This window comes from Rhipicephalus microplus, unplaced genomic scaffold (assembly GCF_043290135.1).
Source record: "Rhipicephalus microplus isolate Deutch F79 unplaced genomic scaffold, USDA_Rmic scaffold_19, whole genome shotgun sequence".
Classification (NCBI taxonomy): domain Eukaryota; kingdom Metazoa; phylum Arthropoda; class Arachnida; order Ixodida; family Ixodidae; genus Rhipicephalus; species Rhipicephalus microplus.
This window is the reverse complement of record NW_027464592.1, coordinates 4,533,486-4,677,664: the sequence shown is the minus strand read 5'-3', so window position 1 is coordinate 4,677,664 and position 144,179 is coordinate 4,533,486. Positions and strand designations below refer to the sequence as shown.

The following is a 144,179-nucleotide window of genomic DNA, read 5'->3' as shown; positions in this document are numbered from 1 at the left end:
GGGCACTGCCGCCGAGGTCGCCATGTTCTTCATTGAGAACATCGTCCTCCGCCACGGAGCCCCCGAGGTCCTCATCACCGACAGAGGTACGGCCTTTACGGCTGACCTAACGCAAGCGATCTTGAGGTACAGTCAGACAAGCCACCGCCGAACCACCGCGTACCACCCACAGACGAATGGCCTCACCGAGCGTCTAAATAAGACCATCGCCGACATGCTGGCCATGTACGTGGACGTCGAGCACAAGACGTGGAACGCCATACTCCCGTATGTAACCTTCGCGTACAACACGGCCGTGCAGGAAACGACGCAGTTTGCTCCATACAAGCTCGTCTACGGGCGGAGCCCAACAACGACGCTTGACGCCATGCTACCGGTCGGCACCGACGAAGAAGACCTCGACGTCGCCAGCTACCTGGATCACGCTGAAGAAGCTGGACAGCTAGCCCGCCTGCGTATCAAGAGCCAACAGACGGTCGACAGGCGCCACTACAACCTTCGACGACACCACACCGAATACCAACCAGGTGACCTTGTCTGGGTCTGGACGCCGATACGACGACGGGGATTGTCTGAGAAGCTCCTGCGACGCTACTTTGGACCCTACAAGGTAGTCCGACGTCGTGGTGAACTGGACTATGAGGTCGTGCCCGATGGCTTAACGTCATCCCAACGACGCCGTGCGCGACCCGAAGTCGTACACGTGGTGCGACTTAAACCTTATTACGCGCGCTGATTAGCTGTGACGCATTGTTAATGTAATTTATTGCATGTACTCTCTCTTATGTTCTGTCTTTAGCATCGGGACGATGCTTTTTCAGAGGGGGGTAGTGACACGTGCGGTTCTTTTGGTTTACGAAGGAAGACGCTATCACTTTCTGTTAAGCGCAACGCAGGCCGCGTTTATCTTGTATGCCACTCTGGAACGCGTTACGACGCGTGTATAAAAAACTGACCCGTGCGGTTCTTTTCGTTTGCGAAGGAAGACGCTATCTCTTTCTGTTAAGCGCAACGCAGGCCGCGTTTGTCTTGTGTGCCACTTTGGAACGCGTTACGACGCGTGTATAAAAAGCCGGCGCAGTGCGCCACTGGGGGTCTTTTTTTTTTCCGTCGGCCGACGACTGATCACGCCGCTGTTGCTGTGAGTTGTGTTTGGCCCTGTTTTGCTGGGCACAAGTTCGCCCAATAAACAGTTCGCCTGACACCGCCCTGACTCCTGCGTGCTTCCTCTCAAGTACTGCGTGTATCACAACCTCGTGACAATATTATAACCTTGCAAACAATACTTACTCCTCCATAGACCTCAGTATCGCATCTCCTTCACTTGTACCATTACTTCAGTGGAAAGTCATAAATAACCCATACGGAAGTGACCATTTTCCTTTGGTTTTGAGTACACCAATAATACATGAATGTCCTCCACATGTTCCCAAATGGCTGATAAACAAAGCTGACTGGGAACAATTTCAAAAAATTACTCACTTAAGTTGGACCGAAATATGCGGATTAGGCATAAATGAAGCTGTGAAGTACTTCACAGCTTTTCTAACTGACGCAGCAGCCAGCTGCATACCGCAAACATCTGGAATGCCCGGCAAACGACACGTCCCATGGTGGAACACGGAGTGTCGTAATGCGCGAAAGGAACAGAACAGGGCATGGAGATTGCTGCGCAACTCGCCAACAGCGGAAAATCTTGACACGTTCAAGAAAATAAAGTCTCAAGGAAGGAGAACACGTCGGCAGGCCAGAAGAGAAAGCTGGCAGAAGTTTTTGTCAGGGATCAATTCATACACACAGGAGGCAAAAGTCTGGAACATGGTCGGTAGGATAGCAGGGAAACAAGTACACACACTTCCACTCGTAAACACTCAAGGTGATACCTTGGAAGATCAGGCAAACTTCCTCGGGGCACACTTTGAACGGGTATCCAGCTCGTCCCACTATACTGACACTTTCCAAAAATACAGAACAAGAATAGAAAAGCAGAAACTCGAACACAAATCCACTAGATACGAGGCATATAATCAAGCTTTCAGTCTAGCAGAGCTCCAAACATCTCTAAACTCCTGCAGCACTTCTGCCCCAGGTTCTGACCGTGTGGTGTATGAAATGCTAAAAAACCTACCAGCTGAAACACGAAAAACCCTACTTTGTTTGTACAATACTATCTGGTTTTCTGCACTATCCCTACCTCCTGGAAAGAGGCTATTATTATTCCCATTTTGAAAGTGGGCAAGGACCCTTCTTTAGCTTCAAGTTATAGGCCTATTGCACTTACAAGCTGCTTGTGCAAAGTATTCGAAAAAATGATCAACTGCCGACTTGTACATATCCTTGAAACAAACAATTTGCTCGGCCCATTTCAGTGCGGGTTTCGAGAAAGTAGATCCACCACAGACCACCTTGTTCGTATCGAGGCACAGATCAGAGCCGCCTTCGTCCATAAACAATATTTTCTCTCTGTGTTCCTCGATATCGAAAAGGCCTATGATACAACATGGCGTTTCGGAATTCTAAGAGACCTGTCCCACCTTGGTGTGCGCGGAAGAATGTTTCATATAATCGAAAGTTACCTGTCAAACCGGACATTCCGTGTCCGTCTGGGCAGTGTGCTCTCTCAAACATTTTTCCAGGAAACAGGCGTGCCACAAGGTGGCGTGTTTAGTTGCACACTTTTTATTATCAAAATGAATTCTTTGCACTTGTCCATTCCCCGCAATATGTTCTATTGTACATATGTCGACGACGTTCAGCTTGGTTTCAAGTCATGCAACTTCGCCATGTGTGAGCGGCAGGTTCAGCTGGGTTTAAATGAGGTCTCCAAATGGGCAGATGAAAACGGATTTCGACTTAACCCACAAAAAAGCACGTGTGTCTTGTTCTCTCGAAAGAGATGCATGCACTTGGAACCTAACATTTGACTGAACGGGCAACGTCTGTCCGTCAAAGCCGAGTATAAATTCTTAGGCTTAATCTTGGACAACAAGTTAACCTTCGTACCGTACATCAAGTATTTAAAAACAAAATGTTTAAAAGCCATGAATGTTATAAAAGTGTTGTCACGTACTACGTGGGGTAGTGATAGGCAATGCCTTATGAACCTCTATAAAAGCCTATTCGCACCCGCTTAGATTATGGGGCCGTTGTCTATCAGTCTGCTACTCAAAGTGCCTTGAAGATGCTGGACCCCATGCACCATTTGGGCATCCGCCTTTCTACGGGTGCTTTTCGCACCAGCCCCAAAGAAAGCCTTTATGTGTAGTCAAATGAGTGGTCACTTCATCTGCAAAGAACCTACATGTCCTTTGTATACTTCCTTAAGGTGAAAGCAGACAAGAGGCACCCCTCATACTCTACTATTAATGACTTGTCGAGCTTCATTCTTTTTCAAAACAGGCCTTCAATGAAGCAGCCCTTCTCAGTTCGCCTGAAGGGTCTAGCTGAGGACACTGGAGTGTCACTCGAACACAGTTTAATGGCTCCTGTAGCATACCCGCCACCGTGGCAGTGGCAGACTATAGACTGCGATGTGTCTTTTCTAGAGGTTACAAAACATGCGCCCATTGCCCATATCCGAACATATTTCCTGGAACTTCAACACAAATACACACGTCCTGAGTTTTTTACAGATGCCTCTAAGTCTAACTCCTCTGTGTCCTACGCTGCTGTTGGCCCTTCCTTTTCGGATGCCGGCCCTCTACATCCAGGCACAAGTATCTTCACAGCGGAAGCTTACGCGATACTTGTGGCAGCTAAACACATTAAACAATTACAAATACAAAAAGCAGTAATTTATACAGACACCCTCAGTGTGGTAACGGCTCTGCACAGTCTTAAAAAACAAAAAAACCCTGTCCTTGTCTCACTTTACTCCATATTTTGCACACTCTACACACTCAACGAAAATGTTGTGGTGTGCTGGGTGCCAGGGCACCGTGAGATCCAAGGCAACGTGAGGGCGAATCAGCTCGCTGCATCCGTCCACAAAAACACTGCCCCTACACCCATATCAATCCCGGTCCTTGATCTGAAGCCGTCTCTCAAACGAAACCTCAGGGACTACTGGCAGAGCAAGTGGGGTATACACACGCAAAACAAACTACACGTTATCAAGCCACACCTTGGCAATTGGCCACCAGTATCAAAATCGCGTCTAACAGAGGTAACACTAACAAGACTCAGGATAGGACACATATACACGACACACACACACATCTTTTGTCCGGTGGTGATCCACCATTGTGTGATAAATGTGGTGAGGCATTAACAGTTCTTCACGTTTTAATTCAATGTAAACATTTAGACACTCTAAGAAGACAACACTTCCCACTATCCTACCGACAACATATACCTTTACACCCTGCAATGTTCGTCGGTAGGGAACCACTTTTTAGTCACAAATCATTATTAGCGTTTTTAAAGGAAATCCATAATTTTCATATCATATACCCGGGCATACCGTAGCACAACCTCTCTAGAGAGGTTTTTGCTGCGGTGGCTACACAGGAAAGCACTTGCCTCACGGCCCTTGCACGCAAGGGTACTAACGTGTGAGGTACTTGTGCTAATGCCATACATGTCCACCATCGTTTTTCATTATCACCAACTTTTGTCACCTATTCACACCATGCACACCTTTCACGGCATAGTCATGATTTTATTACTTGTATGTTTTTACCCGCTTTACTGCGAGGAATTTTATGGCCCTTATACAGCCGCTAATCACAACCATTGTCCACATTCCTGCCTCATGAACTGGCGCTCTTTGGCCATCATATGGCCCTTGTGCCAAAAAACACCATATATCATCATAGGTTGTATAAGAGGGACAATTAATCAGCTGCCCGCTCATAATAAGTTCACGTGCTACGTGACACCAAACATGCGCATAAGAGTGTTTTCACACTCGTTGTTTCGCTTATAGATGGCGCTGACTGTCGCTCCTACTTCTTAATTCACAGATAAACCCAAAAAAGAGGATGGAGGGAGGGCCGGTTTGATAGCTCAGTGGTTAGAGCATCGAACGCGTAATTAGAAGGTCGTAGGTTCGATTCCTGCTCACAGTTGGTAGTTTTTTCATCCACTTTTCTTTCTTCTTATTTACATTCCATTGATTTTAATAACTTTCCCTGTACATTCCTTGGCACTACTGTCTGTTATATCTCTATAATATTATGTTAAAACACGGAAAAACGAGCCCTTAGGTATACACTTCTTTCCCTTATTTCATTGAACGAGGGTCTCGTACTGGCCGACTTGGTGTGTTTAGGTTGTATAAGAGGGACAATTAATCAGCTGCCCGCTCATAATAAGTTCACGTGCTACGTGACGCCAAACATGCGCATAAGAGTGTTTTCACACTCGTTGTTTGGCTTATAGATGGCGCTGACTGTCACTCCTACTTCTAAACTCACAGATAAACCCAAAAAAGTGGATGGAGGGAGGGCCGCTGTGATAGCTCAGTGGTTAGAGCATCGAACGCGTAATTCGGAGGTCGTAGGTTCGATTCCTGCTCACAGTTGGTAATTTTTTCATCCACTTTTCTATCTTCTTATTTACATTCCATTGATTTTAATAACTTCCCCTGTACATTCCTTGGCATTACTGTCTGTTATATCTCATTAATATTGTGTTAAAACACGGAAAAACGAGCCCTTAGGTATACACTTCTTTCCCTTATTTCATTGAACGAGGGTCTCGTACTGGCAGACTTGGTGTGTTTAGGTTGTATAAGAGGGACAATTAATCAGCTGCCCGCTCATAACAGGTTCACGTGCTACGTGACGCCAAACATGCGCATAAGAGTGTTTTCACACTCGTTGTTTGGCTTATAGATGGCGCTGACTGTCGCTCCTACTTCTAAACTCACAGATAAACCCAAAAAAGTGGATGGAGGGAGGGCCACTGTGATAGCTCAGTGGTTAGAGCATCGAACGCGTAATTCGGAGGTCGTAGGTTCGATTCCTGCTCACAGTTGGTAATTTTTTCATTCACTTTTCTTTCTTCTTATTTACATTCCATTGATTTTAATAACTTCCCCTGTACATTCCTTGGCATTACTGTCTGTTATATCTCATTAAGATTGTGTTAAAACACGGAAAAACGAGCCCTTAGGTATACACTTCTTTCCCTTATTTCATTGAACGAGGGTCTCGTACTGGCAGACTTGGTGTGTTTAGGTTGTATAAGAGGGACAATTAATCAGCTGCCCGCTTATAATAAGTTCACGTGCTACGTGATGCCAAACATGCGCATAAGAGTGTTTTCACACTCGTTGTTTGGCTTATAGATGGCGCTGACTGTCGCTCCTACTTCTAAATTCACAGATAAACCTAAAAAAGTGGATGGAGGGAGGGCCGCTGTGATAGCTCAGTGGTTAGAGCATCGAGCGCGTAATTCGAAGGTCGTAGGTTCGATTCCTGCTCACAGTTGGTAATTTTTTCATTCACTTTTCTTTCTTCTTATTTACATTCCATTGATTTTAATAACTTCCCCTGTACATTCCTTGGCATTACTGTCTGTTATATCTCATTAAGATTGTGTTAAAACACGGAAAAACGAGCCCTTAGGTATACACTTCTTTCCCTTATTTCATTGAACGAGGGTCTCGTACTGGCAGACTTGGTGTGTTTAGGTTGTATAAGAGGGACAATTAATCAGCTGCCCGCTCATGATAAGTTCACGTGCTACGTGACGTCAAACATGCGCATAAGAGTGTTTTCACACTCGTTGTTTGGCTTATAGATGGCGCTGACTGTCGCTCCTACTTCTAAATTCACAGATAAACCCAAAAAAGAGGATGGAGGGAGGGCCGCTGTGATAGCTCAGTGGTTAGAGCATCGAACGCGTAATTCGAAGGTCGTAGGTTCGATTCCTGCTCACAGTTGGTAATTTTTTCATCCACTATTCTTTCTTCTTATTTACATTCCATTGATTTTAATCACTTTCCCTGTACATTCCTTGGCATTACTGTCTGTTATATCTCATTAATATTATGTTAAAACACGGAAAAACGAGCCCTTAGGTATACACTTCTTTCCCTTATTTCATTGAACGAGGGTCTCGTACTGGCAGACTTGGTGTGTTTAGGTTGTATAAGAGGGACAATTAATCAGCTGCACGCTCATAATAAGTTCACGTGCTACGTGACGCCAAACATGCGCATAAGAGTGTTTTCAAACTCCTTGTTTGGCTTATAGATGGCGCTGACTGTCGCTCCTACTTCTAAATTCACAGATAAACCCAAAAAAGTTGATGGAGGGAGGGCCGCTGTGATAGCTCAGTGGTTAGAGCATCGAACGCGTAATTCGAAGGTCTTGGTTCGATTCCTGCTCACAGTTGGTAATTTTTTCATCCACCTTTCTTTCTTCTTATTTACATTCCATTGATTTTAATAACTTCCCCTGTACATTCCTTGGCATTACTGTCTGTTATATCTCATTAATATTGTGTTAAAACACGGAAAAACGAGCCCTTAGGTATACACTTCTTTCCCTTATATATATATATATATATAGTCAAGACGTTTATTGGTGGACACTCGTTGATGATCCAAGACAGTGGCAGTCAATGCGGGGACCGACTCTCGGCACGAGCTGCTCTTCTTCTTATGAAAAGGGCGACCCACAAGAAGGCACTGCAGAGGTCGACCCACTGTTCGAAGGCTTTGCTTTGCTTCCTGGTCAATGCGCGTAGTGTACTTTGTGTGTTTTGCATTAGACTAGCATTGCCGGTTTTATTGTATATTCATGTAGCTATTTGTAACGAGAATTACTGCTGCTTTTGAATCCTGGGCCGTATTACTGATTGCGTGCGCTTGTATGTCGTGACAATCTGTAGGCTTACTGCATTATTGCTTCCCTGTGTACCGCGGACCGTGTTACTGGTCGCGTGTAATCTTTGTGTTCAAACTCTGCACTGTACCACTCCTGCCCTGGCTGTCAAAGGGTGGCTGGCAGTATTGAATAAATAAATAAATAAATAAATAAATAAATAAATAAATAAACTACCCTGGGTACGAAAAGGGAGCCGCCTGGTGATCTAACAGGTGGTTACAATGAGCGGGTCATGGTAGGCGCTCCACGTTAACAATGTCACGTCCTCGACGGCGCATACCCGAAGATGGTTCGATTGGTTCAATCAAGTAGTTGACAGGGGAAGTGCATTGGACGACACGGTAGGGGCCTTCGTATTTGGGCAATAGTTTTGAAGATAGGCCAGTTGCAGTGGTAGGAATCGAGAGCCAGACGAGCGCTCCATGGAGGAACTTGGGCGCAGTAGTGCTGGCGTCCGCGCGAATGCTTTTTCGCCGCTCTTGATCGTGCGCAGTAAAGGTCTTTGCAAGCTCTCGACACTCTTCAGCAAGCTTGGCTGTAGCAGAAATAGGCGCCCACTCAGGCGGATCTGGCCTGTACGGAAGTATCATGTCGATGGTGTGCGACGGGTGCCTTCCATATAATAAAAAGAAAGGTGAAAAGCCAGTAGTGCTCTGAGGAACGGTATTATATGCGTAGGTGACGAAGGGTAGAATGGAATCCCAATTTGTGTGATCGGCGGCGACGTACTTGGAGAGCATATCGCTGAGCGTACGGTTGAAGCGTTCGGTTAGGCAATTCGTCTGCGGGTGGTAAGCAGCAGTTTTGCGGTGAACAACGTTGCACTCTTTAGGAATGGCTTCAACAACTTCAGACAGGAAGATGCGGCCTCGGTCACTGAGCAATTCCTGGGGTGGACTGTGTCGCAAAATGAATCGTTAAAGCAGAAAGGAGGCCACATCGCTCGCTGTGGCCGCGGGGAGAGGGGGCGTTTCGGCGTATCGCGTGAGGTGGTCTACAGCGACAATGGCCCAGCTGTTACCAGCCGACGTCAGTTGAAGTGGTCCGTACAAATCAATGCCAACGCGCCCAAAAGGTCTGGTAGGGCAAGTTAGAGGTTGCAAACCTACCGGTGACAGGTGCGTTGAAGCTTTTCGGCGCTGACAATCTATGCAGGAGCGCACAAATTTCTGCACGTAGCGGTACATGCCGCACCAAAATTACCGTTGGCGAATGCGGTGGTAAGTCTTCGATACCCCGGAGTGCGCACATTGCGGATCGGAATGAAAGAACTCGCATATGTCAGAGCGCATACTGCGAGGTATGACTAGTAGCCACTGGCGGCCGTCACCGTTGTAATTGTGCCTGTGAAGGAGGTCGTCGTGAACGGCGAAATGGTGGGCTTGACGACGCAACGCGCGAGTGGATGGAGTGGATGGATCAGCCAGCAAGTCGATCAGTGAGGCGATCCATTGATCCTTGCGCTGTTCAGTAGCAATGGTATGAATGCTAATGGAAGAAATGGCAAGGTGAGACGCGGAGTTGTGGGCATTGTCTCCAGGCAAGGGAGAGCGTGACAGGGCGTCAGCGTCAGCATGTTGCCTTCCATTGCGGTACTGCACGCGGATGTCATAGTCTTGCAGGCGAAGTGCCCACCGGGCGAGACGGCCTGAGGGATCTTTCAATGACGACAACCAGCATAGTGCGTGATGGTCGGTGACGACATCAAATGGGCGACCATACCAATAAGATCGAAACTTCGTAAGGGCCCAGACGATTGCCAAACTTTCCTTCTCGGTGACGGTGCAATTAATCTCGGCCTTAGTATGCGTACGGCTTGCATACGCCACGACATATTCCGGGAACCCTGGTTTGCGCTGCGCAAGGACAGCGCCAAGGCCGACACCTCTGGCATCCGTGGGTAACTCTGTAGGGGCCGTAGGGTCGTAGTGGTGGATTATGGGAGGCGACGTCAATAAACGACGGAGCGTTGTGAAAGCGTCGTCGCACTGTGATGACCACAAATGGAGAGGCCCATTACTTCCAAAGAGCTTCGTCAGCGCCGATATGATGGTCGCGAAGTTTCCGATGAAGCGCCGGAAGTAGGAACACAGCCCTACGAAACTGCGCAGTTTCTTCACGGATGTCAGCTTGGGAAACTCGGCCACGGCCCGAAGCTTAGCTGGATCAGGGAGTCTTCCGTCCTTGGACACGACGTAGCCGAGCATTGTCAGCTGCCGAGCTGCAAATTGGCACTTCTTTAGGTTCAGTTGCAGACTGGCGCCACTCAGACGCGTTAAAACATGCCGTAGGCGTTGAAGATGCGTCGAGAAGTCCGGAGCGAAAACGACGACGTCATCGAGGTAGCACAGGCACGCGTACCATTTTGGGTCACGCAGAACAGTATCCATCATGCGCGCAAAGGTGGCGGGCGCATTGCACAGCCCCAACGGCATAACGTTGAATTCGTACAAGCCATCGGGCGGGACAAAAGCGGTCTTCGGTCGAGTGTCCTCAGCCATATGTACTTGCCAGTACCCTGAGCACAAATCAAGGGATGAAGAGAATTCAGCTCCTTGCAGGCTGTCAATAGCGTCATCTACCCGCAGTAGTGGGTACACGTCCTTACGAGTGATCTTGTTGAGGCGTCGGTAGTCCACACACAACCGCACAGAACCATACTTCTTCGGGACGAGAACGACAGGAGACGCCCAGGGGCTGCTAGAGGGTCGAATAACATCACGGCGAAGCATGTCGTCAACAGGCTCGTTGATTACATGGCGTTCTGTGGGAGATACGCGATATGGACGCTGTCTCAGTGGTGGCTTTTCCTGTGTCGATGTGATGCGTAATGGTGGATGTGCGGCCGAGAGAAGGTTGGGTGACATCAAAAGAAGGCCGGAATTCTTCCAACACGCCCAGAAGCTGGGAACGGTGGCCTGGCGTAAGGTTGTCGGGAATGGAGGGACCGAATACATCATCGGATGATGAAGCAGATGTCGAAACAGCGCTAAGCGTACTGGAACTTGAGCAGTGCATGTCATCGGGTTGATCCATAACTTGTTCCATAACTTGTTCGTCTTCGATGGGTTCCACGCTGTCGAGACATTCCCCTCGCACCAACGTAACGCTGTACGCGGATGAGTTCAGTACAAAAATAGTGGTGCTGCCGTGAGTGAGTTGCACGGTCGCGAAAGGAACCAGAAGTCTTTTCTAATGAAAACACGATGAGATGGCGAGAGGAGTGTAGCGGTGTCAGAAAGGCTTGCGCAGTAGACCGACACCGTCGCGGACGAGTTTGCAGGCACTTGGGTGTCATCTCTGACGAGTAACTTGCTTGCAGCAGATGGACTGTCAGCCGGCGTCAAAGAAGAGAATTGTGTGAGTTCTATTTATGCTGGTGCGCAATGAATGACGGCGTCATGGCGGGAGAGAAAATCCCGTCGTAGGATGACGTCGTGAAAGCATGAAGGAATTATGATGAATTCTATCGCATACATCACGTCCTGAATCATAAGGTGGGCTGTGCACATCGCCGTAGGGTGAATGCTTTGGGCGCTGGCAGTACGGAGGGAGAGCCCGGAGAGTGGTGGGGTCACTTTGCGCAGTAATTGGCTAAGTTTTGCGTCCATGAAGGATACGGCGGCTCCAGTATCTACAAGGGCAGATGCACGAACGCCATCCACAAGTACGTCTGTCACGTTCGATGGGCTTTCCTGAGGGCTTCCGCAGTTCGACAGTGTCGCAGCCCTTGCCTCGTAGACTGCGACGACTAGTTTTCCTGGTCACCCTCTAGTGCATGTGGCCGCATCCGCGACAGTGAGCGACGTCGCGGAGGTGGTGAACGGCGGGTAGACGGAGCGGGACGGGACGACGGTGACATAGGCGGCCGTTGGTCATAAGAGCGGCTTGATTGGCTGGAAAAGTTCGAGGCGACCTGCGGTTGCTGCACACGATTGCAATAGCGTGCTACATGACCGACGTGACCGCAAGCAAAGGAGATTGGGCGATTGTCAGCAGTGCGCCATCTGTTCGCGGGTCCCATCGATGTCGCAGAACGCGATGCGCGAGCCGGCTGCTGATATGAGTGCATGGTGGGCGGCCCTCGGGCCACGTGGGTGACGTCGGCGTATGTAGGCGACACAGTTTCTCCGAAGGCCTGGGGCATCGCGGTGGTTTCGGTGTAACTTAGAGGGCCATCCACAGAAATCGGTGGGGGCGGCCTGGCTACAACTTGGGCGTAGCTGAGTGGCGCAGATACAGGAGGCGGCTGGTGGTATTCTGGGACAACCTGCGCGATTTCCTGCTGAATGGCTCGGCAGAGCAGAGGTAGAAGTGTACTTGATGGCTGCTGAGCATGTAGCGGCGGAGCAAAAGCCAGTAAAGAGACCTGGCGGGCAACTTCCTCACGCACGAATGACTTGATTTTGGCGAGCAAGGTTGTGTGGTCAGGAACCGCTGACAAAGCCGAGAGACCAGCATCACGTGGTGGTGGTCGACGGGTCGTCTAGCGCTGCCACCGCAGCTCGTCGTAACTTTGGCATAATGTAATGACTTATGCCACAGTATGAGGGTTCTTGGCCAGGAGCATGGTGAAGGCATCGTTGGTGATGCCTTTTAGAACATGCGTGATTTTGTCAGCCTCTGACATGTTCAGGTCGACTTTCTTGAACAAGTCAAGGATGTCCTCCATGTAACTTGTGATGGACTCGCCGGTCTGCTGTGCTCGTTCACGTAAACGCTGTTTGGCTTGCAGTTTACGAACGGCAGGACGGCCGAACACGTCAACAACAGCGGTCTTAAAAGCGGACCAAGTCGGGAAATCAGATGCGTGGTTGTTGTACCACATTCCGGCCACTCCCGCGAGGTATAAAAACAGGTTACCGAGTTTAGCTGCCTCATCCTAATGATTGGGGAGGCTCACGCGTTCGTACATGGCGAGCCAGTCCTCGACGTCGGTGCTATCCGCGCCGGTGAAGACCGGAGGGTCGCGGATGCGGGGGACACCGGGACATGGCGTCGGCGTAGGAGGAAGCGTTTGCTGAGCGGCGTCCTGGTGCATGGTAGAAGGCACGGTACGGGATCGAAGCTACAAGGGCATCGAATGCGAACCAAAGATGTTTGAAGGGGACAGCACTCTCAGCACTCTTCACCGAATTGTTAAGACGTTTATTGGTGGACACTCGTTGATGATCCACGACAGCGACAGTCGATGCGGGGACCGACTTTCTGCACGAGCTGCTCTTCTTCTTATGAAAAGGGCGACCCACTAGAAGGCTTTTTCATAATATATATATATATATATATATATATATATATATATATATATATATATATTCGTGTATGAGAGAAGACGCACCTACAAAGTTATTTTATTGACGTTTCGGCCGTGGGTCCGGCCTTCATCAGATTCTGATGAAGGCCGGACCCACGGCCGAAACGTCAATAAAATAACTTCGTACGTGCGTCTTCTCTCCTATACGAATAATCTTTCCCGGACCCAGCATCACTTTTGTTTTTGGTATATATATATAAATATAAATATATATATATATATATATATATATATATATATATATATATATATATATATATATATATAGTGAAGGTATGGGATATGGCACAACAGGAGCGTTGTCAACAAGGATAAATATATTTATTTCCCAACAGTTTCGGGAGGGGTCCTCCCTTCATCAGGGGATGAGTCATACTGACATGAATTTCCAAACTTCGTTGCTGCCGCGTCCCTCTCGCCTTGAAAGATGTTTGCGAGAGTGAGAGGGAACTAAAAAAGGAAAAAAAAACAAAAAAGGGGGAGAAAAAAGACGAAAAAGAAGAAGAAAGAAAAGAAAGTAAAAACGAGAAAGAACCACTGTCAACACTGAGAACAAAACCAACTGTCCGTGTACGTCCACATACGGTTCATATCACGTGCTGTTCAGTTCTCGACGTGTGTCGGGTCACCCAAGATTGTTGCCGCGGTGCCGGGAGAGTCCGTGACGGCGTGCGTAAAGAAAGGGTTTCCCCGTAATGGGTCGGTCGGCGTGCGGCGTGCGTAAAGGAAAGGTTTCCCGTTAATGGGTCGGTCGGCTATTTACCTTTAATCTTCGTCCGTTTCCCTTCAATGGTTATCAAGTGGTAGGCGAACGTAAACACTTTGTATGTGCATGTGGAAAAAAAGGAAGAAAAAAAGGAAAAAAAACAAGAAAGGACAGAAGGACAGTGTACACGCACGAGTCAGTCAGAAAAAAGCACGGTCTCCAGCTATCAACCTTTGTCACCAATTTCCTCCTGGCTTACTTCTCGGAGGCAGAGCAGTTTTCCGGGGTCCTCGTTGATGCCGGCTACTAATGTTCGAAATTTGAAAATCAAATATGCCTCACGCTGTTCGCGCTCGCGTCTGTTTGCGAAACCGGACTGCAAAAAAGTTACGCTGATATTTTCAAAACTGTGGTTTGGCAGGCGCAGATAAAGGTAGCTTCGGCAGTGAAGTGGCGTGGTACCGGTGATTATTGAACCGCAGCCGAAATGGCGTGTCTGTTTGTTCGATATATTCTTGTCCGCAGATGTTGCAAAGTAGCATGTATATTACGTTACTGGAATCACAATTAAGGCTTTCAGTTATGCAAAATTTGAAATCCGAGAAGTTCGCTTTGGATTGACGTGTTGTGACCATCTGTGGGCATACCTTGCATCGAGCTTTTCCGCAGGGATGGCACCCTGATTGAAATTTGGGGGTATTTGTTTTTGCTCTGACAAGAATGTCCTTCAGATTTTTATCCCGGCGGTACACCACGTGAGGTGGCTTCGCGAAAATAGAAGTTAGTCGTTTGCTTTGCCTGATTATGTTGAAATGGCGGGAAAGTATGTTGTTGATTCGTGGCGCTGATGAGGAGTAAGTTAGTACAAGGTTCGTTTGGGAAGTCGTTTTAGATACTCTGTTTGGTCCCTTAATTATATCATTCCTGTTCACGTTGCGAGCACGTAGTATGGCATCGTCAATAATGTCTTCCGGATAATTTTGTTTCAATAAGGAATGCTTTAGGTGTTCCGCGTGTCTGTCAAATTCCCGCATATCGGTGCATATTCTCCGGTACCGGTAGGCCTGAGAATATAGAATACCCGTTTTGCAATGCTTTGGGTGGCTGCTGTTGAAATGTAGGTACATTTGACGGTCTGTAGGCTTTTTGTATAGGTTTGTTGACAAGCGGTCATTTTCGACCGTGACAGTGACGTCCGAAAAGTTAATGCTAGTTTTGGAAATTTTGTGCGTGAATTTGATTGACGGGTGGCACTTGTTAAAATCCTCTATGAAGCGGAAAAGACTTCCCTCATCATGGTTCCATATCATAAAAAGATCGTCTAAGTATCTTCTGTAGTAGAAAGGTTTCAAGGTGCATCCCTCAATGAATGGGATTTCAAGTGAAGCCATAAAGGTGCTCGCGAAGTTTGGGGCCATTTTCGTGCCCATTGCAGTGCCACTGACCTGAAGGAAATGCTTGCCATAGAACTCAAAATGGTTATGATTTAGTACAAGTTCAAGAAGTGTAAACAGTTCCTTGCCACTTACACTAGTTGATGAGTCAGATTTTACATATTCAGAAACCATAGCCGCTATTCCGTCATGGTGGGGTATGTTGGTGTACAGTGAGCAGACGTCCATGGTCACCAGAAAACTGCCGCCTGGGATGTCGAGACTTGAAGTTTCGCATATAGATATACAATAACTTACGACCACGAAACATCATAATTCATCAAGTGTACCTGAAGAACAAACATTATTTATGAAGTGCTCAAAAATTTTTTCTGAACCAACAGCGTTGGGCGTGTTTTAGAACTACTTTCTTATTATTACTTTGCATCTTTGTTATTTCGGCAAGCGTCGCTGTATAAGCGCTCTAGCAACTGCGAAAAATTACCATCGGCTCTATCTCTTAGTCACTATTTGGGCCATTTCAAATTTTAATTCACATGGTAAAAGAAGCAATGCGTTCTGTTCAGTGGCTTTTAGGAAGGTTAAAACCACTTTTCACCCACTTCTGCAGTGTTGGACTCAAGCAAGGGACCTAACACAGCCGCATCAGATAATACCTTGTTAAGGATTTGTTCAATATAAAAAATATCTAATGTTTTCACGCATTCTCAAAGCAGGTATAAAATATGTGTGATATTGTTTTTGGCACTTGGCAGTGAAAACATTAGCAACCAGCATTGCTGGAGCAGTAGCAGCTAAAATATAAAAAATGTATTGAGACGAGAAAGTCTCATAATAAAGCAATACGCAAGCATTACTTTTCGAAGCTTATGACCACCCTTCTTTATAAACATGTATACTGACAACAGAAGGTAACATGGTGAGCTGTCGAATTCTTTGCGAGACTTCAGCGTAACTAAAAAAAAACAGGGACTAACTGATCTTCTCATACTAAAGCGTTAACTAAGAAGAGATGTTACGTTTATGATAATATTTGCTGACCTTTAACGTTCCAAAAGGGCCATATGATGATAGGAGACGCTGTATTTCAGAACTCCCGAAAAATTGTCCTCCTGGGGCTATAGTTAACGTGCAGGTAAATCTAAGCACACGGGCATCAGGCACTTTTGCCTCCATTAAAAATGCGGGCACCCCAGTCGGGATTTTATACTGCAACTTGCGGTTCAACAGCCAAGTGCCTTACTAGACTACCGTGGTGGGTCGGCATGTTACTGTTAGTGCTCTCCTACTGAGTATGCAACCTTTAAGAGCAATTATACTAAAAGGTTCATGCGAAACCAGTTCATAACTGGCTTTTTTTGTTTTATTGGAGCTGCTGAAGATGCGTTCAATAAATAAGGAGGGGGAAGGAAGCAGCAAAAGGGAGAAGGCAGGGAGGTTAACCAGAGAGACATCCGGTTGGCCACCCTACACTAGGGAATTAGGGAAGGGGACTAGAAATAACGCTGCTTTAAAGATCTGTAAAATATGAATGCCAGTTAGTGCATAACAAAGTAAAATATAATGTGAACAAAACCGTGAAATAGAGTGTCGAGGAAAAAAGGCACCAGCTGAGTGTTCTCAAAACAATAACATTCGTGACACGCAGCAAGGCTCATCGTCTTTTGACTTGAGGGACACTTTTTCTGCCTGGCTGCTTCTGCTGTTGTACGCTGCCATGGTCACTTGGCGTAACGCAGGCAAAACCACATGCACCATAGTTGCTAAAGCAGATTCAGCGAGCGCTCGCGCCAAAAAGAAGTTTTCTTCGTCTTGTTTTTTGAGCGCCTCGATAAGTACGTTAGGTGCGGACAATAATATCATGGGTAGGGACAACACAAGCCAAAATAAAAACTAGATGAAGCAAGCGACAAAAGAGAGAAAAAAGACAACTAGAAATAAATAACGGCAGCGCAACGCAAAAAAGTGGAAAAAGACAACTAGAAAGAGAGGAGGAAAGAAAGAGAAAACCAAATAGGCATAAAAAAGTCTTCCCAGCTGCACACTTTCTTCAAGGTTGGCAACACTATGAATATGCTGTCTTATTTTCTTGTCTCTCCTGTTTTGGTTTGGCGATATGTTTCTTTTTAAGGGCATCATCACTGCATTACATGAATACTTGAACGTTGTTGAGTTTTCGCATGAAATTCATGCAGAAGTGATTGTTTTAACAAGCGTGGCAACGAGAAAATAGTACTGTGTCCTCGTTTGTTGGGTGTTGTGACACATTCACTAGTATGCATTAGCAATCCTCAGAAAATGTCAGCAGTAGACATCACGAGAGGCTGCTTGCGTGGCAAGCCAAGTGGATACTTAGGGAACGCGCGGGCCGAGCGGTCACGTGGTGGTCGTATAAAAAGATTAAAAATTAGTTCTGTATATGCAAGTTGAAATGCACGTCAAGTTTTGGGATAGCGATAAGGTGTTCCTGGGCAGTTGAATGAGATCAGAAAATCTGCTCGCAGTAAATTGATACCACCAAAACAATAAATAAAACCATTGTGCATCCGAAAAACGCAATGCGGAAAAATAAAACGGACGATCTCCTTTTAAGTAAAGCATCATGCGAAAAAAAATGCGAAGCTGTAAACAAAACTTCAGAAAAACAGACACGCAGTGACAATGCTTTGTTCTTAAGGAGTACTTGATGAAACCGTGGCCAGAGAAAGTGAATTGGGCTGGTGCATGGGTTGTGGGTGTCAGTTGCATTTGTGACGCATCGTCTGGCAAATATACCGCGTTTTTTTTTCTTGATGAAAGCGCATGTTATTGCAATACCAAACATAAACCTTAAAAACAGGAGTAGGCACTGTGGGTGACACAAAGCAAAGTATGGTGTTAATATAGGGGTTCTTTTTTATATATTAGACACAACTATAATGAGAACTAACATACAATATAACCAGGGAAAGTATAGCGGGTGCTGTTAGAGGCGATTTTAATGTAAATGTGGAGAAATAAAACTGGACGACAAGATAACTTTCCACGGGCAGGATCTGTATTTGCGTCATTCGAATAACGCGTCCGATGCTCAGCCACTGAGCTGCAGTGGCGGTCATCCCTCCCGTTCAATTTATACAACATATATGTGCATATAAACGTGGAAGCGTGAGTCAGTGTCATCTGTTGCCGCTATGGCGGGTGTGGAACACTCTTTGTTGCCAGTTTGGCGTAAGATAGTACGTGATGCTTTTTAAATACAGATAAATAACATATAAAATGGACGAGGGGTTGACCACCACCGTAGCTGGGTAGTAAAGCATTCGACGCGCTATTCGAAGGTGGCAGCTTCAGATCCTGCTGGTGGGAAGTAATCTTTTCGTCCACTTTTCTATCTGGATGTTCACAATACAAATACCTGTAATACCAACCCCTATACTTTCTATGGTATTATTGTAAGTTAGTTCTCATTAAGGAAGATTAGTGTATTATTATTAAATACGAAAGTGGAACAGAGGGATTTCGAATATACCCGTGTAAAAAGTTGAATTTCACTATTAGCATTCATCTGTTTTTCTTTTTTTGTTCTTTAAAAGAGAAGGGAGTTGGGAGATAAGTGGATGGGGCCGGGAGTAGGACTTCAAATCTCTTGTCTGAAAAACCCTAGCCTAAACTTAGGAGCTTATTCCTAATATTGCTTTATAACCTTCAAATATACAAGGTAAAAATATTTTCTGGTTTGTCTGAGTAAAACCTGCCATGATAGTACATGCCAGCAAAAACATTTATTTCAGCATTGTTCCTAGAATAGCGTACAGTTTTGTTGTAAAGCTTCTGATCATGCATCAGCCAGGCAAAATTGAAGCGACATGAGAAACGTTCTTTGATGAAGAAAAATACACCGAACATTTTGGTTGAAAGTTTCACTGGGGTGTTCTGTTTGTTTCTCTCCTTTTCATTTCAGCTGTTTTCTTTACAATACTATGTCGCTTCGCACTTCACCTTACATTTTCCTTGCCGAAAAGTGAAGACAACAATATGCGCAACGAAGGAGAATGATGACTCTCCACTTTCCCAGCTTACTTCCGCTTTTTTGACGGAGCTCGTTTATCATTTCGCAGACGTGGATGAAGCCACTCATGTTTTCACGTGCAAAGGCAACAGCCAGCATGGTTTTCTTCATTCAAAAAGATTTACTGGATCGCCAAGTCACGAGATGTTCTCCATGAACATTTCTTACTGTATTTTTTCCTATTTTTCGACTAGCCTGTGTCTTGTTTTTTTTTTTGCCATGAGACGTTTATTTAAAGTGCCAGGGAAGAGGAAAACACGTCACGGACCAGAAAGCCCCTCTGGGTTGAGATATGTTTCTCCTTTCTTCAAACTTCAGCGAACACACTTTGTGCTTTGCATATGACTCTTTCTGACTGCACCCACCCTTTTTATTTTTCCCTCTCTTCCTTCTTTCTCATATTTCTTGTCCCCTTCCCTAATCCCCTAGTGTAGCGTAGCCAACCGAGTGTCTTTCTGGTTAACCTCTCTGCCTTCTCCCTTTTGTTGCTTCCTCCTCCTCCTCCTCCGATTTTGAATCATGGTAAGGATCCGTCGTCTGCATTAAACTACAGGCCTATAGCATGAACCTGTTGTATCTGTAAAGTTTTCAAAAATATGATTAATTGCCGCCTACTCCATTTCATAGAATCAAACAAAGTGCTAGACCCATACCAGTGCGGGTTCAGACCAGGCCGAACCACCACCGATCATCTCGTATGGATTGAGACGCGCATACGTGAAGCCTTTGTCCATAACCAGTTTTTTATCTGTATTCCTCGACATGGAAAAGGCCTATGATACATCGCGGAGGTTTGGAATATTGAGCGACCTCTCGCATATGGGTATACGTGGTAATATGTTAATATCATCGAAAGTTACCTGTCTGATCACATATTCCAAGTTCAAGTGAGCAATGTGTTATCCCGAACATTTGTTGAAGAAACCGGAGTACCACCGGGTGGGGTACTGAGGTGCACGCTCTTTATTAGAAAAATGAACTCTCTCCGTCAGTACATCCCACATAGCATATTTTACTCCACATATGTTGATGACATCCATATAGCTTTTCAATCGTGTTCGCTTAACATCTGTGAGCGACAGGTCCAGCTTGCTATAAACAAAGTGTCCAAATGGGCTGATGAAAATGGGTTCCAAGTCAACCAATAAAAAAGCACATGTCTCCTATTCACACGGAAAAGAGGCTTGCACCCTGATGCTCAGATTGTCATGAAAGGCGAACGTCTGCCCGTAAGCACAGAACTTAAGTTTCTAGGTATAATCTTGGATGCAAAACTAACATTCCTAACAAGCATCAAACACCTTAAAAATAAATGCATGAAAACAATGAATATCCTGAAGTTACTTTCGCACAAATATCCTGGGGCAGCGACATAAATTGCCTAATGAATCTGTACAAAAGCTTGGTACGTTCACGTCTTGATTATGGGGCATAAGTATATCATTCAGCCTCGCCAAGCACATTGAAGATTCTGGATCCTGTACATCATCTGGGCATCCGCCTCTCTACAGGTGCCTATCGAACGAGCCCGGTAGAGAGCCTTTACGCTGCGTCGAATGAGTTGTCACTCTCCTTGCAGAGGTCCTACTTGTATTTTATCTGTTATCTGAAAGTGAACGTTGATAAGAAACGCCCTACGCATTCCATAATTAAAGGTCTGTCTAGTTCTGCACTTTTTGGAAACCGCCCGTCGATGAGGCACCCTTACTCACGTCGCGTGAGGGGCCTAGCTGAGATAACAGCTGTGCCGCTTTTTGAACAGTGTCTCATGGCTCCTGCTGCACCCCTACCACCGTGGCAGTGGCAGGTGATAGAGTGTGATGTATCCTTCGCGGAAGTGACGACGTACACATATTGCACACACAATATGTGTGTGCAATACACACATATTGTGTGTGCCGACGTACGACGTTCACCTATTGTACACATAAACACATACTTCATGGAACCTAAACAAAAATACGCTTGTCGTGAATTTTTGACAGATGCCTCCAAGTCTCTCACTTCTGTATCCCATGCAGCTCTAGGGCCACCCTTTTGCAGCTTCCGGTATTCTGCAGCCACAAACAAGCATTTTCACCGCAGAAGCTTATGCGCTATCTGTGGCTGCCAAACATATTAAGGAATCGAAACTAGAACGCGCGTTTATATACAAGGACTCTTTGAGTGTTGTAACATCTTTGAAAGCAGTAAAAAACATAAAACTCCTGTGCTTGTATCACTTTACTCACTTTTTTGTATGATTTACGCACTCAAACGGCATGTTGTGGTGTGCTAGGTGTCAGGGCACCACGAGATTGTTGGAAGCGCGGCCGTGGACCAGCTAGCTGTATCCGCGTACGATAACGCTGCCACCAATACATATTTGACTGTCCTTGCACTTGACATGAAGCACTTTCTAAAACGAATTCTCAGAGCATATTGGAAGCGCCTATGGGATAAGCGTACTGAAAATAAACTATATATTATCAAACCCAAACTTGAAAGTTGGCCACCGGTACCTAAATCACGCTACGGACAAGTAACACTTACCAGGCTGCAAATAGGACACACACACAGCACACATTCATATCTTCTGTCTGGCGGGGAACAACCTAGCTGTGACAAATGTCGTGAACCTCTTACAGTTCTCCACATCCTTGTCCAGTGCAGCGAGTTGGATGGTATCAGAAAAAAACATGTTTTACTGCCCTATCGCCAGCAGCTTCCACTGCACCCTTCTATGTTTATTGGTAGGGATTCCCTGTTTGAACAAAAATCATTGCTGACATTTTTAAAAGAATTACATAATTTTAGTACTATATTTTGAGGTGACCCGTAGCACGGCCTTCATCCGAAGGTTGCTGTTGCAGTGGCCGCATAGACAACACCCTGCCTCGTGGCTCTTGTGTTCAAGGGCACTGATTAGGCAAATGTGCTAAATAACATTTCAGCCCCAAAGTTTTCCTTATTCTTTTACTCTGAGTGTTACCATTAGTCTCCAGTTAATTATTTCACCTCACTCACAATATTTTAATATATTATGTTTTATCCGCCTTAAGGCGAACAATTTTAGGCCCTTATACAGCCCTGTAGCATCATCTTTGTTGATATACTTTACATGTCATTGTTACATTGCGAATCATTGCCACTCTTCTATTTTTTCCATGACGCTCTTTGGCCAAGCCATGCCTTTGCGCCTTTCAAATCTACGTATCATCTTCTTCAACTCGCCAGCTTCCCCATTTTATGTGGCGGTGCCTCCACTTGCGCGTTTTGATCAGGAAACATCACGCTGACGAGGCAAACCAATTAGAATAAATCATAAGTTCACACCTTGAGTAACAACTTTGGGTGGCACAGGGAGCCTGTGAAGCGTCGAGAACCTTCGATACCCGACTCCATCACGAGTACTGCCCTCAGTTGGCCCTTAGGAACCTTCTTTGTAGAACTCAAATAAAGTTTATCTTTTAGTTTGTCTGTGTCACTGCCTTGAAAATGAAGGGGTATAGAGTTTATGACGAGCATGACGTAGCTTCTGATGGAATTAAAAGGGGGTATTGGCTTAGAGAGAGATGCAAGGGGCATAAAAAAGAGAACAACGAAGTTATGATACGGGACCATCCCCCATGGAGTAAAGGCTGGCTCCGGATTTATTACCATGGCTCCTCATGTTTTTAACATTTGGAGCTGTGAAACCTGGTATGGGTTCATCCTAAAGTGCTATCACTGGTCGAGCGCCTGGGTAAGGTGCACGGGACAGTCTAAGCCAGCGTGAACGGCAAAGTGCACCACCAACAGGAGTACTGCACGCCCACGGCAGCAAGACGAATGATGTAAAGAGGCAAATCACCATTCAATTACCAAGGAAGCTGAGCCCTGAGAGTTGGACAAGATCTTTGCCGTAACTTAAAATAGTGAAGTTGACCAGAAGCTCGAAGATGCTGCAGTCTATCGTGAAAATGTTTTTTATGCAATCGCTACTAGGCAGCATTCATTATGCCTGATCTTTTGCACATCCTCACCTAATTGAAGTCCTCTCTGAACCATTTCATCGCGTGGAACTTGATCTTCTGAGCATTTTCCCGATGACGAAACTAGGAAATAAATGAATCACTGTCGCCACAGATTGTGCGACCCGTTACGTGATAACAAAGGCCATGCCAACCAGTTGCGCCACTGACGTAGGATATACTCTTCATCATGACGCCATCTTACACCATGGTGCACCCTGACAGCTGCTTGCAAACCGCAGCCGCTCTTTCTTGTACAGAGCTGTTGACGACATCCTTCCATCGTGTGCCACAGCTCACAAGCTGTCTACCGCCTACCACCCACAAACTAATGACCTAATGGAACATCTCAACCACACGCTCACAGAGATGCTTTCGATGTACATCTCCCAAGATAATCGAAACTAGGACACTACGTGGGCCTATGTGACTTTCGCATAGAATTCCTCTCGATATGACACGGGAGTTTTACCTTGTTATTTCTTGTATGATCACGACCCCATATTGCCATTTGAAAACCTCTTACCTCTCGTCTCATATGCTTCCGTGCACGCTCACGATGCGGGCTCACATGGCTCGTCAAGTTGCCCGTCTCGTCTCGCCAGGTCACAGGGTATGCTAAAAGCCCGCTACGATTACCTGCATCGTAACATACCATTCGCCCCAGTGAGCGCGTGCTCTTCTGGTCACCGTGTCACCGGGTAGGTCTCTCCGAAAAACTCTTGTTCCGTTACGCAGGACCCTACCTAGTCTTAGGTCACGTTAGCGACGTGAACTACGAGATATCGCCATTGTACTCCAATACGTCACCAAGTTTGTCACTTGTTGACATTGTCGATGTTTCGCGCATGAAACCCCACTTCTCTCACACTTTTCCGTACTCGTGCCCAGACAGTGCTCCAACGCCTGGGGGTCGTGTTATGGAGATGACATAAAGGAAGACGCAGGGCAGAAGCAGCTGACTAGCGCTCGAGTGTGCCAATCAGCCATTGTGACCGCTGCCTGTGGGTTTCCTCTGTAAATGCATTTTGTACAGTAGTCACAAACCCCATAACAATATTTTCGCTTATGTCATGTCTTTCAGAGAAATCTCCTTACAGGATTTCAGCCACCAACAACTCGCATTTGTAGGTACCAACGCAAAAGGCGCTGTGAAGGACAGCGTTTATGTGGGATATTATTGACTGCAAAGAGCATTGACAAATTTGTTAAAAAGCTACTTTCTCGCTATTGCATTCCTGAGTCAAATAGCCCAGGTTCATCTAGACTATAATTAGGTTCTGTGTTTCTAGCTGACTGAATCCCAGTAAAAACTACCTAGAGGTGTTTGAGTCCGAGTAAGTCTGACTGAGATCAAAATTTAGTTGGTCTGAGTGTGAATGAGTCCTATTGATACAAATTTTGGTCACCTTAGTTCGAGGTCAGCGATGGAAATATACTGCTTGAGTGAGTCTCAGAATGATTTTTTATTTTTTGCCGACCTATCGTGCAAAGTTAAATTTGTGGCCCAACCTGGCACGTTTTACTTTATAAGAAGACATGTGGTTTTAGTTATGGAGTAGGGTTGGGCGGTAATAAGGTTATCAAGTATTTTAATACATTCCCGATCGCATATATAGTGCGGAGTCTGAATGCTTAGTGCAGAGTCTGAATGCTTAGTGCAGCAACATGAAATGAAGACAGAAGTTTTACTTATCACGGCTGTATAAGAAAATGATTTGTGTCGAATTGATTTAGTGTGTTGATGTCATTACTTTAATACTGAAATAATGCTATAGCGTAGCTAATAATTATGGTACCAAATGTTTCTCTGAACTAGCCACGCATCGTGTTGCTCCTGAACTCAGTTTTCTGACTTCCCATATGTTCGCTTAAGAACTAACTCTCAGGGAAACAAAAGTCCCATGCCAGGACAGGGCGATGGCGGCGAGTATGACGTGAGCACAGACAGGCTAAGCCCTTCAGGCTTACTTGAAGTTTGGGTATTACTGACGCACAGTCTCTTCTCCTTTCTCTTCAATTAACGCTTTGTGCAGCTTCATCAAGGGTCTGACCGAGCGGGCGACGTCTTCACCGCGCCAGCGAGCACGCCTGTCTCCTCATTTCTCGCGGTGCGCTAAAGTACATAGCGGCTTAGTATTACAAGGCAAGAAGGGGTGTCACTTCCGACTGCGAAAACAAATTGCGTAAGAACGTTTTTAAGCAGCAAAAGGTGTAACTGGCAACCTTCCTGGCATTTCTTCTTTGCAGGGACGAGGAACTTCGGCGTCAAGCTTTTGAGGACGTATCGCCGGCGCACAAGCCACATTAAGATCACGAGGGTGAGTCGCAGCGGATTTCTTTCTATCTCCTTCTATAATCCAAGCATGATAAATATTTTAAGTTCAATTTTCTTTCACTGTAGTTTCAATATGTATTATTATATGCCACTAGTACAGTATTGAGCCGCCCAGGAGAAGCTATTTTGTAGGCCAAGCGCCTTTTAGGCGACGCCTATATGGGTTACACACTTGAAACGAATGGGTGGTCTCGTACACGAAAAACGTGGCCCTATCGAACTGTCAGAGAAGCGGCCCCCCAATGGCGTCTGCAATATGCGCATCTGCGTGCACCGCTAAAAAAATAACGTGTGTTCTCTAGATCTCCTGCCTTTGTGGCATGGGCTGTTTATGACGCGGTAATCTTATCTACAATTCAACTCACTTGTAATTTCATGTTGTTTCGCTTCATTGTTGCCTTTCTTTTGTAGCCTTTTATTACGCATCGCATGCAGTGATGGCGTAGTTGTTGGATTATCAACTTCGCGTGCCAGAGGCCTGTGGTTTTATTCAGGTGCCCCACGATTCCCCACTGGATTTTTTAAAATTATCCGCGTGATGATGAAATTGCGTTAAGAGGCCTTGCGTGTGGCCTCACCGGTGACCACCACCGCTAACATACTCCCCCACGACAGATGGATTGGCCACCCTTGTGCAGTATCTGGCCACTACTTCACACATGGATATATACGTCAATTAACCCTCGGCTCTCAGTCTCCAGCGGCTGCGAAACAACTGACGTTGGCGGCGGTGAGATCTGCGACGCAGCAGAGAGCGCTGCGTTTAGGTTCCAATGGCGGCCGGAGAGGCATTAAACGTTGCTAAGGTTGGGTAGCTGTGGTGGCCTGTCCAGCCGCCATTGAAACCCTAACTTGACACGTTTCCCGCTACAATATTTTTAGTGAGACACGTCTAGCTGTGCTATTCGAGGAACTAGGGGTGCTAAATTGAATGTAATAAAGGTGAGTGAGGTTAGGAGGACAGATGTGAGCTAAACAGTGGTACAGAATGGGCACGTCTTTTGCTATAGTGGTTTTGCTGGCACAAGAGAACGGGGAGTGCGGTTCCTTATCCACAGAAACACAGCTGGTAACATGGAGGACTACTACAGGATCATCGAAATGGTGGTACGTATCGTAAATTAATTCAATAAAAGAAACAAATCGAGGTGGTACAAGCCTACACGCTTATATCCAGCTTTGATGACGTATAAGTTAAAGCTTCCATGAAAACTAAAAAAACTTCCACCCGAATTTTTCCTTGAGGGAACTTGAGTAAATGCGTCGCAGAGTAGGGGGGAGGGGTATTGCATGAATGTTGCATAATTTGGTATGGTTTGGGAATGCCTAATTGCTAATTCATCTTTGCTATTCTGATTTATTGAATTAAGCGTCTTTACTTGGCGTCTTACTTGCCCCCTGGCACCAAGAAAAGACGCCCTTGTCTGAACTCCTAGTGCACGATCCAGTGCCAATATATACGGTGGGGCCCATAGATTTTCAAACAATAATAGCTAGGAGAAATCTGGCGTGACGATCATGCACCTCTATGGGAATTATGAGAAGTACAGGCTTCGAATTGAATAGGGTTAGCGAGCGAACTGTCCCCAGACATTTTTCTACAGTTTGAGTTTTGTTTTTTGCGTAGTGTGGTTGGTGGGGTGTGTTGAAAAGCACTGAAGCGATTCTTTGTTGTTCAAACAGGCTGAATACCACTCGTTCCGAGGTTTTCTGCGACGTTGGAGCTTTGCGTGTCGTATTTTATAGTCTAAACGAAGCTTTCCAAAGATGTAGCGTCTTATGCAAGTGCAGGATATTGCATCAAGTATATGTTTTTTTCTTTTCACGAGCACGTCTTCCCCAACCTCGTTTTAAATCGACTGCAGAACGATGACAAAGCTAAGTAGACCTACCATCAAGCTCCGTTGACTCTACTTCTTAACAAAGCAGAGGTGCGTTGGGGGCAGACCACTTGGACGGACGCACCCAGCATAGCAGAAGACGAAATGTTAAAAGTTTCTCACCTAGTACTTTACTGTTATATCCATAAATATATAAGGCGCACTGTCGAGAGAAAGAGAAGCATGTTTGTTTTCAACTATTGTAAAACATATTAACTAAATCTTGATGCCCGATCTGGAACATAATAGCAGAGTAATGCTTACCCTGCTGGTTACTGTTGCCCACGTTTCACTTTTGCCGCCTTCTCACAAAAACTTTTTGCAATAAAGTTTGCGATAACATTACATTGCTGAGTAACTCTGGGGACGAATCGCGATTCATGACTGCTGAATTAGACAAGGAGAGCAAAAAGGTGTAATGATTTCTGTGGTTTAATGTCCCGAAACCATCATATGATTACGAGAGACGCCGTAGTGGAGGGCTCCAGGAATTTTGACCACCGAAGTTCTCTAAGTTGCACCCAAATCTGAGTACACGGGCCTACAACATTTTCGCCATCAGGAATGCAGTCACCAAAGCCGAGATTTGATACCACGACTTGCGGGTTAGCAGCCGAATACCTTAGCCACTATACCACCATGGCGAGGTGAACAGAAAGGTAGGTCTTGAAATTAATCTGCACAAAACGAAAGTAACGTACAACAACCTCGGCAGAGATTGATTGATATGTAGGATTTAATGTCCCAAAAGCACCATATGATTACATGAGAGACGCTGTAGTGGAGGGCTCCAGAAATTTCAACACCTGTGGTTCTTTACTGTGCACCCAAATCTTACACAACCTCGGAAAAGAGCAGCGCTTTGAGATAGGTAGCAGTGCCCTGAAGTTGTAAATCTACTTAGGACATGTAGTAACCGAAGAGCCAAACCACAACTAAAAGATTCAGAATGGGTTAGAGCACATTCGGCAAGCATTCTCAAATCATGACTGGCAGATTTTCACTATCCCTTAATAGGAAGGTATATAACATCTGCATCGTGCTGGTATTTATTTACCCAAGGAGCAAAAATCTGGAGGTTTATAAAGAGGGTTCAGAATGAATTGAAACCGACACAGCGAGCGATGAAAGTAAAATGAGAATGGTAACTTTGAGAGGGCAGAGTGGGTCATGAAACAAACAGGTGTTAGAGATATCATAATTGAAATCAAGAAGAAGAAATGCATTTGGGCCGAGTAAGCAGTAGGTAGGCAGGATAACCGCTGGTAATTAAGGGCCACTGACTAGATTCCCACAGAACGCAAGTGGGAGAGGGATGCAAGGAACTTTATTGGGCAGGGGAGGTTTGGAAGATTGCGGGTATAAAGTGGCAGCAGCAAGCCCAGCACCGAGTTGATCGGTAGAACATGGGAGAGGCTGTTATCCTGCAGTGGGCGTAATCGGGCTACTGCTGATAATGATGGTGATTACGCATGACCGTTGTTGTGGCCTGTAGCATTAGAGCGGCCGCTTCGGTCAGGAGGACATATAGCCAAGAAGAGAAAAAAAAAGGACTGTGTGAGCGCATATACTGTCGTCTGACTTTCCCTTCTTGACCGCAGCATCTTCTCTTTACACTTAAACGGAGCTGCGCTAAAGCAATACCATTTTATTATGCACCGACTCACCCAGTCAGCAGTACTTACCGAATATACCCGCTTTCTTTAATGATTTGCTATTTGGTGAGTACTGCTGCAACTGAGCGTTGCTGTAACTATATTTGGAGCCCCGCTCTTCTGATCCCTCCAAGGTACAACCGCCTTGTAGTCGTGTAGACCTCCCGTGAAACTGTTGGGGCCTGAGAGGGAGCAGTGTAAACTTCTGAGAAGGAGCAGTGTAGCGAAGAGAGGTAGGATTGCTGCATTCCATGCCCCGTGTTGCGCGCAACGATGCAGGCGTCCGCTTGCACACTTTTCCGAAAAACCACTTTCAGTTTCGCCTATGCTCTTCGTTCTGCGTGTTCTTCTAACTTTTTCCCGCAATTTCTGAGCGATGAGCGCTCTCTACAGCTCTACCTAATGCCTCACTGAGCCTTAATGGGTTCTCAACGCCTACTATGCGCCGCGCGCTCGAGTGACCATGCATGCGTGACGAAATTGCGCCGAGGCACTATTTCCTGTTTGGCGAGCCTGCCGATTCATTAACGAGGCGGCATTTGGATCATGCACAAGTCTACCTAGATGCTCGCTGAATGCTGTGGTGGCTTGCAAGTAACATTTCAAACCACGCAGTATCGCAGGGGTCTGTGGGGACACTATAAAAAAAGAGGAACAGTATTACACGCGCAAAAAAGACTCCCTCGTGCAACCCAAGAGCGTCCATCTTTATACAAGCTCATATGCATTAGATCATTTCGTGCGCGACCTGAATTCAAAACTTTGTCTCACAAGATTTATATTAGGGCCGACTCGGTGTTACTGCGTCTGTCTTGCACTGTTCATTTATTGCCGAAAGGCTATCTTGTTTCAACAGTTTGCTTCGAATACTGTGCATTGGCCATGTAACTTGCGAGGACATAAAATTTAAGGTGATGCAGCCGAAGGCATGCGTTCACCACCAAAGCATGAACTTTATTCATAAGGGATTATCTCAAGCTTGTTAGGCAGCCCAGATGTTTACATATATCGCTTGTCATTCTGCGTAAATTCGCGTAAACCATTCGTCCTTTATATTGCTAGCTTATACGTCCTGCTGTTTTCCGAGTCTTGCATTTCCGTAATGCCATTGCAAGCAGGCGAACGCAATTCTGAAAATGTCTCAATAAAATGGATTACGTTATCTATCAAGTATTGAAAGTGGAACAACAATGGGCGCTGGTGCTCAAGTTTTGATGTGTTTAATATTTTTTTTTTGATGTCGATATATCTACCCGCACTTATACAGACCGTGAAGGCATACCACCGCACCCAGCCTTTGTACCAATATTCATGCAACACACCTCAGGACGGCTGTTATTTGCACTCGGTGCAGCAATACTGATGCTACAACACGCTTTTAGTATGTTAGGACCACCATAATGCTGAAAAAGTATTATTTCAAGGCGCATTTGCAAAGAGGCACTTAGAGCTTCACCAACGGTGCACGATCAGTGTGCTTTGGACATCGTATTTTTATCACACAGCTTTCGCAGCCCACCTGACTTCTAATAAGGTGCCTCAGTTACTCAGAATTGACAAAACTTCAAGTCAACACCAAAATATAGAATTACACGTTAGAAACAAGAACTAGGAACGACACCCTTTTAGTTACTTCTGTTTCTTTTGCTGGTCTAGCAACGAGTTCCGCCTAATTACCCTGAGATCATGAATCTTCACTGCTGTAATCGACTGCGTTATATTCTCATATTTTTCGTACCTTCCAGCAGTCACTTCGGCTACAAAAGCTAGTTTTACGCATTTGTCAAAGACAGTTGTGAAGCAAGCGTCCAGTAGAAGGTTTGAAGTTTCCTCCATTAAAGCCTACCTAATATTACGTGTATAGACATTGTAACGACAGCCACACTACAAAAACAGCATCAGAATAGAGCCGGGGTGGTAGGGTACTGCCGGACACAGCGAACGGTATTCTCAATACTCGGCGACTACAGCACTGCCGCTGCAGTCGACGCGGAGGGCAACAGGCGACGAGACTTGCTCACACCACTCGATAGTTCTGGCACTCTTTATACACCTTGCTTGAAATTTCCCCTCGTGTAAGCGTGTGATGTTTCGTTGAGGAGTGCAACCTCTACATACACCAACGCTGTTTCTTCGCGGCCATCCACTTCGGGTGCGAGAGCGCCAACTAGTAAAACAGCTGCAATAAGCGCCGCAAAAAAGGCAACATTGTCGACGGTTGGCTCTTGATCGTTGGAGGAGCGAGACAGAGGACAAAAAGACGTGAAAAGTCTTGGCGCGTTCGTGACTGAAGCTACGAACCTCGAACCTCCTGTGTTGATTAAGCGCTTTGTGTAGTGTATGCATGAGCGCAGGCGTCGATTACCCTATTATTCTGGAGCTGACGTTGGGCAGTGTGCTTTCTTAATCGACGATTACTCAAGAGCACACGTATTGTACTCTGTGTTTTTTTAACTAACAATGCTTTTTAGAAGTGCATATTGAGTAACAGACTTAAGTAGGTGCTTGTTGTGACCATCTTAGCCCGGAAATAACAATATGCTGTTTCTACGTATATGTCACCGGCTTCGCTACCTGATCACTTTAATCATTGTTATAGGCGCTAGTTGTCGCAACAAAGATACCCCACCAAGCGTTAACGTGCGTGGATCTACGTCAAATGGGGCTGTATCTTCTAAACACAAATAAACAATATAGAAGCTCTCTCAAATGATTTCACAATACAATTCTACTACTTGAGTGAATACGCGTTTCACTCTCTAACCATGGTTGAAACTCTCAAGTGTGAAAGGCTTAGAGACCGAATTCTTTGTGGCGCCGATGAAACAGAGTGTTCACCGACAATGTCCATAGAGGCCGATGCGTTCGCCTCCCTCTCGGCAACGGAAAAATTCAAAGAACACTCCTGTTACACTATTTATTATATACTATAAACGAAAATAAAATAGATTTTTACCACTTTGAGAATGCTTGCCACGGCGTGGACTGCTACTTCGGCCGGCGCCATTCAAAACGGTTTCGTACACGTTGACTAGCTACTTCTTTGCACGCTTCAGCAGTCTTGTCAAAGACGGAAGTGGGTGTTTCTTCTGCAATCATCGAGAACCGGCAGCGACAAGCTCCAGCAAAGTACGTGCTTCGCAGTTCCGATGAACGGACACTAGATGCTGGTCAGTTGCACTTTTCATTTGCTGGCGCCGGTGGCCAACCCGTTCGTGCGTGAAGAGTTCAGTGAAAAGGGAATCAATGGAAATTTGGTCCAAGAATATGAGAATAAGGGAAACAACAAAATGCAATAAGAGGAATAGTTTCGCTCGAATGTTTTTATGCTTTCTGCATCATTCTGCATCATCAGTTGATTGTTTGTGGCAGAAATTGAAATCAATAATTAACAGCTGTATAGAAAGGTTTGTTCCCATTCGATTGAAAAAAACAAGGAGGACTAACCCCTGCATCACTAGAGATGTTATCCACACTAAACGCAAAATAAAGAGATTACGCAAAAGACAAGGCCACTCTGAGCAGATTTCCCAACTACGAGCAGCGTTGAAAATCCAAATCTCCAAGTCCAAAAAAAAGTTCTTCAATGAAACGCTTTCTGGGTTCTTGCGCACTTCGCCTAGAAAATTTTGGCTATACTTGAGCGATCGCAAAGAAGCGATTGAACATATCGCGGTTGGCTCTGATGTTGTAACCCAGAAACAAGATATAGCTAATGGTTTCAATCGCTTTTTCCAATCTGTATTTACAAAGATGGCATTCACGGATGAAGATAAGGAAACGGCTGATACTTGCACATGCGTCATGGATCCAGCTTCATTTGATCAAGCGGGCGTGTTTCAGCAGCTACTTAATTTGAACGAAAAGAAGCCTAATGGACCGGATGGAATACCAACTGTGTTTTTGAGGCGGTATGCGGAGTGGATGTCGTTTTACTTAGTCATTATCTTCGAAAAATCACTCTTGACACATTCGCTTCCAAAAGACTGGCTGAGCGTCATTGTGAAACCGGTATTTAAAAGTAGCGACAGGATGCTTTTTACCAACTACAGGCCAGTGTCTCTGACGTGTGTTTGCTGTAAGGTTTTTGAACATGTCATTGCCAAACAGATGGCTATTTTCTTGGAGACAAATGGGCTGATATGTAGGCAACAGCACGGGTTTAGGCAAGGGCTTTCCACGTTATCCCAACTGATTGAAACTCTCCACGATTTTGCCGCTGTCGTAGATAACAGAGAACAAGTCGACGTGATATGCATAGACTTTGCAAAAGCCTTCGATAAGGTCTCCCCCCATAAATTGCTCTTCAAGCTCAAATGAACAGGCGTAAACGAAAATATCCTGAAGTGGATTGAGGCATACTTAACGAACCGCAAGCAGTTGGTACGAATTGATGGGTTTGAGTCTGAATCACTTGACGTTTATTCCGGTGTGCCCCAAGGCTCCGTGTTGGGCCCATTGCTGTTTTTGGTGTATATAAATGATGTTGTTGACATTGTTAACCCTCCTGTAAAAATTAAATTGTTTGCTGATGATTGTTTAATCTATGCCCCAGTGACGTGTGTGAATGACCAAATTGTAATTAATGATTGTCTTGATGATTTTGAAACATGGTGCGATAAATGGGAGATGAAAATAAATTATTCTAAGACAACATATACGCATATAACTACCAAGAAACACGTTTTACCATTTACGTACAGCATTGGACCTAATTATTTACCGCAAGTGCGTGCATTTAAATATTTGGGAGTGCATATTACGAATGATTTGAAATGGCGTGCACATGTCGAGAATGTATGCTGTGCCTCTTACAGAAAACTGCGTTTCTTGCGTGCTAAATTACCGAATGCTACGAAAGACGTCAAGCTGCTTGCATAAAAAACATTTGTGCACCCTGTTTTAGAATATGCTTGTGCTGCCTGGAGCCCCCACCAAAAGGATTTAATAGATAAACTGGAACGAATTCAGAGACTTTCCGCGCGATTTATATGTTTGAAGTATAAAAGGACTGATTCGGTTACCGAGATGTTAAAACTAAGTGGTTTGGAATCTCTAGAAATTAGACGACAAAAGCAGCGCCTAAAAGTATTTTTTCAGATATTGCATGGTCAAATAAAAATAGATAGAACAATTTACGTACACCCCCCGCATAAGCTCAGCAGCCGGATCAATCATGACGCGGCAGTTCGCCCCTTCGGTGCTCGCACGGACGTCTTTCGCAAATCTTTTTTCCCTGATGTTATAGAAGCGTGGAACAAATTGCCGCGACATATTGTTGAAAATTCTGACGTTAAAAAATTTGAATGTGCTCTTGATGTTTACTTTGCCGAGCAATGAATATGCTATTGTGTTATTGTTCAAAGTTGCTGAAAATATCAATGTCTGTATTTACTTTCCATATCCTATGCTTCCCTCCCTGTAATGACCCTCAAGTGAGGGTTGACAGTATAAATAAATAAATAAATAAATAAATAAATAAATAAATAAAATAAATTCCCACTCCTCTAGGCATCCACAACGACGAAGAAGCTATGCCACGTTATTGTTATTAATTATTTTTGTTATTTATCATTCAATATCGCTCACATCATCTACCTAATTTAAAAACTGCGAAATTTATGCCGATCCCCGGTGTGGGTGTCTGTCATACTTTCCCAGGCTCTGACAAACAAACCAACTTTTTAAGCTGTGGGTTGTTCAGCCAAGCTGCTTAAAAGCAAAGTAAACTAAGCAACTTGAAATGAGTGACTTGAAATAAACTTGGGCTGTGCGACTTAACTGGTGAATGTATTTTTCTATTTTCACGAAAAATAAATTGAAAGAATAGCGAACTAAAATTGCTTCAGCGGTGATTTTGTTATTAAAGGCTCGACTGTAGACCGATTCTATTGACGAAAGATAAGCCACATTTTCAGCCTATAGGTTATATCAATAATAATATAATAATAGTAATAATAATAATAATAATAATAATAATAATAATAATAATAATAATAATAATAATAATATGTTCGTCACTGGTGCCATACTGTCTAGTTACGCCACTGGTCAGATCTATTCGCTTGCATAAAATGGTACTTGGGTGTATATTTTTTTTAGAGTTCGGCAAGAACTACCCAGTGCAAAAAATGAAGAGAAAAACTGAAGGCGTTAGCAGTATGAAAAAAGCAGAAAGCTCGCAATCCCCCTGATGTTACAGAAAGGACAAATAAAGCCGCGTGTTGTAGGTTCCGGTGATTGAACAAGGTTGCCCCGCCGCGGTGGTCTAGTGGCTAAGGTACTCGGCTGCGGACCCGCAGGTCGCGGGTTCGAATGCCGGCTGCGGCGGCTGCATTTCCGATGGAGGCGGAAATGTTGTAGGCCCGTGTGCTCAGATTTGGGTGCACGTTAAAGAACCCCAGGTGGTCGAAATTTCCGGAGCCCTCCACTACGGCGTCTCTCATAATCATATGGTGGTTTTGGGACGTTAAACCCCACATATCAATCAATCATGATTGAACAAGGTTGGGGAGTGTCACGTTGGTGAAGTGATCGAAGGTAGTCGGCTTCACCCGGATGGCAGGCAGTATGTTTTCATTAGTGCGGTCTGTACAGGCCTGCCCTTCAGTCCAAGAGTTGCTTAGAAGTAGTCAGAGTCAGGTCGACAAACACTGAGTGCTACTAACGTAGTTCTTGCATGACCTCAGTCCGTAGATAGTGAAGAATCATGCGCACCCCTATGTAATCAAACGTCCGCTGAAGAATCAGCTTACTTCTTTTTATTTAGTTTTCTGATGGCGGTGCCAGACAGTTCACAAGACCGCCTAAACACCTTAATGTCTCACACAGGCTGGGTATAATCATGTTGGGTTGATGTTTCCTTAGTCGGTGCGCGTCTCAAGAAATAAACTACAACAAAACAAAAGCAGCCTGCAAATCACATTTCTTTTTTTTCGTCTTTATTCTTTTTTTTTTACCCTGTTGTCTCTCTATGGTTTCTAATTCGCTAACCACTCGCTCTATCTCAGTGCGGTGGCGTGTGGTTGCTGGTGCCTCCCATTTCACTGCTGCTAACGGTTGTTTTCTGAATGTTTGTTCAGGACGTGAAAGGCAGAAAGTGTTACTCTGTGGCAAGAAAAACACCATCAACCTTCTGCACCTGAACACTTGTGGCGGCTCTCTTATTGAAAGGTTTTGCCCCGCGATGGCCGCTTCTACTGCTCTCTAAAGAAGTTTTGACCAAAAACGCCCTGTTTTTGTACGTTTATTATTGTCCTGTAGACCTGATAAGAGGAATAGTCACCAACATCTTGATTTGACTTGTGCAACTACTGAACGTTCTCTTTGCGTCAGCCCTATATGAGAGAGCATAATTAGGGACAGGGCGAAGGTTAGAGCATGCTCATAAAGCGTGCTCAGCTATGTCCATCGTCTGCTAGGCTATTTTTTCTTAAAGACGACATCGTATATTAGCGAACATTTCACCAAAAGTCATTGTAAGCATGTTGAAGGTTTTGGTCTAATTTCGCGTTCCTGCAAACGTCAATTCTGCAGCGAGAAATCAAGGGAAAAACATGAGTGTAGGAGACACACTCTAATTCATGAGATAACCCGAAAATATGGTTCGCCAGAACCTCTTTACTTGTGAGGTCCTTATGTAAGACCTTAATTAAGGTCTTTAGGCGAGCTTTGTGGACATGAGCTAACTTCCTACACCAGTTTGTGGCTTGTCTCGTCATATAGCACTGTCATTCGGTTAAATCAACTCCCGCAAACGTACGCTGAAGATTTGAGCACCTGCGCATTTCCCAATATGTGTCCTCGTCCTTATTCATTCTGAAATTTTATTACACCAATTGAATACCCCCATCAGAGGTTTCTATAGTGACATTATGCTGGCAGCCGTAGAGCAGCTGTGAACCACCATGGTAGTCTAGTGGCAAAGGCACTTGACTGACGCACAGGTCGTGGGATTGAATCCCGGCCGCGGCGGCTGCATTTTCGAGGGGGAGCGCGGATGCCTTCAGCCATTGAGCTTAGGTTTATGTGCTTGTCAAAGAACTCCAGGTGGTCGAAACTTCCGGAGCCGTCTACTACAGCATTCCTCATAATTATATCCTGGTTTTCGGACAATGAAAATTTAAGTATATTATTAGTAAAGCTGATGTGACTGTCCTACTCGTACGCCCTTGCAAACGTTCTAGAGCAGTGAATATGTTTTCGCATATCACTGTGCACTCGCATTGCCTAAGAGCTGCCTCGTTTTCCAGGTCGGGCAATGCCTAATCAAGCCATTTGCCTAAAAATTCATGGCGTTTACCCGGGTACTCTGGTCCGAAAAAAAATGCGCTCACCAAAAAGCCCGGAGCGTCAGTCACAAGTAGTTGTGCATGTCGGAGACGTCTATAATGTGCCTCCACTTTATCCTACGTCCTCTTTCTTCGTAATCCACATCTGACCGTATTTTTGTGTAGTTGCACAGGGGTGCCTGGACTTACGATATCCCTCAATCCATTGTTGGGAGCCATGCGCACCACCACAGTCACTCTTTCTCCGCCTTGTCTATTGAGCAGTATTCGTCTCCATAACGAGCTCAACTTTTCGTGCATGTGGGCTTACGCAAAGCAACCATGGGCGCAGAGAAGGCTTGAAACCAATACATTGAACAGGGCTGGTTTTAGTGACGCACGACAGGAGTTAGGCAATGCGATTGAATGAGTGATTTCTGCTGTGCTTGTGGTTATTTTCTAAACACTCCGACGTTATCACTGTAAATTAATTGAGGCACTTGATCTATATAAAGGTCATGATGAATACGTGCCTCTAATACGGCCCGAGATGCCCTGAAAACTGATGATCAGCTTCGTGACTGCGAGTGCAAGAGCAATAAAGAAACAACGATGAGGGCAGGACGATTTAAACGCCAACTGAAGAAAAAAATCACAGGCATGGCTCATGACAATTAAAATCTAATAATTGCCCACGGATTGGAAATAACTTTAAATCGGAAATGCTAACGTTACCTGTTCCATGGACTGTCCATCATCAAAGACAAGTAGCGAAAAGCAGCTCACAGATTTGCTTACAACTTTCTGGCTCTGCCGCAACGGTTGTTTAACTATTTTGATTAGCCCCATCGACAGTAGACGCTCATCAATCAAATTTTCACGCTACGGGTGCTTTGTGTGGTGATTCTAACTCAACATCATCTCACAGCACCCACGCCTCATGGCATCACCCTGTGCCATATCTGTTCTCGAACGACTGAAGAACTTTTCGTATAATAAAGTTGTTCTCTACTTTCGTCGTACAACCTACTTTGAGTATCAGGAAGGGTGCTGGTGCATTGGAAAGCAAGCAAGACTCTTCAATCATTTAACCAGGCAAGTACCTCCGGGATATACATTACTAAAAACCAGTGGTACCTGCAAGCTCTGTTTAAAGACTCGTAGAACGAATGGCGCTGGGGTGCCAAAAATGGTTTCTGGAGAAGGAAGTGGTATCCTAACTATTGTGCATCTTAACTATTGTGCGCTTTCGTGGGCCACCACCACAAAAGGCAACGCTCATGCACTTCTACAGCTTTAAAAACACGCGCTTCACCAAATAGCAAATGTACCTAATTTTTATTCCACTGCGCCACTTTTTCGAAAACATAAGATATTATGCGCGACAAGTCTCTGCGAAGACCGACTTTTACATTCAATTTGTTTCGGCTCCGACAATATGGTATCCTTCTAAAAGTATAGGTCACGGCTTGAATACAAAAATAGTGACTCACGCACTTGTAGCTTCGACATGTTGTCCGTACCATACAGGTGTACAAATTTCCTTGTGCAATCCCTGAGGCATAGCCTACCTTCGATGCTGAAATAATTGGACAGGGAAGCATCTATTTCTAATATTTTACAGGCAAACAAGTTCGAGAATATTTCTGCAAGTACAAATGAAGTGGTAAAGAACAATTTTTGCACTTTTCTTTTTTTATTTTTTATAACTGCTCCCTCAGTGTTTCGATAACCGTTGTATTATACCATTGTGCCTCAAAGCCACATACTAGTCATTTTTTTACGTCGTAACCACCACTGTTTATGTGTATAGCAATGCATGAATGCGTTTTTCTTTCTAAATGCTTTAAATATGCAATTTTTATAAATAACGTGTTTGTAAGTGCTATTCAAATCATGCTCTTTTGTTCAATTCTGTAAAAAAACGGAATTTTTTTCCCCTGGATATATTCTTTAAACCTGTATATATGCTTGCTTTGATGTTACTGCTGCCATATGATGGCCTTCAGGCACATACAAGCAGTATGGTGCAGCTTTTCGCCTCTCGTACCTTAAAAGTTTTGTTGAAAAAAAAAACCTTTCTTTCTGACACACAGACGCGTTGACTGGGTTCCCCAAAAAATATACACATCGCTTGCACGTGACGTCATCAACGCAGCTTATGAAAAAGACTGTTGGAGGCTTTGTTGAAGAACAATTTGCGTGTGTGTGAAAATTCTACCACAGGGACGTATCTGCACGTGAATAATGAAAAAAACTTGAGTGTCATGATTTGATAACAATAATGTGAAATCGGGAACGTCACGGCTCAATATGCTAGTTCTTCTGCATTGCATTTCCAGAGACGTAACCCTACTGAAACGTTCCGTATGCGAGTCCAATAATTCCATATGTTTCCGTAAAAAATACATATGTTTCCTATATATTTTCCATATATTTACGTAAGATTCTTACGGAAACATACGGAATTATTGGACATCGCATACGGAACGTTTCAGTAGGGAAGTGCAAGCCATCTATTGACAAATTGATTTACTGATTGATTAATCGATTGATATGTGGGGTTCATCGTCCGAAATCCTCCATATGTTTATGAGAGACGCCCTAGTGGAGAGCTCCGAAAATTTCAACCACCTGAGGTTCTTTAATGTGCACCCGAATCTGAGCACACGGGCATACATGAGCACTCTGTCAATAAATTCGCGCCACCGGGCTGGCCTATTGGCTAAGGTACTCGGCTGCTGACCCGCAGGTCACGGGATCGAATCCCGGCTTCGGCGGCTGCACTTTCGCCTCCACCGAAAATGCAGCCGCCGAAGCCGGGATTCGATCCCGTGACCTGCGGGTCAGCAGCCGAGTACCTTAGCCAATAGGCCAGCCCGGTGGCGCGAATTTATTGACAGAGTGCTCACTTTTTAAAGAAAGGCTGAACAGTATAAACAGTGGCACCTATTGACAACTGCAGTATTTTCTGAAGTTGAACATACTCGCGAGTTGTTCTGCATGACACCCTTTTGAACGCTCTTGTAGCGTACGAGAGCCAGCCAAATTTAAGAAAGAATAATCTTCTTTGCAACTGCAGGTGGTGATACAAGCTATCGTACATTCTATCATAACATGTGTCAAGGTGCAGTCCTCCGCCCAACATTGTTTTACAGAGAACTCATTGTCCTCCCTGAAAAGTTAGAAGCCGAAGTCTCGGTGTAGGTGCACGCAGATGACATGTATTTGGATCACAAGCCTAGCGCATCTGCAAGCTCAAATGAAGCTACAATAAATGGTATCGCTAACGCCCACATACATCTATAGTCGTGGACTGCAACTCTAGCCGATTAAAAAGCGTACCCTTGGTATTCACGAGACTGTGCATGGCTTCTCGTACGTAGTGATTGATGCAATGGTCAAACATTAGGAAACTCGTAAGTTCTTAGGACTCGTCTTCTGCCGTGAAATATCTCGCAGAAGCTCGTAACCGCATCAAGAGAGCAACTAGACAGGTTTGTTCCGGTCATTCGCCATGGGTCTCTACTACAGCTTTACCAGGCATTTTCTTTTTGATATCTCCACTACAGCGATCCTGCTCTTTAACTAGTTTCCAAATCTGCTTTCTATACCATTCATTGTGCTCATGCTCCTGCCCTCGAAATTTGTTTAGGAGTAGTTCAACGTACTTCGACGTGGGACACAATCACAGGAGGACATGCTTCTCCAGCTCAGCACGTTCACTTTCAACTCGAGCCACTGCATGCACATCTGAGATTACTGGCTGTAGCCACCGAGATAGTTCACTGAAATGCGTTAAGACATAGTTAGATGCTGTGTACTTGAAAGCTGTCGTGCAGCTGCAAGACATGCTGCTTTCAAGTTATGCGCAACTAGCGTGTTATCTGGAATACTTCTCTGGACAATGCCTAATCTGGTCGTGTGATTTTTGCTATCTGGGATACCCAAGAATCTCGAAAAACCATTCGCTGAACGTAACGATTTCGCTCCATCGCATATTCCCTATTTGTACAGATATATAATGGGTATTTCAGCTGATGGTCTTGTCATGCAGACCTCCTCAGCAACAGCGTTCGCGGTACTTACATGGGCGTAACGAAAGGTTTGAATATAGCACATCCTATATCTTCCACTGCCGCTATGTTGCCCGTTGTGAGACAAGCTGCTTGCTTCAAGGCACAGCATAGTTACGCGAAATTGTTTTACGCCTCGAAAACAGCATTCAAATTATTAGCGAACATATGAAGCACGCAAATACGTATATATCTATGTATATATCTATGGTGCATGGCGTGACACTTACGTAAATTTAGGCATCTTAACTTGCATATATCGCTGAAACGTGATGGGTACACCCAGTCACTTTGGCATATATGGGAACAAACAAGCTGCTGCAGAAACAACAGTGGTTTATGCTAACGGCGAATTCATTTAAATCATATATACCGACGTGACATACACGCCTGGCCGCCCAAGCCTAAAGAACAACTAAAACCCGCTATTGGATGATTCACGTTTCTGCTAAGAACACCTTTACAGACTTGAGTAGACCCTTGTCAGCATTGTCAGTTCTTGAAAACCGTCATGATCTGTTTTGCAGAGCAATTCAGGGAAAGCATTATTGAACTTTTTGCGTGGTAGTGGCCTATTGATAAGGCTACAGCACCCCCACTCTCTTTTTATTCTTCCCGCGTCTATTTCGCTCTCCGCTTTATTTCTCATCTTCCATTTTTATTCCCCTTTCTGTTGTTGCAAGGTACAAAACAGGATGCACCTATTTCCGGTTAACCCCCTTGCGTTTCCCTCATTCCCGGCATTTCCCTCAAACACACAGGCCCACAAAAAAGGAGCCGATTCAGGCCTTCACGACTGCCTACTGGCGCGCGGCGGCTAATTTCTGTGAGTAATGGCCACCAGTTTCCGTTTCGACGAGCTCACCGAAAAAGCTCTGAAAGTAGCTTTCAGAGATGTTGTGTTTGCGAATAGTGTGAATAACTGAATCTCATAATGCGAATGATATCCAACTAAGGAAAAAATTTGTAGACCCATGATATGCGAAGCACAAATGAGGAAGGTAGATATGTCACTTTAAAATGAGCACGGCATTAGAATGCCGACGTAAATTATGCCATACACGACTTCCATATCATCATTATCATGTTAGGACGTGTCATTTACCTTTGTTCTCTATTCGCGTCACGTCATACAAAAATTGGAATATGTGGAGCTAGCGATACGGCCATGAGGACGCTATGAGCGTAGCAAGCAGTCATGTTTTACATAGCACGAATGTCAAGATTATTATGTTTGGACGCGTCATTTACTTTCGTCGTCTATTCTCGTCACGTAATACAAAACTTGGTATATGTGGAGCTAGCGATACGGCCGTGAGCAATTTGTGAGCGTAGCAAGTAGTCATGTTTTCCATGATACTAATCTCATGATTATTATTTTTGGACGGTCATTCACTTTCGTTGTCTGTTCACGTCACGTGATAACTATTTTGGTATATGTGAAGCTAAGGAAACGGTCGTGAGCACGTCACGAGCATAGCATGTAGTCATGTCTCCTACAGGACGCACGTCTCTTTATTATGATGTTTGCACCAGCAACATATATCCGTCATCCATTTGTGTCCCCTAATACGAAGTTTGTAATTTGAAAAGCTAGCCAAACAATCGCGAGCGCACCATGAGCGTGGCGTATAGTGATGACTTACCTGACATGACTGTTATGATTTCCCCGCTCGGCTCAGGAAAGATTGGGATAACGGGTTTAGTAAGTATACCGACGGTTTAGATGGCCACTATATATAACACGTTCGAGCACTGGACAGGCCCAGTTGCTTACTTCATGAAAACTTCCGTTTATTTGCACACTGACGCCTATTTTCAACCAAAAGGTGGGGTGGCCACCAAATCGACCGCAAAGTAAGCACTCGGCTGCATTAACGGCGGCGTTACTTGCCGAGACCTCAGTATACTTCACAATCAACAGAAACTTCTCGATGTAGTGTCAAACCCTGAATGAGATTCGGCACAAAGCACGATCTCTGCTCATGCAGAATAGCAGAGTGTGGGAATGCAGAGCCTCTGCCCCTGCATTCCCACACTCTGCTATCCTCATCCTCTAAGAAATCGACTAAATAAAAACTGTGTAATTTCTTCAACGTGCTGCCTAAAATACTTTTGTGCAACAACAAGCATGGCTAGACCATGGGTCGGCTGTCTAAAGTTAGTAGAGATGATGCTTACGTCTGTCCACACTTGCTAAGAGATCACATCGCCACATTATCCTGTCGGGATTCGTGTCGCGACATGGACCACTTGTTTCTCAGTCTGGCTAATCATGAGAACGCTTCCATCGTGCGGGTGACTCACCAGCACAGGTGCTGTGAACAAAAGCTCATGGGTTTTTACAACAAACGCGCGTGCAAGGGCGGCCGGCTTAGTACTTCCTCTACGCAGCCACTTAATTGCGAAGCATTTCTTAGTGAACTTCAGCGACATTGATCGTATCTATCTATCTATCTATCTATCTATCTATCTATCTATCTATCTATCTATCTATCTATCTATCTATCTATCTATCTATCTATCTATCTGTCTGTCTGTCTGTCTGTCTGTATGTCTGTCTGTCTGTCTGTCTGTCTGTCTGTCTGTCTGTCTGTCTGTCTGTCTGTCTGTCTGTCTGTCTCGCCGCCTACGACTTTTAGCTATCCTGGCCGTTTCTATGATGGTATCAATACCAGACTTAGTAGGGCATAACATGACTGTATGAAGAACATATTTGATTAGACACAACATGGAAATCATGATTTGTATGATAATGACATGTATGTCGTGAATGTCATGATTGACATTTCTTGCTCCTACAGCTTTCGCGGTGGTTGCATTCCCAAGGCATGTTGCAAAACTGGTATTGTATGGCGTGATTGCATGGCGAACACAATCGATAGACGCAAACATGAAAATTATGACATGCGTGCATTGTTACACATGACTACATGACACGCTCATGAAGCACTCGCGGCCGTTTCGCTAGCGTCACATATACCAAGTTTGGTATTAAAATACGTGAACGGACGACGAAGGTATGTCACTGGTGCAAACATTATAAACATCAGATGCGTGCCATGCAACAACATGACTACATTCCATGCTCATGAAGTGCTGGTGGCTGTTTCACTAGCTTCACCTATGGCAAATTTGGCGTTAAGGGATGTGAATGGATGACAAAGGCATGATACTGGTCCAAACGTAATAAACAGGAGATGCGTGTCATGTAAGAACATGACTGCATGCTTCGCACATGATGCGCTCGGGGCCGTTTAGCTAGCTTCACATGTACCAAACTTCGTATTACGTGACGCGAACGGACGACATAGGTAAATGACACATCCAAACATGGTAATAACGACATGCTTGTCATGGAACAACATGACTACATGCCACACAAATGATGCGTTCGCGGCCATTTTGCTACCTTCACTTTTAGTATTACGTGACGCCAAGGCATGACGAAGGTATGTGACTGGTTCAAACACGATAATTATGAGATGCGTGTCATGTGAAAACATGAATACATGCCACTGTCAAGGTGCCAGTACATTTCGACGTGATGCGGTGCGCGTGGTCACCGGCGTTCATTTCGTCTTGTCATGGCGGCGTTGCCACTCCAGGCGTCTGTCCTGCCATACACTCGCAGGCACGCGCCACGCTGCGTTGCTTTGACGCATACGCGTTTTAACGCGTCTGGTGTCCCTCTGTCACGAAAAGAGGGACAGAAGGTGTTGTCTGGGTAACGCATCGGTGCGAGATGCAGCATGTCGCATTTCGCACCGGTTGACGTCAGGCCGCGCCGACGGTCGCGTCTGGCGCTTTGCTAACGTAGCGTCGTTGTGCCCACCGTGCTTGCGCGTCAATGCTACATTAGAGTATATTAAGTCTTTCATGGGGCTCCCGCGACCATTTTGCTAGCTCCACATACACCAAATTGGGTGTTACGTGATGTCAATGGATGACAAAATATATGACGTGTGCAAACGTAATAATGGTGACTCGCGTGTCATGTAAGAACATAACACACCACGATCAAGCATGCTCGCGGTCGTTTCGCTAGCCCGACATACGATATTGGCATCAGGTGACGTAAATAGATAATGAAGGTAATAGACACATCCAGACATGATAGTCATGACACGCAAGTCATGTACGGCATCATTTAGCTTCACCACGTAACGTTGTGCTGATTTTAAGATGACATATTAACATTCCTCATTCGTGTTTCGCTCATCATCGATTCTCACTGTACGTGGGATCTGTCAATTTTTATTATCTTCCCTTTTGGTCAGGTGCAGTCTATCGACTGGCCATCATTCACTTGACCCAGAAATAACTGGTTCTGTCACGTAAGTTCGCCATGCACTCAGGTGTTACCATACTATTTCTCCAATATATTATGTGAACAAAACCACCGCAAAATGATCCATACCGTGAAATGTAAATAATACATTTGGCAGACCCCACGTACAGTGGGAACCGGTGGCATGCGAAGCACGAATAAAGAAAGTTGATACGTCACTTTAAAATCAGTCCAACGTTACTAGGCGGGGGTAAATTATGCCGTACATGACTTCCATGTCATAATTATTATATGACCCTGTCATTCACATTCTTTGTCCATTCAAATCAAGTATTACCAAATTTGGTGTATATGAAGCTAGTGAAGCGGCTGCAAGCATGCTATGAGCGTAGCATGTAGTTTTGCTTTACATGACGCACATATCTTGATTATTATGTTTGGACGTGTCATTTACCTTCGTCGTCTATTCACGTCACGTGATATCAAATTTGGTATATATGAAGTTAGTGAAACGGGCGCCAGCACATCATTAGCGTTTCATGTTGTCATGTTGTTACATGGCCCGCGTGTCAAAATTATCATGTTTGCCCCAGTCATATACCTTTGTCGTTCATTGACGTCACGTACCTCCATATTTCGTATATGTGGAACTACCGAAATGACCAGGAGCGCCTCATGAATGGTCCAATATACTTCGACCTAACGTTGACGAGCGCGCACGTTACGCGAGGAAAACAGACGCCAGGCGCGAGCAGCGGCAACCGGTGCAAAAAAAAATTGCCCGCAGCTTCCCTCGGGGGAACACTGAGGAGGATGCGGACCATATAATTGGTTAACGGGGTGTTAAAGTGCGACTTACTTGGGTCGATGGCTAAATTGGTTAACGTGGTTGTGAAATGGGGTGTTAAATTGCGACTTACTTGGGTCGATGGCTAAATTGGTTAACGTGGTTGTAGGAGGGGGTGTTAAATGAGTGAACACGTACACACGTATGCGAAAGGGCGGCGCTGGTCGAAGGGACGTCGATCATTGTGTTTGTGGATTCGTTGGAATTCATTTCACCGCGACCTTGGACGTCGACGCGCCGTACAAACCAACCGACGAGCGGCAACTGAGCGAGCGAGCGCCGACCTTGAGTATATATACAGCACGACAGCGCATGCACTGTCAGCTGTTGAATGTTCTCGAAGCGCGACGCCACATGCGCGTCCACTGGAGAATCAGGAGAATTGTAGATGTCGAACGCGGTGTGTAGAGGAGGAAGGGTGCACAGATGGTGGAGGAGTGAAGCGCGCGCGGTGTGTAGAGGAGGAAGGGATGCACAGATGGTGGAAGAGTGGGCGACGGCGTGACGGCGCATGCGCGCGCGTCAGCTGTCGAATGTTCGAGAAGCGGTGCGGACGGCGCGGACGGCGTGGACGGCGCACTACAAGGCGCGAGTATAAGATGCTTCCGCATCTAATATGACATGCTGCATTTCACGCCCATGACGTTACCCAGCTCTACCAAGTGAGCACCGTGTCAGCCTCTCTTCGTGATGGAGCGACGCCGGGTGCAATCAAACGCGCGTCGTCAAAGCAACGCAGGCGCAGATGGGCGCCGGGCGCGGCATTGACAGCGTGACGCGACGGAACGAACGCCTGCGCGCACGTGTGCTGGGTCACGTCGAAGTGTATTGGCGCCTTGAGTGTGACATGTAGTCATGTTTAAGGGGCGAAGCTCCTTATGGCGTGGCTTGTGCGTTTCTCGTAGTACGTAACCACGAGTGGCACATACCCGAAATAAGTATAACATTTTACGTCCAAGGTGGTGCCGGTGAGAGATTTCTTCGGTGCGTTGTTTAACAATAAAAATAGTGTTCAATGTACATGCCAATGGCTGCTAATGGGGAATGAGAGACAGGAGCATTCGGCTTTTAGTCAACGCGCACGCTGCGATCCCCATCAGCAGCCATTGGCATGTACATTGAGCACTATCGGACAAGAAAGGGATGCTACATTGTACTTGCTGGGTGTAACCTCCTTTGTTTTAGAAAGGTTTAGCGAGCGTTGAGCCGCAGGGTCATGAATACAATGAACTAGTATATACCATGAATGAATTCGAGGTGGTTAAAGGGGGGAAGCAGATACGAAGCGCAAGCTGTAAGAAATTAAAAGCTGAATCCTCCTGTCTCTCATTTCACATTAGCAGCCACTGGCATGTACATCGAGCACTATCTGACAGGAAAAGGTTGCTACGTTATACTCGCTGGGCGTAACCTCCTTGGTTTTAGAAAGGTTTAACGAGCAATGGGCCGCAGTGCCATGAATACAGTGAACTAGTATATACCATGAACTCAAGGTGGTTGAAGGTGGAAAGTAGACCCGAAGCGCAAGCCGTAAGGAAGTGTGCGTGTGCCACCTCTTGTTTAGTCCTTGGAATGTCCACTGAATGGCGGCGCTTCTATATGGGGAATATATAATAAAGAGATGCGAGATGGTGGGACTTGGAGTGTTGAATAGATGGACGAACGGACACACAGACAGATGCATGGATAGACGCATGAACAGATGCAGGGGCGGATGCATGAACAAACGCAGGGACGCGCGCACGAACAGACGCATGGACGGTCACACAGACGGACGCATAGACGGACGAATGCTTCGACCCACTCTCCATCATTCACTCCGTGGATATGCTGCCATTTTATGACAGAACACGCATCTCATGTTTACCATGTTTGCACCAGTATCATACCTTTGTCATCCATTCACGTCCCGTAATACCAAATATGATATAAGTGAAGCTAGCGAAACGGCCTCCAGTGCATCATGAGCGTGACATGTAGTCATGTTGTTACATGGCACGCATCTCATGGTTATCTTGTTTTCACCAGTGACATACCTTCGTCGTCCATTCACGTATTTTAATACCAAATTTGGTTTATGAGGCGCTATCGAAACGGCTGTGAGCGCATCATGAGCATGGCATGTAGTCATGTTCTTACATGACACGCATCTCATGATTATCATCTTTGCACCAATCACATACACTGGTCTTCCAGTGACGTCCTGTAATACCAAACTTGATTTATGCGACGCTAGCAAAATGGCCGCGAGCACATCGTTTGTGCGGCACGTAGTCATGTTGTTATATGACACGCATGTCATAATTTTCATCTTAGGGTCTGTTGGTTGTGTTCGCCATGCAGTCGTGTCATACCATACCAGCTTTGCAACATATTATTTGAATGAAACCCTGTCAAGAGCTGCAACACCACGAATTGTGAATCACGACATTCATGACATACAAATCACAATTCTCCTGCTATGACTAGTCAAATATGCTCATCATATGGTCATGATATGGCATAGCAATTTTGGTTAAGATACCATTATCCAAACGACCAGGAGAGCTAAAAGTCGTATGCGGCGAGATAGATAGATAGATAGATAGATAGATAGATAGATAGATAGATAGATAGATAGATAGATAGATAGATAGATAGATAGATAGATAGATAGATAGATAGATAGATAGATAGATGAATGGATAGATAGATAGATAGATAGATAGATAGATAGATAGATAGATAGATAGATAGATAGATAGATAGATAGATAGATAGATAGATAGATAGATAGATAGATAGATAGATAGATAGATAGATAGATAGATAGATAGATAGATAGATAGATAGATAGATAGATAGACTAGAAGTCGCCGAAGTTCGCTAAGAAATGCTTCGCGTATAAAGGTTTCTGAAAAACGCAACTATTTTCTCATTCAATCCTTTAAACAAGTGACTGCTATGAAGTAAAAGTGCGTGCAACGTGCCGCATCAGTGTCTCCTTTGAAGTTCGCACAAACAAGGCATAACATAAATTGAAAGAATAAATTATAGTCATAAAGATTATTGACGATATGAATAAATATGTTTACTTCAATGCTTCGTGTGAAATGGGAGCGCCTCAATGCAGATATCTTCACGTCGACATTGAATGGGGCAAATAAGTTCAGAGGCATGCCCGTATGTATCATTCAAGTTCACTCATTAGTGTAAGCTTTAGCATTTACGTTGTGAAGGTGTGTGTAACTAGGCCATCCGTAACTGCTAGCAGAGTGGGTGGCGAATAAAAACTCCTAGTGGAAGTATGTCCCACAAAAATGATGGAACACCACAACTCACCACTTGTCCGCTGACGTGGAGTCTAATTTATCTACATACATGCCGTGTTCCACAGAGTGGCCTGACATCAACAGCAACTACTTTAGCATAGCAGCAATATTTTTCAGCTTTCCTTTAAGAAAGATTGAATTGGCTCCTCTCACTCGCACCGGGATCCAGCGGGCCAGAGCACATCGGGGACAGGAAATGCTCCCTAGCCCCGCAACGTGTATTTTTCGAGGCCGATTTTTCTGCAACACAAGTTGCCCAGATTGACCCGATGTTCACATATTAAACGGCAGCTATGAAAGCCAGAAAAAAAACTAAGTTTAGGTGCGGTAGATGATCATTCTGTGCTCTCGCACAAGTTTTTCATTAGGTAGAGGGTGGACACTGGATTGATTTTGATATACATGGGTCATATCACTTAACAAAGTTATAAGAAGAAACTAGCTCCGTGGAACTAGCTCTGTTTTTACGGGCATTCAAAATCTCTCCCCCACCAGTCACTACACGCACATTGTAACATTGTTCATTTTGTTTGGCCGTGTCAAGGGTCAAACAGAATTGGTTTTTTTGGCACTTTTCATGAGATCCTTTGCTCTGGCTGGTTGCGATCCACCATGTCTGCCCGGTAACATGTTTTGAGAAACGTCTTCGCCGCTAGCTGGTGCCTGGTCACCTCCGGTAGCAAGATCCGCTGGGTGAGCTCATAATACGTTTTTTTTCTAGGCTGCTGCAGACACCTTTAGCTTTCCCGCTACTTGACAGATGTCCTAGCTGCGCATTTTTTCGCTCCTAAATTCAGAGGTTGTGAAATTCAGCATGAGCCTATAAAATTACAGCATATCCACAAAGAGAATGATCATGAGTGGAGCGAAGCTTCGGTGAATTTTAACAGTAAACGTTGCATCCTCCGTCCGTCCATTTATCGCTCTGCCTGTCCATCGGTCCGTCCGTCTGCCTCTTTTTTCATCCGAGGATCTGTCTTTTTGTCTGTCTGGATGTCCGTGTTTATGTCTGTCTGCCCCCCCCCCCCCCCCGTTCACCGTCTGTCTGCCTGTCTCTGCCTGCCTGCCTGCCTGCCTGCCTGCCTGCCTGCCTGCCTGCCTGCCTGCCTGCCTGCTTGCCTGTCTGTCTGTCTGTCTGTCTGTACCTGCTGAGGGAGTCATAAAACTAGGCGGTCACGTATCAGGAGAGACGCACATGTACAGACCTAAGGCTTAAGGAACTTCGCCTCTAAAAGAAGACGCTTGCTGATCAAATGTGTACGTGAATATCGGGCACAAAACGCCATGCGCATGGTGCAAGCCACACAAGACTGTTCATGACGTGACCAAATTACACATAATGCTAAAATGAAGAAATTCAAAAGAGTTGCCCCGCCGCGGTGGTCTAGTGGCTAAGGTACTCGGCTGCTGACCCGCAGGTCGCGGGTTCAAATCCCGGCTGCGGCGGCTGCATTTCCGATGGAGGCGGAAATGTTGTAGGCCCGTGTACTCAGATTTGGGTGCACGTTAAAGAACCCCAGGTGGTCGAAATTTCCGGAGCCCTCCACTACGGCGTCTCTCATAATCATATGGTGGTTTTGGGACGTTAAACCCCACATATCAATCAAAAGAGCCTATGCTAGAATAAAAGGGACGTTAAATACTTGTCGGCATGTTTGATTTTGGCTGTGCGCGTTTCTGAACCTTTCATCAGTATTCAGTTCACTTTCTGCTTCACTTTCTGCTTGACAAACAAGTTGGACGGCACCTTTCAAGCTGTATAATAGAAAGTAATATATATGGTTCAACTGGTTCAAGGGGGAACCTCATTCGAAAAAATCACTCGCGCATCCGCAAAGTCGGAACTCTTCTTTGTCTTTAAAACATGAGAAAAGATGAAAACGAATGGGCATTACCACGCGCCTGCATGCAAACATTATTTTTAGGTTATAGACTGTTTGTCCCGCGAGGCTATGTTGTATAGCAAGCTGACATTTACAGTGGAAGCAATATGCTGTTAAATACGCCATTTGCATACTCGATTAACCATATTACGAACCGCCGATAAGGATTTCTCGAAAATAATGAAATCTGAATTGTAAAAGTTTTAATAATTGTAATATCGGCGTACTAAATTCCTTACCATAGCCTTAACATAAACTAGACAAAGCGAGCACACCCCCTCCGTCACGGACGCCAATTTTTGGCGGCCCCGCGTCACGGCAATTAACGGGCGCCGTACTTCTCCACTGACCGTGGGAACGGCGGGCGCATGAAAGGGAGCTGAGAAGTGCAGAACGGGGTGCTCTTCTTAGAACGTCGCCGTCGACGATTGATCCTTTTGTAACTGCGGCGGCGTCTGCAAGGTCATTGAAGGCAGCGATGTACCCCGAACAAGGATTAGGCTACGGGACGCACCGGCTGAGAGCCAAACAGTCTGACCGCTTCCCACGGGGAAAAGCCTGGGAAACCCTCTGGTGGCCAAGCCGTATGACAACAACCCAACAGGTTGTCACTCTCGCTAGTTGACGGCCCTTTCCGAATTAAAAAGGGGTGGGGTCAATATATTTTTGAGGTGAAGTTTCCATCAATTAAACGCACATGATTGGACCCATGTAGAGGTCTCTTGTCCCCAAGGAAGAGAGCGAGGAGACACGAGGGGGATTTAAGCGCAGGATTTTGCCCTGCTAGGCAGACCAGTCGCTGACCAACATGGTGTAGAAACAGATCAACAAGCATTTCTTCTAGAAGTTTTTAGTGTGGCTCTGTATCGGCTGGCCACCTAAACTTAGCCGTTCGTCTAGTTGTGACGCGATATTAACGTCTGCAACGTAGACATCGGGACTTCGCCACGAGTTAGCTCAACCTACTCGAAGTCACCTGCAAGCACTAGCCTCCCGGAGCCACCAGCGTTGCAACACCGCCGACATCGCAGTCATGCCAGAACTCTCTTCGACTTCTCGCACCCGATCGTCGGGGACACAACACGGCCGGTCATCACACGTATGCCTTCACCTGTTTATATCTTCGAACTTTCTCCTCCATAGTACTATTGTTGTTAGTTTGTGTAGTTTGTAATAGTTCTCTCACGTAAGCTGATTTATTGTTTTTATATATTTTTTGTTGTATCAAGTGTTGATGTATTTTGTTAGTTGTATTGAAGTGATCCCGTGTGCTGTAATATCACTAGAGTAAAGTTTGTTTTGTTTTCTCACGTCTCTGATCTCTTCGCCGTCTCTGCTTGCGTACGGAACGAACCGACCTGCTGTCATTCCCGTCGCCGACTTTGCGCTGGTGACGCTAGAGTGGCAGTTTTGTAACACACTCATTTACACGGCATGAAATGCGAATCCAGGACTGCCAATTTACCATGTGTCCACGAAGCTTCTTGTCTCTAAGAATAAAAGAAAGTGCACATGTTACAACTTTCCAAGATTTCTGATTTGCCGCGTATAAGACTCTCTTTATGAAGATGCATTATTTCTCTTGGAGGCCCACAGTTACTGTACTCTAAGCGAGTACTTTGACATTCTTAGAAAGAGCTGCAAGTATGAGTCCACATATATACCTTATAAAGTTGACGGAGGGATGAACACCACCCTAGCTCAGTTGTAGACCATCAATGCGTTCTTCTCAGGTAGCCGGGTCGATCCTTGCCTGTGGCAAGTTGTCCTTTCGTATACTTTTTTTCTTCGCATTTAAATTTCCATATGTTTGTAGTAACACTTCTGATACTTTCGTCGGCATCGTTGCCTGTCAATTCTCATTATTACTTTCTTCAAAAGCTACCGTGGTGTTAACTCCTCCAAAACTCATGACGATTTTCTTTTCTTTTTGAGTGCCCAAGTGATGTTAGGAAAGGAATTCAAAAACATGCGAAAGCCGATAGATGTGACTCCAAGTAAGAAAAACTTTGACTTGAACAGACGAAGCGTAGGTTCTCTTACTGACTAGCTTATGGCTACACGCACCTTCCCCACGAACATTTTCTGCCGTACACAGTGCCTTCTATGCATGCGGTTACCTAAGAAAAGTAGTGGAGGTTTGTGAGTGCATGGCGTGAGTTGCAGTCGTTTGAGCGCCACCTACCCCAAACGACATTTCTGCGAGACGAAAAAAATTTTGCAGTAGCACTTTGCCGACTTTTGCAGAAACAGAGAGAGCAAGAATTCTTTTAAGCCTGTGCGGTTTGTCAGTCAGCTAAGTTTCTCGTTTCGTGAGCTCACTGTGCTCAAACATAAAATGCTTCGCACTTGTGCTTGTATTTCAAATCTGTTGTGGACAATATGCTGAACACTCCGAAAAAAGAAAACGAAAGGAGAGCCATTGCAGATAAAGCAATCGCGACTTCTGCACACCTCAACGGGCTTACTGAAATGCTATACTAGAAAGAGCTCTGTGTAAACGCCATGGTTGCATAGTGGTCGGCTGCGGAGTCGGAAGAAGTGGGATCAATCCTCAACACGGCAGTCTCATTTCTGTGGAGGCGAAATGGAACGGGCCCGTTTATATACATTTAGGTCCACGTTAGTGTACACCAAAAGGTCAAATGTGCTGAGCCCTTCCTTTAACCACGCCTAATAAGTGTATCATAATTATGCGGCGTAAAACTCAATGCACTTTCATTATAAATGTCTCATTGTGGGGACAGTTGAATTGGGCTTTCCCATGAGGCCCCTAATTTACAATTGAGTTGCTTTTCAGTGAACTATTGTTTATGAAGTTCTGCATGCATCAAATAACAACGTATGAACTACCGAAAAAAGCAAAGAACAGATGTGGATATGTAATATCAAGCGTATCAGCTAGTAATGGTTTACGAAGACAATAAATTCAATAGTATTTGGAGGTTGGCGTGTCAAAATCATGATATGGTAAGGCAAGCTGTAGTGGAGGGATACGGAAGCTTTTGGATCATCTAGAAATATAAAACGTCCGCTGATATCGCACAGCACACACGCCTATAAGATTTCTCCTAAATCAATATGCGATCGCCGCGGCTAGGACAAACTCCAAGCCTTCGAGCCAGCATCCCAGCGCCGTAGGTATTGTTGCACTGAGGTAGAGCCAGCGTTTATGGGCAGCAACATGCTACTCGATAAGACGGGAACACCGAACTCGTATGCGAAACAATGTGACTCAGCCCGTTCGTGTGCTTTGTTTTACTACGCGAAAGATGCAATGTACTCTTGTCTGATGCTTTATGGCAATATCGAGCCGAATCCAGAGCCTGAAGCGGAAAAGATTCTGCGCGAACTTCTTGAAAGTCAAAAGTCAATGCATAAAAAACTAGAGAAGTTGGAAAACAGGCTTAAGAATGACGAAGACTCAGTGGCAATCGTTAAAGAACTCGGAGCTAAACTTGTGAATTTGGAACACACAGTGACACATTCAGATAAAAAGTCGACGAAGCTTCAGGACAGGAGCAGGCGGAACAATCTTTTTGTTTTCGGCGTTCCGGAGCCGTCTGGGGAATCTCAAGAATCACTGGCGCAGAAAGTGACTGAGGATATATTTCGAGATACATTAGGAGTGGAGGTATCCTCCGTAAAAATAATTCATAGATTTGGCCGTCTACATGCAAACTAGTCATGCCCTGTGATTCTAAAGTGGTTTCACCATCGCAAGAAAGTTTCCGTTTTCAGCAACGATTACAAATTAAAGGGAAAGACCATATCAATCTCAGAGGATTTCTCGGCTGCCACTAGAGAGGTTCGAAAGTGTCTATGGGATAGCGCAGCTGATGACAGGTGAAATGAGACAAAAATAAAATTAGTTTATAATAACAGAAAAATCGGCAGTGAATCATGCGAGTGGGACGAAACGAAAAAGGCACGAGTACCAAGTAACCAAAACCACGAAAAGAGGTGGACCACCGGCCGTCAGCTCCGCTCAGGCGCGAGAGTCGCGGAATAAAATAAAGGCCTCAAAATACTTTCCGATGTCTTAACCTGAATGACCGAAGTATAATAAAGAAAACAGATGACCTAGAAAGCATAGTTGCCACTCAGAGCACCCATGTAACAGTTATTACAGAAACGTGGCTGCACGGTGACATAATTAACTCGGAAGTCACACCGCGTAGATACCGTATCTACCGCAAGAACCCTGATTCCCACGGTGGCGGCGTTGCTATTTTGTACATCGACTGAATGCGCGTTACACGACTACCTGACATTACCAGCATAGAATGCATATTGCTGAAAGTTCCTCTCGAGGAATTACATTCGGTAATTGGTGGATTTCACCACCCCCCGAAGAGTGACGGTACTTTTTTTGAGGCGCTAAATGAGTTCATGTGCAGGAACCACGCTTATAACCTTGTGCTAACTGGAGATTTCAACACTGCACTAATTAACTGGGATGGTGATTTTCCTAAAGCACTCTGTGCCTCCGCTGAACCACTCGTAGACATTGTTTCATTACATGGCCTAACACAACTAGTAAAGGTGCCCACAAGAATACAAGGAGATAGTCAATCAATTTTCGATCTCTTCATTTTAAGCGACAGTTTTCTTGATCGTGCCCCGAGAGTTGACATATTCAAAGGTATCTCAGACCACAAGCTCGTATGCTTAAATCTCGAAGTGAAATTCCGATCACGGCTGGCGAAAAAATAGTGTATTGTTCTGGTGTTTTTCATGATAGTGATGTTGATATTTTGGATGTTTTAGAAAGTTCATTTTTGTTTAACTCGTTTTACAAATCAGATGCCTATATGGTTGAACATATGTGGTGCTTTTTTTAAAAAAACCTGGTTTTGACTTGTGTGAAAAAGTTTATCCCACACAAACGACACTTGCACCGTACACACAATCCGTGGATGAGGAAAGAGATTGCACGTCACCAACGTAACTTAAATAAAGCGAAAAGGCAGTACAGGTGGTATCCATGCTGAAGTGATTCAGATAAGATATCGGAGTTACGCGAACAACTGAAGAACAGTATAAAAAAGCCAAAGATTTTACGAACGCGTTGGTCTTGAGAACTTTCTTAAAACATCGCCAGAAAATATTTGGCGACACATTTCGTCAAAGAAGAAAGATCCTCCTACTCTATCAATCGATGGTGTCCCTGTGACAGATAACGCAGTGGTTTCCGAAGCTCTTAATTTCGGTTCTGTATTTGTCGTCGACGACGGCCGCGCATCGGAATTCAGCAAATTGTATCATAGCGAACCTCTGAATAATGTGTCATATGTGAAGAAGACATACTAGCACTACTGTTAAAATTAGACAAAAAGAAATCGTCATGCATAGACGGTATATCAAATGCATTTTTAAATCGATATGCTGAATGATGTTCTAAATATCTATGTCTGTTGTTCAACAAATCTCTGTCAAATGCGGATCTTCCATGCAACTGGAAGTACGCGAAAATCACGCCGATTCCTAAAACAAACGCGCCATCAACTCCGTCATCATATAGACCAATTTCCTTATTATGCACATGTGCGAAGGTACTAGAGCACATAATTTTTAAACATGTATCCAGCTTCCTTGAAAACAAAGGCTTAATTGGTTCCTTCCAGCATGGCTTTTGCCATGGTTATTCTACAGTAACCCAGCTCATCGAAACTGTCCACAATTTAGCAGCAGCCATAGACAGACATGACCAGGTCGACATTATATTTCTTGACTTTGAAAAGGCATTCGACCGAGGCTCACATCGAAAATTAGTATTGAAATTAGAACAAATACTCAAGAACACCGAATTACTAGCTTGTATAGAAGCCTACCTCTCATGTAGACAACAAGTCGTGGCCATTGATAATAAAACTTCGCCTGCCATTCCAGTCCTTTCGGGTATACCGCAGGGCTTTGTCCTTCGTCCTTTATTTTTTCTTCTATACATCAATGACATCGTTCGGAACATACCCGTTAAAATAAGGCTCTTTGCTGATGATTGTAAAAAATACCGTGAAATTACCACACCCCACGACCAGATAACATTAAATAAATTTTTGGACCGAATGCAAACATGGTGCACAGACTGGCAAATGACCATCAACAAAAAGAAAACTGTTGCAATGACAATTAGTCGCAAAAAGCACCCTTTACCATTTTCTTAGTGTTTTGATAATGAACATCTGTTAGTAGTAACTAACTATAAATAACTGGGAGTTATCAATTCTCACGATAATAAATAGAATGACAACAATGACTACATACATAGAAAGGCAATGAAAAAAGTCGGATACTTAAGGAGGCACTTGAGTACGTCCTCTCCAGAAGTTAAAATATTAGCCTATAAAACATTTATTCGGCCACTCCTGGAATATTGTACCGCTGTTTGGGATCCATACACAAAAAGAAACATTTCAAGATTGAAAAAAATACAGCGGAAATCAGTTAGGTTCATCCTCAATCAATACAGCTGGGAGGCATTAGTAACATCTCTTCTAGAAACGGCTGAGCTGGAAAAATTAACAAATCGCCAATACCACGAAAGAATGAAACTATTTTGCCTTCTTTATCATGGACACTTAGGTATCAAAAAGGACACATATTTAAAAGACTCCCACCGGCGGCCTACTCGGTCCCTTCATAATAAAATAGTAAGCGAGTTCTATAGTCACACCAACATTTTCTAGTATTCTGTTTTCCTGAGAGCTGCAACCAATTGAAATTCTCTTCCTTCAACTGCGGTGGATTGCCCGTCACTATCATCCTATCTACAGGCTCTTAAGTCCATGGAAGTGACATAGTTTTACGTGAACCCTGACGCTTTTTTTTCTTCCATATGTTAACGTATTCAAGTTTTCACTAATTATTTAAATATCTTGCTGCTGTGCTTCAATGAACTCGTTGTACTCTTCTTCTTTTGCTGTTATTATCGCCGCAATGCTTCATATTTGTTTATTGTAACCTTTTTTTACTCATTGTACCCACTCCTGCTTAAGGTCTGAAGATCAGACTGGCAGTATTGTAATAAATAAAATATAAACTTGTATTATGAGGACGCGTTCTCCATAGAGGTACGCTGTTTAAATATCTTTTGCCTTATTGTGCCGTAAAATGTGCTTATTGTGATGCCACTCACTGTAATCAATGTCGGCAACAAATGTGGACCTATTCGGACAACTGTCATGTCCTGTGGCGTCAGCAGCGACAGCGGCCAAGTCACTTGAAGGTCTTCATTGCCATAATGAGGACACTGATATCTACCCACCGAAAGGCAAGGGGTCATCTAACGACGACATCTGACTTGCTATAAGCGTAAAAGGAAAAAGACGTGACATCAGGGCCTCTTCATCCTCCATCTTCATGGGTGAGATAGCACCGCAAAGGCCCGAAGCCAACACCATAAGTTTCATTCCTGCTGACCCTATCGACCACGTGAAGCACTTCAACAAGCAATCTATTTCAGTACTGCTGAAGTGACTGGCACCAGATGAAATCATAGACATCGCAGTAAAACCACGTTTGGAACGTCATTGTGATCAACGCTTCGCAAGCTGCCTCACTGAATATTACAGAACGTCCCATGGCCGAATCGATTGAACGTCCGCTCTTATATCCAGGGCGGGTCCAACGTCATCAGCAGTGTCTTGTAAGACGTCGAAGCTGTACCAACTTGTATGGCCTACTCAAGCCAGTGAATCAAGCTAGCCGCATCACCAGTGTTGGTCGTTTTGTTGAGCTTACGGCTTCCATCAAGACGTCGACGAAGTGACGCTAGTGTTCTATGCAAGATATGAAGAGACAATTCGGCACCTCCAGTGCGATTGCTCGCAATATAAAATACAAAGACAATATCTTCGTAGTATGCTCAACAAGTTAGATGGCCAGCCGCCGTAAGAGAAAAGTATATTACGCCATCGACTTGACTCATTATCACTGAGGAAGGCCGTAAAAGCACTACTGAGCTTCTTGCTAACTGCTGGCCTATGTGAGAGACTAGACATAAAAATGGAAGTAGCTGTATTAAGATCAACGACGAGTGACCATACATAACATGGTGAGGCCACCACAACAGTGATAAAGGGGTGCCGTCGGCACCGAAGTGCATCAAAGCAAGCTAAAGACTGCATGCGCAGCACCCCTTTAACGCCCTACTGCGCATATACATTCGCAACGCGGACTATACAATGGTGGTATTTAAAAATGCAATAAATTTCATGGACGCTGGGAGTTGCACTTGTTCTACTTTGCCGAAACCACAGCCATGCGGATTATTGACGGCCGCTTCAAACCTGAACATTATAGAAGAGACAGCTTCGCGTATACGTCCCCCAAATTACAGCGACATGCAGTTTCACAGTACCCATCGGCCACAGTGAACACTGAATCTGCGACTGACAGGTTGCGAGAAGAAGACAACTGAAATCTCGTAGTACTTTAATTAATTTGCACAGAGTTTGCATGTTGTATGGTTGGCTGAAATCCTCCTCCGCCGAGCCCCTGCAACAGGTAATCGATGTTCCACTTCTAGTGCTTGCGGGCTTTCAATAGGCAGCCTCATCCTAGCATGAATAGTGAAACATGATACTTTTGTACTCTTGCGTCCACTGCTGTCGAACGCAGCAATTTGGTTGAATCTCACGCCTACGTTTTTCTTTCAGTTCACCTATATCTCTCAATTTTATCATTACCTAAAGGAGCCATGCAACACTTTTTGAGCATGACCAGAAAATGTTGCCGATTGGAAATAGAGGCTTCTGAGAATACGCGAGTCAATTATTACATCGCTGCACGCAGCCTGCAATTCAAAATCAATTATCGAAGTCAGCTGAAAATCAATTTCTCTTCTCTCAGCATATGACACAAAAAGCTCAAAATTCATTCATAGAAGGCTTTCTATTAGCCATTGGCTGATTTAAACGCGGTGCGCTCGGTCGTAAGAGAGATCGCCATGGGAGGGCACGGTTTGTACATGCGTGCACGTGCCATCACAATGAAAAAGCCACGCATTCGAAGAAAAAATCTCAGAATATCCACGCAGTCAATGAAAATGATTGGGGCGAGCATCCGTCCATCCATCCATCCGTGCTTCCCTCCATTCGTTCATGTGTGCGTCCTTTCAAGTGTTCATACCTCTGTCCGTATGCCTATCCGTCCATCCACACGTACGTACGTTCGTCAGTCCATCCACACGTCTGTCTTTCCGTCTGTCGGTCCGTCCGTCTGTATGTTTGTCTGGCTGGCTCTCCGTCTATCTGTCACTCTCACTAGCGCCACCCGCTGAGTGAGTCATACAACTAGGTGGTTACGGACTGGTCACAGACATGCATGGACAAACGGTTTTAGGAGCTTCGCCCCCTAAATGTAGTGCTCAACGTCACAAGGTGCAGGTGACCTATTAGGGGTGAAGCTCCTCTTAGTCTAGCATTGTCCTGCGTCAGTGGTGACCGAGAGTGGAGACGAAAAAAAAGAAAGGCAGTATTATCCAAACATCATAATAAATTGCGCTGTCTTTTAGAAGTACATAAAACTGAAGTGGAGTGAGGATTATCCGGATGGCACTCTGCCGCTACTCTCAGATTGGCTGCTGGGCGGGTTGTGCCTGGGTTCGCGAGGAAGGAGTGCCCCTCCCAGTATCCTGGATCGTCGCCCTTGTAGGCAAACGTAGGTGGGGCATGGACGAAGCAGTACAGCGGGCGCGGAGCGCCGCCGCAGCTCGTGCTCGTCGCCATGTTCGTGGAGTATGGACGAAGCGGGGTAGAGGGCCTCGGAGGCTCGTGCTCGTTGCGCAAAGACAAAAATACAGACACACAGACACAACGACGGACACATGGACGTATGCACGGACTGATCCACACACGGATGGACGGACGCACGTACGGAGGAACGGACGAATTGATGAACAGTCACACAAACACACATAGGCAGACAGACTGACCCAGGCACCGCCAGACAGATAGCGGACGAAGGAACGGACAGACAAATGGTGCCACGACATTGTACACAACAATTGTACACTACAACCATTGCAGTGTCTGCAGAGCGACCACGAACAGTCCGAAACATGGACTCAAAGCCACTTTATTATTCAGGACACCTACATATATACAGGACATAGACACATACACAACGCCCCCTCTCGGGTACAAAGAACCAAACAAACCTGAAACTAAAATCAAAATACAACATATTCCCTTCCTATGTAAAGAGTTTAATGGTGTTAGTAGGGATTAGAACAAATATTTAACACTAATATGCACAATGAAGACCCGCACTACTTCGACACATAGTCCTTCACCCATGGAGGAAGTCATCGTTCTCACTGCGGCCGCCCTGTTGCTTGCGTGGCAGCAGTCCGCGCCGGCACAAGCTGAGACTGCCCAGGACCAGATGAGATTGGTTGCACACTAGTATGTAGTGGCACTGGCACCGCAACAGCTGGCGCAGCAGAAGGCTGCGATGTGGGCAACCCGGCAGGAGAAACTGGCAGAACGGAAGACTGATGTGGCTGCACCGTCGTAGGACCAGATGAGGTTGGTGCACACTAGTAGGTTGTGGTACTGGCACCGCAACAGCTGGTGCAGCAGAAGACTGCGGTATGGGCGACCCGGCAGGAGAAACTGGCAGAACGGGGGACTGATGTGGTTGCCCCGTTGTAGGAGGAGTCGGCACAGAACAATAGCACGGCACAGCGCACTCGCCAGGACGTGGCAAGAGCTCACTGGAACACTCAGGAACTGAAACTGACTTTTCTGAAGAAGTTTGGCAATTTTGAGGTGTTCCAGTCCTACTATCTTGTAGCCGGAAGGATGAAGACCCTTGTTTCTTCCCAACTTTTGTTGGTGGTGGAAAGACACTTTTTCCTTTGAAACGAATAGACGGCTTCCTGACACGAACAAAATCACCTACTGCGATTGTAGTCTTTTTGGCAGCTGTTCTGCGGTCCGCATTTCGTTTGATGGTTTGCTGCTGTTTCTTGATCCTGAGGCGTAATCGTGAGAGCTCTTTAGCTGGGTCTTCTTCAAAAGCTGGTGCAGAAAAGCTTACTGCGTGCAGCCTGGTTCGGGGCATTCTGCCATGCAACAACACTGCTGGCGCAACGCCGACTGTGGCATGTGTTGTGCATCTGTATACACCTAGATACTCAGTTACTGCTTGATGGAGCGGTTGTCGCTCCAGAAGACATACCTGTACATAGTTCTTAAAGGTTCGATTAAAGCGCTCAACTAGTCCATTAGCCTGAGGATCGTCAACTGATGAATGAGACAAGCGAATGGCTCGATTGTGAAGAAATTTCGTGAATTCACAAGAAATTAATTGTGGCCCGTTGTAAGTGACTATCTCTTCAGGATAACCCTCTCGCGAAAATAGGCCAGTTAGAAACTCCTTGACTGTGCTAGTGAACTGTACTGAGCGCTGATACGGCTACGTCGTAGACATTAGGTTCTGTCGGTGTCCCAGTTGACCTCCCAGACGCGGTTGGCGTTGTAGCTGAGTCGGCTGGTAGCGGTTTGAAAATGCGCTGTCCCTCCATTCCAAGGCAGGATGGCCCTGTGTCGCTGCGGCGACAACTTGGTAGCCCCAGAAGCAAGCAGGTACATCTCGAACATGCGGTGCCACTGCTCCCGTGGCACGGCCGGACGGCCGGGTCTAAGCAGTAATGACGGTGATGGAGCTCATGGTAGATGTACCCTGGACACACCGGCGGAAAAAAAAGATATGCGGAGCAGAGCCCGGAACGGTTGCGAAGCAGAATTACTTGCAGTTTACCTCGTCACTATTTAATTCTTTGATTGGCCAACCACGCCTGGTACGCCGACTGGGACGCCGACTACACCGAATGTCTACAACGTTAAATAAAGAAAAAAAATAACCGCAGTTTCCCTAGTGGGAACACTGGTTAGCATGCGGAGCATATATGTTGAACTGCGATAAATGTGGTTTTTAATTTGCGGCATGCGTGTGTGTTATGAGTGAACACGAGTGAACACGCACGCACATATGCTGCCAAAGACGATGTTAATTGATGAGGCGCTTTCGGTATTTTGAGCAAGATGGCTTTATGGTCCGTAAAGTGAAGGGTGAGTGCGTCTGGTTGCAGTGGCCGAAGGTCGAAATTTGCAAAGACGTGGTCGATGCACGTCCCGCGAACCATGGTCGGATGATGTTTGCCGTCGTGCGTTGCTCGTTTCAGTGAGTGCCTCGACTCCATGTGGTCGACCACACAATCGTCTTTGATGACGTCGACGTGAAGTCGGCAACTATCACGAAGGGTCATCGTTGCGGTCGTTGTTTCAGGTATTCTTCCTCGGCTTCATTGACGTTGGGGATCCTCCGCTCGAAGCTGACGTCTCGCAGTTGCTTCATGTTCTCGAAGCTGGGGATCTTCCGCTGGACGCTGACGTTTGTGTTCCGCATTGCGAGCTCTTCTCAGCGCGTCCTTGTCCACGAACGAAGTCTCTTCGGAATTGCTTGCGGTTCCACCAACACATTAGCTGATGCTATAGGAAGGGACGTCAGTAAGTGTGTTTGCGGATTCGTTATGCATTTTCACCAGCGACATCGGACGTGGAGCGACCGCACAAACCAACCGACGAAGGGCGGCGCGCCCCGACACTCGGTTATTTAGAGCGAACGCCAGCCCCGGCCTGCGCATGCGCACGTTATCATACAGCTGGCGCACGTAGAACTAAAGGTCGCGCGGCGCGCGGAGGGGAGAAGCGAGCTTAGCACACGCTGTGTTGAGAGGAGGAAGTGATGCGGAGATGGCTGGCGGAGGAGGAGAGGAGGCTGCGGATGGCGACGGCGCATGACTATAGCCCCTAGTATAACATGCTCCGCATGTAAAAAACCGGCGTAGCTCAGTGGTAGAATACTGGGCTGGCACCCAGCGGAGCGGGGTTTAAGCCCAACTGTTTTATCATTGCAAGGTTTCTTTATTGCAATTTCCGCGATGCGTTTACGGACACCAGCGGCAGTGGCGGACAACAACATTGCGTGACCCGAAACCAAGCCTACCTAAAGCAAGTTTCACAACAAGTCACAAGCACCGGTGTAGCTCAGGTAAATAAAGAAAAAAGAACCGGTGTAGATCTGTGGTAGAATACTGGACTGGCACCCAGCGGACCCGCATTTGAGCCCCACTGTGCCACTGCTGCTAAGTCATGCCTCCCTAAAGTAAGTTGGACAACAAGTTACAATCAACGGCGTAACTCACTGCTAGAATATTGGGCTGGCACCCAGTGGAGCGGGGTTTAAGCCCCACTCTTTCATTAGTGCAAGGTTTCTTTTTTTCCAATTTCGCACGATGCGTTTACGGACACCGGCGGCGGGTGTGGAGAACAACAACTTTGCGGGACCCGAACGCAAAATTGCTGACTAATAAGCCACTGCAGAACACAAAAGAGTTCACTCGACACCAGCGCCCATTTATATCTAAGAGAGCAAGAGTTTCTTTCTGAACTGTGCCTCAAATCCTGCAAAGATGCTTGGTCTGACGAAAATACAAAATCCTCAGTCTTACAACAAATAGAACTGTCTCTCCGATTTTCGCCTAATTAAAAGATCCATAGACCATTCGACATGCTTTGCACCGTCTGCGAATACGTGATTCATACACACCTCACTTTTTATGCCGCATGAAAAGAAGAACTTCCCGCACTGCAACCACTGCGATCATGTCAATGCGTCAGAGGGGCAGATTCTTCTAGAATGTCCGCAATACGATCAACAACGCGCTGAGCTGAGGGATCGCCTAAACCATCCATGATTACAAAAAATACTTCGACCATGGCCTGCATTCGGATAATCAAAGGCGCGCAATGGGCCCCCTTTGCGATTTTTTATGAACAAACATCTAATGAACTGTTTTTAGTTTGTATCATACCTTGCCGCTATCTGTGCGGAGTATATGTGCAATGTGATCCTGATATATTAACTGAACTATGACCATACATACTGTGCCTATTTATGCATTATATGCCCTATAATGTATGCAGTATTGTACATATTGCCTTTGGCTCGTTTTTTTCCTATTTTCTCCTATCCTATTGGCTCGTTTTTTTCCTATAACGCCGTCTTCGCAAAGCTAACAAGATCTCGGGTAAATACAAAGAAATGCGAATCTAGGAGAATCTTCTTTTATAGTAAAGCAAACTATCAGCAAATATCAGCTGGTCTTGAGCAACAATTTCTGTCTTTTGAATGCAGTGCAGACGAAGCAACTGTTGAGCAGCTATGGCAAGTGTTTAAGGAACGCATTACTGGGCTCATTCGGCGTCACGTCCCGAGCGTCTCAAGCGATAAACTGGGTAAAATAAAGAAACCTTGGATTAAGGGGCATCTTATTCAGCTTATCAAAAAGCGCAAGAGGGCTTTTTCCCGATACTGCCAAAAAAAATCCCCTGAAAATTTTAATAAAATGAAAGATTTGACATCACTTTATAAAATGGAACTGAAAGAAGCCAAGAAAAAGTATTTTAAGAGTCTGGCCGCTGACTTTTCTAATAAGAAAAGGTTTTGGAAATATATGAGACGATGTGGTACTGAGAAGGTTAGCCCACCAAACCTACGTCACGGTGGCGAGATTGTAATTGAGGACCGAGATAAAGCCACACTTTTTAACGACTTCTTTAAATCGGTCTTCCGCCCACCTACACAAGTGATTGTCACGAATAAAAAAGAACAATATTTGCCTATGGGTGAGATAGAGCTTTCATTCAATGGCATAATGAAGTTGTTACAGCGCATTGACGAAGGTAAAGCAACTGGCCCAGATGGCATATCACCAAGAGTTTTAAAACTTTGCTCTGAGGCAGTGGCTCGTTACCTTTATGTTATCTATAAAAAATCACTCGATGAAGGCAAGCTTCCTGATGATTGGAAAATAGCTAATGTTGTGCCAGTTTTCAAAAGTGGTTCTAAATCAGACGTATCAAATTACAGACCAATTTCTTTGACGCCGATTTGTTGTAAAGTACTTGAACATGTTCTTTTTTCTGCTTTAATGAATCACCTGACTTCAATTAAATTTTTTAATCCTAAACAACACGGATTTAGACAGGGTTTTTCATGCACAACCCAATTAATTGAATTCTATCATGATATAGCATCAGTTTTAGATAATCGAGGACAGATTGATTGTTTATTTTTAGACTTCAGAAAGGCTTTCGATACGGTATCACACTCTATTCTGATTCAAAAACTGCAGAACTTGAACATTCATCAAACCATTTGCCGTTGGATTGCGGACTATTTAACTTCAAGAAAACAAAAGGTTGTGCTTGGTGGATCTTGTTCGTGTTTAGCTTCGGTGACATCAGGGGTACCTCAGGGTTCCGTACTCGGTCCGCTTCTCTTCCTTGTGTTTATTAATGATATTTCGGATACAATTAGGTGTCGTATTAGAATGTTTGCTGATGACTGTGTGTTGTATACTGAATTGACCGACCAAACGGATTCCACCCAGCTTCAGGATGACCTTAATCACGTGGAGGCATGGTGTAAAAATAATGACATGGTATTAAACACGAATAAATGTGTTCACGTCAGTTTCACCAAAAGGTTAATAGATTTACAAATCAGTACATCTTAAACAATGAAGTTATTAGGTATGAACACAAATATAAGTATTTGGGTGTCACGCTTTCTGAGGATGGGGGATGGTCTGAGCACATTGGCAGTGTTGTAAGTAGAGCGGGAAAAGCCCTAGGCTTTTTACAAAGAAATCTTAAACATGTAACCAAGGAAGTTAAACAGGCCGCATATTATGCCTATGTGAGACCAATACTAGAATACGCCTGTCCTGTGTGGGATCCGTTTAACAAAATACATATTCATGAATTAGAGCGCATTCAGTCGATGGCAGCAAGATTTGTTCTGGGAAAATATGGCCGAACTGAAAGCTCCCGTTGTATGAAAAGAGAACTTAATTGGCAATACTTACAAGATCGAAGACGTAATCTAAGATTAAAACTATTTTATTCGATATATAACAATAAAACGGGCATTAATGCTTCAGATTATTTAAAAAAAGCGTATTATCAATCCTCCCGTCATGATCACAAATTTAAAGTACGGCCATACAACCCCAGAACGGATCTTTTTAAGCATTCTTTTTTTCCGCAATCCATTGTTGAATGGAACACGTTACCAGCCGATGTAGTTGGCCGCAAGACTGCGGATTCATTTTATGAGGCTCTGTGCCCCCCGCAATAATGCCTAAGTGGCGCTGCGGGATTTGTTTCAAATAAAAAAAAAAAAAAAAAAGTTGTGGAAAGATGTATCGGAGTGTTGAAGAGCAAGTTCCGCTGCTTGCAGCACTTTCGAACGATGCTCTACAACCCCGATCGAGCAGGGCGAATTATTTATGCCTGCGCTGCTCTCCACAACATTGCATTGGACGCGGGGGACTGGACCTTGGATGAGTATGTTGGGGACATGCCACCAGTTGAGGATGACGATAAGGAGCCAGGAGAGAGCCATGTGCTCACACCCCGCAACGTGCTGCTCAGAGGACAGCAGCAGCGCAGCGCTGTCGTGGGCCTTTTTTGAAGTGCACAGGAACGCGGTAAGCTGTCATATCACACACATAATTTATTCATACTAATTCCAGTGCACCCAGGCAAGACAGGGCTGTGTTTGCCACAACACAAAGTACTTACTCGTGCTTCAACATTATGCATGGTGGCAATAGAAAAATGCTGCATTTTTTTTTAAATGTCACATGAATTAGGCAACGGAAACACCCTTTTCTATATCAGTGATCACAGTCACAACAGACTAGATTGGATCAAGCGCATATGAGGGGCACCCTGTGCTGACTGTTGCCATCAAAAGATTGTGGAAACAATGCAGCAACGTCACACAACTTCTTTCACGAAAACGCATAAAAATTGCAGTTACATTAAAAACATGTTGCAAGAACGCATGATACGTATGTCCGTCTCTTCTCATAGTCATTGACTGCAAGCATTCAATTGTACACATTTAGGCTTGCCGAGCACAATGCCGTGCCGGCTTTTTGTTCATTGTCCTCAACATTGTATAAATATTTAAATAATATTTCATTTGATTTGAATTCCCGACTACAGTTATACTGCAATGCTACAAAATACGTAAATCAAAGCAGCAAATAACATGTGGGTTGTTTTAATGACACACGGCATGAATATTTGGCTCAGCAATCTCGCTGCTCCCAAAGCATACCACGTTCAAAATTAATTCCTGCAATGAGTAATTTACAATGAAAACAGTCGCTGGAATGTTGCTGTGATGATGACCCTTTTCATTAGTGAAACTGTGCGACATACCCACTTGCTAGTTTAGTGATCTCAAAAAAGACTTGGTTGTAGTTGTACCTTAGCCTCATTGCGCTGAAATGACAATATCACAGTGTAAGCAATTTTCGGCAGGTAAACATGCTTCATAAAGAATGCAGCGAGCTGCGAAACAGTGTGAGGCTAAAAAATATCACAGTCCAACACTATGTGGTAATGCTGCATAAAAAGCGCAGTGAGCTAGAAAACAGTGAGGCAACACAAATATCACAGTGCTAAAAACATTCACAAAAAATGTCAACTATACGCTCTTGGTCTTTGTGTGGATGACTAGACACCTTTAAGATGGTGGGGGGAGGGGGGAGACGCTGCCTCACGAGTAGGTCGAACATAAATTGAGAAACGCATATATCGAACATCAAAAAAGATGAAAGACACGTGAAGAAAAAAACGCTGTACTCCTTGTACAAAGTAAATGCTAACTTAAAGGTAGTATAAACCAATAATGCATGATAAACATTTAAAACATTAAAAACATGATGTAAAACTTAAAATAAACGCATATATCGAACATCAAAATAGATGAAAGACATGTGAAGAAAAAAATGCTGTACTCCTTGTACAAAGTAAATGCTAACTTAAAGGTAGTAATATGTATTAAATGTAAAAAACAACGTATGAAATGGTACGCTGACTGCAACACGTAAACATATAAAAACTAATAAACCAATAATGCATGATAAACATTTAAAACATTAAAAACATGATGCAAAACTTAAAATAAACGCATATATCGAACATCAAAATAGATAACTATGTATCTCTTTCCCGCAGAGGGCCCTCAGCCACGGCCCGCTCCTGTGCTGCGGCCGCCCGCTCCTGTGCTGCGGCCGCCCGTTCCAGTGCTGCTACCATACGCCGCGCCAGAGAAGTTAAGTGCAAGGCTGATCTTCTGATCCCCCGCACCTCCTGCAGTGAATCATCATGGTGGAAATGTTTGCATGAGCTGCTGAAGAACTCTCGACCATCTCGTGGCTCGAAGCTGCTGCTGCGGAGAATTGCAACGTGAACAACAATTTCCCCTCAGTTGAAAATTCATTGGCCTGGTGGCATCCTTTGAAAGTGTGAAGCTTCGTGTACAAGCTATGCCCTCTTCGTTTGGATCAACAAACAATTGCTGGAACTACTCTTCATTCATCTCCTCAAATGCATCTCTTACAATCAAACAGCCCTTTTCAGGGCTAACCAACTTTTTGCCCGGCAGTTTATCATTGCAGATGTCAGATACCGTGCCCTCAATACAATGCATGTTTCTTATTTACAGCCCAAGTTGGTTTCAGTCATCATAACAGAGCATCAAAAATGTTCACACCCTTTACGTAAAATTTAAACAAACGGTCTACTCACATCAAGCAACTTCTCAGTCAGCTCGAGGCTCTGGTCACACTGGGAAGACACCCGCAACAAGGTGTCGGTGCGCCGTGGCCTCTGTTGACGGCGAGGCCGCACAGGAGGCTGAGGCACTGCAAACATGCAGCATTTTCGTCACCGCATGCTGTGGTAGGCTTTAAGTCTATGGCCATGTTGTGGATAATTGGGCAATTCGAATAACATACGAGAGGTTATTTTCTCAAAACACTTTGATGATCAATAACTTACCCGGTGCAGCGGGGCCACTTTCCAGGTAACTTGGGGGGGCTTCTGTGGAGTAAAAAATAAAAGTTCACGAACTGGGCGCACATACGTCCTATAATCAATAAAACACTAAGTTCTCAGATGCTTACGTGTGGCTGTGTCACTGTCAGCTGCTGCAGCCGCTTCAGTGGCTTCCACCTCGACCTCCATTGCAGGAGCGGGAACATCCGCCTGCTGGAAAGTGTCGTGGGCATAATCTTTCAGAAAAAGGGTATTCGCTACTCTGGCTATTTTACAACCTTACCTACTAAACATCTGCGGAAACGTTCTGCAGCTATTCAGTGGTCAATGATATCAAGTATTACCATTTTAGTGCATGCACTTGCCCGCAGGCATTTCGTGTCTGTTTGATAAATAAATACGCCTTTTACTGCAAGGGCTGCAAAGCGAGATTTCAGTTGACAAACCTACCTGCTTTTGAATTCTTTTTCCTGCACTATCTTACTGTTCAACAAGGTTCCCCTAAAGGCACCCCTTACAAAATGGGCAAACTCTGTCATGGCACCGCTCAGGAACCCGTGATACTGCGGCGGCAGAGTGCTTACCTGTTGATATTCGAGGGAACCGAAGACGCCACCGAAGCGCGCCAACCCGGTGAGTTGCAACACGCGACCCCGGAAGCCTGGCAGACGACCCCCTCCAGTGCCCCTGGAAATATACACCAATGTCAAAGAACAAATTGCCCGCACATTCAACGGTCACTCACGTTTGTGCCTCTTTGATGGCGGCGGCGTCACGGCGGGCCTCGTGCACCTGCCTGCGCCAGCAAGCCTGCCAGTCATCCGCGCTTTTCTGCGCAGGGCCTTCAAGGTTCAGCGCGTCGCTGAGCTCTTGCCACAGCCGCCGCCGGTCGGCGACCGTGACGCCATGCTGCAGCTCAATGGCTTTCGCCGCGAGCTGCGGATGTTCGCTCATAAAGGCGAGCACCAGCGCGCGCTGACCCTCGGAAACGCGGATGAGCCGCTGCTGCTGGTGGCTAGCGGTGCCGTTGCCCTCCGCCATGACTGCGCTCGACCGAGCCAACGACTTCGAAAGTTGCGCCGTTTAGTAGTGGAGTTTTGAAAACAGTAACTGCTTGAAACAAAGTTGTACCTAGCGCCACCACAAATCGTCCCGCTAAATTTAGCGTTGTTTAGAACAATAACAGAAAAAATACGTTTGGATTGTATTGTATTCCTTATTAAACAATTGAAAACTAGTGCCAACACATTTTAATAGTGCGCAATAATAGTCAAACACTTCTGAACATGTTACAAACACTTTTCACTTTGCTATACGGCCCCCAAGTCAACGTCAAAATGATGACGCAAGCCTCCATTTCCCTCATTGGCTGTTCACTTCCTCTCGTCCTCGCGACCGCTGCAGACCGCCCATTTTTTGACGTCACCGACAGACCGCCTCCGTCCGGATTTGGAATTTTTACATAATTGCGCCACAGGTGATCAAACGGGCCTTGGTATTCCGTTGGTCCACGGCAAACGCGCGCTCTTGCATCTTAGCTACAGTAAGCACTTTCAGTCCTTAGAGCCAACATAGTTCAATACAAAACGCACAAAATGTCAAATTAATAAATGTACTTAACGAGAACAGTAAGAACGTTCTGCTTTGTTAAGTAACTGTTGCACGCAAAGAAAGAAACAAGCGTAATTCTGTGAGGGCTTCCAGTCTAGTATTAAAATGAGGAACTGCCATACATGAAGCCCTGGATAATTAGAACACCTTGATGGTCATGTCGACACAAGGGCACTCTGAGAAGAACAGCGCGTTTCTAACAATGTTCCAAAAGAAGAAGAGAAAATGTTTCCAAATTGAGAGAAAAAGCAAAGGGCCCAGGTAGAAATTGGATGAGGGGTTCAGGTAATGCTGCAAGCTGACATGAAATCGTACCACAATCAGAAAAGTTGTGTTAAATGTAAGCGAAAAGGCATGTGGTCATTTTCTAATACCGCGTCATTTCCAATGCTGCGTGTGAGATTTGATATGTGTTTGTAATATTCTTGTAGTTACATACGCTTTTAGCTACAATATCCACCCCCTGTGTGCGTGTGTAATTCGCTATTGTTATTAATCACGGGGAATATCAATCAAAGGGCTCGTTTTTAAAATGCGAAGCGTTTCTCAGCGAACTTCGGTGACTTTGAGCGTATCTATCTATAGAGCCACCTACAACTTTTAGCTTGCCAGGCTCTTTCGATAATGGTATCAATACCAAACTTTTCATGGCATGACATGCCTGAATGAAAAACATATTCGACTAGTCATGACTTGAAAATCACGACATGTACGTCATGAATGTCAGAATTTACCTTTCATGGTCCTACAGCTTTTGCGGTGGTTTCGTTCACATGGCATGTTGCAAAACTGGTACGGTATGACATGATTGCACGGTGAACACAAGCGGCAGACCCAAACATTAAAATGATGACACGCGTGTCATGTTACAACATGACTACATTTCACGCTCATGATGCGCTCATGGCCGTTTCGCTAGCGTCACATATACCAAATTTGGTATTACGGTACGTGAATGAATGACGAAGTCGCGTGACTGATGTGAACATGATAATCACGAGAAGCTTGTCACGTAACCACATGATTACATGCCACGCTCATGATTGCTGGCAGCCATTTCACTAGCTTCACTCATACTTATTTGGTATTACGGGACGTGAATTGATAACGAAGGTATGATACTGGTGCAAACATGATAAACATCAGAAGCGCGCCGACGGGCGCTAGTTGTGCCAAGCGTCAAACTATACAGTGCTCGCGTGTTGCTGACGTAGCGTCGCTGTGCCCAGTGTGCGCGCGCCTCAACGTTACATAGGAGTATATTGGGCCAATCATGATGCGCTAGCAGCTGTTTTGCTTGCTCCACATATACCGAATTCGGTGTTACGTTACGTCAATGAATGACAAAACATATGGCTGGTGCAAACTTGATAATGCTCACAAGCGTCCCATTTAAGAAAATCACCACGTACCACGCTCACAGCGTGCTCGCTGCCGTGTCTCTAGCTTTACATATACCTGATTCGGTATCATAGGATCTGAATAGATGCCGAGAATAAACAACACATCCAAACATGATAATTATGACATGGAAGTCATGTACGGCATCATTTACCTCCACGTCGTAACGTTGTGCTGATATTAAAGTGACATATCAACATTTCTCTTGCGTGCTTCGCATATCATTGATTCTCAGTGTACGTGGGATCTGCCAATGTTTTTATATTCATGTTTCTGCTTCGTTACCTATTGCTTCTGACTGTCTCACTGCTGTATTTTACTAATTTGATGTATATTCTTTTACGCAATGAGCCACAATGGTACGTAGCGCCCAGCCGCGTATCCTCGCCTGCGTCCTTTGTTATCAGCACTGTAACCAAGAGTAGAGCTTCACGTGGGAATGCATATTGATAGAAAAAAGAGGCTTTATTCTGCAAAGTTGGCCAGCATTTTCTTTTTGGTAGCTTTATTTGGTGGCTTGGAGAGTCCCTGGACTCGGCCAGCATCGTCGGCTTGCCGGATGGCCAAGCGCTGCTGGTTCCGCAAAGAATTTGTGACTTAAATTTGCAGATACCATTTGCTGACCTTGAGGCATGTGTTTTTGGTGTGGTACTTGAAATCCTGTGGAGAAAGCACGAGATGTCTGAGTAAACGTAGGTGAATACTTTGCGGGTGACGCCTGACGTTGAACACTTCAACAAGCAGCACACCGGTTCTTCAAATAAGATTGGAATAAGAGTCACACTAGAGCTCATAGGTCATGATGGTGACTGGTATGGGAAGACATTTATACATTAAGTAATGGCATCCAGTACACAATAGGTTTTTATCGCATAAAACAGCTTTCTTCAACTATGCAGCACCTATTAGGCCTCTAAGGTAGATTAGCTGAGAGCCCTCGCACTTCGATGATCGGCATAAAGCTCAAGTGTTACGTATACCCTTTCAAAAAGACGTTTTAAATAGCGTGAATGCCGTTGACTGAAATCTCGCTATGGTTTGAGTTCATATGAAAACAAATATAATAATGGTAACAAATATAATGGTCAGTGAATAAAGGTTAGCAACTTATATGTAAACCGATCGTGTTGGCACGAGCAAGGACTATTTTAAGCTGCGAAACAGTAAGTAATGATTGCTGGATACGAGGGGCGCTTTGACAGAGATCACCACTGAATGTATTGGTGATTCCATGAGAAATGAGCTTTGTCATAATATGACAAAAGCCAGAGAAAAAAGACATTTGATTTGCATGCGCTCGCAGACACGAGACTGAACATCAGTTTCACAAACGTGATGTGCAACCGTGTTACATCTCGATCAGACTAACAACGCCCACTGCCGAGCAAAGGCGTCTGAATGTTATTGTTGCGATTACGTTATCCCTGAGATTTCTAAATCACATGTTTGTACCTAAGCTCCTTCTTTCTCAACGCTCGACATACTCACCTCAAACTGCGAATTTCTTCGGGTGCGCAAATTCCCCCCCCCCCCCCCCATCGGTGACATCGGTGGGTGCACAACTATCAGAAGCATATCACAAATTCTGCATTGAATTACTATCTGGCAGCTTGTTCGTTCATCACATTTGCTAAATGTGTTATTTTATTCTAGAAAAGATCCTTCCTTGTAGAAATTCACATTTCAAATCTGCGTTTCAATGAAAACTTGAGCTCAATATGAGCATGCTTCCTACAGCCAAATGGCGATCAATCGATCAGGCAGAGAAATAGTGATCGTGGTTCTCCACAATCGCGTGAGCGATGTGGTACATCCGGGAGCTCGATATAGAGCCACAAAAAGAGGCGTTCGGGGGGAGATTAGGAAGAAGGGTTACGTGGGATAAAAGTATAAGCACTGCTCTGATCCTCCCGTGCAAAGACGCCCGTGGCTGGCGGTCGGCGCTCGTTAGTGCGCGCAGCTTTATCCAGATTTGAGCTCCTGAACAAACGCCTTGGCCTTTCAGCTGTCGGCTTAATAAAGAGTGGCTCAGGCGAAAAAACAAGAGGCAGCGCTTTGGCGATGCGGGTCATGGCGGTGCATGAGACCCTCCTCACATTACGAGTGGATTAGAGGGAGGGGGGTTCGAGGGCCATAGTCGCAGCTCTCTTGCTGTGGCCACCGTGTTGTCTTAATGTAGCAACTGAAATCATAAAATATTCGATGCGTATTACGACATGGAGCGATCTGCAGGCGCTTGAAAGAGGATGTTTCTTAAGTGTTTGCCGTATAGGAACTTATTCGTACTAAAGCCGGCAGTTTGGTGCAGCTTTTCTTTAGAAAGCGGTTGAAACCGCCATGCTACACAGTAGACGTACGCGTTCAGGTGGACGGGCTCGAACGCCGTCTTTTCAGCGAAGAGTAGCACATTCCACCCATTCGACTGGGTCTATTTTTTCCGGCATTTGCTTCCTCTCTAGAAAAGAGCCATCCTGGCGCACAGGAATCTCTCATTTCAGAACACAGTGGGATAACCAGGGTTAACCGTTGAAGCGCCTCAGACTGGCAAGCCGAGGTTTTGATAGGAGGACCTATCTTTTTTAAAGGCATCATATCATCCTTGGCATGTTAGTTTTAAAGGGGTTAATCGCGTCAACTCCTGGTTGTGGCGCGGGTCCTTGTTGATAATCGCCGTCTGGAAAGCAAAAAAACTATTAGGCAGAATATTGCTCCCTTCGCTTCCCTTCAAGTCAGGTGGTAGTGATTCAAAATTGTTCTCGAAGTCAAATAAAAAAACACAAAAAATCCGGAGACCCCACGTACCTGGGAATCAGCGTTATGAAAAGCATGCGAAGGGATGATGACCGTGTTGAAATTTGTTTATTGAGCAACTCGTCATGACATGACGCTAAATATATGTACAACTGTTGCACGCACATACATATGTTGAAGAGTTGCAGATGTTTATTTAACAAGTTGTTTGCACTTGCGCAACGATGCTAAATGGAACATACGTATTAGCAACACCAGAAGCCGAAATGAAGCGCTGATGCTCGCGAGGATGCTGGCCCTGGACACTGCTATACATAAATCAACTTCTGAGCATGGACACTAACCACAATTAACGTTAGCCCGACGTGACGGCTGTATCAAAGGAGTACATCTATAATGTTTATTAAATTGGGTAGGTAGTATACTGCAACCACTATTCACGTTTCAAGAAGATTAGCGTCTACTTGAAAAGTAGTTCCGAGACCTGGCATATCTCTGTGGTGAAATGCTTGATTGCCACGCCGAATGCTTGGGTTCGATTTCAGCTAGGACCCTGGCATTTATACTTTGCATTCGTCGGGTCGACGATACCCATGTCGGGTATTTTTCACGCTTGCGCGTGAAAATTGCGCATGTGTGTTCTTGTCGTTCCTGAGTAGATACTATGTGTCGGCGTCTCTCATAATCAAATAGTGGTTTTGGGACGTTAAACCCCACAAATCAATTAGATACTATGTGTCTGTAAATTCCCTGTGGCACATACCGCATACCAGCGCACATACCTCTCCATTGGTATGTGCCACTGCGTAGCGGGAAGTGCTTGACAACGTACGTGACGAGATTGTGGCAATAATAATGCCTTGACCAGCGCGTCATATTCGTCGAACTATCCTACCTTTCTATGCTAATTTTGGTTCATGACAAGTCAAGGGGTTGACCACGAGATCACCCAAACGTAAGCGGCTAGATAGATATGCTCAAAATTGCTGGAGTTCGCTAAGAGACGCTTCGCATTTTAAAAAAAAACAAAGAAAAAAACGCAAAGTTTAGTTGGTGGGCTGGCAAAGTAGTGACCCCGTCTTACGCGACAAAACGAAATAGCTTAAAGCTTCGGAGCCGGTAGATGGTCACCGCGTCTGGTCACCATCAAGGGTTGCCGAAGATAACGGCGATGTGCGTTCCCGAACACTTATAAATGGGACGCACAACAAGAACGCAGGTACAAACAGGGGGAGAAGCAGGCGGTGTTTATTTAAACGCAAAGATGTCGAACGTAAGCGATTTCAGATGGCTTTTGAAGAGTGCGTGATTAATAGATAAGGTCATTGGCAAATTATGCTTTCTTTATATCCATAGGTGGCCCACTCAGCGGAATTGATTTAAGAGTTTGGCGGCATGTTGGTTGACGAAAAGGAAAATTGAGAATGCAAAAAACAATGAGCAACGAGGATAGAAACACACACAAAAAAGGGGCTATAGGCGGGGGGGGGGGGGGGGGTAGGTGAGACGTTACGGCAAACAGGCGGGAAAAAAGAAAAAAAAAGAAAAGACAGTGAGGAAAGTCGCAGAGAATTTTCTGGGTTGGCAATGTCCTTAACAAAGCGCGGTAGGAGTGGTTTTAGGAAGAGAGGAAAGAGGAAACATAGCAGTGGTTTAACGGTTCAAGCAAATAAAAACTTCGTAGTTGTATGCAGACACATTTGTATCTATAATTCAAATTGAAAAAATAAAGACAACACTAATAGTAGGATATGCAGGCTAGAAGCAATTCAATGTAGTACCGAGGTCCCCACGCAGCGTGTTGGGAGTATCCAGGCAGAGTAAGCTTCACCCCTGGGGCGACGCATCACAGCCCCTCGAAGCCCGCCTGTACCCTGTTTATCTACCGGTGGGTGGCCGGCCGGCACTGGGGATCGAACCCCGCACATCCCGTAGCTGAAGCGGACGCGTACGTGCAATGCTACAGCTACGGTTTCAATGTAGTACTGGTTTTGTCTATTCGAAGGTTGAACTTATGTTGTCTGTAATATTGCCGCACTTATGACATGGATTTCAGTGATTCCAAGTTGATCAAATATGATTCCATGTATTTTCTTTCTCGTGTTGACCGGAAATTAGTTGTAGAACGTAAACCTTTGCTTGGTCGAAATTGTGTTCTTTTTTGTTTAAGTGACCAGCCACTGCGTAAGGTAAATTGTATTTTGTGTCTGCATGGTGGCCGTTCAGTCTTACGTGAATCGGCTGCCCAGTTTTGCCCATATGTTGCTTTCTACAGGTGGTACACTCAATACAGTATATTAAGTTGTTTAAAGTGCAGGTGAAGCTCAATGTCACCTTGTGAATGTAATCAAATGCTGGGCTTTTGACGCTGGTAGCCGGCTGTATGTGATGGCAAATGGAGCATCTGGGCCAGCCACAGGGAACAGACGTTGTCCTATTTTTTTGTTTTAAACTTTGCGGGAACAAGCATTTCTTTAATGTTAGCGTTGGGTCTGTAGACGATTTTAGGTGGTTCGAGAAAGATTTTCTTAGGTCTTTGGTTGGCGGTAGAAATTAGATACTATTTTGTGAGGATGTTGTTTGTGTTTGGGAGTGCAGTAAAAATCTTTGTATTCAGAAGAGGCGTAGTTGCCGTTGTGCTCTTAGAGCTTGGTTTGAGTGCTTCATTGTGGTCCAGTTCCAATGCGTTCGTATAGGCTTTGTCAAGGAATGTGTTAGGGTGGTTTCTGTCTAATAGTGTTCCTTTTAGGGCGTTAAGTCTGTTTACGTAGTCCTCATTTTCTACGCATATGCGGCGTAACCTTGTTGCCTGGCTTTTGAAAATGCCCTTTCTACAGTGACTTGGGTGATGGGTGTTATTATCTAAGTATTCTTGCTTTTAAACGGATTTTCTATACAGAGTTCTCTCTAGTGCACCATACTGAAGATAAATGGTCATGTCAAGAAAGTTGATGCGCTGAGTCGAAGTATCGGAGGCGAATTTCATTGTTGTGATATATGAGTTCAGGGATGAAGTGAATTTATCTAGATTGTGCTGCCCATGCCCCCATATTATATTTATGTCATCTATGTACCGAAGGTATGTGTGAGGTTTGTTGTCATAGTTAGATTGGAATTCGTTTTCCTAAATTACCATGGATATATATTTGCGTCGGTTAAAGCAAATGGGGTACCCATGCTCGTTCCCTGTATTTGAAGGTAGCAGTTCTTCTCTAACTCAAAGTAGTTGTGTGACAGTACTAATTATAGTAGTGTTAAATATACTTCAGTACAGTGTTCTGCGCTTCTGTCGGGATAAGCTTAGCTCAACTGAAGCTAAGCCCTCGGGGATAGCAATGTTCTTACACAAGGCGGTGACATCTAGTGTGACGAGAATGGCGTCTTGCGGTAGAGTATATTAACTTTCTCTATTATTCTCAGTAGTTGGGGTGTATCTTGCCCAATTGACGGTAATAACTTTGAAATTACACTTAGAGAGCAGTTTGGAGATATGAAGAGGTTCTCTGTTTGATTGATGTTTGTACCATTGGGAGCCCTGGAATATTGGTACTGTATATTTTTGCGGATGATATTTTGTGAATCTTCGGAAGCATATAGAATCGCCATGCTGTTTTGCCATTTGGTTTCAAGAATTTAAATTTTGATGGAGTTACCTGTTCATCCACCAGAACAGATTTAAGCCGGTTGGTAATTGTGAGTGTGTATTGCTCTGTTGTATTGTTGTCTAATTTACGGTAGTGTTCACGGTTGTTTACTTGTCTGTGAGCTTTGTGTTTATACTTCTCTATTGGCCATATCACTATGCTTCCCTTTTATTCGCCGCCCTGATTAAAATGTCTTCACGTGGCTTTAGGCTAGAAAAAATGCAGCTTTCTGAAGCAGTCAAGTTCTTTGGTTTCTTATCTGTTTCAGATTGATTTATCATTTAGGCACTAATAGCTTTAGGATATAAGTCAAGTTCAGCTGCTTGTTCTGAATCAGGATTTCAGGTAGACTGAGCCCTTAGTGTTGTAGTATGTGTCTCTGTTCCATCGTTTTCGGCGAAAAATGTCTAAATCGCACCCGTCGTGAGAATTCGATTATGTCTCTTTGAGGCTCAAATGCGTTTGTTGTATTGTTCGTTGAAAAAAAGTTTAGGCCGTTACCTAGGATATTCCTTTTCTCTAGGCTTCTTGACGCTGAATTATCTAGGACATTGGACTGCTTTTTAATTTGTATGGAGGTGTCAGCAATGCTTGGAACTTCTCTGTTTTTGTGGTCTGTTTTTTTTTTGCGTGATGATGGTAGATGCTCTGTGGAGGCCTACCCAATTCGAAATCAATTTCTTCTTCTGCTTCTGCTTCAACTTTCTTTTCTTGTTTTTTTAATTGTTCCAGACTTTTTGTCGGTTGTTAGGACTATATTATGTAACATTAAAAAATTCTTCAATTTGATTGATGAAGTAGTTCTTCAGTATGTTTAGGAGAAAAAAAGGAAGAGTTCTTGAGTGTTGTTTGCCAGTTTGCAGGGTATTGCGAAGATGGCATGTGTAGAGCAGGTGTCACTTTTAATTTGAGTCTTTTCGGGATGATGTTGTTATTTATACAGTGGTTGTATGTGGCGCAGTGGAAGGGGTAGCTAGTGAGCGTTACGTTAAAACCTAACGATATCCTAATACTCACATCGCAACAACAACAGTTGTAGAACCACTAACAACAGCTGAACGAACACGGCTGGTTGCCCCTGGAACGTATTTCCTCATGCTTCATGCTAGGGGTGCAGCTACGTTTTTTTTTAAGAGTGACAAATCACGCTTTGTAGAGTAGTGAGCCAGCCTGAATAAATGGAACGTGATATATGTGCACGTTTAGGTATAAGTCTAGCAGGACTTTCCAATGGATATTTGTGTATCTATCTCTGAGAGCTTAGTTTACTTTTCCTATGAGTGGTTCCTCACCAATGATGGCGTCCGAGTGCCATAATTTAGTCGGTACCAGTTCCCGCCTGAATGCGCGAGCCAATACAGTGATCTTTCGCAGTTCAATGCAGTTGTACTCAGTCGGGTGGTCGTTACCAAGGTTGAGAAAACATCCCCGAATAATATTCTTTTGTGTTCCTGCCATATAACTTTCTTTGTTCCTCACGTAAATGCATGTACAGCCCGGAACTGCTCTATCTAGCTTTACAGGCGCTAATTGTCTATGCTGTAAAAAAGAACTTAAGCAGACACTCTCTCATAGCTCAGTATATAGCACTCAATCATCCATTTTTTAGGATTACTAAGATGCACTCATTTGCACTTCAAAATTTCTACGACGTATATATCTTCCTATTGCTAGCTGCTGTACCTTTACAGAAAACTAAGAGTAGCTGTGCAAGTGGACATGTGGAAAAAAAAATGAATGCCTGAAATGAAGCGTACGTTCCTCGATTTCTTTGTGTTTCTGAACTCCTGTCTTACCTATCGAAGGCTGCCGGAAGCTAAAACTTTAGCTATCCTTCCACTAGGCTATAATAGCCGCTCAAAATTTGTAATAGAGACACAGTCTTTGCGGCAAAAGAGCTAACGGAATGATAGTGTGTTACAAATTGAATCGAATTGCAAAAAGAAAAGGTGGGCATAAAACATGTCTCAGAGAAGAACAATTACCTCTCACTGTTCCCTTGTGTCAATCGAATCACGGCAACTTTTGATGCCTGCTGCATGATGAGTACTCCACCCTCTGCCCTTGAACTTTAGAACTGTACGCTGAGCACGAGATGGTATGCAGTAATATCATCACTAATGTTAAGGCGAAAGAAGTTCAAGAGACAGGCACTGCGAGAGAAATTTCATAAGGGCTAGAGTGTCTACCGGCTTAGGAAGTACATGTAACTCATTGTCGTCTATATATGAAAAATTGGTTTTGCTGCTTCGGATATGGATGAAAGTTGTTAGCCGTTACGTGAACGAAGTGCGGAAAGGTTATACAGAGGACATAGCTTCGCAGTGTATTCTCTGTGAACAATGTGGCGATGAAAATAGAATTTAATGCCGAAAATTAGTAGCCTCCGCTTAGGCCATATATTACGACCCTCGGGCGGAAACTTTCTAAAATCACGATATGAGCGACGACAAAACAAAAGGCCCAAGAAATTTCAGCCGACTGTGGTTCTGTAACACGCACTTTATTCTAAGTTGCGTTTCGCTAATTAGAATGCTTTGAAATGCTTAGAAAGTGTTTCGCTACTTTCAGGCTTCCCGTGAAAGCTTTTCGCTTCGGCAGGATTGCTGCTGCCATCGACGGAATTCAATACCGCGTCTCTGTGATGACATGTCTAGCACCGTACCCATGAGGCCAACAAATACGGGTAAACAAACACATACTTTTTCTCAATGTAGAAGTGCTTGGCGTTTCGCTCTTGCATTTCATCTTTTCAACGTTTCTTCCTGCTGGCATACTGCAGCGTAGGAAACAGCAACGTGGTCATCTCCAGAATTTTTTCATTTTTGGTATCTGAATTTGTACATGTATAGAGTTTGTTTCAACATTTTATTTCATTTCATTTCATTTTATTATACCGTCAGCCCCATTTGGGCTATAACAGGGGTGGAAAACACCAATATATATACAAAAAATAGGTACTCCCTATACAACTTCTATTATACATAACGATGAATGACAAGAAATAGCCAAAGCACTCTGCTCTTGAGGACATAGAATAAGCAAAATATAAACTATACATCTTTATACGCGACATCCTTAAGGCCCTTCAAGAAAGAAGGTACACATTCCGATAAGGCAGTGGAGTTCGGCAGCCTGTTCCACTCACTGATCGCTCGCGGAAAGAAACTGAACTTAAAACAATCGTTGTGTGATCTGGGAGGGGGGATGTACATGTTATGCCAGTGCCTTGACGTTTCCCCAGTTTTTATATACATATACTCCGATTTGTCTATTTTTACTTGTTCTTTAATGATTAAAAAGAGTAATTTAAGTCTTTCATACTCTGGCTTTTGTTCTAGTGGTTCAAGGTGGGCCAGCTTGCAAAGCTGAGTTGGGGAGTGGCAGCGCTGGTATTTGTTAAATATGAAACGTGACGCCAATCTTTGTATTCTATCTAGTTTAATGCGATTATTTGTTGTGTACGGATCCCATACCACCTTTGCGTACTCCATAATTGGCCGTACGAGAGCCTTGTAAGCCAAGCATTTGATTTCCGGGCTAGCATGGTGCAGATTTCTCTGAAGTCTCCACAACGCTTTGTTAGCCTTAGCACAAACGAAGTCTACATGCAAATTCCATCGTAGATCGGAAGTTATTAATAAACCCAAATATTTGTGTTGTTCTACTCTGCCAAGCTCATGATCGTTTATAGAGTACGTCGTATTTAGAATGCGTTTTTTCCTAGTTACGGTGATCGTTACTGTTTTTGCGGCGTTTAGATCCATCTGCCAAATGGTGCACCAGTATTGTATTTTTTTGGAGGTTTAGATTTAGTTCTGATTGATCGGTAGGAGACCTGACTGTTTTATACATTACGCAATCGTCTGCAAAAAACCTTATGTGGACCGTAATATCTTTAGGTAAATCGTTGACAAAAATCAAAAACAGTAGTGGGCCCAAGACACTGCCTTGGGGAACTCCAGAAATAACATCGGCAAGGGCAGATTTTTTCGTGCTGACTTGAACATACTGCTTGCGATTGGAGAAATAGGAGGAAAACCACTGCGTTAGGTTTGGGTTTTTAAAGATAGTGTTTATTTTTAACAACAGTTTAGCATGGGACACCTTATCAAAAGCTTTTGCAAAATCTAAGAGTATCATGTCAACCTGACCTTGCGAGTTAATTTCAGAGGAGAGATCATGAACAAGTTCAACAAGCTGAGTAATAGTAGATAGGCCTTTTCGAAATCCATGTTGCTGTGAGTATAATAGGTTGTGAACATCTAGATAAGCCAAAAGATGCATCGAACAAGTTCAATAATGAAACAAAAGCAAAAAGAAAGAAAGAAAACACAGTAACGACGAAACCAGGTGTTCGAAAGTCAACATAGAAGGAAGTGTACAGTTTTAACGGCATGGTAAAGGGTTACATAAGATCGACCTTATATACACATCTAAGTACAAAAGTGCACTCGTACAAAGGGGGAAAAGAAACAAAGCGGTATATGTATGTAGTTTACAATAGTTGTATTTTAGAAGGAAATGTAAGCAAGTCAAGAGAGCGCACGTGGCCAGGCAACAAATTCCAACGCTCAATTGTTCGCGGAAAAAAGCTATTTTGAACGTGTCTGTGCGGGGATGATACGGGGAAACGTTAAGGGTGTGATTGCTTCTGGTCTGAGTGGGGCTTGCATATGTGACATATTTGTTCGATGACAGGCGATATGAACAGTGAATGATGCGGTGAAAAAAGGTTAGTGATTCAATTTCACGACGGGCAGCTAAGGTGGTTAGCTCTAGAGATACGAGGGCTGTGGTTGGTGAAAAAGCGCAGTCATACCTGCAACAGATGAATCGGATGGCTTTCTTTTGAATGGCTTCAATTTTGTTAATTTCGCCTTTTCGGTAAGGGTTCCACACGGAGCATGCGTAGTCGAGTGTCGGTCGGATTAGTGTTTTATACATCAGGAGTTTGGTGTCTTTCGGTGCTTGGCTGAGTGTGCGACGAAGATAACCCACTTTCTTAAGTGACTTTGTGCATACATATTCGATGTGTTTCGACCAGGATAGGTTACTTGTGAAAATAATGCCAAGATACTTATATTCTGTAACTCATTGGAGGTTTATGTCAGCGGATGAGTACGTGAAATTAGACAGGGAACGTTTGTGAGTAAAAGACATGGATACTGTTTTGTGGAAATTTACGGACATCTGCCACGTTTTACACCACGCGCAAAACCTAGAAAACGACTCGTTTAGTTTTTGGTGACACTGCGGTGTGCTAATGGTGTCATATAGTACGCAATCGTCCGCATAAAAACGGATTTTAGAATTGATGTTGGCAGGCAGGTCGTTTATGTAGATCAGAAATAGCAGTGGTCCAAGGACCGAGCCTGGCAAACTCCAGAAGTTACGTTAGATTTATTGGATACGGAACCATTAAATTCTACGAATTGCGCGCAATCTGAAAGAAAGTTTTCTATCCACTTGACCAAGACAGGGTTTTTTAATATGGTAGTTATTTTGCATATCAGCTTAGTGTGAGATACCGTGTCGAATGCTTTGGAAAAATCGATGAAAGTGGCGTCGACCTGCCTGGAGGACTGGAGGACTGGAGGACTGGAGGACTACTTATGGAGGACTGGAAAATAATTGTCAAGTACTTCGAGACCCAAACTGCGTACGTATATAAAAATTCATTTGGTATTCCGTCAGGTCCTGCACTTTTCTTTTTGTCGATTTTAAGGAGCAACTTCAATACTCCTTGTTCACTAATCGTTATTCCTTCTATGGCAGGTGTGTCAGAAGCCTCACTAAAAGTCGGTACTTGTCTGTCATTGTGGGTAAATACTGACGAAAAAAAGGCATTAAAACTTTCAGTACGTGCTTGTGAGTTTTTTTTTATCTGCATCAAGATGGGTTTTTGTGTTTGGATTCACGTATCTCCAGAATTTTTCGGGTGCTTCGTGCAAGAACTTTTTTAGTTTAACAATATAAAAATTATCTTTGCAATTTTTAACTAGACGTCTCAATTCCTAGCTCATAGTGTGAATGGTTTCCTTACCTTCAGGGCAAGGATTCTTTGAGTGAGCTTTCCGTTTTCGTTTCAGTTGCCTTTTGGCATGGATCACGTCACGTGTTATCCAAGGATTTTTCTTTGCTATCTTTTTTTGTCGTGTTGGAATATAGAATTGAATGCATTCAGTGACCACCTGCGAGAAATAATCCCATAGTCTATTTGTACATGCATTTGAATTTTGCAGGAGAACAAAAGTACCGAAAGAGTTTTCAAGTTTTTCTAAAACAGAGAAGTCATCAGCAGCTGCGAAGTTCAGAACTGTATTTTTGTAATCCTTATGCGACCTAGCGGATGCCATATCTAAGGAAAACAGAACCATCTGATGATCTGATATGCCCTCGACTACATCACACGTTTTAACATTTTCCTCCAGGAGTGAAGATACAAATACAAGGTCGAGAACAGAGGATACAGCCTCAAAAACACGTGTGTAGCTAGACACAATTTGGCATAAGTTAAAACAAAAGGCAATGTCCAAAAGATGTTCACAATGAGCTACTTCGTTTCCTATAATATCATGCGAATCCCATTGAATGCCTGGTAAGTTTAAATCACCAATCAAAATTATTTTGTCGTCCTGGTGCATATTAGACTCCATAAAACATCTTAAGTCGGTCAGAGTCGTAGCAGGAGAACAGGGGGGTCTGTACATAACTCCAATGTACACAGGGTGATCATTTAATCGAATATTTACCCATACGGCTTCAATATCACCAGCATCTGGCAAAGTTTGATAATTTATGTATCTTTTAATCATAAGTGCTACCCCGCCTCCTCTCCCGCCTCGGTCCTTCCTTATTGAGACGTAACCTGGTGGTGTACCTTCCACATCATGTACATCACTGTGCAACCATGTCTCGGCAATTGCCAATACGTAAAAATCATGTTCCAAGGTTACACTTTCTATTAAGTGACTTTTGTTCAGTACGCTGCGAGCATTTAAGTTGATGATCTTAAATTCGGCCTGTTTTTGTCTTTCAGGTCATTGTTGGTTGGGTTTGGCAGATGCTTTGCACTTGATCTTCTCCTTGGCATCATCACTCAAGGTGTCCAAAACATTGTTGATGAGAACTTTGTCATAAACCAGTTTAACTTTCGCTCCTTTCTTTCTTTCTTCTAGACTTGAGATCCACAAGTTTCTCCGTATCTCAGTTACACGTCTTGAGTAGTCCTCACTAATGTTAATATGAGTGCCTTTTAGCTTGAAACAAGTTTTCAGTATCTTTACTTTGTCTCGGTAGTCTGCCACTCTAAGGATTACAGGGCGGTCTTTGCCAGGAAATTTCTTTCCCAGTCTATGTATTCTTTCTATATAATTCAGTTTCTGGTTGAGAATGGAGCCAAATAAATCGTCATTTATTTTTTTTAGTAAGTCATCATCATTCTCAGGGCCTTCTTCTTTTACGCCTCTAATAATAAGGTTGTTTTGTCTCGAGCGGTTTTCTAGGTTGTCAACCCTACTGCACAGAGCACTCAATTCTGTATGGCTCATATCGACTGCATTCTCAAGCTTTAGCAGCCTACCATCCACTTTATCTATGCACTCTAATTTTTTTCTCAATTGTTAATAATCTGTTTTGAACTTGAATCATAGCAGGCTCAGATGAGGCCTGTTGCTCTTGCATTTGCGAAATTTTAGACAAGATAGTTTTTTGAGTTTCTAGCAGTTCCTTAAACATTGCATCCGTAATAGGTCCAGGGTTTTGCTCAACATCTCCCGACAGTGAAAGCAACAGACCCGCTAGCGCAAAACAGTCACTTATGCAGTTTAGAATGGTGTGTGGACACGGCAACACTATTAAGCAAGGATCGTCACTACGGAAACCATATTTCCAGTCACTAACCTGCACGAGTAGGGGTACGTTAGGTGACATCGTCGTGGCTTGGTTGCCGTGTCCACTGCCACTTGAAGCAATTGGTGTCCCTTTTATAGCCGCTGGCGTGGTGCTGGCGGGCTCAACTGGTGACGTCATCATGCCACGTAGGTGTGTGCAGTAAAGATGATGCTCGGGCTGCAGGCGTGGCGCCACTGGCGTATCAAAGATATCACCAGCAACGATACCCGTGCCGAGCTTGAATGGTGCATCAAAGGTGTGACGCAGATCAAGCTGGCCCGTGCAAAACGCCGATGAGCCGGTCGACGAAAAAAGGCATCCCGTCAAAACCTGCACGAGTAGGGGTACGTTAGGTGACATCGTCGCGGCTTGGTTGCCGTGTCCACTGCAAACAATGCAAACAAAGAGCAAGACAAGTTAATGAATAATTGATCTGGCATGTTTGCGAATACACTAAGTGGCACCTACCACGATGTCTGAACGGGTATAGTAGATTGGTGCTTCTTAGGTACAATAAATAAATTATGGGGAAGTAGGAGTTGCGCAAGTGTGGGGCCAAAAAGGAAGAGAGGTTGCAGCCGTGTGAGCTGAGTGGTAGTCAAGAATCGCACGCACACAACACACCCAAATACAAACAAGCACAGACGCACACAGAGGTACATGCACACCCTTTGAATCTCTAGGCTCAATGTCATGATGAGAATGATTTGGGCATTTTGTTAGACCATGGGTCGTGCTTGTCCTGCCGAAACGCAATGACTCATTGCTTAGGCTGAAGAAGATCATAACACGCCTGGTTTCGATACCTTATCCCTGTAATCATATTGGATACAATGAATATAATACCTCAATAAAGCTACTATAGGTGTCTTGATAAGCAGCATTTGCAGGTTTGCAACGTTATTGAGCAGATACAGTTGCTTATATATTATAAGATGGTAATATTTAGTATTTAATTATTAATAAATGAATTATGCCTCAGACTAAATTTTCTTCACAATTTTCTTAAAATTAACTGTACAATAAGAGTGAAAACAGTCATCGTTTCATCGCAATTTTTTAACGCATATTTTTTCCTGCGCATTACAGGGCCAAATTGTGTTTAAAGTAAATCGTATTTCTCAAGTGGCCCTTCGTGGAACTGAGCCGGGTTCGCGACTCAGTCGCGTTCCACAGGACAAAAATCAATTTAATTTCTTATATTCTTTTTTTCTTCGAGGGGCACGGTGGACTTAAATAGGCACGATTGTCGTCATCAGAAAATGACATGTAGTGCCAAATAGATATGAAGGATTGGCAGAAAGGCAAGCTATTAACTTTGAACGCCCCTCCAATGCAAATTCACTTTGAAAGTAAAAAAGTGCAAAGAGAATTTAGCCTGCGACTGGGTTACCTAGAACGTCAGAAAAAAACATACATATCCCTCAAAAGTAAGGGATTCTAGCAAGGGAGCTTTTAGAGCATTTTACAATGATAATGTTGCGCTATGAATGTGAAAATTTTTTGTGACTTTATCGCCGAGAATATACCGCCACAATTCTCGCCCTATCAACAGGATTCGAAAGGCAGTGTTTGTCAACACAACGCAAATTAACTTATTTGCCAACATATGCACAACAGCTCCGCAAAAGAACTAAGAAGAGGGCAGGTAAGAACTGCATTGCAGGTACGATTTCTCCATAGAATGAACTGAACAAAACATGCTTGGAACTGGGCGTGTCCAGGTGACAGAGGGCCTCGCGGTCACAGTTGCAACTGAAGAGGAAAGCTTCCCAAAGACTACAGAAACCGCAGCCTTCGGAGACCAGCCGTAGAGAAGAACAGGATATCCCAATCTGCATTGCTAATGCGTTCGTTCATGTTCAGCTTGCACAGTCTGACAGTCAGCCTACCTGGTCGATACGTCCAGGATCTCGCCCTCCTTTCTTCAGTGTTTGAGTGTCATGAAGCCCAACATATATCATGATGCCCCCATTATACCTTTCAACGCTCGCACTGACATCTTTCGGTGAAAATTTTTTCCGGATGCCATCGAACAATGAAATCATTTACCCCATTATGTTGGGAATAGTAGTGATGTGCAATCTTTTGACAGAGAAATTGATGCTTATTTTGGTCATGGTTGAATTGAACTACTGCCAATTTTGGTTTCTTGTGTGTATTGCTATTTGAGTGCCAGTTTGTTTTGGTTTTCTGTTTGTACGTAATACTTTACTCCCTCCCTGACATGACCCTCAAGCGAGGGTTGACAGTAGTATTAAACAAATAAATAAATAAAAACACGGATGCGAAGGATGCGAGCTGTGGCTCTTGTCTTTTGAGAGCACTCAACCATGACAGCCTAAACTGTATGTTCAGAGGCACACGAATGACGAAGCTTGAAGAGGCCTGTATTTTATCTCGAGCTTTTTCTCAATTTCTTGAACCACAAGTGCTGGCTTCGACGGAAGACCTAATTGTGTGCTTCAATGCTACGAAGGCCTAAAATCTTCAAGTTTACACACGCATTATGTGTCGCGAGGCAAAAGGCAAAAGACGGTATTCGCTCATGCATGTAGCACCTTCTTAAACCACGGTAGAATAACTTGCATACGCAAGGTGACCCGTCCTCTCAAACACTGTTGGAAAGAATCATGCTAGTTTACGGCCGAGTGAAGAACATCTCGGTGCGTAGAGCAAAGACTAACTTGGCGCATCACATAGTTTTCGATTTGGCGACTATTGAGCTGGCGCTGAAGTGCCATATGAGAAAAATTGTTGGAACCCCCAAAAAGTCAAGAGTGGTAGATGCAATTTTGCACTGTAAAATAAAAAAAACAATTTCAATTTTTCAATTTCTTTATTTATTTACCAGACCAAACTGGAAGGTCGCCAAGGCTAAAAGCCGTGAGAAACGGCTTGACAAAGGCCCTGGTGACCTGAGAACTGAAAACTTAGTCTTCAGTACTGCCACAAAACAGCAAAATGGGAGAGCTCGACGACACTTGGTCATTACAAATTATAGTTATCAATGAGATCCTTTTCATTTCTCTCAACCTAAAGCAGGTTGAAGAAAGGGTAATGGCGTAAGCACTCACGCTATCGCACACGCTTCGCGGAATTCATACGAGGAAGCTGTTTTGTATTTTACACATTGACAAGCCCGGGTGGGATAAGCGTGCACACTGAGCATTGCTTAAATGACCACATCACGGGGTGTTATTCTGGTAACCTAAACCTTTACAGTGTAACGCGGCGGCGCAATACTGATGTTGTTTGCTGATGATGTTGTAGATGTCTGTAGTACTGTGGCCCAGCACCCACCATTTTTGTTTCTTTTCGCAACCAGCTAGTGCCAGTAATCAATTGTGATTCCAAGGCTGTAAATTCATACATTCATTTTGTTTGTTGGTCTTTTAAAGTCATACCTATTAGAAAAATACGTCCGCGAAGCTTCTCTTATAAAGAAAAAAAATTCTGGGCTGAAAAAGTTCATTCTTTCTTTACCCCGCCTGTTCAAATCAATCACCGATGATTGACGTTTCAGATGGTCTACTTTGGCATGCAAAATTTGTTTCTCGTGCAGGCAGCACTTTCTAGTTCAGTGACTCTACTTTCAGAATCAATTTTAGTGTGCCTGTTTTGCCAACATAGTGATTTTTGGCAGAAATGTGTGTTAACTAACGTGCGTGTGTTCTTGGAAACAAGCACTAGGCTGGCGAACTTGACGAAAGTGTGTGCCCCTCGTGATTATGCTACTGCAACATCAAGTTTATGTAATGAAAAAGAACATTTGCAAGTTAAATATCGAATTAAAGTGTCAGCTGCAAAATTTGGCACTGTTGAGCAGTAATATTTGTCTGAAATTTATGCCAGCTGTTTGTTAGAGAGCGCTGGCTATAGAAGTCAGGGATAACTTATTTTACAAACATATTTTTGAAGGTCCGCCGCTTTTTGAAAGTATTGAGGGGGCTTTCTCAGCCAGTTTCCAGAAGTTTCGGTTTTTATTGCATTGTTATATCAGACACAAGGTTGCATGCAGTGTCACTATAGACCTTTTCACCGAAGGCGTTTCGGGCGCCACAATAGTCCTCTCTGGGCTGTTGTTAGTGCGCGTGACCACGCAAGAAACGCACTGCCGAGCCTGTGACGTTGGCTTTCGTACACTGATGCAACAGCTCAGAACAAAAAAAATCTGTGTCTTTGTGAAAAAGGTCCATAGTCGCTCCTATGGCATCACCGTAACGCGCGCATGGGTGTGCAGTAGCACTGAAACACGAACGCGCCACTCGATACTGTCTTGCAACCGCACGTGAACGAGCTTTCAGTTCGAGGATCACAGCAACTCAGCTTCAAGTTTTACGGCGACGATGTTCTGTGTATGCCTGGAACATCCGCAGCCATTCATAGATTTGTTTTGTTGACAGCCCCAAGTTGTCTTCTCCGCCGCAAGTGTGTAGCTGCCGAGCTTTGTGCGCAATGTTATAGCTACTCGGGTTCCTTGCAAGGCCCATACTTCGCTAGGGAGTGGTGTGCTGTCACCGGCTGCAGAGCTTCTTCTAACGACAAGAAGGCGACAGGTGCACAACTTGTCCCTGACTACTGAGCAGCACGAGACGTTTTAGAACTGCGCGCGATCTTGATCTTTTTTTATATGATGTGGAAAATTCTAAGAAACATCATTGGATGCGTAATAACATAGGTACATATGGATGCATATGCGAACCTACGCGCAGTGAGCTGGCTCATAAAAAGAGGTTACGCTAGACAAAATAACATAGTTCTTCTGATATTTGATTTTTAAACAGATTATTCACATCACGGTCGTCTGTCTATAATAAAAGACTTAGAGGCTCCTATCGCAAAAAAAAAACACTGAGATATGTGTGCGAGATAACTTGCGTCTCTTAAAAATCTTAGCAATGATTCACCACATGAAACGAGCCCTGAAGCAGCACCTAGGTTCTGATTTTCTTTTTTTACTTGAATGGAACCATTTTGTTCAATATTTATTATTCTTTATATTGTTGCTGGGTCATTTATCTTACAAATGTATAATCTGAGTTTTTTTTCTTTTGAATATTTTTTTTATTTCTAGTGTTTTTACTGTTCTGTTTACTGGATGGCAATGAAAAATCACACTTTTCATTTTTTCATTCATTCCGCATATTTTTCTTGCTCTAGAACAAAAATTTATTGAAATAGCATTTCATCGTCAAAAACGATCTTCCCGATACAAATGAAAAGTAACCACTTATGTGCGGTAACGAAAGAGTAGTTGAGAATCATTCATAACTGCCACTGGCAATGCACGTGTAACTTGTTTCGACCGGCGATCGAAAAGCTACTCAACGCAATCGATGTTCACAACTGCGTGCATCTTAAGCCCGTCGCCACACAAAATTATCGCCTGTTCTAATGTAGCTCGCTCGGTCATTGCCCTGTAAATTGAGCAGGCGTCCTCTTCCTGCACGTGTGATTGGCTCAGACAATTGTGATGGCAGTCGGGTGACCGAGACATTGAGCAGCGAGTGACAGTGCCAAAGCAGTCTTTGGAACCAAAGCGGTCACTTGCAATTCGCAACCATTCGCGACTGCATGCTCGCTTCGCAATAAACATGGTTGCGCAATCACTGCTAGGTGCGAAATGGCCTATGAAAGTACTTAACGTGCCGAACTGCTAGTCCCGATAGCGTTAGGTGTTTTTTTTTATTTTTCAAACAGACACATGCTTCACAAACGTTGTAGCGAAACCACTGCTAGCTCCTAAATAGTCTTTTAGAGTTGTTGACCTGCCGAACTGATAGTCCTGATATTGTTACTTATTTTTTTTCTTTTCTCAAACAGACACATATTCCTCAAAGGCGTCCTGAACACTTGCCAAAGCTGCAGTCTGCTTTTCTGTCAAATCAATGCATTCGTTACGTTGAGGCGTCGGTTTGGCAACGACCAGCCTATATAATAGGGAGTTTTAGAATAACATTTGCAGGTGCGGCGGGCATAACCGGCATAGCGGGCGCTATATGAGCTTTAGAATAGCGTTTGCTCTCCTGCAAACCAAAACGCACAATCGCGGTGACACCGTAGCCTCGAAACCAGCGCTTGCGAGCCGCAAACGTGGCCGCTATTTCAGACTTTCTGCGGGCGGGCTGCGAACGCGACCAGCGAATCGCGTTACGACGCATGCGCAGTGGCAGTGACCGCACCGCAAGGGCTTGCTATGCGCTATTCATTCTAAAGCTCCCTTATACCTCTCTCCATTTAACGCTGCGCCTGTTTTGCGGCTTGCGTAGCGGCTATTGACTGTTGTACCTCGTCAGCTTGTAGCTGCCACACAACCGCACTCTAAAAATTTTTACACCCATAAGAATGTATTTGTTTTGTCTCATGGGCAACACCCTTTTAGGGTGTCTAGGAACACCCTAACAACAAGGTGTTTAGAAACACCTTGTAATCGTAGGGTGTAAAGATACGTTACACCCGACTTTAATGGGTGTTCATGAACACCCCTAAGCTATGGGTGTTGGATGAAGCTACACCCTTGCGAGTGGGATGTAACACTAAAAACCCCCTTGAAACGATGGCAGTTATATGGATAAGCATAGTTGATCAAGCGAAGCGCAATTAACGGGACAACAAAAGCAGAGACAGAGGAGGTGACGCTTAGTCTTGAGTGTAGAGGAGAGCCGTTAATAGCACTTCATTCCATCAAATATGCATCACCAACTGGCCCAAGCCTCAATTGTTCTCAGGGGGAAGCATATATGAACCTTCTCTGCGGCTGACAGGGAAGAAGGAAGATACGGGTGTCTACGCTGCACTTATACCTGCATGCATGCAGCTGATAAAATAAGGTGCCGTGGTCTTGAATGGGCTGCGTAAGACCAGTGTATATATGTGTAGGTATACTGGGCTGAAAACGACAAAGTTGGACGCGGAAAGCACTCATACACCCGCACACACACACACACACGCACACACACGCACACACGCACACACGCACGCACACACGCACGCGCACACGCATGCACACACGCACGCACGCACCACACCACAGTAGTGCAAGAAGTAACCTATAGCGTAAGCTTCGACCGAACATAACGCCGAAGCAAAAAACAATTCAGCCCATATATTCACATCTGTTTTTATTACTGAAAAACTGCAAGTGTGACAACGAAGACTCTGATGGCATTCCGCAAAGTTTTGAAGTATCTCACGTGACCAAGCTTTTTTCTCTATACTAGAAATTCATTGTTTTCAATACAATAAATCCCCACAACTTTCAAAAACATTTGCGCTTTTCGGGCAAACGACTGAGAGGTATGGCATTGATTGACACCTATACAATAGAAAAAAACACGTAGCAAGAGTAAGCTAGTTTCTGGAGTCACATTTACAACCAATCTCGCAGTATAAATTTCGACATTAAAATGAGAACATTCGAAAAGGTAGTGTAATTGGGGCGTATTCATGTGATGTCACTGTTGGTATACTTCTAACTGCAAAACCACTGCTCGTCACTGCTGCTTGCACAATCATCTTCAGCTGCTGAGATGAATGGTGCCTTCGAGAGAAGTGAAGGAAGACGAAGTGATTCTCTTTTGGAACACATCTTGTGGTCTGTGCTGTTTTTTGCGTTCCACAGCGCAACAGCGGGGTCTCCAGCCCCCTACATCGCGGTCATGGATGTACAATCCCCGGAGATCCCGCCGAGTACCATTTCATCCACGGGCATTGCTTCAAGAAAGCGTGGTAATCCATCTAGTAAGAGCGAGGACACCGAGCTGTACTCTGAATCAGGCTACGAGTCCTCGGAAGACGACTTCGAACCTGTGCTCTACCGTAAGGCGAAACGAAGAATCATGAACGCACCATCGGCATCAAGTGCAGCCACTGTGAGGACAGCGCCTCAGCGATGGCCTCACTCCATTCTGTTTGTGCCGCAGACTACTACTGCCAATCTACGCTTCCTCAACAGGCAAGCACCGTCCTTGTACCTCATTGTGCCTAACGAGATTAAGTACATCAGGATAAACACGAGGAAGGATATTTTGGCAATCGACGTGAGGAATCCAAGTGCACTGAACATGCTACAGCATGTGTCAGAGCTGGGAAACATCAAAGTCCGATCCATCATACCAGCGAATGGTGACACCGTAACAGGAGTTATCTATGACATAGACACTGAAATCGCCAATGAAGATCTTCCTGCACTGATAAAACCAGTGAGTGAAAACAACGTCATTGTGCATGCTGGTCGCCTGGGCAACTCTCGTTGTGTGCGACTAACATTCAAGGGTGACTGTCTTCCCTCTTACGTGAAGGTTGGCCATTTCCGTCACCAGGTCCGCCCATTTATTCCGAAGCCTATGCAGTGTTTCAAGTGCCAGAAGATTGGCCACGTGAAGGGCGTTTACAGAAATTCTGAAGTGTGCCCCCGATGCGCTAAACATCACTCAGAAGCCGACTGTAATGCAACTACGTTGAAATGCCCCAACTGCCAAGGAGCTCACAGTGCTTCCTCCAAGGACTGTCCTCAGATTAAGAAAGAGATTTATATTCTGAGGCAAATGGTGCGAGACAACTCGACTCACAGAGAAGCTGCGCAAAAAGTAAGGCGAAGGCACCGTCATCGTCAAAGGTCCTCACGAAGGACAGTGCAAAATCGGACGAGAAAGTCAGAAACTCAAGGGAAATCGACAGGCGCGGCTCCTAGCACGGCAAACATCTGCGCAGAAAGAGAAGAAGCTGGAAGATCTCTCTCTCCAAAGGAATGGCCACCCCTTCAGCCCAGACGATCTGTTGAGCTTCAACAGAAGCCGCCTACACGACCTGTTGAGCCTCAACAGAAGCCGCCTCAAGAACAAGCACAAAATGCTGCAACGACCAGGAAGCCAGATCATCGCGTGATGGTGATGCTAAGATCATTAGTGGACACCATTCGCATGTTATTAAGCGACATGAATACACCGTCAGCCAAAAGTGCCCTTCAAGTACTGGGCGCGCTTACTCCAGTGCTAGCAGCCCTAGAGTAGACCATGGCTAACCCACCACTGTCTTTCAGGGATGAGGTTTGTAAAGCAGCGATACTGCAGTGGAATGCCAGGGGACTGAGATCGCGCATTGGTGACTTTCGTCGATTTGTGTACGTCAATATGTTTCCCGTAATCGTCATTTGTGAGCCGAACTTATCGAGTGCAGTACGACTCTCGGGATACGAACCTTATATGTCGTCTACTGTTACTGAAACCAGCAAGGTTCTGGTGTACATTCGCCGAGACCTCCTTACATCCTTCAACCTGTACCACCTCATGACGGAAACCAATACGTATGCTTAAGAGTGAAAAAGAGGAGGCTCAACATCACTGTGGTTGGCGCATACCTATCACCATCAAGCCGTTTCGATCAAAAAAGACTACGAGACATCATAGCGTTAACTCCTGACCCGTGTGTTATCATTGGGGATTTTCACGCTCATCATAAATTATGGGGAAGTCAGAATACTAACATGAAGGGCAGAAGCTTGGTGTCTTTTGCCTCCGACAACCAACTTTGGTTACTGAACGATGGCAGTCCTACATTTTTACGTGGCCCCACATACAGTAGCTGTCTCGACTTGGCTTTTGTTTCGCGAAGCCTAGTGAAACATACTGAATGGTTCACGGATTTAGAAACGCACGGGAGTGATTACATTCCAACATATGTCAAGATCAGAGGATTGTCGCCTCCTAAAGTGCGCGACATGGTTAAAAGAGTGGACTGGAAAAAATTTCAGTCCCGTATGGAAGACCAATGCCAAGAACACATATCCGATTTACAAGAGGCCATCAAGAGCACTGTAAAAGAGACTGTGTGTACGACCCCATGCCCTGTAAGAATCATGGCTATCGACATTGAGCGGGAGCGGCTTCGAGCCTTGCGACGACGAGCTGAAAGAAGGTACCGGCGCACGAAGGACATAGAAGATTTACGGACTGCTATACGTATGCAGAAGAAGATCAAACGTCGGTTGTACAAGCTAGAATTCCAACGCTGAATTACTTTCTGCGAGTCACTCGACCCTCGTAAGCCTTTATCGCAGATATGGAGGACGTTTAGAGGTTTGCGGTCATCGCCCATTCAGAAGTCACCATTCAAGGCCTTAGCCCTTCACCAAAATTAACCAGTTGTGGACGTTGCTGAAGAGTTCTGTGCCGGATTATCAGGGCAAACTACAGCCATCAGCAGCTCACCACTTTCGAGCAGTTGTCCGCCACCACGTGACTTCTGTATGGACTTCCCGTTCACCATTAAGGAGCTCAAAGCAGCACTCGCTTCATGCAAACGGACCTCCGCACGGAATCTCCTAAAGAGCCCTGTGTCATCTGGGTGAGCGCGCGAGAATAGCTCTACATCAGCTATATAATGATTGTTAACTAGAGGGCGCTGTCCCCTTAAGTTGGAAAACTAGTCGTCTAGTACCATTACTAAAACCTGGCAAATCACCATTGGAACTCTCCTCCTATCGCCCGATCGCATTGGCTAGTTGCGTGGGTAAAGTGATGGAGAGTATGATTCTTGGCCGACTCGAGTGGTACTTGGAGTATCATGAGATCTACCCAAACGCCATAGCTGGCTTTCGACGTGGTCGATCATCGATCGATAGCGTCATCGACCTAATTACGTACGTTGAACACGAGAAAGGCCATAAGCGTCTTTGCGCCTCTCTGTTCCTTGACGTCAAAGGAGCCTATGATGACGAAGCCGTCCTAACCACACTAGAAGAGATTGGAGTTGGTGGCCGAATGTTTAAGTGGATACGCAGTTATCTCCAAATGCTATCCTATTTTATGACTACAGAGACCGGGAACACGTCTACACATTTCAGTTGTCGTGGCGTCCCTAAGGGTGGTGTACTGAGCCCCGTGCTATTCAATATAACACTAATCGCTCTCCATGCGCACCTACCAAACAATATTTATCTATCATTATACGCTGATGACATCTGCATCTGGACATCTGCGGTAACTCGCCTGCAGTTACGAGCGAGAATACAGAGAGCTGCTACTGCAACTGCTTTGTATCTACGCATTCGAGGCCTGGAAATTTCCTCCGGAAAGTGCGCTCTTCTGGCATTTACGCGCAAACCTATGTCGAATTACAGTGTCAATTAACGGTCAAAATTTACCATATCGTCGAACTCACAAATTTCTGGGTGTCATAGTCGACAGAGACATATCATGGAGCCCTCATGTGTCGTATTTGAAAAAGCGATTGACAGGCATGTGCCATCTTTTCAAGTTTCTCGCTGCAAAGACTTGGGGAATGCAGCCTAATGCTATGTTACGACTGTACAGGGTGCTTTTCTTTGGCTTTTTACGATACAGTCTGCCTACATTATCAAACGCCAGCAAAACAAGTCGACGCATGATACAAAGCGTTCAGGCACAGGCGCGTCGAATGTGTCTAGGTCTGCCTCAGGGTGCCTCAAGAATGGCGACTATAGCTATAGCCAAAGACCACCTCGTGCAGACCCATATTGAAATTGAAGCTTTGAGGACACGCATAAGGCATGTGGGCCAGACTCCCCAGTACCACCTAGCCTCTCTACCAGTGGATAGACCTCATACTTCCTTTTGTCGAACAATAACTACACATGGTGACTCCCTACCAACTGGTTTGACGCCCGCGGCGAGACCTCCAATTCCTCCATGGTGCCTCAAACAGCCAGTCATCAACCTGACAATACCAGTCATCCAGAAAAAACGAGATTTCTCAATACCAGCCCTCAAGCAACTCGCCTTACTTCTGCTGTACGAGAAGTACCAAGACTGCACCCACGTCTACACCAACGGCTCCGTCCTGCCAAACAGCTCAACAGCGGCGGTCGTTATTCCAACGCACGCCACAACCATCAAATTCAGGACAACTCATGCAACCACAACAACGGAAGCAGAGCTTGCAGCGCTTCGCGCTGCGCTGCGTTTCATTAACGACCAAACCACGCAACGGTGGACGATTTTCTGCGACTGCAAGGCGGCGCTGCAGTCACTTCTGTCAAATCTTCGCCGTGGCCCACACGAGCAGTTGGTATTTGAAACAGCAGAAATGCTACACCATATAACAGAGAAAAGGCACCACGTTATATTTCAGTGGTTGCCAAGCCACTGTGGAATTATCGGTAATGAACGAGCTGATCAAGCTGCCCATTCAGCCCATACAGAAGACAACGACCAGTCAATACCTCTCTCAAGGACGGACGCTGCTAGGAGGCTCCGCATTCTTGCTCGCCAACGCTCCATGGCTCTTTGGAATGAGCCTCTCTTTACGCATGCAAGATTACGATCCCTTGATCCAACGTTAAGCATGCAGCTTCCAACAAAAATTCGACGAGATGATTGATTGATATGTGGAGTTTAACGTCCCAAAACGATTATATGATTATGAGAGACGCCGTAGTGGAGGGCTCCGGAAATTTCGACCACCTGGGGTTCTTTAACGTGCACCCAAATCTGAGCACACGGGCCTACAACATTTCCGCCTCCATCGGAAATGCAGCCGCCGCAGCCGGGATTCGAACCCGCGTCCTGCGGGTCAGCAGCCGAGTAACTTAGCCACTAGACCACCGTGGCGGGGTAAAAATTTGACGAGGCGATGCTACTGCTCCGTGCAGACTATGGTTGGGAGTCACGTTTACCCGTGCGTACGCGTTCCGCATAGGTATGGCCGACACCACCGACTGTGCACACTGCGGAGATGAAGAAACAATTCGACATATCCTGTGTGACTGCCCGAAATACAACCTGGAAAGACACCTTTCTAATAAACTAAACAGGTTAGTTGACCAGCCGCTGTCAGAAGAAAGTATACTGCGCCATCGTCATGACTCATCGTCACAGAAGAAAGCCGTGCAAGCGCTACTGGGCTTCTTACGAACTACTGGCCTGTTGGAACGCCTCTGAGTGGACTGATTTTGTGTGTGCGTGTGTGTCGGGTATTTTCTCATTTATTTTTTAACTCTCCCTTTCTCTTTCAACCCCCTTTTCCCCAACCCCAGTGTAGGGTAGCATACCGGATACTAGCATCTGGTTAACCTCCCTGCCTTCCCTTTTTCTCGTTTCTCTCTCTCTCTTTCTCTCTCTCGAAAGAGAGAGAAGTGGGGCAAAGCAGTTCTTTCTGTGCAGGAAATTCAATCACGCAAACCTAAAATAAATACACAAGGAACAATGTCCAAAATTCACAAGGATTGCAACATACAGTATGCGCCCTGCATAACTAACTGCTTTCTTATGTGTAAGTATAAATTGAGGGCATAGCAAGCATATCCAGTGGCATCGGGCTCCACTGCAGTGAGGTGTGCTAGAAAAAATATGCTGAGCAATAAACGCGATAAAAAGTGCGCTCTAGCAGAATCATTATACCTTTCGTGCCGTACACATGAACCTTACTTTACCCTTTCAGCTTGCTAGCGCAGGCAAATAAAAAAAGCGCAGCTCCAAGTCGATAATGTTTATTTAGCTTTATGCATCGACCAATCTAAGTGAATGTCAAGTTCTACGCTTAATTGTGCATCAACGCAGCTGCATGTGTATTTCTGCAGATCTATCATGGTAGTCATTCGATTAGTTTATTAAAAGGAATATAGTACGACGCGCAACAACATATACATATTTTGACTGTATTGCACAAAAAACTCAATGCCACTGAGCATACATGACAGTATGCGCATTGAGAAGGTATTCAGGGCAGGTAACTTGTAAAATTAAGTATTGTACAGTTACGCATTAAAATGCGAATGATACTAGTGTTATTGAACTAGCTCACATTGACACGATTATATGATGGAAGAACTGGCTATTGGGTCATTCCACGTCAGACGTCCCAGCCATTTTGGCGACCATCTCAAAAGTATTCGAAAAAAATCGCGCTGATTTGACTGCCAAAGGTAACTGCTGGAGTATTGCGCAGACAAATAATTTTTGGTCGCTTGGCGACCTCCTGAACTTCCGAAATCTCGTCTGGATGTTTGTGAAAAAAATTACTTCATAAGTACCTTTTCTTCTTCCGTGCCAAATTTGGTGTACAAGTGAAGGGCTTGCGTAAAGTGTTTGAAGCTCAGTAATATTATTACCATTTTTCGACCACATACGCCTCAAATAATATAGCCGAAATGTGTTATGTCTGAATTTTGTCTACATCAATACTGCACTTTCAATTATTATCTGAGGAGTGAATAGTTAATCCACATAAGGTATATTTGGAGGAAAAGAATTTTAGACCTCTCAAGCTCTCAAGCTTTACTAGAAAAAATCGCGAATTTCACAAAATAGTTGTTTTGTCTATAATGAGACGCAACTTGCACCATGTGGTGGTTGAAATAAAATAGGCTTTGTACCGAAATTGAAAGCAAATAAACAGTTCTTTTCATGCGCCAAATTTTTTCATGGCAATTTATGTTTTGAGAAAAAGATCACAGTATATTCACGGAGTGAATGATGATAAGTGGGGCGTAGTGTTCGTCCGTCCGGACGCACAAACGGATGGACAGACAGCCCGACGCAAGTATGGATGGACAGAAAGACGGACGGACTCTGGGAGAGACCTACACACGGAAGCCCGGACGGATCGATGCACAGACGAACGCAGGAAAGCACAAATGTACGGACGAGCGATTCGCCCCACGAATCATCATTTTGTCCGTGTATATGCTGTGAACACCACTAACGCTATCTATTGTGCAACTCATAAAGTGGCTACATAATACTAGTACGACTACAGAGGAGGGAACGACCCACGGCCTCAAGAGCTTTGCCCCTAAATGATTTCTGAAGTTCCAAGTTACCCATTTGCCAATTGGTCATTCGGCAGCCGACGCCTCGAAGTTCCCCATTACCGTTGATGGGAAAATTCAAAAATTATTTTATTCCTTGAAATTGTAATAATGAAACTTGTCACATACAAAGAACTGTTTATTTGCTTTCAATTCAGACAAAAGGTGATTTTTAATAGGACCACCACGTGGTGCGAATTGTGTCTCAATACGGACAAAAATAAATTCTGTGAAATGAGTGATCTTTTCTCGTAGAGGTTAACAGCTTAAGATGTCTAAAAATATTTTTCATCAAAATATCTTTTCTGTGAAGTAAGTAGTCACAGCTCAGAGATTCATACAAAGTGCAGTATCGCATTGAGAAAATGCTAACATAACAAATCTGGCTAAATTCTTGCAGACGTATGTGCCCGAAAATTTGTATTACTATTACTGAGTTTCAAACATCTTTCATAAGCCTCATTACTTAGCATGTACCAAACTTGGTATAAAAAAAGGAGCGGTAGTTGTAAAATATTTTTTTTCACAAACAACACTCAAACAACATTATGGAAAGTTCAAAAGGTAACCACGTGGCCAAGAACTTTTTTCTCTCCGAAGTATTCAAGCAGTTCACCGTTTTCCGTGCAATAAATCAGCACAGTTTTTTTTTTCAAACACATTTGCATAGCCAAAAATTTTGTTGGAAAATTTGGAATAAAGTGACCTTGCTACTTTGACTCAATCACCATTGCATACTGCTAAATTAGGGCCATTTGATTCAATCATGCTGGCAGGCTGAGAAAGCATAACTCCTTCCCGATGCAGCGTAGGCTGTTAAGTGGCTGTGCGTGTTGTGTTCCCAAATAAATATATGCTGCGCAGTCTTACATTTTGGCTGCAACACATGCTCAGATACCGTGCAGTATGTACAATAATAAAGTGCTTTTTCAACAAAAACACTATTTAAACGCTTCACATAGCGAAAATATTTTAACATCTGAAGTATTTAGCGAAGTTAAACGCCAAAGCGAGGCGATGACAATAAAACTCTCAATAACAAGAATATTTTGAAAGTTACACATGATGAAAACATTCTGAGTAAAATGTGCTCGAACGTTAGCAGTTATGTTCAAACAAGCGTTTGCAGTGTTCAAGTAGGCAATTCGACCACACACACAGACGAAAGGTCTGTTCAAACAAAATTCCAGCTTCAGTGCTCGATCCGCTACACAGGCACTGCTGTCGGGAGTGTCACGCTACGTTGCGGGTGAACAACAATGCCAGTGAAGACCAATTCAACGAAATTGAATGTATTAGCAAGTAGGGAAACTTCGCCAGGCGCACCTAACGCGAAGCAATGTGCTGTGTTGTCACCCGATGCATCAACCCGAGTTATCACGCTAGTGTTACGACACAAAACAAAAAAAGAACCGAAAAAAACGACATGGACACCACGCCCTTGTTTTCCGTTCTCGGTCTTTTTGTGCAATAAGAAAAAAAAGAGAGTAAATGAACAACCAACATGCCCAAGGATATGCGTCTTAGATACGGTTGATGCTTGGAGCTAACAGGCGCCGTCCCCACACATGTAATAATTAAAATTGATCTGCATCACGAGCGGGCCCCGTTAAAAACGGCTGCCAACAAAGGGAACTAGAAAAATCTGTTCAATTTTTTCGCTGAACCTCAGCGGCGCACGCTCACTCTGCTTTCTACTCCAAACAATCTAAACAAACAAACAAAAAAACCTGCCCACAATCACACTTTGCCATCTTCCCCGTGAAACAGTTCGGACAAATATTCTCGCTGAGTAAACAAATGCTGATTTGTCATCAACTAGTTAAAAACAAAATTGTTCGAAGGCGTTATTCTCGCGTTCACGCACTTAACAAAGCGCTGAACGGAACAACGTGGGAGCGGTACTCACTATTTCACTTCGAGTGCTCCACAATTTGAATCAACAGGTCCAGTCTTCAGAATGGTGCACCTTCGCAATAATCAGCACTGACAGAACACACAGGTCGAGCACAGAGCGCAGGCACATTTCAAACTAAACACCGACTAATTAACTCTACCGATCAAGAAGCCACGCGCACCACACGCACACACAAGGGAGGGTTTTTCGCCAGCGCACGCAGTGAACCGTAAAACGACGCCGGGCCCTTTCCCTCACTCAGCGCATGGGTGAGCAGCAACACCGGGTAGCTAAGGTTGTCAAGGTGACGAGACCTCATGGCGTCGGTGCGCTCTCAGACCGGTAGATGCGGTTTAACGCTAACTCCGGCAATCTACTGATAGCGCGAGCGCTGCTTTTTTTTTTGCTTTTTTGCGGCAGTGATCTGTTGCGGTATACTCATTTCTTAACAGTGCATCTGAATTGCAGTGAACATTGTGATGGTGCAGTGCGGCCAGCACGAGCTACCAGACAGAACGCGCATTTGTAATAATCAGGAGCGATTTTTAGCGCACCTTTACCGACCTAGTGTAGTGAATACTGGTAAAAAAGCTAAGCTGATGCTTTTTACTTAGCTCTATGGGTCTTTAGGGAGTGCTCATTCATGGTCACGCAGGCGATATTTTATCAGCACTTTGGTTTCCGGTAAAGGCATTGCAACATTGCATGCATCGGCTGTCACAGTATTCGATGAGAACATATTGCCACGTGCGTACTGCTAGGAAGACGATGACGACAGCGCATACGCGCATCTGCACGATTTTATGCAGCAGGTAATAACAAGAAAGAAGAGGAGTGCTCTGGTGCGCAGTAAATAAAAATACTGACCTGCTGCTACTTTCTCAACCAGTTAATTACTACTTCTGTGTTCACGTTGCGACATTACATTTGTACTTAGCTTGCAGTCCTTGGAACAAGACCACGGCTGAAAATATTTCATCAATGTTGTTTTCTCACTACCTACAATGTCAAGGCTTCGACCGAAGCACGTCTGCGGAAGAAGTTACATAAATAAAAGAAGGGGATCCACAAGAAAAACGAAGAGAGAGATTGAACTAGAGAATGCATTTCGGCTCCCCTGAGGAGAGCTTTGTTCGCAATTTAGTCAACAAGGCTACCGTTATTGTGAGCAAGGCGGCGCCAATGTCACCGAAATGTCTTTATTCTGCATTTTTCTTTACGGTCGGTGTCCTCTTCCTGATTTCCATGAAGCACTTTTAAGGAAACATGAAGAGGAACATTCACTACAGTGATTAAATGAAACGTGCCTGCTAAAAATACATGACGTCAATGTTCGTTTTTAAGGGACCTGATGGCCTGCTGACGTGGTGGTTATGGCAAAACAGCTATGCTGTTGTTTTTTTTTTTGCAGGTGTCAGACATCTTATCTCCAGCTTTAAAAGCTTCGATCTTATAGGGGAGGGGGGATGGGAGTGTTTTATGCATAGCTACATTAATGTGCAAAACATTACCTTGTTCAGGCAAATCAGTGAACTTTGTGAGTGTTGACTAATTACCCAAATGACACAGATGAAAGAAACAGATACAGGCGAATTGGCCCTTACTCAATTGAACAAGCGGCTCTCCTATTGTGTCTTCCGTCTTATTGTAGTTTGCGTGCTTTATCGATGAAAACGGCGTTTCTGTCATACAACTTCCTGCTTCAATTCATTACTAGACCCAAAAGCAGCTAGTAATAGGAGCTAGTAACCGCATAATTAAGCGAATGTACTTTGTGATGTGCTTAGCGTTGCGAAAACGTCATTTTTTTCACATTTTATTCTTGTGTAATCAAATTTGTCTAGGCACAAAACTTGAAGTGATACAGCCTATTACTTAAAGTACAGCTTAGTGAAACAACAGGGGTGGCCCTAAGTCTCACTTCCCGTTTGAGTTCGAGCCAAACGCTGCGTTTCGTTTCAAATGCCGCAGGCATTGTAAACAAAGCTACCACTTGAAAAGCGCTGGCTTACACGTTCTTGGCGAGTGGACGCAGTAGAACCTACTTACCCGAACGAGATCGGAGCGTGGACCACCCCATTCATAAAGGCAGACCTGAAAGCAATGTTTTTACTGCTTTATTATTCTCTTGCGCCTTCCATAGGAGCCATCAATACAATCACCACCCACGTGTCCGTCCGCGTGGTCTTCTAACGAACTTTCAAGCGGCTGCACGTTGACGTTTTGCTGTTCACTTTAATTATTCCGTATCTTCATTCCCTACTCGTCGGCGTGTAAACCTTCACTAATACTAGCGAGAAATCTGTCGTTGAAAGCTTGATGTCAGTGCGGAAAGAAATTACAAAAATGGATCTTGAACAATGCTGAGGCCTCGCGGACCACTCGCGTGGGCAAAAGGCGCATACAGAATTTTTGGTCAAGCGACTTACTCGACTATTCTAGCATTGGATCACCGAAAAAACCTGCATTTCGTATACATAACAGTTAACAAACAGGATTTCACACGCAAAACCTAATTACGTGAACACGTTTACTTCATAGACAAGTGCATTTACGTAGGAAACAAGCGTGATGCTACTTAAAACAGTTTTTTGTGCGTTGCGAGATTTCATTTTAAGACCGACATTATTAGATATTGAGACTCGTTGCAAACAGAAACACCGTGACATCACAATAAATCTTTAGCCACTAAATTCGGACAATAATGACAATATATAAGTTCACTATAGCATCATTCACTTTACTAGACTCACTTTGGTTACAAATTCACAGGCTGCAATTTTCGAAGTCATGTGTGTGCTGTTAATTTTTTTAATTTTGAGCATATCGACCAGTTTCTTCCTATATGTTCCACTCGAAAGAAATTGCATAAATTCCTGCGCTGGGCGAGCCACACAGTGATTACACAGCCTGTTATGGCCCGACAGCACAAGAATTCATTGTACCCTTGAATCACTTATTACTTATGTAAGGAACGGATAGCTTCCACAAATCTAGAAATGTCCGGCTGATCTCGTTCATAATATTGGACTTATTGAAAGATGTAGTTTTGATAGGAGTACTGAACCTTCTTGCAAATGATCAAAACATAGGACTTTTGAGCATATCGACCAGTTTCTTCCTATATGTTCCACTCGAAAGAAATTGCAGAAATTCCTGCGCTGGGCGAGCCACACAGTGATTACACAGCCTGTTATGGCCCGACAGCACAAGAATTCTTTGTACCCTTGAATCACTTATTACTTATGTAAGGAACGCATAGCTTCCACAAATCTAGAAATGTCCGGCTGATCTCGTTCATAATATTGGACTTATTGAAAGATGTAGTTTTTATAGGAGTACTTAACCTTCTTGTAAATGATCAAAACATAGGACTTTTTGAAGAAAAGTGGTGCCCACCCTACCACAGTTGCCTTGCATGAAAAAAAAAATAAAGAGCTCCGAAAGCACACCTCGAATGCTGTGAGTGAATGACATGGCAAGGTTAGCGTACGTTCCGGGCCTGGGATTGAATTCCAAAAGTTGCCAGAGCTCAAGCTAAAAGAAGAAAAAAATACCTATGGGATCCAGTTTCATAGCTACATTGTAGCCAAATTAAACAGAATCTCTATTATAAAGATAATTCTTCATTGCGCTATAAATAGGGCTATTTTGCACAAAAAAGCGCTCTAAAATAAAAACATAGCTTTTCTTCTCTTGCTTCTTCTTGTAGGAATAAAGAAGTTGCAACTAAAAATTTGTTTAGGCGTACCGTAGATATAGTTCATGTGGAATAGCGTGATTACGGGATATAATGTTTTCTGAACGGTGCTGTCAACAAGTATATACAAACGTTCGCTGCTGAAGCTGGTTTTACTTTAAGAAGCAGGTCGAAGTACATTATACAGGTTACACGTAACTGGTCTAGCTCCAAAAAGCGAAATCCATTATATGAATGGTCCAGATTTATTTCAAAGTGAATCTTGGACTTTGACAAAATCGCACGAAAAAATGCGCTGAGAAATTAGGAAGTTGAACGTAGCATCAAAATCTATGTAGGAAAACTCGAGCACAGTGTTTATCTACGCGTCTTTATTTCAATTCAATCAAGTTATTTCAATCAATCAATCTAACATTTATGTTATCTCCACACTTCGTGTTTGTTGACGCACCATGCCTTTCGTTGATATACTTGAGGTACCAGCCGCGCCTGCCTGCTGGTACGCTAAAACAGCTTAAAAACAGTCTGTTTCCCCTGCAAATGACATTAGGAATGGCTACTCAATGCACCTAAACTTACGTTAAAAGTAGCCAATTAAAACTCGGTGGTATGCCAAGCAGTACACCTAGCAGTTCAAGCTTAGAGAAGACCTGGCAGCTTAAGCTCGAGCAAACACACCTAATGATTCCTTGCTAATTCTATCTGAACAGTGGGGAAATAAATGTTTTGCGCTTAAAGCATGCGGCTTCGTAGCACTGAATAGGGTGCGATATCGCACATCAAGATAATCAATTTCGGCCTTGCTGTTGAGGGTCCCGTAGTCTCTCTTTAAACATGCCAATGAACTCGCGGTCAGGAAAGCTAATGCCCTCAGGCATGGTTGAGAAGAAAATTAAAACCCATACGAAGACCTAAACGTGCCGTAAATCTACCGCGTTTCGCACGAGCTATAAGCCGGAGCCCCGCCTATAAGAACCACGAGCCGAATTCGACTAGGCGGTTCGCTTTGGTCACTCTTTAGTACAATGCCCTTTCTACACAAGTTAATTGTGGATTTTACTGATCCGTTAGCAGGTTCTTTTACTATAGCCGAAATATGGCGAAAATGCAGATCTAGGGGCATAAACATTCACTGACACTGCCTATCCTCAATATCCTGTAATTAATAGTCTTCACCTAGAATAAGGCAATCATCGACTACTCACTCTTGCAGGACACACCACCATTCCTTTATAAAGCAAACTACAAGCAGTACGTCTGCACGTCACTTCCAGTGTACCATTTGTTTTGCTGCACCAATTTCTGGGCTAGGCTATTGCACTTTCCTGCGTTTAAGGCAAAGCTGCTCCTCTGTCATGACAAAATAGCAAGTGTTAGGTGCCATCTAAACAACTCTTCCGATTACATTACTACATTTCTCTAGTTTTGCTTCCAATCCTTGAATGATTGATAACGCTACGTCTCGCAACACCAAGCGAAACCAGCTGTACATGTGGGTACCAACTAGTTCACGTGACTAATTGAAAACTGTTGCTCTTCATTCATGCTCTGAATGCATTGGGTATTTGTAAACAGACGTTGCTTCAAGCAAAATTATCTCAGGAGAGAGAGAGAGAGAAGACAGGGAAAAAGGCTGGGAGCTTAACCATGGTTTATCACCGGTAGGCTATCCTGCACTGGAGGAGCGGAGAGGGGGAAGTAAAGTTATAGAGGAGGAGAAAAAAGGTCACTGCCTTGGCCGACGCGTAACAGTTTGCCATCACAAACAATGAAACACGCCGGTGTCTTTGAGAAAACGCAACAGATCGTGTTGGTTGGCCTAGTGACAAAATGAGCCTGTAGGTTACAGGAGGTTTTAAAGTTTGTAGTGCTATAAACACCAATACTAGATATAATACGACCCTGTTTAAACTCGTTTCAGTGCTCCATTCTATGAAACTCTTGTTTTTGGATGACAATATGAACAATGATAGGGCCCTTCAAACATTCGTAAAAAATACTCGAATGCAAAAGCTAAGCGCTAATTATTTTACCGCTCGTCTGTCATCGAACACAAAAGTTCACTATTTGATCGTTATCTGGAGTTCAACGTCCCAAAACCACCACATGATTATGAGAGACGCCGTAGCGGAGGGCTTCGAAAATTTCTACCACCTGGGGTTATTTAACGTGCACCCAAATCTGAGCACGCGGGCCAACAGCATTTCCGCCTTCATTGAAACAACGTTCACTATTTATTTCCGCTATTGTCGCCATGGTAACTTGGCACTTTTCCTGTTGTAGTAAAGGATAATTACATTGCTCCATCAGGTCCAGCTTTCGGTATGCGAAGTCTCTACATCACTCGCCTGCGCAATGCGTTGCGCTGAACATTCGCTGCTTAGATGTGACATCGCAGTGCATGTTAAAAGAATGCATTACCCTTTGTATACAGCATCAGCGGTCATAAATTATCGTTTGTTACTGAATATGAATATCTTGGCCTAGTGATCACGTCGGACCATAGGTGGAATAGTCACATAGCTTACATTGAAGTTAAAGCCACGAAATAGCTTACATATCTGAGGAGAACCTTGTCTAAATTCACAGTAACATAAATTTATTGGCATACAAGACATACATTAGGCCGCTGTTAGAATATGCTGCCCCTGTCTGGGGCCCCTACAACCAGTCAACCGTAAGTGAAATCGAGATCATACAACGAAAATCTGTCAGATTAAATTTCAATTCCTATCATCGTCACACATCCGTTAGCGCTTTACTACAAACGCGAACCTCGAACCTATGGAGACACGACGCCATCGAGAAAGAATTAAAATGTTATACCTAATTTACCACGAACACGTTAGAGTAGGCAAGGATTTGCACATCAAATCGTGTGGCCAGGCCCTACTCGCTCATCTCATTCGCTGAAATTAACTGAATATTCTTGCCGAACCAACATCTTCAAAGTCTTTTTGTCTTCGTGCCATCCATGAATGGAATGCATTGCCTGAATGCAGACTGCTAAGCCCAACAATATTGTCTTTCGTCCATGCTCTTACTAATGTATAACACAAGGTGTATCAACACAAACGTATTCTTTTTGTTGCTGAGCTGAGCGCTCAGTAATCAAGTGCTGTTTTGCGCAGTCTCTTCATATTTTTCAATTTTTTTTTCGTTCCTCTGTCGTTACTTTTTTAGCTACAATTTGTTTATTTTGTTCAGTTGTTTTTAAGTCATGTATTTGCTTGCCGGCATTGTCATTTGCAATACTTTGCGTTTTTTATATTGTAATGCTTCCAGTATTTCACACGCTGTAAATATTGTTGAAGACCGATTTCTTAACATTTTTTTTTCTTGTTCCCACAATGTGTATGTAAAGTTCACTACTTAAATTTCTTTTAGCTTTTTGTAAAGCCCGCTCTTGCTTATGGCTTGCAAAGCAGGCTAGCAGAAATAAATAAATATATAAATAAATAAATACGTAATAACGTCAGTGGAACGCTGCCTTCAAGTCAGCCGAAGTACGGATACTAGTCATCTTCGTGGGATTACGCATTCATATCTTTAGCTGGGAACCTTGAAATAATGAACCGTATGGCGACCTCTTCGGGAACGCTGAAGGTTCCAAAGCAATAGTCAACTTGGTGAAACCACGCGTTTAGATCTTTCCCGAGATGCGGTGAGGAGCTCGCCGCGAAACTCGAAAGTCTGTCATGAGCGTTTTCACTGTTAGACATGCACACGGGAGTATCACTTCTGGCCTGTCTTTGTTCCTTTCTCGAGCCGTGTTTGAGATTCATCGACGCATTGCTCTCTTCTGCACTCCTGCTTGATTCTGCATCAAAATTTTAGTGAGATATAAATGCCGAAGCATTTCTTAGCTAACTTTGGCCAATCTATCTATCTATCTATCTATCTATCCATCTATCTATCTATCTATCTATCTATCTATCTATCTATCTATCTATCTATCTATCTATCTATCTATCTATCTATCTATCTATCTAGCCACCTCCGACTTTCAGCTCTCCTGGCCGTTTCGATGATGATATCAATACAGAAATTCCTATGACAAACATGACTGTATGAAAAACATATTTAATTTGTCATAACACGAAAATCCTAAAATGTACGTGATGAATGTCATGATTTACATTTAATGGTTCTGCAGCGGTTGCAGTGATTTCGTTCACATGGTATGTTGCAAAACTGGTATGGTAAGACATGATTGCGTGACGAACACAAGCGACAGACGCTAACCTTAAAATCATGACATGATTGTCATGTAGGAACATGAGTACATGTCATGCTCTTGATGCGCTTGTGACCGTTTCGCTAGCGTCACGTATACCAAATTTTGTATTACGGTACGTGAATGGATGATGAAGGTATCTGACTGGTGCAAACATGATAATAGTCAGATGCGTGTCATGTAAGAACATGACTACATTCAACGCTCATGATGCGCTGGTGCCCGTCTTGCTAGCATCACATGTACCAAATTTGGTATTACGTGACGCGAATGGATGACATAGGTAAATGACACATCCAAACATGATAATCACGACATGCGTGTCATGTAACAGCTGACTACATTCCGCACTCATGATGCGCTCGCGGCTGTTTCGCTAACTTCGCATATGCCAAATTTGGTATTACGTGACGTCAATGAATGACGAAGGTATGTGACTGGTGCAAACATGATAACCACCAGATGCGCGTCATGTGAGAACATGACTACACACCGCAGTCAATGCGCCAATACATTTCGACTTGACGCGGTGCGCGTACTCACCGGCGTTCATTTCGTCATGTCACGCTGGTGTTGTCATGCCAGGCGCTGGTCCTGCTGTATACTCGCAGGCACACCGCGCTGCGTTGCTATGACGCATGCGCGTTTGAGCGTGTCCAGCGTCCCTCCGTCGCGAAAAGGGAGGAGACGCTGTGTTGTCTGGGTAACGCATCGGCGCAGAACGCAGCATGTCGCATTTGTGCCGGTTGCCGTCAAGCCGCGCTGACGGGCGCTGGTCGCGCCATCGCGCCGGTCACGCCTGGCGTCAGACTACAGAGTGCTCGCGTTTTGCTAACGTAGCGCTGCTGTGCCCAGCATGAGCGTGCGTCAACGCTACATTGGAGTATATTCGGCCCTTCATGGTGCGTTCGCGGCCGTTTGGCTAGCTGCAAATATAACAAATTTGGTGTGGCGTGACCTCAATGGATGAAAAAATATATAACTGGTGCAAACAATATAATTCTGGCAAGCGTGTCATGCAAGAACATGAAAACATACCGCGCTCATAGCGTGGTCGTGGCCGTTTCGCTAGATCCACGTGTACTAAATTTTGTATAACGTGATGGGAGTAGATGACGAAAGTAAACGACACATCTAAACATAATAAGAATGATACGTTAATTACGTACGGCATCTTTTAACTCAACCTCACTACATTGTGCTGATTTAAAAGTGACAGATCAAACTTTCTCATTCGTGCTTCGCATATCATCGATTCTCGCAGCACAAGGGATCTGTCAATTTTTTTCTTCAGCACTTATAACTGTGGCGCATACCCGTTTCAGGCATAATTACTCATCGTCGTCAGCAACTATACATGAACAATTGGCACAAAATGCCTTGAAAGGGTTTAGCGGATACGAAAAATAGCGTAGCGAATGCCGATATACTATCCAGATATTCTGACAAATAGTGCCGCAGTGAGTACCTAGCAAGTGTGCTTGCAGCAATTAACGAATGAGTGTTTGGAAAACGCTCTGAAATGCTGCCTTCTATTTTTCGCTGTTTGCTACACCTGCACGCAAGCCTGGCGTTTTAATTGCGAAGCATTAGCGAACTTTGGTGAGTTCAACCTTATCTATCTATCTATCTATCTATCTATCTATCTATCTATCTATCTACCTATCTATCTATCTATCTATCTATATAAAATATGTTAGTAAGAGTATGTAGTGATTTTAGTGTAACAATTCAACATTCCTCATTCGTTCTTCGCATGTCATCGGTTCCCATTGTACGTGGGATGTACCAATTTTTCTTTAGTGCGTATTCAGTCTTGTTATTAGACTACTTCTTTGTAGGACTGCATGAAAGTTTCTTTTTATTGCTTTAAATTTGCACATGCCAGCTCTAAAACCTATGGTTGTTCCGCGCCACATTGTATAAATGATTGTAAGAATATTTATTCGTATGAATGCTCCTAAATATGTGAGTTTTCAATGTAACGAAGTATTGTTTTTATCTTTATTTAAGATGTGCGGAAATTTGTTACGTATACTGTAACAAAAAGTCCATGACCCTCTAGCGCCTTGTAGTTAGGAGTTATTTCTACTTACATTACACGACACACAGCACTTCTTTTCTCGGAGATAGGCTTGCATGAGTAATATGCGTTGTAGCGTATATTAAAAACAAGAAACTGTACTTTGCTGCATATCATTTACAGATGTCAGCATTTAAAACGGCCTCATAGAAGCACAACTGAAACTACAATGTGGCAATTATTCTTTCTGACGTCTGTGCAAATAAGCTCTTTAGGAGAGTGACGATCATGTGAGCCAGGTTGGTGAATCTGTATGGCGGGGGCTGAATGCTTACGTTTCGGTATGGTTTTGAGTCTAACCTTTTTATTCATATTTGATCACGACATCCCGTCGACAGCATATGCTAACCCTATGCAACGGCCATTGGTGCCGACCGCTATTGTATTCAACCAGCAGCAACGTCGCGCAGCACAATTTTTAGCAATACAACGCCGGGAAGAAGTAGTGCGACGAATGCTACAGGAGGCACAACGAAAAGAGCAGCAACAACAACTAAACTGACGAAGACAACTATACAAACAACATCAGCAGAGCAGGCAGATATGACGCACAAAAGAATTTGAAGTGACGTTGCAATCTCGCCAAGGTAGGTAAATGGCCTAATATATGTCCACATCGGCTATATGCATATTTTTCGCACGCGCTAGAGCCGCTATGTATGTGCTGGCTGATAAAACTTTATATGCGAAGCATTTTTTGGTGAACTTCATGAATTTTCAGCATCTATCTATCTATCTATCTATCTATCTATCTATCTATCTATCTATCTATCTATCTATCTATCTATCTATCTACGTGTAAGTGCACTCGTGATCACTCACCTAACTCCAGGTAAATCAAAACTAGTACGGAGGGTAAGATGGTATCACGCATACGACTCACTGGTCATGTGATATGAATAATGTCGCCATCCAGTCGCGTACGCCATCGAACACTTTCCGTGGTACAGTGGCCCGTACCAGTTAGAAAGAGGGATATGTGCCACTCTTATGCAGTACGCATGTGTCACAGGTGATTGAGAGTTTATATCTACACATGAAGAGCAAAAAAAGATTGATTTCAACGCTGGAGGGAGTAAAAAAATAACATCGGCTGCATTAGCCCGATAAATGCAAATTGTAAATGTCAGAGTCCCAGCAGGGATTGAAGAGCAGCAATCCACATTGCAACTATGTATTATACCACATATTCAAGCGACATCTCTGAACAACTTTTACAAAACCGCCATTGTTCGTGAAAGATCATTGTAGTTGTAGTGCTGGTTGTCCGTTTTTTAAACATTACACATAAACTTATATGACATAGCCGTCATGTCAGGTTGACATCAATTCTTGTTACGCGCCATTAGCTGAAGTTGATTCGTGTTACGGTGCCAGAGCTGCCATTCTGGCGAGCACCAGTGCTTCATTAAAGCATACCGCTTCTGGTGTTGTCAATGTTCATGTTGCTGTGGGCATCGGTACGTAAGTGTAAAAAACTGGTTATAATAAACATATGCTGCTGGTAAACATATGTCCGTGCGTTCATTTGTGTATATCTTTAGTACCAACTGGTAACGTTTCACTGAATGAATAAATTACAACACAGTCTTCTTCTATGCGTATGCTTCGCATAACATTGATTCTCAAAGTACGTGGGATATGCTGTAGTTTTATTCACGCTATCAGACGTTCTGGCCCCCTGATTTCCCTCTAACTCTTGATTCGCATGTTTTGGACCCTCCTCGTCTCCTGTGGGCACTACACCTCGTTTATCCACGTTCAAATTCCTCCTGTATTGCTGATGATTTTAGTGATCTCAGCGTATTTCAGTACACAGTTAGCTGTATTTAAACAATGGGGAGTGATAACAAGAAAACCCGGTGAGCGATGAATGCTTAACGTCCGTGTCATCATTCGAAAGGTGTTTACATGAAGTAACAAGTCTGAAATTATCATATCTACTGAGCGTCGCGAATTCATTTTGGATCTCAGTGTGATTCCAGTGAAGCTCATGTAATTAGCTTGCTAATTGCAGGTGACAGTGATATTTTTATTGTTGCTTCTCGTTTTGTCAAGCCGGCAAACGAGTTGCGGAAACCACCCATCCACGTTGATACGGTTACGCTCGGCATAAACTGTCAAGGCTCTGCAACGCGCCGTCTTTTTTCTCTTCGTGGGAGTTGATGTACTAATGACTGGGAAAATGTCATCATTTAGGCTTAACAGTCGCTTTGGCGGGGTCAAAGATTGCAGCGAGTGTAAAGGTGCTTCAAGGATCTCGTCTTCAATAATCACGTCTCCTCGCCTCTCAAGCACTGCAGGCACAGATTTCTTGACGTTGTGAATCCGCTCGGGGTAGGTATCAGTACACGTGAAGTTGTGAAAGAGTACGTTCACTTGGAACATCTAGTAACTGCGGAGCCAAACATTGAGATGGAAGTAACTAGAAGAATAACAATGAGTTGAAGCACATTTGGCAAGCATTCTCAAGAAATTGATGAATCGTACATTGCCAATATTCCTCAAGAGGAAGGTATATACAGCCGCATCCTACCAGTACTTACCTGTATACGGTGCAGAAACCTGGAGGATTAGAAAGAGTGTTGATTTAGTTTGAGAAAGACGCAGCCAGCAATCAAAAGGACTGCTGTAACTCTGTAACATCTTGTAACTGCGGAGCCAAACATTGAGATAAAAGTAACTAGAAGAATAACAATGAGGTGAAGCACATTTGGCAGGCATTCTCAAGAAATTGATGAATCGTAGATTGCCAATATTCCTCAAGAGGAAGGGATATACAGCCGCATCCTACCAGTACTTACCTGTATACGGTGCAGGAACCTGGAGGATTACAAAGAGTGTTGATTTAGTTTGAGGAAGACGCAGCCAGCAATCGAAAGGAAAATAATAGGTGCAACACTAAGGGACAAAGACAGCAGAGTGTATCAGGAGACAAATGGGGGACACGGACATCATAGTCCAAATTAAGAAGAAGGAGTTGCCTTGCGCAGGGCCCGTATATAGTGCAAAGGCAAGATAACCGCTAGTCATCAAGGACCACAGGATGGATTGCACTAGAAGGAAAGTGAATGAGGGGGAGGAATAAAGTTAGGAGGGCACATGAGATTTCATTTCATTTCATTTTCTTATAGCCTTCAGAGCCAGAGGCATTACACACGGGAAGGGGCAATAACGCTCGACAAAAAAATAAAGACAAGAAAGAAAAAGATGCTATGAGCAATAAAGAAAGTAAAACAAAACCTATATGAAACAAGGGAGCGAACTGTGAACACACAGTGAGTTTTGAAAAAGCCACAGTATACATTATTGGCTACGGAATCACAGTACTGTTCATGATGAATATCGTTCAGAACGTCCACGGGAACGCCATCCAAATCACTAGAGTTTCGTGGTAGATAAGAATGAGAAAAGTACGTAATGTTACATGAATTAGTACGGCCTTATCATCATGGTCTGTGCGATGGCATGCATAAGATGAGTCAGGGATGATGCGATGTCGTAGTGCAACATGATGATATATTTTATAAAACATGGCAATGCGTGACACTTTTCAGCGCAACGATAATGTGGGAAGGAAGGGTCTAATTTTATGGATGCTATATTGGCGGTCTGGCTGTAATTAGAGTGAATGAAACGTGCGGATTTGTTCGGAACCGTTTCTAGAGCAGAAATTAGGTTAGTTTGGGTGGGATTCCAGATGGGTGTAGCACACTCCAGTTTTGATAAAATGAGTGTTTTATAAATTAGGAGTTTCGAGGAAGGAAAAACATGATAAAAATTTGGCGAAGCTAACCTGACATGCGATTACCATTGTTAATGAAGAGCTTGATATCAGTAGACGAGTGCAGGTTTGCTGTGAAGTTTACGCCAAGATATTCATATGAAGTCAGTGATTCTGAATTATTGTTATTGATGTAGTATGGTGCGGAGCAGGGACATTTTGTTAGAACGTGCATGAATTTACATTCATTATTATTTGGCTAAAATAACAAATTGTTACACCAAATAGCAACAGCCCTAAGATCCGATTGGAGTGAGGAATAGTCGTTAGCAATTGTTACCACTCTAAAAATGATACAATCATTTGCACGTAGAAGAATGTTAGCGTTTACAACGGAAGAAAGGTCACTATAATATAGAATAAAATAACAAACACCAAGAGACTCAGGCCTGTACAGCGCCTGAATACAGACCTGTAAAGGCAGAGTTACCGCTAATAAAAATAATCAAGTTTTGAGCGTTTCAGCCGAAAACACTAGTATGATTTCAGTATATCGTTATGAATAATGTACCTGTTTGGTTTAAGCAGCATTTTTAATGACACATTTTGTCAAAAGCCTAAAAATATAGCAACATATCCAGGTAGTGAATGATGGAGATTCGGGTGAAGCATCCATCTGTCCATTCGTTCTTGCTGCCGTCTGTGCATGCGTCCATCTGTGTGACCATCCATGCGTCCATCCGTCCATGCAGCCATCCATGCATCCGTCCAATGCATCTGCCTGTGTGTCCATTCGCCCATCTATTCAACACTCGAAGTACCACCATCTCGAATCTTTTCATAATATATTTCTTATATAGAATCACCGCCATCCAGCGGACATTCCTAGGAATAAACGAGAGTTGGCACACGCACACTTTCTTACGGCTAATGCTTCGTGTCCATTTCCCACCTTTAACCACCTTGAGTTCAATGTATATACCAATTCACTGTATTCATGGCACTGCGGCCCAACGCTCGCTAAACCTTTATAAAACCAAAAAGGTTATGCCTAGCGAGTTTACCGTAGCAACCCTTCTTTGTCAGATAGTGCTCAATGTACATACTAATGGCTGCTAATGGGGAATGAGAGACAGGAGAATTCGGCTTTTAGTTTACGGGAATGCTGCGAAGTTTTATGGTCAACAACGCACAGGAGACATCTCCCAGTTGCACCAACTAGCAGGACAAAGCGTAAGACATGTTACGTACTACTACGAGGGATGAGCGGGTGCCGATTTAAGAATCTTCGACCCTAAAATGAATAGGTGACCGGTAATATGAACAATCGCACGGAAGAGTGGGATACAAAGGCTTCCGGTTCGACGCACCACGTGGGTTAGCAGCGGCACGCATGCATTTTTGTACCGCTCCATTAAAAAAAGCGCCTCTCCGTCCAATGTCAGTGCTTTAGAAGTTGGTTTTTCTTTCGCTTACCGTGACTATCACAATGACAAGCTACGAAAGTCTTGAACAGTAAGGAAACTTATTTATCGCTATAAAACGATCTGCAATGCTTTTATACTGTTTGGGGGTACTGTCAGTTTTGCTAGTAGATCATTCAATGCGAAAAACAGTTTTCATTGCATGATACGTTACTGCAGATAAAAAAATTACCATTTTAAAGATCTCAGGGGATGAGGACGACTGTACTAGTGTGCCAAGAGTTTCTTTCGGGATCGCTGCTTCAGCCGATATCGTCAGTCAATTGGCACAAAGCAATAGAGCGGTTGACTGGGCTAGTTGGTATGGCATACTTGGGTTTTAGCAGCGCGAAAAATGCACAAAAGACAAGAAAGGGACGAGACAAGCACTGACTTCCAACTGAAATTTTATTGACGAGAAGACCGTTAATATGCAATGGAGCACAAAGAGTGAAAAAATGACGTATTTTAAGATACAAATTATCAACTAACGCCATGCCTGCTGCGCCTACCCTCGCACCTCAAGAAACATATCTCTTTATCTGAAAGAGCAACTGAAGGCTTGCTTACGCATGCGCCGCTTTCAAGCTCCATTTGAGCAGCCTCATAAATTATACGCACGTTTTCCTCTTTAATCTTGCAAAGAACTGTTGTTTTTTCAAACAGCGGAGTGCACCCACACGTGCTCACGTGTTGCGCTAAGAAGCCATCTTTTCCGCCACGAACATTATTGGCATGTTCCCGTAAGCGATCGTTAAGGCATCTGCCCGTCTGGCCCACGTAACATGCACCGCAAGAAAAAGGGGTCCTGTAAACGACGCCTAACGCGCAGTCCACAAACTGCGTTCTGTGCCTCACCATACACCGTTTTCTCATACTCTTTACGGGGCAGGTCCTGTTTGTCAACTGGGACAACTTATCAGGGGCACTGAAGACCACTTTCACATTGAGGCGCTGTCCTATTTTCTTTAGGCGGTGTGACACAGAATGCATGTACGGAATAACCGCTACCTTTTCCCTCTTCTCCGCTGTGGTGCCATCACTGTTGCAAACAGTGCCCAATCGTTTCCTTTTTCTGTGCATTCGTTTCCTTTTTCCGTATAATTTATGAGGCTGCTCAAATGGAGCTTGAAAGCGGCGCATGCGTAAGCAAGCCTTCAGTTGCTCTTTCAGATAAAGAGATATGTTTCTTGAGGTGCGAGGGTAGGCGCAGCAGGCATGGCGTTAGTTGATAATTTGTATCTTAAAATACGTCATTTTTTCACTCTTTGTGCTCCATTGCATATTAACGGTCTTCTCGTCAATAAAATTTCAGTTGGAAGTCAGTGCTTGTCTCGTCCCTTTCTTGTCTTTTGTGCATTTTTCGCGCTGCTAAAACCCAAGTGGCACAAAGCGCAGCACCTATTGAGCGCGTTGAGATATCTTTTAGGGGGGAAGCTCCTTAAAGTGGCACCCATTCGTCCCTCGTAGTAGTGCGTAACATGTCTTGCGCTTTGACCTGCAAGGAGGTGGCGGTGGGAGATTTCTTCTGTGCGTTGTTGAACAATAAAAAATCGCAGTAATCTTCGACGACATGCGCGTGAAATCACGTTTTCACTATGGTGCCCACCAAGCAACGAGACGAATCGTCAACACCACCTGTCCTCTGTGATGGCTCTCCGCATGCCCACTGGGCTGGACCAAAGAGAAGCTACCCTCCTCCATCGCTTATGGCCAGGAGTGGCATTTACAAAATCTTACTTCTTTGTCGTTGGAATGGCCGACAACGCTTTCTGCGATGCCTGCCATTGTGAAGAGACGCTACACCACACCCTCTACGACTGTCCGTTGTATGACATCCAGAGACAGCCTCTGGCGTCCATTTTTTTCGCGCATCGACAACAGACTGTGGACACTATTCTGTCAAGTGCCCGAGAGAAGACATTGCAACACAAGGCGACAAAAGCTCTGTGGAAATTCCTACGTGACACGGACTTGAACAAGCGGTTGTAACAGCAATGTCACACACCGCGAAAGACAAGACTGGACTACAACTGAGTGTGCGCGCGTGTGCTGCTGAACGTGCTGTGTTTATCTCTCTTCCCTCTCTGCTCTCTATCTCTCATCTCCCCCATCCTCTTGTCATGCGCAAGGTAGCAAACCGACTGCCTATAGTCTGGTTAACCTCTCTGCCGTTCTTTTCTCCTATTTTATTTCTTGCTAGTTTATGAAAAAACAAATCAAGTACCGTCTCTTATGTGTAAAAGAGAGAGAGCAGAAGAAGAGAGGATAAAAAGTCACAGCTTCGCCGCAAAGACAAAGCAATGAACGTGACAGCAACAAATTGGTAGGCCACGTGCAGAATGGCAGGCAGTTCTAAACGTGTCCCGTGTTTTTTACGCCCAAATGACGCACAAAACGTACTCAAATGTACACACAAATGCAAATCAGCGTCTCAGTTTTTATTACATCGATACTCTGAAAAGCGCTCCATTTTCGCAAACGGAGGCTGTTCAATGATTGCAGTGGCCTTTGTGCGTTCCGTAACTACAATAGAATCATTTCAGTGCAAGGGCAACTTGAGCCAAAACGTATGATCCTCCCCCCGGAAGATAAGGGTGTGTGAGAGATCATCCACTCCCCTTCTATCCGCGGGCCAAAGTGCGCGTGAGAGACGAAAGCTGCCACGCGGTTATTGCGCCACCTTGCTGATAATGCTAAAAAAACAACGATAGCCCCCCCCCCCCCCCCCCCAATGCTCGCCAACAGTGGTAAGTGGTAGGCGTAACAGCTTCCTGATTGAACGTTGAAGAAGGTGCTCTTGGTGGCTCAGTGGTTAACGCCACGCATTCACGACGCGGAGGTCGCACATTCGACTCCACGCGCCGGAGTCCTTTTTCTAGAATTTTAGGGGTGAAGTTTCTTAAGGCGTGGGTCTGTCTATCCTCCGTCGTTGTCGTACATACCTACCGGGAGGCGAGATGGGAGATGGCGGTACTTCGAGTGTTCACTAGATTAATGCATGGACGGACGCATGGATGGACAGACTCACTAGTAGATGGATGGACGCATGGAGTGGGTATGTGCCACAAGGGATGCGAGATGCGAGATGGCGGTAGTTAGAACGTTTACTAGATGAACGCAAGGACGGACACACAGACTAGAAGATAGACAGACAGATGGACGGACGCGTGTACGTGCGGACGGATGGACGCACAGACGGTCGCGCGGACGGACGGAAGTAAGAATGAAATGATGGAAGGAAGCGTGGACGCGCTGACGAACGCTTCGCCCCACTTATCATCATTCACTCCGTGGATATGCTGTGATTTTTTTCTGTCTTGCGTTTTCATCTACACGTAGGTGTATACATATGCGGTGAATGACTCTGAAGCCTGTGGCGAAATTCAGCCAAGAGTGTTCATATAATTATTGTCGTAATAAAAAATTAATTAGGTTGTGCTTCTGGTGTACTCAGAGAGACGTGTGGACAGCAACACAGCCATTAATTCAACTCGTGGCAGCGAGATTTACTTCGTTGGCGCTATTCTTTTTGCAATAAGTAATTCAGTGCCTTTTGTCTTCTCGTAGAAATTGATCAAATAAGCTGCCGTTCAGTATGCATATGAAGTTGCGTCTGAAAACAAATGAACTTTCTTTTAAATAGGTTTCTCTTTCGTCTTGCATTAAACCATCGTAGTACACTGAACTTTCGAACAGATTCCAGCTGTTGAATTCATTTTGCTCCACGACTGCGTTTCATCATCTCGCAGCGAGTCGTTCCACGACGTTTTTTTGCTCCACGTGTTTTGCATTTCTTGCTTGGCTGTTACCGGGACTGGAGTGAAGAGTCTCAGAAGATCGTATTGCGGGCGAGGAAATGGAGTGGCACCGTCTTTGGGAGTCCTTTTGTGACGCATAAAAGGACATCTCGGGTACCAGCAGTGTGAACTGTTCGCCAAATTTCATGACTCTGGCTCTCTGCTATGGCTCTTCTCGCTTCGCAAGCAAAAGTTGTAGTACTTAGCTGTGACACAAGCTATAGTGTTAGCCTACAAAGATATTTAGTGACTCATAAACAAGAATTCCAGCCAATAAAATAACAATTTGTTGGTAGTCTAGCCACTTTCCTGTCTGCTTCTTTGTTTACTGTCTTTTTTATTTTACTGACAGGATTTTTTGTGTAACGCAACAACTAGCCCTACACGGGGTGTTATTAGGCTATTTAGCATGCCAGCGTAGAATCGTAGCCACGTCATTCGCTTTCGGTGAAGCGTGTGTGCATGATGCTATCGAGGCACAACGTGAAAAGGCGCGGTAAAAGTTGAGCTGATATGTACCTCATCAAACAATCTGTAAATCGAAGCATTTTCGCAATGTGCGAAGATTTATGGTTACTGAGGCAAGTGCAATGGCACGTACCAGTCTCTCACTTTTGCGCGGAAAGTACGCGGCCGAGAAGTAACAATTTAATGAGTGTGGACTGCCACGCAGGATTCACGGCAACACCTCGCGCTACGTCTCAGGGTGGTACAAAATGACGGAGGGGAGCGATGCTTTTCTGTCGGGTACTGAATACGCTTGATCTTTCATAATGGTATCGCACCTTTTTCGCCACAACAGCATTACTCTTCTCAACAACCATGGTTTCTGCAGCCCACTACTTTCCCTTCTATTATTGCTGAATGATGATTTATCAGACGTATAAGTAAATAAGTGAAACTTCACCCGCATATAGCTTGTCTCCCTGGTGTTCGTTTTCACTACACGCGCTTCTTTGCGCTGGGTTCATTGACTGGCGTGATGCGATGTGCGAATGCTGCAAAAATGCCTGCTCGCACCGTTAGCTTGACTATTATTTACAAGTACTTTATCTCATTTTCAGCGACTCTGCCGGCTCTGGAGTCAACCAACTTGATTCACAGCAACTCAGCACACCATGGCTGCTAACAGAACAGACGTCCGATTATGCAACGCAAAATGACAGCATCGAATAAAACCATTCTTCTCAGCTTCAGCAGCACACAGCTGGAAAAAGACCTGTCGGCATGGCCTGAATAAACGTGAAAAATTTTTATGTGTACATCTCCGGACAGCCCTATGTCGTATTCACCAGATGTGAACCCCAACGCAATACAGAAAATATTTTTTGTGAAAGTTCTTGCCGCACACGTGACCATCAATGCTGGGCTGTCTTCCTCATTCTCGGCTTTATCGCACATGCATCCCACTGCTTCCTATTATAGCACATGCTCGAAAACTCACACAATTAGTATGAGGCAACCATTAGCGGCGTTTTGTGGGCAGGTGCAATTCATGCGGCTAATTCGGATCGCGGAGCCAGTTCCCGACGCGTAATCTAACGAAGTCGATCGGTTCCGCGAAGGCGAACGGGGAAGACCCGCGCACAGGAAAGAAAGGAGGCTCCTTTGTTCACGCGGTTCACGAGTGGAGCCGTCAAGGTCACCCCTGGTTTGGACTAGAAAAGGCAAGCTTACTCGGGCGCGCCTCTTGCAAGAGTCCCGTCAAGCGCGGTCGTCTGAGCTTAAGTCATTGTTGGCGTGCACGTGTGCCATTGGCAATGCCGCAGGGACGTGACCATTGGGCTGACCGAGACATGGTACTGCACAGAGACGAGCTTATCCTGCTCCGCTTCTACAAAGCGGAGCAGGATAAGGCTTCTACAAAGCGACGTTTCTACAAAGCGACGTTTATTGAGAAGCTTCTACAAAGCGACGTTTATTGAGAAGCTAATAGAGTTCGAGTGTGAGAACGGCTACCGACGGAGGTCAGCCGATACACGGCCTGGCATGGGAGAGGTTATGACACGCGGAGAACCTATGCCTTCACGTGTTGTATTCGGTAATGTGGTTTCGACTTATGCAGTGCTATTAGGAAAGAGTTTGTGCGATTGGTTGTGATGAAGCAAGCCACAACAAGTGATTATTTTGTGGGTTGACCCTTTGTTCAACCAAAGGTTGAAAGGATGGTGTTTGAATGTGAAATGAAGAGCAAAGGTTCGGGTTTGGACTCGGGTAGGTGCCTGAGGCTGCAATAAAGCGTCTCTTCACCGGACTACGGCTCTTCCTTCACGCCGCCACTGAGCACTCGGGTCATCGAGGCGTACCCATTTCGAACTCAAACACGTTCCCTCCTTAGCTACTTTAGAAGCTAGTCTAGGAGCTGGAAATAACTCACACCAAGAGAGAAGTAGATACCACAGAATGCGTTCCTTTAATTACAAAAGGGACGAACGAATGGTTTCTCGAATTTCACGCTTCGGCAATCCTTCTTTTCCGTTTGGTGCAAAGAAAAGGATTAAATTCTTATTCCTACAGATCACGCAGTAGACCGTCATACACACTGAACACTTTATCGCCCATACCTGGCGCAAACTCTTTGTTGATCTACAGACGCTTGAAAAAAAGAAGTAGCCGCTGCGTGAGCTGCATACTTGCGGTTGAATACTGAGGTTTCTGGCAATTTCAGTTTCATCAGCCAAGTGTATCGGTTCCGCGACGTTTTAGAAGGGCTCATTCACAATTAGGATCACTAGAATGCGTGTGCTACGGAGCGGAGCGTATCAAGAATCCTGTAAGTAATAAAATGAACTTACTCGGGGTCGAAAATAAGTGCGCTGCACTGATGATTGCATGAGTGGGCCACGTGATGTCATTATATACGTCACAGTGACAGCAGCGCTGCCCTCTCCAGTACTAGCCTTCGCTGCCAATGCTCATGCTGGGAGGTGTAAAATTTCGATCTTCTTTAGGTACTGCTGGTATTACAGTCTTTTATGCCAGACGATAGTAAGCCAGTATATCTTCAAGGCAAAGTTAGAATCTTTTTCATCTTCAAGACGATAATCTTAGATTTTCATGAAATACTTGGAAAAGGAAGTGTAACGCAAAGACAAAGCAACGATAGCAGAACTAATGGTCACAAAAAAATTGGTTTGTTTGTTAGGTACAGTTGCAAAAATTCGCATATTTTGTGAGACAACCGCTTATTACATTGATGACTGTAGAAAATCGATGCCCTATGAAGAGAAAAAAATTAACCTCGAAGAATCAGATCAATGTGTTCGTGGTACAAGGCCTCGCCACATTGCTAAAATGTGTAAAGCAAGCTTGAGGTGCAATATATGTTAGAAAGGGCATGCGCCACCCATGTGTCGACAAAAAAAACTTTCAGAAAATTTTATAGTGAATGATCTAGGTGAAAGTAAAAAGAAAAAAAGAGCAAAATTGTACCTGACAAACTACGTAAAGTTCATCAAGTATTTTTCTACAGGCATTGGCCAAAGGCTGGAAGAAGTCATGTTAATGTCCTGTTCTACTGCATACTGGCCGCCAAAGATGTTTTGCTCGAAAAGGGTTGCTTGAGCAACTTGTTTACTAGTGAGAAGAAAAGAAAGATTCATGATAAGCTCGTTTGGAGAAAAGGATATTGAAAATGGCCTGAGGTGTGTTGATGGTAAACTAAATGTACTTGTAGTGGTGAAAAAGTGTTTTTAGAATTGATGGAGATTGACATCCTTTCAAAAGCAATAGTACCGTTCCTAACTATCAAACAGCAAAAAGAAATATGAAGCGAATGAATTGAAGCTGCCTGACGACTTAGGTAGAAACGCAGAGAGCAGTGAAATCGGCATGACTGTTGGCTCAGACCACAATTGGCAAGTGATGAAAGGTGTCATCCGAAAGCTAGAAGAGAAGTTCACCGCAACAGAAATTTCATTCGGTTGCACTGTACAAGGTAAAGCTAACGTGTACAACAATGAAGCAAAAGGGGAAAGTAATGGTGCTTCACTATGACGCACAGAAAAGTGACACAACGACCGAACCAGAAGAGGTCATCATGAGCAGGACAATTAACGTGAAGGGAAGAAAAATGTTTGCTCACGACGCATGTTTCTGAGAAAAACTGATTTTTTATAAAACACGAAAGCAGGTGCCTTGATTGTGGACTCAATAAAGTTATTTCACTCACTCACATCAGCACAGAAAATAGGGACATGATGACCGAACAGCGACACACACCAGAAGAGGTCGGATAATATTGCATAATTCAGTGAAGACACGAGGTTGCTTCACAATTATGCAAACGTTTCTGAGGAAGACCAAGCTTTGATAAAACACGTAAGCAGCATGATGCGAAGTGGACAAACATACAGCGAAAGCCAGCCTAATTTGCAACCAAGTGCGACGAAGAAAGTTATAGCGAATGGAGTCTCATCAAAACAGGAAAGTCAGACACCCACAGTGCAAGTTGAAGCAACGCTGATCAGCGAGCCACCGGCCACTAATGCGTGCAGAGGACCAAATAAGCTTGCACCTGTTGCGATGACAGACATAATTCTGAAGAAAGTACGCTGCAAGGGCTTACCAAATTACGAAGAAGTCAGCGCTGAAAAAACTTGAGAGTTAAACAGAGAAAACGGAAGGACTCCTCCAAACGATGTAACATGAAATATTGGAAAGAATCAACAAAGCAATATCACACCAACAGGCAAGCTGCATCGGTGAAAAGGTGTTGAAGAAGTAATCAAAAACTTTCTCATGGCGTGTATGGCAGCAGGAGCATGGTCTCATCGGCTGCCAAATACCTTTTCATAATCTTACCAAGGTTTCTGAAGAATCCAGGAGGGTGTAGCGAAACCAAGGTCGGTGTACTGGTGTAGCTTGTATATTCGTGCAATATTGCTTTCTTGATTATTTATAATTAAAGAGTTTACAAGAATGCTTCAATCTTTGTTTATTTCTGCAGTTTGTTTCAACGCTGGCCTCTTTCTCTCATATGGTTTGGCCTTTCAGTCAACGTTCTTCACTCGTTCTTCACCGGAGGGCGGTCAATTTAAACTTGAGCGCCCTCGCGCAGGCCCTCTGGACAGCCAGAATTTGAGAGGTGAGGTCATGGGCTTTACACAGCTTGTTAATTTTCTTTTCTTGGAAATGGGGACTGGAAAAGGCACAGCGCCATAGGATGTGATGAAGCACAGAAAATGACTATTTACGTCTGCTTTGTTGCGCACACGTTGTCTTGACAGTTCATCTGAATATAGTGTTTCTTGTGGTCAACTCCTCGCCTAGCTTTAGGATACCACCTTTCACTACTTTCCAATACTCGTCTGAGCCAATAATTACGCCATTTTGTTTCACTCTGTGTTTCTTCCTATGACGTCGGCCAGCTTCAATTCATCCTCTTCTTACCTGTTTTGCAGTTCGATAGTTAGGCACGGTACTATTTCTTTTGAAATCACGTTCACATCCACTGCTTTCAATAGCACTTCTTCACCGCTGTAGGTACTCAGTTTTACTTCCACAAACTTCATGAGTCCTTCAGTTTCACCTCCTCCCAACGAGCCTATTGTCAGTCGCTGTTCTCTTATCTTAGCAGGCAAATTTCTCAGGCAATCTTTCAGAACAAAAGATCTTTGGCTGCCCGTATCCATTAAAACATGACAATAACATGACTGACTTCTACCTTCTGCCACTGCTACTGCAGTCTGTAGAAAAACTCTTGAACTCTACATACATTGGAAAGTGGATGCTTTATTTTTCTTGTCTTGCAACCTTAACAGACACTTCAGACTGGGGTGTGCTTTCTTTGCTCCGGCACATACATGTTCTGTGATGTTTGCAAGTTATGTTGCACATTATGTTTGCCTTACTTATTTTGGCAGTATGGCGAAGCCTCGTACAACGGAAGCGTCAAATGAAGCTTTCGGCTTCATTTTCTGCTCTTCAAACGGCATAACTTTCCTGCAGTTATCAGTATAGTGATTATTAGTGTCACAAAATATGCAAATATTTGAAATTGCACGTTGCAAACTAGAAATTCTTTCTTGCTGGTTACTTTCGGTGCTGCTATTGTTGCTTTTTTGTGACAAATTCTTCTCTGCATTACACTTTATTATCTAAGCATTTCATCAAAAACTTGGGGTTATCTCCTTGAAGTCAGGAGTATTCTGACCTTCTTTTGACAATCTACTGGCGACTATCCCTTGTTTCAACTGGAATGCACTCTACATCTTCACTGGCAGCGACATTTTATTATTTGCAGCAGCATTGATGCGTAGTTGATGCTATTGAAGCTTAAGCACTGCAATCCTCACGTGTGTACTCGCACAATTTCTGACAATCTTCTTAAAACCTTCATAGTCACTGCGGCTCGCTACTTTATTAATGTTTATGCACTCGTTCAAGTTTACTACTACCAAAACGTCATCTCTTCCGTACCGCTGCTTGAGCATATCACTAGCTTTGTCGTAATTGTTGTCCAAAAATCACAATTCCTCGACGGCAGCAGGCGGTCTCCCAGTTAGTGAGGACCACAAATACGTAAATTCTTGGATATCGTTTAGGTCACTTCTCATGTGAACAGCCAAGTCATATTTATACCAAAATCTTTGCTACTGCATCTTGCTGCTATCAAACTGTTTGTTTTAGATTTGGTAGCTTTACTGTATTTGCTTGCCTGGCATTTACATAAAAGTTTATTGTTCCTGCGCTATTTCAGGGTGCTCATCTCGACGAAGGTACGCATTGATGTTATGAATAATGCTAATCATCTGAAGTTCGTACTGAGTGGTCCTCGCAAACTCGGATTCAATGGTTTGCAGCGTCATAAACTGATGCATCTGTTTGTCAACTTTCTTTAACATCTCTGCAATGTCTAGTCTCGCTGTCTAGCAAGAAGCATATTGCTGTAGGATCTTTATTCTACTGAAACTTGTTTCTGCTTCGCTCACTAGATTGGTTATCTGCGCCCTCAGCGTCATTTATAAAAATGACTTCCCTGTTCATTTTCAATAATTAAGAAAACAACTGGTCACTTACAGATTGCAGTGGCGAGTCTTCATCCGTGGCTGCGTCATCCTTTGAGTCTGTGGGCCTTCTCTTCATCAGTGTTTTGTGACCAGTCTGTCGTCCCGTTATTCTGTGACCAGCCGAATAAGCATGTCCCATTGGCTATCAAGTATCGGGAAAAAAAGGAAATGTAGAATAAAATTAAAGAAAGTGGAGACTGAGGACGAGCAGTGCATAAGGCATAACATTTCCAGCATAGTGACACATTTATAGTTTTAGCCACAAAGAACACAGGACGCCGAAAAAAGTACGGGACAAGGCGCACCATGCACCTATGATTTATATCGTTGAAAAATTTATGGAATACGTAAAATTTTGCAGTAACAAAGGAAAGAAGAACAACAGAACAAATAAAATAAGTTGAGCATAATTTGTCAGATATACTATTTATCTTCCTAGCCTTTTTGTTGCCTTTTGTTTACTGGCTTTTTGTTGTGGTATTTTGCTTGTTTATGCTAACTTTTGCACGTAATCAGTTCCAATGGTACAGTGCGCCTTGTCACGCTCGTTCGTCTGTGACCATTGTTTTTAGCGCTGTAACCAAGAGTGGAGCTACCCATAGAACGGTATATTGAGAGAGAGAAAAGAATATTCCACACAGTGAGCCGTGAGCCAGCAGTTATATTTTGGTTGCTTCAGGTACAGGCTTGGAGTCACTGGACTCGGGCAGCATCCTCAGCCTGCCGGATGGCCCAGAGCTAATCATTCTGCGCAGCCCTTGCAGTGAAAATTCGCAGATATCCCTTGCCGATCTTGAGGCGTATGCTCATTTCATACTGCAAGCATTTCTGTGGGGCATGCACGGAAATGCACGAGATTTCTGACAAGACGTACGTTAACACGTTACGGAGGACGCCTCACGTTGAATATTTCATTGAGCAGCGCACTAGTTCTTTAATGCATGAGGGAATTGGGGAAGACATTTGGAAGTGACGTTCAGGTTTCCTGAAGCAATTGAATGCGCTAGGGAGAGACAAAAACATTACAAATTTTTGGAAGCAAATCATGAATGTTATATTATAAACCCACTTTTAGTGGTACGTGGGCTGAAGATTGGTAATGGATAAAATATATTTATAGTAATCATTGTTTTTTCATCATTGTTTTTCGTATTACGACGAAAATTTATGTATTTTCATTATGTTAACAATGCTCATAATGCTTTTTGCATTTGTAGATAAGGAACAGCTTTGTATGAATGTTTAACCAGTATTTTTCCGCTTATTGTAGTGTTGCTCGCTTATTTATTATTTGTATGTGTAATGTTGAATAATAATTTCTTTGTACTGTTTTGCCGTATCTGCTCGAGGTCCTCACGAAGTGTGGGCGAAGTCAGGAGGCACACATCCTTTTGCCCCCTTCATGGGCATGATGCAAAAATGTGCAATTAAATAAATAAGTAAATGAGTTATTAAATTATAAACAAATAAATGGAAGTATGGAATCCAGTACAAAGTGTATTTTCGTCACCTGAGACCACTTTTTTTGAATTTACAGCACTAGTTTAGAATGTGAAGGAGATTCACTGAGAGCCTCCATCCTTCATTGATCTACTTAATGTTCAAGTACAATCAGTGAAAGACATGCTTAAAATGGCGTAAATACCATAAACTAAAATGTCGCTGTGGTTTACGTGCATGCGACTATGAAGATTACAGCGGTAATGCAAGGTTAGTGATATAAGTTAGCAATCGATAAACGAACGAAACGTGTTGGCATCAGCAATGACTATTTTAAACTGCGAAACGGGAATGTCGATAGGATATGAAGGGAAGTTCGGAAGAGATGCCACTGGCTTTCGTGGTGATTCCTTGAAGAGGACGCTTTGCCATATTACGACAAAATTTCGAGAGGAAAGTGTTGGCGGTGGAAAAACTTCATTGCTTATTCAGGGAAAGGGTAGATGGGAAAGAGCGAGGAGGGTCTCCCACGGCTCCTGAGAGTTAGCTTGTAACCCAGGCAAGTTTGCTTCATGTGGTCTTGCCACGCATTCTCACGTCACAAGCGACAGGGATGGCCATGCACCACACTATAGACAAGCGCTGCCATTCTATGCGTTCACAGTCACAACGCTACACGTCACTTTCATGAACGTGATGTGCAGCCGTATTACAGCACCATCAGCCTGATCACTCCCACTGCAGCGTGAAGACATTTTCCTTGTTTCGCCAATCAATCTGGTACTGTGCTTGCTGCAACCACGTTACCTCTGTAAACATCTAATTGTATTGTTTCCACATAAGATCCTGCTTTCTCAACACCCGTCATACTCATCCCAAACTGCAAATGTATTGTGCGCGCGAATTCCCCCCTAATCGATGGAATCGGTGTGCACATCAACTATCAAAACCATAGCAGAAATGCTGCATTGAATTACGATCCAGTGCTTCTATCGTGCATCAAATTTGCCAGATGTCTTCATTCATTCGCTATAAGCACCCTCTGTGTAACGATTTGCAGTGTGCATGCTCGCATTCACGAGCTCACTGTAAGTCTACTTGCTACAGCCAAACGGCGCTCAGTCGATCAGAAAAAGGAAGAGTGCGGGGGTATGCATGGCTCACTACAATCGCGTGAGGGTTTCAGTGCATCTAGAACTCGTTATTCAGTCGCACAAGGAGATGTCAGAGGGATATTAGGAAGAAGGGGTACGCAGGATGAAAGGGTAAGCGGTGAACACATCTCCCTCATGCAAAGACGCCTGTGGCTGACGTTTCGCGCTCATTAGTGTGCGCATATTTATTCGAACTTGAGCTCGCAGACAAACGGCCAAACGTGTGGGCCTTTCAGCAGTCGGCAAAATTAGGCGTAGCTCAGGCAGAAAAATTAGGGAGGGTTTTGGCAATGCGGTATCATGATGGCGCATGAGACTCTCCTCACTACTCTCGTACATTTCGTTGGAGCGTTGCGAGTACCATAGTCGCCGCTCCTTTTTTTCGGCTATAGTGGTGTCGCAATGTAGCAACTACAATCATAAGATATTTGATAGGTACTACGAAAATTGTGAATCGTTAGGAACGAATAAAAGAGAATGGTACTTTTTGTATGGCTGTCATAGGAAGTCAACCTCACCCAGTAGTTTCGGTAAGCACTTCTTTGAAAAGAGGTTCAAGCCGCCATAATACAAAGCAAAACAGTTTACGTTCAGGTGAACGGGCTCTAGCGCCATCTTTCCGTCGAAGAGTAGCACATCGTGCCCATAAGACTGGCACATATTTTTGTTTCATTTGCTTCCTCTGTAGAAGAGGGCTATTTTCGCGGCTTAACATAGTTGATATTGAAGTAGGCTACACTATCGAATAAATGTTTCAGTCTAAGTTTCAAACAATGGTGCAAAGATTTGCCACGAACCTTAATGCTACACAATCTGTAAACAACTTTTTCGAGCTCACACCGAAATGCAAATAACACAGGTGTTTCTAAAAAATCAAAATGATGAGTAATTGAAAGGATGACTAGAAACAGTTGGTGCCATTAAAAAGGCAACTGCTACTCCTTCTCGCTTACAACAGAAAGCATGAAGTTACACTTTTAATTCTAAGGCAAAAAGCTGTCCTATACGCTAGAACAAAATGCGTCAGTGCATGTCCACTCAAACAAAACAATGACGCTCAAATAGATAAATTAGGTACGTATGTACAAAAGCACAGAAGTTTAAATTGCTTGAGAGGGAGAGAATGCTCCATTCAGAAACATGCCCGAACTGCTCCCTTCAGAAAACAAATCAGCATATTCTGAGGCATTGTGTCATTACTCATGCCGATTTTCTGGAGAGCCACACATGCTGGATTCCACAGCCTTAGAGCAAATCACTTTGTTTCTTCTGGGCGTAGTCATCGCGGTGACTTTGTTTCTCTTCTTATTGTTGCTGGTTATTCTGCCTATGGCGCAACCGCTCCGAGGCGGTTGCAGCGAGCCGCAGCCGCCACGCGCTCTTCTCGATACAAGAGTAATTTTACTCGGAGCTGCTATATGTTTTACCGGAGGAGAACTTCTTCCGCGGTGAAAGGAAATTCCTTCGTCACTGGTCTTGTCTTTTTGCGTCGGTCTGTGATGAACGAGTAAAACGAGTTTGCCTTGCAATATGCATATGTGTACCTCTCGTTTTGTGATACATATTTGTGTTGCTGTGTTGGTGTGAAAAACCGAATGTACCTGTTGTCTCTAAGTCATCTCTTATTCATGTTCATGTAATTGAAGTCTGTTTCGCCATCATCTTTATTATATGCCGGACAAGAAAATGTTCTTTTGAAATGTTATTGACATCTGTGACAATGAAATTTTCTAAGCACACTTCCAATAGTCAAAAATAAACTCATGTATGGACATTTATATTGCGTGTGGCTTTTTGAACAGTGAAAACCATACTAAAACAAATAATTTGACACAACATTAAACGCAGAATCACAACATTGTACATTCGCTTCCAGTGAGACAAGGAAGACAACATAGTGTAGGTTATTTTTCCAAAAAATATTTGCGTTTAGGGGCGAAGCTCCTTAGGGTGTGGGCCTGTTTATCCTCTAATAGTGTATGTAGCCGCCAGTGGCACATACCCCAAATTGCGGTCCTCAGAAGTCCGCTAGATGGCGGCCCTTGTATATGATGAATACTTAATGAAATGATGTGAGATGGTTGTACTTGGGTTGTTCACTAGATAGATGGACGGACAGATGGACATACAGATAGACGGAAGGACAGACGGATGCACAGACAGACAGAGGGGCGGACTCACGCATGGACGGACGGACAGAGGGTAGCCCGCGTGAGCAGACGCAAGGATTGACGGATGGACAGACGGAAGAAGAGACGTACGGACAGACGCATGGCGAGACGCACGGAGAGAGGGATGCACCAATGGCCACAGGGATGAATGGACACACGGACGGGCGCATGGACGGACGCATTGACGGACGGAAGCAAGAAAAAATGAGCGGGCGATACCACGGACGGACTGATGAACACTACACCCCACCAATCATAATTCACTCCCTTGGTATGCCGTGACATTTTTTAGGACATTTTTCGAATGCACGAAGCGCTTTTTTCTGCAGACCCTTAGTGGGCCGTATAGCTAGTGTTTATTTACAGCGAATGGTCTACTATCTGAAATCAACTGAAATTTCAGTCTACTTGATTTCAGTCTACAACTGAAATCAAGTTGCTCGTAATGTACTTCGAGGTTAACCATATCTTGCGCTCTAGAGGAGAAAATGAGGTAAATTTTCATCATGGACGCCGCGTGAGCACACAGTACAAGACGAACGCTTCATCTTATATAGAAATTTTAGCGTGCCACAGCCTGTACAAGCCTCAGGTGGTAAACAAAGGGTTATAATTTGCTTTTTGTGCTCAAGCTTGATATAATGGATAGTTTGATGCGAGACTAGATTAAATATAGGTGTAAGATGTTATGTTTAGGAAAATTTATTTACAGTATGTACAGAACACAAAGGCTTCATACCATTCCAGTAACAAAGCACATACACTTCGGCACATCTATATATTATCACCAATATGACTGCGTTACAGTGAAGACAATTGCTCTAATATACATGACAGTGTTGGCATACATGTACACAAGAACTAACGCGATACCATGATACAAAGGTATATTGATACAATAGATGCAATGAAACACAATTTGTATATTGGTGATCAGACAGTTTCTCTTTGGTGAGGATACTGGGCATCAGTTTCACGAAGAGGATTAATAATTATGTCTGCGTTATTGTGAGCCCAGAATTGTAGCTTCATTTTCTACAGTGTTGCCTGGAAGGTTGAGCAGTAGCCTGGAATCTATTAAAATGCAGTCATGTAGTTTAATGAGAAGTAAACGGCTACAATACCAGGAAAGTATAGGGGATGTTCTAAAAATAATTTATTGTAGATTATAAGAAAGAAAAGGAGACGAGAAGATAACTAGCGACTGGTCAGACTCGAAGCTGAGACCTTCGAATAACGTGATCCAATACGCTACCACTGAACTATGGTGGCGGTTATTTCCCCCGTTCACTTTATTGGGTATGCATATGTATTAAAACATCACAGCGTTAGTCAGCACCACGTTTTTCTATAAGGCCGAGTGTGTGTTTTTTTTTCCTCTTTGGCGTCACGTAGTACGCGAATTTATTACTAGATGACAGCTGACCAATAACATCTCGCATACCACCTCAACGCAGAAAGTCTACCAGAATGAGACCTTTGCTTTGAGCGAAAGCTTATGTAATTTTACACTTTCCTACTGGCGCCATCACTCAGTGTGCACCTTTCACGACTCTAGCTGACAAAGTCCCGCTATCGCGTGATGAAAGAGGATGCTGTCAAATAAAGCGAGAGCACAGGTTATTTACGCTTCCAGCGATGACGTCCCCCGTTCGTAAACGTATGCATGTTTGTGTTATTCCAGCCACACTATTAGAAGAATACTGCAACTTCATTTTCAATCGTGGTGTTGCTTCTACATTATCACCTGCAGTAACATACCTACACGAGAAATCACTGAAAAAAAAGGCATTGAATACACTACGCTGCATACTAAGTCCTTTTTACAAAAACAAAAACAAAAAAACAAACGGCACGCCTTCGCGATAGGTGCAGCACAGTCACAACAAAAGCTATAACAGCGGACTTTCAGAGCCTTAAAAACAACTTATTGGGTAACTACTGCAAGCGCACTTACTTGATACCCCCTGAGGCATTATAAGAATATTTAGGGGTAGTATGCCGGCATTCGCTATGCTATTTTTTTGTTATTCGTCTGAGAAGCGTGGTATCCGCCAAACACTTGCAAGGAATTTTGTGCCAATTGTTCAGGCTGTGGCTGACGATGAAGAATCATGGCTGAAGTGGGTATGCACCACAGCTAATCGGGGAACAAGAAAAAGCTTTTTAGATGCGGAAGCATCTTATACTCGCGCCTTGTAGTGCGCCGTCCGCGCCGTCCGCACCGCTTCTCGAACATTCGACAGCTGACGCGCGCGCATGCGCCGTCGCGCCGTCGCCCACTCTTCCACCATCTGTGCATCCCTTCCTCCTCTACACACCGCGCGCGCTTCACTCCTCCACCATCTGTGCACCCTTTCTCCTCTATACACCGCGTTCAACATCTACAATTCTCCTGATTCTCCAGTGGACGCGCATGTGGCGTCGCGCTTCGAGAACATTCAACAGCTGACAGTGCATGCGCCGTCGTGCTGTATATATACTCAAGGTCGGCGCTCGCTCGCTCAGTTGCCGCTCGTCGGTTGGTTTGTACGGCGCGTCGACGTCCAAGGTCACGGTGAAATGAATTCCAACGAATCCACAAACACAATGATCGACGTCCCTTCGACCAGCGCCGCCCTTTCGCATACGTGTGTACGTGTTCACTCATTTAACACCCCCTCCTACAACCACGTTAACCAATTTAGCCATCGACCCAAGTAAGTCGCAATTTAACACCCCATTTCACAACCACGTTAACCAATTTAGCCATCGACCCAAGTAAGTCGCACTTTAACACCCCGTTAACCAATTATATGCTCCGCATCCTCCTCAGTGTTCCCCCGAGGGAAGCTGCGGGCAATTTTTTTTGATGGGTTTGAGTATTGGACGGCCCACTCGTTACGCTGTTCGCATTGTGCGACGACCGCTTGTTTTTTCGCTGTTTAAAAACGCTTTATAAGTCATAATAGCGTGATTGCTTTCCAGACATCTAGTCTGCCTAAGGAAAGTTTGACTGCAAGTCACCAGCATCCTTTTTGCGATAGTCACACTGTGTTAATACCGAAAACAACTGACAAGCAAAAACTTCGCTTCGTCGAGGGCTACAGACCAATATCTTTGTCAAACGTGGACTACAAAATTTTCGCAAAAGTATTAGCAAATAGGTTGCAATTTGCTATGTGGAGCCTCATTAGACCTCATCAGACATAAGAGATCAATGGTTGATCCATACAAACCAATTTAAATGTCACTCGAACAGTGCTTTAATGCTGTCATGGTTTTCAAAAACATCTTGCAATGCTACAGGTAGACCTTGCAAAAGCTTTTGATCGCGTTTGTCATTCCTTCCTTTTTTCTCTTCTCGAACAAGCCAATGTTGGACAGGTTGTCCTTAAAGGCGTTAAACTAGGCTATATTGAATGCTCAACTCGTCTGATAGTTAATGGTCAACTCTCCAAGCCTGTTTCTATTCGCTCTTCTGTAAAACAGGGATGCCCGAAGTCACCTCTCCTATTTGCACTTTATCTAGAACCACTGTGCTTAATAAGCTTAATACAATCGAGTTGCATTCATGGTTTTAGTATATTAGGCAGTGAGGTTAAAGTATTAGCTCATGCAGACGATGTCGCATTCTTTTGAACAGATAAGCAGAGTGTTGAAAATGTGGTATATACTATTGAAAAGTGTTGCGTAGCATGAGGAGCTCGTTCAAATTCCCCTAAAAGTCTCGTACTGCGGTTTGGCTTGTCGGGTAGCACACTGAACCACTTTGCAGGGATTAATTGGACAAGAATTCCTCCAACATACCTCGGTGTACCATTGCATGCATATAGATTCAGTGCGCTATACTGGAAGGAATGCGTCTCTAAGCTTGAACGACAGGCCCAGGCATTTGTTCTCTACTGACTTTCGATCTTTAGGAGAGCTGAAGCTTGCAGCACTTTTTTAGCAACAAAGCTCTACTATGTATTGAAACTTATTCATTGCGCAAGATTATATATACAACACTTTCATTAGATTTTCCCCACTTTCATATGGTCTTCGACTTTTGCGCCCATGCATCGTGGTATTATATTCAAGCCAGTTAGTGAGGGTGGGTTAGGATTAAAACGCCTTTATCTATGATCTATGGCAAATAGCGTCACGATTCTTCTTTTTTCGAGACAATTCTCATCCTGTAAGCCATTTCTTTTTGCAGGTTACGCTTGTTGATTACTTACCAGATTTAATTGTTTCATCAAACTTCTCCGAACGCCCATGCTTGTGGGAATTCATGCAGGAAGTTTACCTCGCAGTTCAGTTCCTTAAAGCTCACTCGTCTGTAGAATATCTGTACACAGTATCGCGCAAGGTACTGTATAAGGATCTATTGAGTACACTATTCCAACCTCCGTTGTACCGCTCACTGTACTCTAATCTTCCAGGCCACGATGTGTTGAAGCAAGGGCGCAAAATGTACATTCCACCGAATTCAAAAACATTCTTCTATAAACTCCACTCTGAAACATTGCCGGCAAGCACATGGTTAAAAGTGCCCCGCCGCGGTGGTCTAGTGGCTAAGGTACTCGGCTGCTGACCCGCAGGTCGCGGGATCGAATCTTGGCTGCGGCAGCTGCATTTCCGATGGAGGCGGAAATGTTATAGGCCCGTGTGCTCAGATTTGGGCGCAGGTTAAAGAACCCCCGGTGGTCGAAATTTCCGGAGCCCTCTACTACGGCGTCTCTCATAATCATATGGTGGTTTTGGGACGTTAAACCCCACATATCATCATCATCATCATCATCATCATCACATGGTTAAAAGTAAAGGGTATTTTCATTTTGTCTGTTAACTGCCGTCTATGTGATGTGCCAGAAACGATTGAACATTGTTTTGTTAGCTGCAAAGATGGCATACTGTTTTGGGATGTCCTACAGCGAGCACTAAAAAAAAACGTTTCGTCCTTAATTCGCGCACGATACGTTATCTTCTACCAGCAGCGCTTCATGAAGTACTATATGGCATGTTTTTCCTCATGGGTATGCAATGCTCGTGGAAGACACGAATACAAGACCGCAACGCAGAGCCTACCACTTCTTCAAGCACACACTTCATTCAAATGACTATCCACCTCAAAAACATTAACGACGAGCTAGGCTTTAGACCTGACTGGTACTCCACCTTAGAGAACTGTTTGACCTCACCCCTTTTTTGTTTGCATAACACGATGTGAAGAACTCTTCATGTGAGGAGCTCACACTGTGTTAGCCATTGAGTGTTTATCAGTAACGCTTGAGCGCTTATTTTCGCGATTTAATTGAACTTTTGTTCGCTAAATTTGTCTTTATTGCGCAAATACTTTATTAAATACCATGAAAAAACAGCGCAGATCAGTGGTAGAATACCGGGCTGGCACCCAGTCAACCCGAGTTCGAGCTTCACTGTGTCATTGGTGGTAGATTTTTTTTTCTATTTCGCACGATATGGCTGCGGACACCAGTGGCAGCGGAAGCGGGAAATTTCACTTGACCAGAGTTGTGACCTCATAACAGCTTTCGCATCAAAAACAAAAAGGCTGGAAGGTTTAGAACGTTGTGCATTTCACTATGTGGAAGCAGCCAGCCGTACCTGAAACCTATAAGCTTAGTAGTTTTCTGATACCAACTTAACCGGAGTGAAACTCATGAACATCATTCATGATCGCAGCATAACAGTTCATGATCCAAACAGCTAGATGAACTGAAGCTCCTGTTTCGAAAAGTCTAATTGAGGGCGTTTACAAGTTTACGTAGTGATTCACGAATGTTTATATCGCAAGGGACTGCGTATTTTTTTACCCGCATGGCGCTTTATGACAGCAGTGAGTAACAAATCCGGAATAATCCTTGAACATTGAATGTACCATCTTAGTTTTAGGCGTTGTCCTACAAAGAGTTTTTATTCCACCATTTCACCACCCTCATCATTGCTTTAATACCAAGGTTTGACCATTGTCATGTGCAGAGGCACCATGAGACGCTAGCCAAATGTTCAAGCAACACAGCGCTAAGAAATTTGTTGTAAAAAATTTGGCAGATCCCACGTACGTGGGAATGGACGTTATGCGAAGCATGCGGAGGGAAGGTGACCGTGTTGCAATTTTTTTATTAATAGACACGTCATGAAATAGGACGCTAAATACATGTACAAATGTTTCACGCACAGGCTTAAGTTGAATAGTTGCAAATGTTTATATAAACCGTTGTTTTTACTTGCTCAGTGATGCTTACTGGAACATGCGTATTAGCAACACCAGAAGCTGATATGAAGCGTTCATTCTGGCGAGGATGCTGGCCGTGGACACTGCTACATAAATCAACTTCAGCGCATGACAAATAACCACAATTGACGTTAACCTGACATGACAGCTGTATCAAAGGAGTGAATAATGTTTATAAAATCAGGTAGGCAGCACTGCAACTATTGAGGTTTTACGAAGATTAGCGCCTGGTTGACAAGTAGTTCCTAGAACTGGCGTAACTCTTGGGTACTGCTTTATTGCCACTCAGAATGCTTAGGTTCGATTCGAGCTAGGACCATGACATTTATTCTTTGCATTCATCAGATCGATGCTACTCATATCGTGTGTTTCTTTACGCTCGCGGCTTAAAATTGCCCAAGTGGGTTCTCATCATTCCTGGCTAGATGCCAAGTGTCAATCACCTGTGACACATTTCCCCTTACTAGCGGCACATACCTGCCCATGGGTATGTGCCACTGTGTGGCGGGAAGTGTTTGACAACTTACGCGACGAGATTGTGACATTAATCATGTCTTGACAAAAGCGTCATATTCGTCAAATCATCTAACCCTCCCATTTGGTTCACGCCAATTTAAGGGGGTGACTACGACAGCACCTTAACGTAAGCGGCTGGATAGATAGATAAGTAGATACGCTGAAAATCACCAAAGTTCGCTAAAAAATGCTTCTCATTAACACAATTAAAACGTGAAGGGCGACATTTTTCTTGAGTCGATGCTGATCATCTCTCCCCTCCCCCATTTCCTGGAGCCACATCTAACTCAAATTTAGTGCTGTGTCCTGGCATTAAAACCTACCCTGGAGCTCATATAGTTTTGAGCTGCCTTCGTTATGAGCCCAATTTTGATGAAGTGACGCCATGTGACGTCGTATGCTTTGTCTATCCCTGGCCTTATAATGGCGTCGTGCGGGTTACATTACATGTAATTGGTGTTTGCGGCGCCTATATCGACGCTAACAGTCAGTGTTCAGAATTTATGAGGCAACTCAGGCTTTCGCCTCAGTAACAGGTCTTTGCGAAGTGCCATAAAGCGTGCGCCCATTTCTCAGCAGATTTTTCATAAATACTTTGGTATAGGTTGCTGGACGCCGCAACACCTCGAATTGATTAGTTCTGGCGATGCCGGAACACTACAAAAGGGAGGGGATGGTGAATTTGCTTTCTCGTCAAAACGTTTCTAGGAAAAGACGGTGCAACATGAGCAGTCAAACTGCATTTGGGCCTCAAGAAGAATTTTCTTTAGGCGGATTGATACCCTATTGCTAACTTACCGTCTCAATCACGAAAAGTACAGCAAATGCTAAGCGGGCTTTCAAAACTTCTCGCAAAATAGAAAGAGGCTTGTCGTGAGAATTACGCATCCTGTGCAGCGTTCATTTGAGCTCCGCTTCTTGACAGCAAAAGGGCCCGTCCTGTGAACAGAAGATCCGAGAAAAGTTGCAAACTACTTATTCTCTCCGTAAAAGAGAACGTCTCCCTTTTTTTTTTCTCTTGTGGCAAGTGAGAGTGCCACCTGGCATCACCAAGCGTCCGCGTACCTTGGCGCGACGCGAGGATTAAGGAGAATGGCGTGCGCACAGGTGTGTTAAATACGTTGTTTCATTCGCGTGATTGGAGCCTTAATGAAGCTGAGATGAACTTTAATTAGGGAGAAAGTAAGAAAAGAGGTGCTTCAGTCATTCTCAAAGGCTAAGTAAGTTAAAGCAGCTTGATGTCTTACTGCTCACGCTATACTCATCACCGGTGCCTTGTCCCAGAATGGAGCTTCCTTGTCTTGGCAGTTCGTGAATGACAATAGAAAAAATTAGGTTAAGGAGAAGCTTGGTGTGCGCCTAGCATTAAACAACATCTTATCCAATAATTACCGGTAATGTAACAAAATTTCTTGTGATCATACACTGCAACGTGGTATCTAGCTGTACCCAGTGTAGACGCCTTGAAGATCTATGACGTCGCATCAAGGGGGCATCTCCCCCCGCAACTACTTTCGCGCATCTTCTCTCTCACCAACCGTCGTATCGCGCTACGAGTGGTGTTCTTGCACTTTTTATTGAATTGCAGTTTACTAATACGCAAAAAATACTGTTTTTATCTTCAGTGTCACTTCAACGGCATCCACTTCGCAACTCATTCGTATACACTTCATGATTTGTTGAGTTCTAAACATAGAATAGTTTTTTATGCGAAGCATTTGTAAGCGAACTTCGGCGACATTGAGCGTATCTATCTATCTATCTATCTATCTATCTATCTATCTATCTATCTATCTATCTATCTATCTAGCCGCCTACGACTTTAAGATCTCCTGGCTGTTTCGATAATGGTATCAATACCAAACTTGGTATGGCATAATATGACTGTATGAAAA

The 144,179-nt window shown here is 44.2% G+C and overlaps 2 protein-coding genes, 1 long non-coding RNA gene and 1 other non-coding gene across 5 annotated transcripts; 2 read left to right on the top strand and 2 right to left on the bottom strand.

Moving 5' to 3' along the window:
* The first annotated feature begins 6,816 nt into the window (after nt 1-6,816).
* Nucleotides 6,817-6,889, top strand: TRNAT-CGU (transfer RNA threonine (anticodon CGU)). Its single transcript has one exon. It is a non-coding gene; the product is annotated as a tRNA-Thr (tRNA).
* A 61,232-nt stretch (nt 6,890-68,121) lies between these two features.
* LOC142785239 (uncharacterized) lies at nt 68,122-70,310 on the top strand. The gene is made up of 2 exons (XR_012888885.1): nt 68,122-68,413; nt 69,957-70,310. It is a non-coding gene; the product is annotated as an uncharacterized LOC142785239 (long non-coding RNA).
* A 561-nt stretch (nt 70,311-70,871) lies between these two features.
* On the bottom strand, nt 70,872-72,278 carry LOC142785238 (uncharacterized). 2 transcript variants are annotated; one of them, XM_075883678.1, is made up of 3 exons: nt 71,524-72,278; nt 71,363-71,465; nt 70,872-70,991 (listed from the first exon to the last, which is right to left on the bottom strand). In XM_075883678.1, the coding sequence occupies exons 1-3, from the start codon at nt 71,817-71,819 to the stop codon at nt 70,887-70,889; spliced, it is 504 nt and encodes a 167-aa protein (XP_075739793.1). In that variant the 5' UTR covers nt 71,820-72,278; the 3' UTR covers nt 70,872-70,886. The 2 variants fall into 2 exon arrangements, with proteins under 2 accessions (XP_075739793.1, XP_075739792.1); XM_075883677.1 differs by lacking the exon at nt 70,872-70,991 and having other exon boundaries at nt 71,048-71,465.
* Nucleotides 72,279-74,259: 1,981 nt separating this feature from the next.
* Nucleotides 74,260-130,919, bottom strand: LOC142785219 (uncharacterized). The gene is made up of 3 exons (XM_075883666.1): nt 130,794-130,919; nt 88,091-88,411; nt 74,260-74,450 (listed from the first exon to the last, which is right to left on the bottom strand). Exons 1-3 carry the CDS (start codon nt 130,857-130,859, stop codon nt 74,388-74,390), a joined length of 450 nt encoding a protein of 149 aa, XP_075739781.1. The 5' UTR covers nt 130,860-130,919; the 3' UTR covers nt 74,260-74,387.
* Between the last annotated feature and the right edge of the window lie 13,260 nt (nt 130,920-144,179).

What these genes read in the sequence shown, in the direction of transcription:
- LOC142785238 (XM_075883677.1), bottom strand. Translation starts at nt 71,819, where the DNA reads ATGGCGGAGGGCAACGGCACCGCTAGCCACCAGCAGCAGCGGCTCATC. An exon ending in GCCATCAAAGAGGCACAAAC is followed by an intron (nt 71,466 to 71,523) that starts GTGAGTGACCGT and finishes GTATATTTCCAG; the next exon opens with GGGCACTGGAGGGGGTCGTC.
- LOC142785219 (XM_075883666.1), bottom strand. Translation starts at nt 130,859, where the DNA reads ATGAAGAGAAGGCCCACAGACTCAAAGGATGACGCAGCCACGGATGAA. An exon ending in AAGACTCGCCACTGCAATCT is followed by an intron (nt 88,412 to 130,793) that starts GTAAGTGACCAG and finishes CTACTCGTGCAG; the next exon opens with GTTTTGACGGGATGCCTTTT. An exon ending in ACGTACCCCTACTCGTGCAG is followed by an intron (nt 74,451 to 88,090) that starts GTTAGTGACTGG and finishes CTTTCTCCACAG; the next exon opens with GATTTCAAGTACCACACCAA.